Here is a 144179-nt window from a genome sequence, read left to right as displayed (position 1 = left end):
TGGCCTGGGTCGCAGAGTCAGACACAACTGAGTGACTTTTACTTTAAATGTCTCCATTTAACTATGCTTAAGTTTATTTGAAAACTTTAAATAAAAATATTAGCATTTTATGAAACTAATCTTTCTTAAATAAATCACAGATGAACAGTGTTATTTATCAAGTATACAATTCAGTATTAATGCATGTTTGAAAGATGATGTTACTAACTTTTGTTTCTTTAAAACATGTTATGTAATAGCTACAGCCAAGTTTACACTGCAAGTATAACTATTTGAAAAGATCATTTTTCTGTCTATCTAATTAAAGACTCCGGTTTCTATTTTTTTTCTTTTTTATTCTATGAATAGTAACAGAAAACAAACTCAAATTTTAAAGTAATACTCTATACATAACTTTCAAATATTCAAGATATCAACTAGATTAGATTAGAGAAACACTATTTCTTTTCATGTACCTATGAGGTTTTAAGCATCCCATGCCAGCCTTTTATCTCATTATTATGACAACAGAAACATGACTGTACTTGAAATGTAAATATGCCTAGTAAAATAACATTCCGACTACATTGTAGGACAATTTTATTCTGGAAGGACCACCTCACAGAGTTGAATTCTGCCTACATAATGTGTTTTAAATTGCTCTTTTTTCTCTCCTTTCCTACCTCAACCACAGCAGTTTGCACAGCATACAGAGCAGACAAGGAGTTTGGAGATTTGCTTTTCATACCTGGTTCTCTGAGACCTCACACCCTTATGAAAACATAACTGGCGTCATGATCTTTAACATTAATAGGTCTCAGTTTCCCCTTGTAAAATTATTGGTTTATATCTGGTAAACTCTAAGGATCTTTCTTTTCTTATCTGTCTTAAGCGATGACTAAGGGGTACCCTAAGGATCACTTTTTCTGAAAGTTATATTTATTTTTGCAGGTTGGATTTATAGTAATGTATAGAAATTTATGCAGAGCAACTTTACTTGCCAATAAAAAACAAAAGTATATAAACAAATTTTAAATGAAACCAGAAGAAAAATAGTTTTGATTTACTATTAGCATGGGCTACAGAAAATGGCATTTTGGAGTTATCAAAATCATAAGAGCTTAGGCTTTAAAATCAAATAGCTTCAAAATGGAAGCAGTCCTTTGTCATTAATTAACTAGGTGTCCTTGAGAAGTCCTTTAACTTTCTGAGTGTCAATTTAGTCATCTAAAATATGTGTATAACAGTAGCTACTTTTCAAGATCATATATATATATATATATATATATATATATATATACAGTCTAGCATAGTGCCTGGCAGATAATATAATCATGGTGAATAACAGTAATAAATATTATAACCCTCTCTATAATTAAGACAGCAATCAACATTTATGTTCTGATTAACATAGAAATTTTAATGCTTACAAGTAAGACTTATAAATCTCCCTAGCTTATTTTCAAAGTACCAGGAACTATGATTCAAATACTACATTTTAAAATTTACATTTGAATTTGCATGTAAATGTAAATTTTTATATTTCAACTTAAGTAGGCTACTATTGGGAGAAGGCAATGGCAACCCACTCCGGTACTCTTGCCTGGAAAATCCCATGGACGGAGGAGCCTGGTAGGCTGCAGTCCACGGGGTTGGTAGGAGTCGGACACAACTTAAGCAACTTAGCAACAGCAGCAGCCGCAGGCTACTATTGCTATCAAAAATTTAAATGTAGGGCACTGGGTGGCATACTAGAAAGAATACAGCCAAGACAGACTCTAGCTGTGAGGCCTTGAACAAGATGCTTCACCTTGTTCAGCTGTGTTTTTTGATGAAAAAGGATTTCGACTGGATACATAAACAAGCCAGTTTCCATTTTAATTCTAACGTATCTAGTCCTCATAGTTTCTATTAAAGGAATTGTGTAGTTTCCCAAAATCTATATAATTTAACAAAAATAAATACTTTAAGGCATATAAACATGGACAAGTTATGAGCAAATGGCCCTTGACATTTGCTTTACCTTTCATCCTATAATGCTAGTTTTCTAAACCAAAGACCTCCAGAAAATTGATAAGCCACTTCCTGTCAAGTGCAACAGCAAATCTAACTGAGAAACCCTCTGTGGGTTTGATTCTTTAATCTCTCTTTAAATAGACTCTATAAGGCAGTTCTGCCAAAGAACACAATGGCAGGGAAGGCATTTACAGTCAAGTTCGAAAGCCTCTCATCCTTTAGAAGTATGTATGTATGTATGTATGTATGTGTGTGTGTGTGTGTGTGTATAGTATAGAATTAATACTATCCCCAAAAGGAGATTTTCACAACTAAATGGGGATCTTAATCTGCTATTATCCGTTCATCAGGTCACCAGGGGTTGAGGGCACCATTGCATGTGCCATAAAGAGTTTGAAAATATTTTCTTTTAAAAAATGTATACAATATTCTCTTAACCTGACCTAATCTCTAACACTCAGTTAAAAGCTGACTGGCATTTCCTTTGAGGTAAAAACTTGCAGCAAAACAAACTGAGGTCACAATTTTACACTAGTCTGATTGACAGGGAAACAGTCCCAAATGAACTTTATAGAGGTGATAAAAAATATGCAGTGATTATTAAATAAAAGCTAAAGCAAATCTACTATGTCACCTTTAACATCTGTATTGTACAGCACTTTTTCACCATTTACACAATCCTCTCCCTCAAAACCAGAGGTCTGGATATGTATAATCTTTATGTTTCCTGATGGCTTTCTGGGTTGAGTAAAAGACAACAATGTCTAATATTGTGTGATAAAAAGAGATGTACACAAATTCTATATATTTTTCAGTAAGTGTTATTAGTGCACAGTTAATTTGTATACCAAATGCAGAGTTAATGGATTGTAATATTTTTCAGAAATTATAAAAATAATTGAACTGAAACAAACCAGAAACATAAATTTTACTAGTTTATCAATTATTCTTTTCAACTTATCCTTTACTAACCACAATTAAAAATTAGCTATCAAGTTGTTAACTTTTACCAAAAAAAAAAATCTGCTAGAACTTTAATTGGGATTTTGTTGAATACAGAGTATATATCAATTTGAGTTTAATTGGTATATCATCTATTTTGAGTCTTCCAATTCAAAATTATAGGATATTTCTTAATTCATTTAGTTATTCTCTAATTTCTTTGTTAGTGTTCTCTAGTTTTAATTGTTAAGTTTCATGCATCTTTCATTCAATTTATTCTTAAGTATATGGTGACATGGGCACTTTTATAAATTCAATATTTTAAATATTATTGTTCTTTGTACTAAATGCCTGGTACTTGGTTATAGGCCAGAATACTGGAGTGGGTAGCCTTTCCCTTCTCCAGGGGGCCTTTCCAACCCAAGGATCGAACCTAGGTCTTCTGCATTGCAGGTGGATTCTTTACCAGCTGAGCCACTTAACTTTCTACCCTATGACCTTGCTAAATTTACTGACTGTTTTTTCTAGTAAACTTCTGTAGATTCCTCAGGATTCTTCTATCAAACAATGATATTATCTGCATATGGGCACAGGTTTTTTCCCCTTTAACAACTTTATGACTCATTTTTTTTTTTTTTTTAGTTCCTTCACTGCTATGGCTAGGGCCTCCAACATAAAGTTTAAGACAAGTGGTGAAAGGGAATATTGTTTTATCTCTGATATTAGGGAAAACCACTCATCCTTTCATGATTAAGTATGATGTGCTGCTAATTATCACAGAAATGCAAATCAAACTAGAATGAGATATCACCTCACTCCAGTCAGAATAGACTTATACATGTAAGTAATGGAGAGGGTATGACGAAAAGAAAACACTCTTACACTGTTGGTGAGAATCTAAATTGGTACAGCCACAATGGAGAACAGTATGGAGGTTCCTTAAAAAACCAAATGTAGAGCTACCATATAATTCAGCAATCCCACTTCTGGGCACATATTTGGATAAAATCTAATTTTAAAGATACATGCACCTCTATGTTCACAGCAGCACTATTTACCATGTCAACACATAAAAGCAATCTAAATGCTTATTAACAAACAAATGGATAAAGATGTGGTACATAAACAATGGAATATTACTTGGCAATAAAAAGAAAAAAATAATGATATTTGCAATAACATGGGTGGACCTAGAGATAATTATACTAAATGATATAGTCAGAGACAGAAAGAAAAATACCATACGATATTACTTACATGTGAAATCTTTAAAAAATGATAGAAATAAACTTATTTACAAATTGGAAATAGACTCACAGACTTAGAAAACAAATTTATGGTTACCAAAGGGGAAAGGTGAGGGGGTATAAAGGTGAGGCAGGTTTGAGATTAACATACACATATACAGACTACTATATTTAAAATAGATAATCTACAAAGACCTACAGTATAGCACAAGAAAACTCAATTTTCTGTAATAACTTAAAAGGGGAAAGAATTTGAAAAAGAATAGACATATGTATAATTGAATCACTTTCAGTTCAGTTCAGTTCAGTTCAGTCGCTCAGTCATGTCTGACTCTTTGCGAACCCATGAACTGAAGCACACCAGGCTTCCCTGTCCATCATCAACTCCTGCAGTCCACCCAAACCCATGCCCATCGAGTCAGTGATGCCATCCAGTCATCTCATCCTCTGTTGTCCCCTTCTCCTCCTGCCCTCAATCTTTCCCAGCATCAGGGTCTTTTCCAATGAGTTAGCTCTTCGCATCAGGTGGCCAAAGTATGGAGTTTCAGCTTCAACATCAGTCCTTCCAATGAACACCAAGGACTGATCTCCTTTAGGATGGACTGGTTGGATCTCCTTGCAGTCCAAGGGACTCTCAAGAGTCTTCTCCAACACCACAGTTCAAAAGCATCAATTCTTTGGCTCTCAGCTTTCTTTATAGTCCAACTCTCACATCCACATATGACCACTGGAAAAACCATAGCCTTGACTAGACGAACCTTTGTTGGCAAAGTAATGTCTCTGCTTTTTAATATGCTGTCTAGGTTGGTCATAACTTTCCTTCCAAGGAGTAAGCATCTTTTAATTTCATGCCTGCAATCACCATCTGCAGTGATTTTGGAGCCCAGAAAAACTTTACTGTATACCTAAAACTAACATTTTTAATCAACTATACTCCAATATTGGAGACGGAAATGGCAACCACTCCAGTTGTCTTGTCTGAAAAATCCCATGGACAGAGGAGCCTGGTGAGCTACAGTTAATGGGGTCGCAAAGAGTAGGACACAACTGAGTGACTGAGCATATACTCAAATATAAAATAAAACCTAAAAAAATAAATAAAAATGTATGATGTTAGCTGTGGGTTTTTCAGTTTTTACAGATGCCTTTTATTAAATTCAAAAGAATCTCTATAGTTTGATGGGTATTTTTTATCATAAATAGATATTTGTATTTGTAAAATAATTTTTAGGATTCTCTTAATGAAATCTTCTTTGTTCTCTGAATATACTGTTGAATTACATTAATTGATTATCTTAATATTAAAAGAATGCTCAAACTACCACACATTTGCACTCATCTCACATGCTAGTAAAGTAATGCTCAAAATTCTCCAAGCCAGGCTTCAGCAATACGTGAACTGTGAACTTCCAGATGTTCAAGCTGGGTTTAGAAAAGGCAAAGGAACCAGAGATCGAATTGCCAACATCCGCTGGATCATGGATAAAGGAACAGAGTTTCAGAAAAACATCAACTTCTGCTTTATTGACTATGTCAAAGCCTTTGACTGTGTGGATCACAATAAACTGTGGAAAATTCTGAAAGAGATGGGAATACCAGACCACCTGACCTGCCTCTTGAGAAACCTATATGCAGGTCAGGAAGCAATAGTTAGAACTAGACATGGAACAACAGACTGGTTCCAAATAGGAAAAGGAGTCCGTCAAGGCTGTATATTGTCACCCTGCTTATTTAACTTATATGCAGAGTACATCATGAGAAATGCTGGGCTGGAAGAAGCACAAGCTGGAATCAAGACTGACGGGAGAAATATCAATAACCTCAGATATGCAGATGACACCACCCTTATGGCAGAAAGTGAAGAGGAACTAAAAAGCCTCTTGATGAAAGTGAAAGTGGAGAGTGAAAAAGTTGGTTTAAAGCTCGACATTCAGAAAACGAAGATCATGGCATGTGGTCCCATCACTTCATGGGAAATAAATGGGGAAACAGTGGAAACAATGTCAGACTTTATCTTTTTGGGCTCCAAAATCACTGCAGATGGTGATTGCAGCCATGAAATTAAAAGACGCTTACTCCTTGGAAGGAAAGTTATGACCAGCCTAGATAGCATATTAAAAAGCAGAGACATTACTTTGCCAACAAAGGTCCGTCTAGTCCAGGCTATGGTTTTTCCAGTGGTCATGTATGGATGTGAGTTGGACTGTGACGAAAGCTGAGCGCCAAAGAATTGATGCTTTTGAACTGTGGTGTTGGAGAAGACTCTTGAGAGTCCCTTGGACTGCAAGGAGATCCAACCAGTCCATCCTAAAGGAGATCAGTCCTTGGTGTTCATTGGAAGGACTGACGTTGAAGCTGAAACTCCAATCCTTTGGCCACCTGATGCAAAGAGCCGACTCATTTGAAAACCCTGATGCTGGGAAAGATTGAGGACAGGAGGAGAAGGGGATGACAGAGGATGAGATGGTTGGATGGCATTACCGACTCGTTGGACATGGATTTGGGTGGACTCCGGGAGTTGGTGATGGACAGGGAGGCCTGGTGTGCTGAGGTTCATGGGTTCACAAAGAGTCATACATGACTGAGCGACTGAACTGAACTGAAAACATGCATTCTGGAGGTAAATTCTATTAATTATGATTTCTTATCTTCTTATACATACCTGGATTAGATGTACTGATCTTCTGTTTAGGATTTTGTATTTACATTTTTAAGGGATATTATGCCATAGTTTTCTTTTAATGTTGTGTGGCTGTGACATGAAGGTAATGCTGGCCTCATAAAATGAGTATGAAAAGTATTCCCTCACCCTTTATTTTTTGAAATTTGTGATTGGTCTCATTTATTTCTTAAATGTTCTTTAAGATTCAACAATAAAACCATCAGAAACTGGAGTTTTCTCACTGGGAAGATTATTACCTATAAATTCAAATTCAGTAATACATAGATATAGCACTATTCAGATTATCTGTATATTCTTGACTGAGTTTGATGGTTTGAGTCTTTCAAGGAATTTGTCATTTCATCTCAGTTTCAGAATTTGTTTCCATAAAGTTGTTAGTGACATTCTCTTATTATTTTTTTAATGTCTGTAGGATCTGCAGTGATATCGACTTTTCCATTCATGATGCTGGTGAACTGCATCCTATCTTTTTCAAGTCTTGACTAGTATAGCCATAGGTTGTGGATTTCATTCATCTTTACCCCAAAACCAGATTTTGGCTTTATTATCTCCATTATTTAATCTGTTTTATAATCTCTTGATTGCTACTATTTTCATATTTACTTCACCTTTACTATTTTCATATTTCTGATGGTTTAGGGCTGACTTTTTCTTGTTTTTCTACTTTCATGAGATGGAATCTTAGTTCAAGGAATTTAGACCTCAATTCTTTACTAAAAACATGTATTTTAAGCTATTAAATTTCCTCTTGGCACTTTTTGGTGTATGTGTGTGTGTGTGTGGTTTACCTAGATGTCTTATTATTAATTGTAATTTAATTCTATTGTGGTTAGAGAATATACTCTGAATGATTTCAATATATTTAATTTTGAGGCTCTTTTTATGGCTCAGCATACAGTTTATCTTTGTGAATTTACCATATACACTTGAAAAAATTGTATATTCTGCAGTAGCCTGGTATAGTGTTCTATAAATATAAATCAAGTCACAGTGGTTTATAGTATGGTTCCAAATATCTATGATTTAACTAAATTTTGGCTAGTTATTCTGTGGGGATTTTTGAGAAAAGGGGTTAAAATCTTCTTAAAGTATCTGGAAGTATCTTTTTATTCTCCTTGGTGGTGGTTTATTCGTTAAGTCATGTCCTACTCTTGCAACCTCATGGACTTTAGCCTGCCAGGCTCCTCTTTCCATGGGATTTTCCAGGCAAGAATACTGGAGTGGGTTGCCATTTCCTTCTCCAGGGGATTTTCCCTACCCAGGAATCGAACCTGGGTCTCCTGTATTATAGGCATATTCTTTACTGACTGAGCTACAAGGGAAGCCCTAATACAGTGAAAGTTAAAGTAGCGCAGTTGTGTCCAACTCTTTGCAATTTCATGAACTATACTGTCCTTGGAATTCTCCAGGCCAGAATACTGGAATGGGTAGCCATTCCCTTTTCCAAGGGATCTTCCCAACCCAGGTATCAAACCAAGGTCTCCTGCATTGCAGGTGGATTCTTTACCAGATGAGCCACCAAGAGTGCTCTCAATTTCTATTTTATCTATTTTGAGGCTCTGTAATTAGGCACATGGGCTTCCCTGGTGGCTCAGTGATAAAGAACCCACCTGCGAGGTGACCCGGGTTTGATCCCTAGGTCGGGAAGATCCTCTGGAGAAGGGACTGGCTACAGAGTCCTGTACTCTTGTCCACAGAATTCCATGGACAGAGGAGCCTGGTGGGCTACAGCCTGTGGGGTCACAAAGAGTAAGACATGACTGAGTGTCATGTCTTTTCACATAAGCCTCAGCATAGTGGAGCCATGATCCTGGATGAAATTATGAAAGAAATATTAACAATTGCAGAAAAAGGACTGAAGACTGAATCTTGGAGTACTCCCAAGTTGAGGAGTCATAAAAACAAGGAGGAACCAGGAAAAGTGACTTGAGTATAGAGTAAATGACCCATTAGGTATTAGGAAAATCAAGTAATTGTTCCAAGAAAATTGGATTAACATAATATGTCAAAGGTTGCTAATGAATGAAATGAGGACTAAAAATTAGCTAGTGAAATTGTAATCATGTGCACTATTGATGACCTTAAAGGAGTAGTTTTTATAAAATGGTTGAAACAAGCTCTTCAGTGGATTTCAAGAAAAAATAGTCAAGAAAAGGTGGAAACAACTAGGAAAGCTTTTTGAGTATATTTTATGCAAGGGGAAGTAGAGAAATGGGACAGTAACTGAAGGAGATAAAGAGTCAGGAGAGGTACCACTTTTAATAGGAAATATTACAGGCTGTTTATTTGCTAACTGAAATCATCTAACCAAGATGAAAAAAAAAAATATTAAGGATGCCAGACATCAGTTGGCAAACATTTTCTCTAAAGAATCTAATACTAAATATTTTAAGACTTTCAGGGCCATATGGTCTCTTTCACAGATACTAAGTTCTGTCCTTGCAGCACAAAAGTAATCGCAGATAATATGTAAGTGAATGGCCATGGTTGCCTTCCAATAAAACATTACTAACAGATGAAAGGCAGAGTTCGGATTGCGGGTCATAGTGTATTGGCACCTGATGCAGGAAGAAAGAGTAATATAAAAAATTAAATCCTTGTGTAGGCAAGCCCTGATGGGATCCAGTGTTCAAGTATATAGATTACCATTGATTAAAAAAAAAAGAGAGAGAGAGAGAGAAAGTTCATTCAGTTTAATATCATGTAAAGTGAAATACGAGTTCTGATAAAGACAGAATGGAAGACCATGGTTGAAAAGCATATAGAACTTTTCTGATTGTTTCTAATTTCCCATGTTCAGTTCAGTTCAGTTATTCAAGTCATGTCCGACTCTTTGCGACCCCATGGACTACAGCACGCCAGGCTTCCCTGCTCATCATCAACTCCCGGGAGCTTGCTCAAACTCATGTCCATCAAGTCGGCGATGCCATCCAACCATCTCATCCTCTGTTGTCCCCTTCTCCTCTCACCTTCAATCTTTCCCAGCATCAGGGTCTTTTCAAATGAGTCAGTTCTTCACATCAGGTAGCCAAAGTATTGGAGTTTCAGCTTCAGCATGAGTTCTTCCAATGAATATTCAGGACTGATTTCCTTTAGGATGGACTGTTTGGATCTCCTTGAATCCAAGGGACTCTCAAAAGTCTTCTTCAACACCGAAGTTCAAAAGCATCAACTCTTCAGTGTTCCACTTTCTTTATAGTCCAACTCTCACATCCATACATGACTATTGGAAAAACCAAAGCTTTGACTAAACAAACTTTTGTCAGCAAAGTAATGTCTCTGCTTTTTAATATGTTGTCTAGGTTGGTCACAGCTTTTCTTCGAAGGAGCAAGCGTCTTTTAATTTCATGACTGCAGTCACTATCTGCAGTGATTTGGGGGCCCAAAAAAACAGAGTCTCTCACAGTTTTCCATTGTTTCCCCAGCTATCTGCCATGAAGTGATGGGATAGGATGCCATGATCTTTGTTTTTTGAATGGTGGATGATTTGACATTTCCTAACATGGGAAATTTGAATTTGAATTTAAAACTCACATTAAATTAAATTAAAACTCACATTCAAATCTCCCATGTTAGGAAATGTCAAATCATCCACCTGACCTTGATTACACAATTTGTCTCTGAATTGAACATCTTCAGCTTTATCTACCCCAGTCACAACCCCTGCTACCATTAACGGAATCACTACTTTCTCCTTGAAAATGTCTTTTTTCTACCTATAAGGCTGTTAATCATAAATATGGCTTTATCAAAATGATAAATGAATACATTCAGGTGACTCCACCTTTCTCTCCACATTTAAGCTCTAATTTCCTCTGTATTAGTTTCAATATTAGGCAGGAGATAACTAGTGGCAAACATGGCCACTGGCAGGTACATTTGACTTGTATCATCATTACAAAATGTGTTTTAAAAAATTAATGCCTCAGGGCTTCCCTGGCAGTCCACTGGTTTGGATTTGAGCTGCCAATGTAGGGGGCGTGGGTTCAGTCCCTGGTTGAGGAACTAAGATGTCACGTGACGCACAGCACAGTCAAAAGATTAAAAAACTAATGCCTCTTTCTTCCTACCTCAAAAAGAAGTCAAGGATGGAGATAAGTGGCTTCTTTTGAGGCATGATGATGGAGCATGCTTATTACTTGCTTGGGTCCTGTGACCCCTGTATGTAATGTTAGCTGATATTAGCAGATTTTTTTTTGGGGGGGGAGGCATATGCTTCACACATGCTAATTAATGTATATGCTAATTTTCACTGATTAAGGGACTTACTTTGATATTAACATTTATTTTTATTTCAATGAAACAGCACATTGACTTGGGCCATCCCTGGCCTGGAAACCTATTAAAGGCCAGAGTAGTCAAAGGAAACATTGATGGTGATCCAGTGATGGTATTTAATGCAGTTAACAATTGAGAACTACCCTTTTCAAAAGTTTGTTTTCTCCTAGACAGCAAATTCATTTTATATTAGGTTTGTGCAAAAGTAATTGCAGTTTTGCATTGCTGAATTTTGCTGTTTGATATTGGAATATATTTTTAAATAAATGTGGTTATGTTACACACCACTTTAATGTGCATTTCTCATTTTATGTTCTTTGCTGTTAATTTAATATTTATTTTAGACTAGGGAACTGATGTTAGGCAAAGAGCAAATTCAAGTGGGAAAGAAAGGAAAATGCAAAATGATTCCTTCTAATGGTTTCTCCCATAACCCTAATTCTGTTTTTTCTTCATTAAATATTTAAAAAGATAGATTATTCTAAGAAATGAAGATGTTGGAATGATTTTTAACCCTTTATTGTACAAAGCAGATTCTAAATATATGCTAATCCACCACTCCCTCCTCTTGAGATTGTTTTAGTGTGCCTAGTACATCTTTTTCCTAAATTTACATATACTAAGAAGACCAAAGAGCCTGCTTAGCAATTCCTTTCCTAGCTATTCGCTTTCAATTCCAAAGAACTTTCCCCTATGTATGCTCAGTTTAATAGGGAAATATTTCTTTCTTTTTTTCAAATTGGTGTATAGTTGCTTCACACTGTTGCGTCATTTTCTGTGTACAGCAAAGTCAGTCAAGCATACATATCCATATATCCCCTCTATTTTGGATTTCCTTCCCATTTAGGTCACCACAGAGTATTGAGTAGAGTTCCCCGTACTATACAGTCTGTTCTAATTAGTTATTAATATCTATTTTACACATAGTAGTGTATATATGTCGATCTTAATCTCCCAATTCATTCCACTCCCACTTTCCCCCTTCGCATCCGTTAAGTTTGTTCTATACATCTGTGTCTCTATTTCTGTTTTGCAAATAAGATCATCTATACCATTTTTATAGATTCCACATACATGTGCTAATATACCATATTTTTTTTCTCTTTCTTTTTTTTTTTTTTTATTCTTCCAATTTTATTTTATTTTTAAACTTTACATAATTGTATTAGTTTTGCCAAATATCAAAATGAATCCGCCACAGGTATACATGTGTTCCCCATCCCGAACCCTCCTCCCTCCTCCCTCCCCATACCATCCCTCTGGGCCGTCCCAGTGCACCAGCCCCAAGCATCCAGCATCATGCATCGAACCTGGACTGGCAACTCGTTTCCTACATGATATTTTACATGTTTCATTGCCATTCTCCCACATCTTCCCACCCTCTCCCTCTCCCACAGAGTCCATAAGACTGTTCTATACATCAGTGTCTCTTTTGCTGTCTCGTACACCGGGTTATTGTTACCATCTTTCTAAATTCCATATATATGCGTTAGTATACTGTATTTATGTTTTTCCTTCTGGCTTACTTCACTCTGTATAATAGGCTCCAGTTTCATCCACCTCATTAGAACTGATTCAAATGTATTCTTTTTAATGGCTGAGTAATACTCCATTGTGTATATGTACCACAGCTTTCTTATCCATTCATCTGCTGATGGACATCTAGGTTGCTTCCACGTCTTGGCTATTATAAACAGTGCTGCGATGAACATTGGGGTACACGTGTCTCTTTCTCTTTCTGACTTATGGGAAATGTTTATTTCTATTGCATAAATTATTGTATTTTAACATCACTAAGATTTAGAAAGTATTTTATTTTGGTGAAGGAGTAATTTTTGGCAGCCAACATTATTACAGAAGGTGTTGTGAATGAACTACAGAGATTTCAAAAGTAATAGCTATAAGGGTTCAGATATTTGAGAAAATTATGTTTTCCCAAACATAATTTTTTGAGATGGAATATATTGACAAGCGCTTTCCAACCTGCCGATCTTTCCTACTCTGAATTTTGAAGTAATTGCCAATGTGGATGCCGCAGATTCTACTGGGCTTGAGTCCATATAGTCTCATGGATAAAAAGCCTTTAGCCACCTTATAAAACATGTTTAAAGTAGAAAAACATTGATAAAATTTAAAAAAAAAACTTCAAAGGCATATATTTCTGGGTGCAAAGTTTTCTGAAAATACCTCCTCACCTGCATACTGCAGACTTAAAATGTTTTTACTGTGGAAACTATATATTTTTAGGTCCACAAGACATGATGCTCCACAATTCCTAAGGAAAATAACATATGGGGGGCAATGGGAATCATAAGTAACTAATGACAGATCTATTCTTGATACCAGGAGTGGAACTTATAAAAAGTTATAAAGTGTTAAGGTACTTTAACTCAATGGTTGAGAGTACAGATGCAGGATCCAGATCCACAAGCAAGGGAAAGTTAATCAATGTCTTCCCAGCTCTGGTTTCTCAAATGTAAATTAGAGATATCAGTAATATCCATTTCTTATGGCTATAACAAAGAGTAATATTTTAATATTTGCTTTAATATTTGTCAAAAATTTAGAACAGTGCCTTTGACAACAAATGTCAGTAAAATTTAAAAAGATAATAACGTGTAAGGGAAAGTTATTGATACAAAAGGAACTGGTGCAGAAAAAGAATTTGGGGGGGGTGGGGGATATCACTGCCTCAAACTGTGATGTAATAAAGACAAAAAGTAGGGAAATTCACAACTGTATTTTTCCCCAGGTAATTTCTACCTCATTCTAGCTACAAGTACAGCCAGAATTTCTAAGATGCTTAGTGTTAGATTAATTCTATCCCTTTCTTCAGAATGGGTAGAAATATTTTTGTTTTCCTATCTCAGAGCTTTTAGCATTTTTATTATTTAACTTTTTAAAGCAAACATTGCATGACTTCAATGTGTTATGTTGATCTTCATTGGTATCAAGTAAACTAGAATGCCAATAACTCAGTTATTTTTTATTTCTATTAAGAAATGGTGGGAAGGTAAATAAATACAGCCACTTTGGAGAACAGTATGGAGGCTCCCTAAAAAAAGAGAACTAACGTATGACCCAGAAAACCCACTCTTGGGCATATACCCAGAGAAAACCATAATTCAAAAAGATACATGTAACCCCAGTGTTAACTGCAGCACTATTTATAACAGCCAGGACATGGAAGCAACCTAAGTGTCCACTGACAGATGAATGGATAAAGAAGATGTGAGATATACACACACACACACACACACACACACACAATGGAATATTACTCAGCCATAAGAAGGAATGAATTATGCCATTTGCAGAGACATGGATGGTCCTAGAGGCTGTCATACAGAGTGAAGTAAGACAGAAAGAGAAAAACAAATATTGAATATTAATACATAAATGTGGAATCTAGAAAAATGGTATAGATGAACTTATTTGCAAAGCAGAAATAGAAACACAGATGTAGAGAACAAACATGGATGCCAAGGGGGGAAAGTGGGGTAGGATGAATTGGGATATTCAGATTGACACATATACACTACTATGTATAACACAGATAATTAACGAGAACATACTACATTGCTGTTGTTTTGTTGTTGTTCAGTTGCTAAGTCGTGTCCAACTCTTTGCAACCCCATGGACTACATCATGCCAGGCTTCCCTGTCCTTTACTTTCTCCCAGAGTTTGCTCTAACTCATGCCCATTGAGTGGGTAATGCTATCCAACCAACTCATCCGCTGCCAATCCCTTCTCTTAGCGAATTCGACTGGGTGCTCCATGCTGATATAAATGAGAAAGACATCCAAAAAAGAGGGGATGTATATACACATACACACACACACACACACACACACACATATATATATATATAGCTGATTCACATTGCTGTATTGCAGAAACTAGCACAACATTGTACAGAAACTAGACTTCAATAAAAGAAAAAAAAAAAACAAGAAGTTTGACTAGATTGTACTAAAACAATTTATCTGATCCTGTTAGGAAGCTGCACTATTAGAGAGGTCCATTAACTCTTTCAGGATGTTGTGGAATCAGTAGGGAAATTGCTAATTGCTATAGGCACAGGTGAGTGCCATGAGTACCAAATTATGCATGGCAGCAGCAATTTCCTAAAAGACCTGTGATTTCTTAGTGGTTAAAAGCTTTAATGTCCCTCCAGTGCCTAAGTCATTAACAGTGAATGATTTAGGCACAGGGAGTATCTAACTAAATGTAAAACCGTCAGGCATAACAATAGTGTACCCCATAAAAGCACTTGCGTTCATGTCAGATGTAAGCATTTTCCCCATTAATTCTGATATGTCATGAAAGATACAAAACAATTGAAAAGCACAAAGAGAAACCTTCTCATAAAATGGAACAAGAATAATGGGAAATAATTTTTTTAAATATCTTTTCATTATACATTTGCATCTTTTTCATATTTATAAAAGCTTCATTTTTAAAGAATTTAAAATAATGCCACACTCTCTGTGTATCATTGGTTTTCCAACCTTTACTATAAGCTCCTTTGGGAGACGTGTCTTTCAGTTTTTAAAATGGGGGAAACTGAGACTAGATGTTGGATGTATTAATGAGGTTATAGAACCTGTAATATCCAATTATTTTATTTCACTTTAGACTGCATTTATCACAGTAATTTAAATGAAAATCTTTTAAACTTTTTATTTTGTACTGGGGTATAGCCAATTAACAATGTTGTGATAGTTTCAGGTGAACAGTGAAGGGACTCAGCCATAAATATACATGTATCCATTCGCCCCCAAAATATTTTCATTCAGGACCTTTTTTCTTTTTTTTTCTTTAGTTGCAGCATGTGGGATCCAGTTCCCTGACCAGAGAGCAAACCCAGGTCCCCTGCATAGGCAGCACAGAGTCTTAGCCACTGGACCATCAGGGAAGTCCCTGAATTTTTAAATATATACTTTTCCATTTCCTTAAAACAACTATTTGTGAATGCATATGCTCCCCTTTTAGTTTCTTTTGAAATGTGTGATTTTTTTGGAATAGTTTCAATCACAACGTACCAACCATGTATGATTTCAACTATCTGTTAAATTCTATCATTCTCATGAGGGCATAATAGTTCATTCAATTGAAATATCATAACGTAATTTTCTATTATAAAATATTCTATTTGTACTTTCACAAACAATGCTCTAATTAGCATCTTTTCTCTAGCTTCATTGACAAATAATTTACATACAATAAAAATACATCTATATGAAGTGCATAGTTTGATAAGTTTTGCAATTATATATGTGTTTCTAGCCATTCTCATGAATATGATAGACAATTTTTAAATCAATTCAAAAAGTTCCCTAGTGGCACCTTGTATTTGTTTCCCTCATCCATTGCCCCAAGCAACAACTACTGCTCTGCTTTATATCACTAATTTTTTTTTTAGAATTTGATATAAATAGTATCATATACTATGCAGCCTTTTGTGTTTTACTAAGTTAGTTTACTCTAACTTAGCATCATGTTTTTAAGACTCATCCATGTTATAATCAAAACATTTTAGTATTATGTATCAGTATTTTCCTTTTTTATTACTATTATTCCATAGTATGGATATACCATACTTTGTTTATTCAATCACCAGTTATAGGATACTTAGTCTTTTTCTTTCAGGTTGGAGCTAATATAAATAATGCTACTTTGGAAATTTGTGTGTTAGTCTGTGATGGTTAATTTTTATGTGTCAACTTGACTGGACCATGGAGTGCACAGATATTTGGTGAAACATGATTCTGAATGTGTCTGTGAAGGCATTTTTCAATGAGATTAATATTTGAATCTGTACACTAAGGCAGATTGTCCTCCTAATGTGTGTGGCTCTCATCCAATCAGTGGAAGGCCTGAATACAACAAAACTCCTGACCTTCTCTCAAATAAGAGGGAACTCTGCCTGCCTGACTGAGCTGAAACATTGGTCTTTTCCCCCTTTGGACTCAGACTGAAACATCAGCTTTTCTTGACTCAGAGACTGAAACATCAGCTTTTCTTGAGTCTCAAGCCTGCCAGCTTTCCAGCTAGAACTTATACCTTCTGCTTTCCTGGGCCTCCAGCTTGCTGACTGCAGATCTTGAGATTTTTCAGACTCCATAACAATGAGACAATTGCTTATAATAAATATCTATCTATCTACATACACACACATACATATACATACTAATGGTTCCATTTCTCTGGAGAACCTTAATATAAAGTCTTTTTTCACTTATATTTCAAATTTATCTTGGATAAATACCTAGAGATAGGATTGCTGGGTCATAAGTGTGTGCTTAATGCTGATGCTTAACTGATAAAATTTTTTTTCCAAAATGGCTACACCAGTTTGCATCCCTACTAGCAATGTATGAAAAATGCAATTGCTTCATATATTTGTCAAAATTTATTATTTTTTTTAGGTTTTAGCAATTCTAGTGTGTATATCATTCTCACTTTAATTTTAATTTCTCTGATAACAAGTGATGTTGATAATTTTTTCATATAATTACTGCTTATACATATATTTTCATTTGTTAAATATTTCTTTAAATCTTTCACCTAATTAAACAAATTGGTTTTTCTTCTTAGTATTGAGTTAAATTTGCTTCAGATTTTCTGAATACAAGACGTCTGTCAAAAATAAGACTTGAAAATATTTTCTCCCATTCTGTGGCTGACAATTTCATTTCCTTAGCCATGTCTATCAGAGAACAAGATTCTATTTTTGTCTTTTATTTTCTTTTATGAATCATGCTTTTTGTACTAATTAAGAAACTTTGTCAAAGCCAATATGACAGAGATTTCATCCTATATATCCTTCAGGAGGTTTTATATACTTACCTAACATTTAGGTCTATAATTCCTTTTAAGCTAAATTTTGTATATGATGTAAAGAGCAGGCTATTATTTTTTTTTTTAACCATACAATTGTTCCAGTAACATTTATTGAAGTGTATCCTTCCCCCATTCAATTACCTTAACACCTATGCCAAAAACAAACTGTCATATATATGTGGACTTATTTCTGAAATCTTTATTTTATTAAAAAAAAACTTGATGTAGACAGGATTGTAGCTCAGTCAGCAAAGAATCTGCCTGCAATGCAGGAGACCTGGGTTCGATCCCTGGGTTGGGAAGATCTCCAGGAGATGGAAATGGCAACCCACTCTAGTATCATTGCCTGGGAAAATCTCATGGACAGAAGAGCCTGGTGAGCTGTGGTCCATGGGGTGGCAAAGAGTCAGGCATGACTGAGCGACTAACACTTGCTTACTTACTTACAAACAAGATAGTGGAAGTGATACAATTCCAGATGAGCTATTTAAGATAGTAAAAGATGATGCTGTTAAGATGTTGCACTCAATATGTCAGCAAATTTGGAAAAAGTTGTGGTCAGGAGACTGGAAAAGGTCAGTTTGCATTCCAATCCCAAAGAAGGGAAGTGCCAAAGAATGTTCAAACTACTGCACAACTGCATTCATTTCATGGGCTAGCAAGGTAATGCTCAAAATCCTTCAAGCTAGGCTTCAACAGTATGTGAAAGAGAACTTCCAGATACACAAACTGGATTGAGAAAAGGCAGAGGAACCAGAGATCAAATTGGCAATATAAGTTGGATCACAGAAAAAGCAAGGGAATTCCAGAAAAACATTTACTTCTGATTCATTAGTTCAGTTCAGTCAGTTCAGTCGCTCAGTCGTGTCTGACTCTTTGCGACCCCATGAATTGCAGCACGCCAGGCCTCCCTGTCCATCACCAACTCCTGGAGTTCACTCAAACTCACATCCATCGAGTCGGTGATGCCATCCAGCCATCTCATCCTCTGTCGTCCCCTTCTCCTCCTGCCCCCAATCCCTCCCAGCATCAGAGTGTTTTCCAGTGAGTCAACTCTTCGCATGAGGTGGCCAAAGTACTGGAGTCTCAGCTTTAGCATCATTCCTTCCAAAGAACACCCAGGGCTGATCTCCTTCAGAATGGACTGGCTGGATGTCCTTGCAGTCCAAGGGACTCTCAAGAGTCTTCTCCAACACCACAGTTCAAAAGCATCAATTCTTTGGCGCTCAGCCTTTTTCATAGTCCAACTCTCACATCCATACATGACCACAGGAAAAACCATAGCCTTGACTAGACGGACCTTTGTTGGCAAAGGAATGTCTCTGCTTTTGAATACGCTATCTAGTTTGGTCATAACTTTCCTTCCAATGAGTAAGCGTCTTTTAATTTCATGGCGGCAGTCACCATCTGCAGTGATTTTGGAGCCCAGAAAAATAAAGTCTGACACTGTTTCCACTGTTTCCCCATCTATTTCCCATGAAGTGATGGGACTGGATGCCATGATCTTCGTTTTCTGAATGTTGGGCTTTAAGCCAACTTTTTCACTCTCCACTTTCACTTTCATCAAGAGGCTTTTAGTTCCTCTTCACTTTCTGCCATAAGGGTGGTGTCATCTGCATATCTGAGGTTATTTATATTTCTCCGAGCAATCTTGATTCCAGCTTGTGTTTCCTCCAGTCCAGCGAGACAGCATATTAAAAAGCAGAGACATTACTTTGCTGACAAAGGTCCGTATAGTCAAAGCTATTGTTTTTCTAGTAGTCAGGTATGAATGTGAGAGTTGGACCATAAAGAAGCCTGAGTGCCAAAGTACTGATGCTTTCAAACTGTGGTGCTGGAGGACTCATGAGAGTTCCTTGGCAGCAAGGAGGTCCAACCAGTCCATCTGAAAGGAAATCAGCCCTGAATATTCATTGGAAGGACTGATGCTAAAGCTGAAACTCCAATACTTTGGCCACCTCATGCGAGAAGTTGACTCATTGGAAAAGATCCTGATGCTGGGAGGGATTTGGGGCAGGAGAAGGGGACGACAGAGGATGAGATGGCTGGAGGGCATCACCGACTCGATGGACATGAGTTTGGGTAAATTCTGGGAGTTCGTGATGGACAGGGAGGCCTGGCATGCTGTGATTCATGGGGTCACAAAAGAGTCGGACACAACTGAGGGATGAACTGAATTGAACTGATTCATCAGGGAGGAAGGGTACAGTTCTTAAGGTGTTAGCCTACTCTGTTCTTTGCCTGGCAAAGAAACGAAGCCACTCTTTCCTTCTCCTCCATAATTGTCTCCATATTTGAGTTCAGCATCAGTGCACAGAGTCAAGATTTTGGCAGCAAAACTAAACAAATCATAGGTGAACAGCAATAGCAATTAACTGAGTGAATATATGTACATAAAGCACGTGCATGCATGTTCAGTCACTAAGTGATGTCCACTTCTTTGCAACTCCATGGACTGTAGCCCATCAGGTTCCTGTGTCCATGAGATTTCTCAGGCAAGAACACTGGAGTGGGTAGTCATTTCTTTCTCCAGGGGATCTTCCTGACCCAGGTATCAAACCCGTGTCTCCTGCATTGACACACAGACCCAGAAATACTGAATATTCATTATCCCAGAGACCCAAGTAACCCTTTTCCTAAAAGATAATGACTATCCTGACTTCCAACAAAAGATTATGTGCCTGTTTTTTCAAATAGAATCATATAGTATGTATTCTTTTATATCTGGCTTCTTTTGTTGCATGTGTTTGGTATTTTCTATAGTAGCAGTCCCTTTTTCTTTCCTGTATATGCCATTGTATAAAGAGATAACTCATTTATCTCCTTAATTGTTAAGTGGCATTTGGGTTGTTTCCAAGTTTGGGATATTATGAATAACACTTTTATCAATTTTCTTTTCTACATGTTTTACTAAATATACATGTGCCTTTCTGTTGGGTATATATAACAGTGGTACTGTCGGATCAATGGATATGCATATTAGCAAATTTGTTAGATACTGACAAATATTTTTCCAAAGTAGATGTCCTACATACACCCTAATAAGGAGCATATGAAAGCTCGATTTCTCTATATCCTTGGCAATAATATTGCACATTTTCAATCTTTTCAGTTGTATTCTAGGGAACACCTACATCATAGATTTAATCTGAATTTCTGTAGTTACGAATGAGGTTGTGCATCTTTCTATAGGATTATTAGGTATTTTTATATTCACATTTATGAAGGTTATTAAAAAATCTCTTGTCCCTTCTTGAGTTTTGAATCCTTTCTCTTTAATTTATAGGTACTTTTCACATATTCTGGATACACTGCTTTGTCAGTTATATGGGTTATAAATATATTGCCTTTTTGAATCTTAAACTGGTATCTTTCAAGGAAGAGAATTTCCTACTTTTAAAACAGTCCAACATGTCAATTTTTTTCCTTTGCGGTTGGTAAAATGTTCCCCTTTAAGCTCATGAAGATATTCTTCCAAGACAATTTTAGTGACCACTTTTTCAAAACTTGAACACTGTTAGATGCTTCTGGACTTCCTGTGTTGTTTCACTGATCTATTTGTCTCTGTAGCAACACCACAGCATCTTAATCATCAATTTGATATCTAAGCATAAATCCTCCAATTTTGTTCTTCAGAGTTTTAGCTGTACATGAATTTTTTATAAATTTTAGAACCAATTGTCAATTTCCACATTCCCCTTACTCCCTACACATACTGATACACATCTTCCAGGGAATTTTATATAGATTTCATTGATTTTACAATTCACATTTAGGAACATTTACATCTTTTAAAAAGTAAGTCCTTCAATCTATGAACATGTATATGCCTTCATTTATTATCTTTTAAAATCTCTTTTTCTAGTGTTTCATTCAGTTATAGATTTCTGTGTAGAGATTTTGGATATCTTTAGGTATATTTGCCTAGGTATTTGGTACCTTTGACACTATCATAAATGGCATAATTGTTATATATCATATTAAAATTGTCACTTGCATATAGGAACACAATTGCAATGACCAGTTTTACCTGGGATCCCACCAACTTCATGAAGCAAGAATTTGTTAGCATTTCATTTCATATTTACTCAGTGTATCCCATACCTCCTGACTTGGGCTTCTCTATTAAATCCTGGCATGGCATGCAACAGTAACACACAACACAAATATGCAGATGAGTTAATACCCTTTTAGAGAAGTTCAACCAAGAAATGGTATAATCTCAGGGACAAAAGCTTTCCACTTTTACCCCCCAGAAAAGACCTCTGAGAAATATGTAACACAGTTTTAAGATGATCTCATGGATGAATTAACCAGTCACTCGTAGCAGTGGCCAGCTCAAAAATATATATGCATATTTTACTTTTTTTTGCTCTCCCTTCTTCTCTCTTGGACCACTCTGTTCCTCACCACTGCTTCCTGAGTCACATTCCCAATAAAGAACTCACACATAAGCCTTTCTTTCCCCCCAAAGTCTGCTTTCTTTCCGAGAAATCTCATCATCACAATTAAGGGAAAGTCACAAACCTTTCAAATGGGCCATATGGTTGTAAATATTTTGACATTCTGCTACCTGCCTGACCTCATCTCTACCTACTCTTACCTTTTGCAGATGGCTGGTCCAGTTATTTTGGATCCTGTGCTTCTTCAACCATTCTAAGCATCCCTTCTACTTGGGAAAGTTATACTTGCTGCTTTCCCTGGAAAAGACAGATAGATAGATGATAGATAAATAGATAGATAGGGATATATCTCTATGTACCTTATTCTCCCCCTTAAAATCTATGTTCATTTAGTATATCCTTCATGTCTTTTTTTGCCCAGACTTTGCAAAAAAACCTAACTCTTACCCAGCATTCTGATCCTTATCTCCTGCAAAATTTTTCTACTTAGCATATCATCTAATATTAACATATCAGGACATGTTTGTTTGTTTTATCTTTCTCTCTCTTTTATCGTTTGTGCCTATAACACTGTCTGACATTTACTCTGTTGAGTGATTTTTTTTAAAAAGTGTGAAGAACATGCTTCCATATATGCAGAGGGAAAAATGAGAAAATATCTGAGTTAATAAGTATTGAAAGGTCAATTTATTAAATTTAAATTAAAACATAAATTTAAAAATAGGTGGAATATAAAGATCCCTAGACATATGAGGAGAGATCTACAGCACTCTTCAGGTTGAGGAAGATGAAAATGAGGAGTCTGGCTCTCTAGGGTGAGGGAAGAAAGAAGAATGGGAAGAAGTAGCTTTAGGGAGATGTAATTCATATGAAACATAATTCATTCATTTTAAGTGTACAGTTTTCTGAGTTTTAATAAGTGTATTCAATCATATAACTACCACAGCAATCCTGATGTAGATTATTTCCATGATCTCTCAGAAATTCCCTAATGCTACTTTGCATTCATTTAATGCTCTCCCGTGATGCCAGCTCTAGGCAAGCAATGACTAATCTTTTTTTAACTTTAATTTTTTCAATTACTGTCTTAAGCAAGTTTTGGTGCTATATCCCTAGCTGGTATAGGATGAAAAATGCTATCTACTTCTGCTTTACTGACTACGCCAAAGCCTTTGTGTGAATCACAACAAACTGTGGAAAATTCTTCAAGAGATGGGACTACCAGACCACCTTACCTGTCTCCTGAGAAATCTGTATGCAGGTGAAGAAGCAACAGTTAGAACTAGACATGGAACAGCAGACTGGTTCCAAATTGGGAAAGGAGTACATCAAAGCTGCATGTTGTCAGCCTGCTTATTTAACTTATATGCAGAGTACATCATGTGAAATGCAGGGCTGGATGAAGCACAAGCTGGAATCAAGAATACTGGGAGAAATATCAATAACCTCAGATATGCAGATGATACCACCCTCATGGCAAAAAGCGAAGAATAACTAAAGAGCCTCTTGATGAAAGTGAAAGAGGAGAGTGAAAAAGTTGGCTTAAAACTCAACATTCAGAAAACGAAGATCATGGCATCTGGTCCCATCACTTCATTGCAAATAGTCCCATCACTTCATTGCAAATAGATGGGGAAACAATGGAAACAGTGAGAGATCTTATTTTCTTGGGCTCCAAAATCACTGCAAATGGTGACTGCTGCCATGAAATTAAAAGACACTTGTTCCTTGGAAGAAAAGCTATGACCAACCTAGACAGCATATTAACAAGCAAAAACATTACTTTGCCAACAAAGGTCCATCTAGTCAAAGCTATGGTTTTTCCAGTAGTCATGTATGGATGTAAGAGTTGGACCATAAAGAAAGCTGAGCGCGGAAGAATCGATGCTTTTGGACTGTGGTCTTGGAGAAGACTTGAGAGTCCTTTGGACTGCAAGAAGATCCAGCCAGTCAATCCTAAAGGAAATCACTCCTGAATATTCACTGGAAGGACGGATGCTGAAGCTGAAACTTTAATACTTTGGCCACCTGATGGAAAGAAATGACTGCTTGGAAAAAACCCTGATGCTGAGAAAGACTGAAGGCAGGAGGAGAAGGGGACGATAGAGGATGAGATGGTTGGATGGCATCACTGACTCAATGGACATGAGTGTGAGCAAGCTCCGGGAGTTGGTGATGGACAGGGAAGCCTGGGATGCTGCAGTCCATGGGGTCGCAGAGAGTTGGACACAACTGAGTGACTGAACTGAACTGAAGAAGTATATCCACGGGTACTCAAAACAGAGGAATCCATGGGTGAGCTAAGTACTTCAGGAATGAATCTGCCTCACTTGAAGATTCTCTCTAGTGGCTTTTGTAAGATTTTAATTATCGAAATGTCCTCAAGTGGCAGGGGTAAAACAAAACATTAACAAATTTATCACATAATCCTTACTGGGGTTTAGAAGTTATACTGATCTTCCTTCCTCATGACATTTGCCAACGTTTAGGTCTATATAAGCAATATGTTTTCAACAAACTGGAATGTGAGAGTTGGTTAGGGCAGGGAAAGAAATGTTGAATTTTCTGCTAATTTAGTTCTATGATATATGAAACTGCATACCTTATTTTTTTAAGAAAATCTAAAGTTTAACTGTATTTGCAATTCAAGCTGTATAACAGATCACAACATGATACTCATATATTTAAAGTAAATACATAATGAAAGTGAAGTCATCTCCGACTTTGTGACCCCATGGACTGTATAGTCCATGGAATTCTCCTGGCCAGAATACTGGAGTGGATAGCCTTTCCCTTCTTCAGGGGATTTTCCCAGCCCAGGGGTCGAACCCAGGGGTTCTATTGCTTATATAGACCAGGTCTCCCACATTGCAGGCAGATTCCTTACCGGCTGAACCACAAGGGAAGCCCAAATACTTAATGCTGGCAAATATTTGTGTCATAAACCTTTGCTTTTTTGAGCCTATATATATTTCATTTCATAGGCTTTAGCCTGTCATTAGATTTATAACTCCCGATTTTATGTCACTGGCCTTTAATGTCATGATTCAAGTCGTTGATACAAATGTTAAAATGCATAAAATCAAGCAGAGATCATTCACTGAACCTTGTGACCACAGAATTTACTTTAGGCCAGCACCAATAATAATGACAGCTAACGTTTACATGGTGCTCACTATGTACCATAAAATGTTCTAAGCATTTTAATAGTGTAAATTTATGTAATATTCGTTAAATATTGCAGATGCTGGTTCAATCCCTAGGTGGGGAAGATCTCCTGGAGAAGGAAATGGCAACCCACTCCAGTACTCTAGCCTAAAAAATCACATGGACAGAGAAAACTGGAGGGCTATAGTCCAAAGGGTCACAAAGAGTCAGACACAACTAAGTGACTAAGCATGATTAAATAATTAGTATTAATTTGCACTAATTTTTTATCACACAATTCTGGGATAGTTGCAATAAATAATCCCACTTTATATATAGGGCCATAAAAGCAGAGAAATGTCAACCATCATGCTCAAGATTATATAACTAGAAAAGGGCAGGGTCAGGAGTCCAACTCAGCCCTGGATTCCAGTTTCAAATCTGACAGCACATATCATTCCATTGTCTTAGCTCCTCCATCTTAGTTCAGGAATAATTTAAAGATGCTGTGAAGTGCTCTGTTGAGATTAATATACACAAACATCCCCACAGTAGTTTCCTATCGATGTTGTAATAAGTTACCACAAGTTTGGTGGCTTAAAACAACACACATTTATTATCCTATAGTTTTGCAGGTCAGAAGCCTAAAATGAGTAGGCAAGGCTGCATTCATTCTGGAGGCCCTAGGGGACAATGTATTAATATTTATTTCCCTTTTCCAGCTTCTAGAGGCTTCCTACACCCCTTGCCTCATGGCCCCACATCACTCTGACCTCTGTTTCCACCAATAAGTCTCTTTCTCTAATTCTGACCCTCCTGCCTCTCTCTCTTGCAAGGTCCATCTGGATAATCCAGGATAATCTCCTTATCTTAAAATCTTTAACTTAATCACATCTGCAATTCCCTTTTATTATGTAAGTTAAGAGTATTCAATGATTTGGGGGAAGGGGTCTTATTCCACCTACTACAATTCCCCTGTTCATATGAACAGAGACTTAGTCACTTACAAAAATCATGTTCCATGGTCATGCACTTAAAACCTTTGTTTTGAATAACAGTGCATTGTTGGGTTTCCCTAGTGCCTCAGTCACTCCAATACTCTTCCCTGGAAAATCCCATGGACGGAGGAGCCTGATAGACTGCAGTGCATGGGGTCGCTAACAGTCGGACACGACTGAGCAACTTCACTTTCACTTTTCACTTTCATGCATTGAAGAAGGAAATGGCAACCCACTCCAGTGTTCTTGCCTGGAGAACCCCAAGGACGGGCGAGCCTGGTGGGCTGCCATCTATGGGATTGCACAGAGTCGGATATGACTGAAGTGACTTAGCAGCAGCAGCAGCAGCAGCAGTGGCTCAGTGGTAAAGAATCCGCCTGCCAATGCAGGAGACTTGGTTTCAATCCAGGGTCCGGGAAGATCCCACACGCTTACTGGAGCAACTAAGCCCATGCTCCAAAACTACCGAGCCTGTGCCCTAGAGTCAAGAGGCCACAACAAGAGAAGCCATCACAAGGAGAAGCCCATCCACTGAAACAATGAGTAGCCCTCCCTCACAGTGACTACAGAAACCCTGCACCCAGCAACAAGGACCCAATACAGCCAATAAATAAATAAATAAATAAAATTATATTTAAAAATAATGCATCATCTCTCTATAGCTTCAAGAATATTTAACAAACGTTGGATAATCTCATCTTCATGTGATTTTTATTATTGTTCTTATATGTGAAGCACCAGCCTTATGAAAATGTGTCTGATCCTATTCTGAAAGAAACAAGCTTTGTGTATTCTCAATCTTGTGTCTTTTCAACCTTTGCCAGTTTTGTGTGGATCACAGCAAACTATGGAAAATTCTTCAAGAGATGGGACTACCAGACCACCTAACCTGCCTCTTGAGAAATCTGTATGCAGATCAATAAGCAACAGTTAGAAATGGACATGGAACAACAGACTGGTTCCAAATCAGGAAAGGAGTACATCAAAGCTGTATATTGTCACCCTACTTATTTAACTTATATGCAGAGTACGTCATGCAAAATGCCAGACTGGATGAAGCACAAGCTGGAATCAAGATTGCTGGGAGAAATATCAATAACCTCAGATATGCAGATGACACCACGGTTATGGCAGAAAGTGAAGAACTAAAGAGCCTCTTGATGAAAGTGAAAGAGGAGAGTGAAAAAGTTGGCTTAAAGCTCAACATTCAAAAAACAAAGATAAAAAAAAAAAAAAAAACGAAGATCATGGCATCTGGTCCCATCACTTCATGGCGAACAGATGGGGAAACAACGGAAACAGTTAGAGACTTTATGATTTTCGGCTCCAGCATCACTGCAGATCGTGACTGCAGCCATGAAATTAAAAGACACTTGCTCCTTTGAAGAAAACCTATGACCAACCAAGACAGCATATTAAAAACCATTATTTTGAGACAGTACTTTGCAACAAAAGTCCATCTAGTCAAAGCTATGGTTTTTCCAGTACTCATGTGATGTGGATGTGAGAATTGGACTATAAAGAAAGCTGAGCTCTGAAGAATTGATGTTTTTGAACTGTGGTGTTGGAGAAGACTCTTGAGAGTGTCTTGGACTGCAAGGAGATCCAACCAGTCAATCCTAAAGGAAATCAGTCCTGAATATTCATCCGAAAGGACTGATGCTGAAGCTGAAACTCCAATACTTTGGATGCAAAGAACTGACTCATTGGAAAAGACCCTGATGCTGGGAAAGCTTGAAGGCAGGAGGAGAAGGGGACAAAGAAGATGAGATGGTTGGATGGCATCACCGACTTAATGGACATGAGCTTGAGTAAGCTCTGGGAGTTGGTGATGGACAGGGCAGCCTGGCATGCTGCAGTCCATGAGGTCGCAACAAGTCGTACACAACTGAACGACTGAACTGAACTGAACTGAGTTGTTCAACTAGTCTCTTTCTTTCAACTCTTTCAAGTTGTTTCTCAATTCTCCACACCTTTGGGACCCTTCCTTATTCTGGCTCTCTGGTTACAACTTTCTCTACAGCTCACTCAGTAACGAATATATGCTACTTGACTATCTTCCCCTTGGGATGTAAATGGTGTAACTAAAATGAATGACAGTATGTACCAATTTTTAACAAACTCACTAAATACTTTCTGTTCCTAATGAGCACTACCTTTCTAAGTAGTCACCATGAAAGCAATACATTTCAAAGAATATGATATCAAACTACATTTGTAGTCTTATTTCTGAAATTGACTTTATTTAGTCTTATTTCTGAAATTGATTTATTTAGGAGCCATATAAGAAAATCAGGAAATTCCCTGGTGGCTCAGGGAATCCACACGGAGTGTGATTAGGACTCCACACTCACTGCCAAGGGCCTGAGTTCAATCTCTCATAGGGGAAATAAAATCTCACAAGCCGCATGGCTTGGCCAAAAAAAAAAGAGAAAAAAATATCAGCCATGTTGCTTCACAACTTCACCTTGTGTTGGATTAAAACTGGCCACTGAAATTGTGTATTCTAGCCCCCTCCTTTGCATTTTATAAAACTGAATCCAAGCAACCAAATCCTACCATTCACCTTTTTCCCCATCAAATGGGTTCATTAATTTTTAAAGGACTTTATAACCACCATTCTCCCAATCCCCAGAACAATATTCTCAAGAAAAGCTGGACAAGAAAACACGGTTAAAGTTGGAAGCTGAAGTGGGGATCTCCTAACTCACCCAAAATCTCAATCTTTGAACTGAATATAAATGGAAAGTGGATGGGTTGGTGGAAGGAACGGAGAGAAAGGGGGAAGAAAAAATATATATAAACAGAGTTGATGTGACCCACAGAGCACTGAATCTATGTCACCAAACAGTGCATAGACAATGATGCCAGATCCAACTAACAAAGAGATTCAGTGGTGAAAGAAAACACTAGCAAGAAGGATGGCCAGCATGTCTATTAAAGACAGGCCCTCATCACTGTCCATGCATACTTACTACCTATTGACAAGAAGCTCAAGAGTGCCCACCATGTCTGAGCAAGGAGGCAAAAGTTTGGGCAAGAGCACATGTCACACTTGAGCAGTGAATTTGCTCAGCAGTGAAATGTGGCCTGCCATATGTTTCAGAGTCTGAATTATCACAGTAGGAGTAAAGGCAGAAGTATTTCAAGAACAGAGAAGAGTAGAAATTCCCTTCTTCATGTAAATGAGAAGAGAAATAAATAGTGGCATTACTCCCAAGAGTATGTTTAATAAAGTATATACCTTTGATTGCTTTTAGATCTCTTGTGCTTAATTCTCTATCATGGGGAAGGGTAAGAATTCCATTAAATTACAACAGAATCTTTCTGTGTTTTAGTTTTATAGCTTTATTTCACACACTATCATGAACAGCCATTTTAAAGATGCTTAGAAATAATGTTCTAATAGCTTCACTTAAATTATATTTCTATTGAGATACATGGATATTCAGTGTTCTATGTTGACTACATGCTTTATTAATGTGTAATTAATCATTGATGACAATAAAAGATAATTTAGCTTTCAATTTATATTATACACATATGTGAAAAGTGTGTATATATATTTTTTTGAATGGTACAATGTATATATACACATTTCAGTTTATATATATACACACACACACACATTTTTGAATGGTACACTTTATGAAACTCACTGAATTATGCAACTAACAGAAATATCTGATATATACCAAGAGACAAATCTTCACCAATGTGATTTTGCTTTCATTTGAAGCAAAGAAAATAATTAAGAGTTAGGGGGCTGCATACAGGTTTTAGGCAGGTGGTAGTCCTTCATTTTTTGAAGTTATTGATACATTTCTGTCATAAGTAAAAGAAAGACAAATAGACTAATTATAATTAAATGACTGCCATTTTGTATCCATGCAGATTCTTCCCTTTCTAACTTTAAAATCATTCACATTCTCCTGGGAGAGGGCAACAATTAGGCTTGCAGAATAGATTGCAAACAAAACGTAAAGACAGGATGTTACTAAACAGGAAAGTACTGGATAAAATAGCAACCCTGGCCAGATGGAAAGACAAGTGGGCAAAAAAGGAGATGAGAATTGAATCCCTTTAGTGTTTAAAGTGTTCTTCCCTGTCTGTTGGGGCTACTCTCTTGAAAATACGAAGCCAGATTGTTTTGTCACGTTCTGAACTCATTTTAAGTTGTTTATAACACATTCTTTGCATGATGCTTCTTCATTTTCAATCACATGATGTCTATTTAGTGAATTGTGACTCACAAAAATCCATGCTTGCTGATAGGCATACTTTTAAATTTGTCATCAACCCTAGTTGGAGACTGCAGCAAATTAGGAGGATGGTGAAAAGCGATCTTATTAGTTTCTGTGAATAAGTCAAATGCTGTGTCTCCTGATTTCTGCCAGGAATTCAGACTCAATATGGGGTCAACAGGTTCCTTCACAGAGCTGTAGGGGTAGTTCAACTTCCCACATTATGGATGAAATTTGAATATGAATTCGAAAAGAAGCCACTGTGCAACAGCCAAATTAATCCCATTTGGTTGGCAATAAATCAGCATCCACTAATAGAACTGGAAATTTAGGACAGCAAAAATCCAAGAATTCTAATTAAATATTAAAATACTAAGACATTAAAAATAAACACTAAAACATCAAAAATATTAAAAACACACTAAAATATTAAAGCACTGAAAACATATTAGGATATACTGTGATCTTGGCTTAATTAAATAAGACACTATGTAGCTTTAAAACTGCTTAAGGAGCTAGGAGAGGCTCAAATCCCACAAACATCATATTCAAAATGAAACCAGAAATCATCCCTTCAAACCTCACCCCATTCTATCCTTCCTATCCTCCCTCAATCAGGGTAGATGGTAGATGACCCAAATAATGATGTTCCTTATCTTTCTTTCACAGTCCTTATTCAATAAGTAGCTAAACAGCATTACCAGTCAGTAAACAGTAGACTAAGTGTATATCTCAAATCTACTTCATCTTTAGTTCCACTGCCTTCAAGTTCAAGACTAGATCATCAGTGCTTCCATTGTTTCCCCAGCTATTTGCCATGAAGTGATGACCAGATGCCCTGATCTTAGTTTTTTGAATGTTGAGTTTTAAGCCTGCTTTTTCACTCTCCTCTTTACTTTCATCAAGAGGCTCTTCAGTTCCTCTTTGCTTTCTACTGTAAGGGTGGTGTCATATGCATATCTGAGGTTATTGATATTTCTCCCAGCAATCTTGATTCCAGCTTGTGCTTTATCCAGTCTGGCATTTTGCATGATGTACTCTGCATAGAAGTTAAATAAGCAGAGTAACAATATACAGCCTTCATGTACTCCTTTCCTGATTTGGAACCAGTATGTTGTTCCATGTCCGGTTCTAACTGCTGCTTCCTGACCTGCATACAGGTTTCTCAAGAGGCAGGTCAGGTGGTCTGGTATTCCCATGTCTTGAAGAATTTCCACAGTTTGTTGTGATCCACAGAGTCAAAGGCTTTGGCTAGTCAATAAAGCAGATGTTTTCCTGGAACATTCTTGCTTTTTTGATGATCCAACAGATGCTGGAAAATTGATCTCTGATTTTTCTGCCTTTTCTAAATCCAGGCTGAACATCTGGAATTTCTCAGTTCACATACTGTTGAAGCCTGGCTTGGAGAATTTTGAGCATTATTTTGCTAACGTGCGAGATGAGTGCAATTGTGCAGTAGTTTGAACATTCTTGGCATTGCCTTTCTTTGGGATTGGAATGAAAACTGACCTTTTCCAGTCCTGTGGCCACTGCTGAGTTTTCCAGATTTCCTGGCATATTGAGTGCAGCACCTTCACAGCATCATCTTTCAGGATTTGAAATAGCTCAGCTGGAATTCCATCACCTCCACTAGCTTTGTTCATATGCTTCCTAAAGCCCACTTGACTTCGCATTCCAGGATGTCTGGCTCTAGGTGGGTGATCACATCATGGTTATCTGGGTCATGAAGATCTTTTTTGTACAGTTCTTCTGTGTATTCTTGCCACCTCTTCTTAATATCTTCTGCTTCTGTTAGATCCATACCATTTCTGTCCTTTATTCAGCCCATCTTTGCATGAAATGTTCCCTTAGTATCTCTAATTTTTTAAGAGATCTCTAGTCTTTCCCCTTCTATTGTTTTCCTCTATTTCTTTGCATTGATCACTGAGGAAGGCTTTCTTATCTTTCCTTGCTACTCTTTGGAACTCTGTATTCAGATGGGTATAGCTTTCTTTTTCTCCTTTACCTTGTACTTCTCTTCTGTCCTCAGCTATTTGTAAGGGCTCCTTAGACAACCCTTTTGCCTTTTTTGCATTCCTTTTTCTTGGGGATGGTCTTGATCACTGCCTCCTATACAATGTCATGAACCTCAGTCCATAGTTCTTAAGGCACTCTATTGGATAGAATCCACTGAATCTGTTTGTCACTTCCACTGTATAAGCATAAAGGATTTGATTTAGGTCATTCCTGTATAGTCCAGTCATTTCCCCCACTTTCTTCAATTTAAGTCTTAATTTGAATAACAAATTTTCTTGGGCTTAATTTCTTTCTTATTTTCTCTGGCTCCAATTTCACTGAAGACAGTGACTGAAGCCATAAAATTAAAAGGCACTTGCTCCTTGGAAGTAAAGCTATGACCAACCAAGACAGCATATTAAAAAGCAAAGACATTACTTTGCTGACAAAGATCCACATACTCAAAGCTGTGGTCATTCCAGTAGTCATGTATGGATCTGAGAGTTGGACTACAAGGAAAGCTGAGTGCTGAAGAATCGATGCTTTTGGACTAGGGTATAGGAAAAGACTCTTGAAGTCCCTTGGACAGCAAGAAGATCCAACCAGTTAATCCTAAAGGAAATCAGTCCTGAATATTCATTGGAAGGAGTGATGCTGAAGCTGCAGCTCCCAATACTTTGGCCACCTGATGCAAAAAACTGACTCATTGAAAAAGACCCTGATGCTGGGAAAGATTGAAGGTGGGAGGAGAAGTGTTTGACAGAGGATTAGATGGTTGGATGGCATCACCGACTCAATTGACATGAGTTTGAGTAAACTCTGGGAGTTGATGATGGACAGGGAGGCCTGGCGTGCTGTGTTCCATGGGGCCACAAAGAGTCGGACACAACTGAGTGACTGAACTGATACTGATGTGAAGAATACTTCATAATTGTCAGGGAGCAACTGAACTGTACTGAGATCATCATTTTTCTGCAATATTCTGACAATCATTTAGTTAGTTATTTCATTTATTTTGAACAAATCTTTACTGGGTTCCTACTCTGTATACTCTACTAAAAGCTGTAGTTACAAAGATGAGTCAAAGTAACTTACTTTTGAGTAAAGAAAACGAAGCACCTTAAAAACTATAACCAGTATTCTACATGAGTTTGTAAAACAGTCCTTCTAGATAGGATGTGGGAAATTTCTCAAATTTAATTAACTTCCAAACATCAAACCTTGCCTTTATCCAACTTATTTTCCATCCTGGGAGTAACCATTTAAAAAGCCTGGAAGCCCACCTAAACTCTATGTCTACCCCAAAGCAGTCTCTCCTATCATTCTACTTTCACTGGTCCCTCTGTTAATTCAATCCAATCCGTGATTAAATGATTTTTTTCCATGTATCATCTACTAGATAAAATCCAAATTGTTCTCTATATGCCTTTATAAGAAAGCAGCAGAGGAGGCGGTCCTAAGATAGCAGAGGAATAGGATGGAGAGACCACTTTCTCCCCCAGAAATTCATCAAAAGAACATTTGAACACTGAGTAAATTCCACAAAACAAATTCTTAATGCCAGCAGAGGACATCAGGCACCAGAAAAGCAGCCCATTGTCTTCAAAAGCAGATGATTTATCATCAGTGCCGTATAGATGGAGAAGTCTTGAGGCTACTGTAAAAATAAGACTGAAAACCAGAAGCAGGAGGCTTATATCCAAATCCTGAGAACACCAGAGAACTCCTGACTCCAGGGAACATTAATCGACAGGAGCTCATCAAACGCCTGCATACCTACACTGAAACCAAGCACCACCCAAGGGCCAACAAGTTCCAGAGTAAGACATACCAGGCAAATTCTCCAGCAACACAGGAACGCAGCCCTGAGCTTCAATACACAGGCTGCCCAAAGTCACTCCAAACCCATTGACATCTCATAACTCATTACTAGACACGTCATTGCACTCCAGAGAGAAGAAATCCACCTCCACCCACCAGAACACGGACACAAGCTTCCCAAACCAGGAAACCTTGACAAGCCACCCGTACAACCCCACCTACAGTGAGGAAACTTCACAATGAAGAGAACTCCACAAACTGCCACAATGCAGAAAGGCCACCCCAAACACAGCAATATAAACAAGATGAAGAGACAGAAGAATACCCAGCAGGTAAAGGAACAGGATAAATGCCCACCAAACCAAACAAAAGAGGAAGAGATAAGGAATCTACCTGATAAAGAATTCCAAATAATGATAGTGAAAATGACCCAAAATCTTGAAATCAAAATGGAATCACAGATGAATAGCCTGGAGACAAGGATTGAGAAGGTGCAAGAAAGGTTTAACAAGGACCTAGAAGAAATAAAAAAGAGTCAATATATAATGAATAATGCAATAAATGAGATCAAAACACTCTGGAGGGAACAAATAGTAGAATAACAGAGGCAGAAGATAGGATTAGTGAGGTAGAAGATAGAATGGTAGAAATAAATGAATCAGAGAGGAAAAAGAAAAATGAATTAAAAGAAATGAGGACAATCTCAGAGACCTCTGGGACAATGTTAAATGCCCCAACATTCGAATCATAGGAGTCCCAGAAAAAGTAGACAAAAAGAAAGACCACGAGAAAATACTTGAGGAGATAATATTTGAAAACTTCCCTAAAATGGGGAAGGAAATAATCACCCAAGTCCAAGAAACCCAGAGAGTCCCAAACAGGATAAACCCAAGGCAAAACACCCCAAGACACATATTAATCAAATTAACAAAGATCAAACACAAAGAACAAATATTAAAAGCAGCAAGGGAAAAACAACAAATAACACACAAGGGAATTCCCATAAGGATAACAGCTGATCTGTCAATGGAAACTCTTCAGGCCAGGAAGTAATGGCAGGACATACTTGAAGTGATGAAATAAAATAACCTACAGCCCAGATTACTGTACCCAGCAAGGATCTCATTCAAATATGAAGGAGAAATCAAAAGCTTTAGAGACAAGCAAAAGCTGAGAGAATTCAGCACCACCATAGCAGCTCTCCAACAAATGCTAAAGGATCTTCTGTAGACAGGAAACACAAAAAAAGGGTGTATAAACTCAAACCCAAAACAATAAAGTAAATGGCAACGGGATCATACTTATCAATAATTACCTTAAACATAAAAGGGTTGAATCCCCCAACCAAAAGACAAAGACTGGCTGAATGGATACAAAAACAAGACCCCTATATATGTTGTCTACAAGAGACCCACCTCAAAACAAGGGACGCATACAGTTTAATGTGAAAGGCTGGAAAAAGATATTCCACACAAATAGAGACCAAAAGAAAGCAGGAGTAGTGATACTCGTAACGGATAAAATAGACTTTAAAACAAAGGCTGTGAAAAGAGACAAAGAAGGACACTACATAATGATCAAAGGATCAATCCAAGAAGAAGATATAGAAATTATAAATATATATGCACCCAACATAGGAGCACACAATATGTAGGACAAATGCTAACAAGTATGAAAGGGGAAATTAACAATAACACAATAATAGTGGGAGACTTTAATACCCCACTCACACCTATGGATAGATCAACTAAACAGAAAATTAACAAGAAAACACAAACTTTAAATGATACAACAGACTGGTTAGACCTAATTGATATCTATAGGACATTTCACCCCAAAATAATGAATTTCACCTTTTTCTCAAGTGCACACATAACCTTCTCCAGGATAGATCAAATCCTGGGCCATAAATCTAGCCTTGGTAAATTCAAAAAATTGAAATCATTCCAAGCATCTCTTTTTTTTTTTTATTTTATTTTTAAACTTTACAATATTGTATTGGTTTTGCCAAATATCAAAATGAATCCGCCACAGGTATACATGTGTTCCCCATCCTGAACCCTCCTCCCTCCTCCCTCCCCATACCATCCCTCTGGGTCGTCCCAGTGCACCAGCCCCAAGCATCCAGTATCGTGCATCAAACCTGGACTGGAGACTCGTGTCATACATGATAGTATATATGTTTCAATGCCATTCTCCCAAATCTTCCCACCCTCTCCCTCTCCCTCTCCCACAGAGTCCATAAGACTGTTCTATACATCAATGTCTCTTTTGCTGTCTTGTATGCAGGGTTATTGTTACCATCTTTCTAAATTCCATATATATGTGTTAGTATACTGTATTGGTGTTTTTCTTTCTGTCTTACTTCACTCTGTATAATTGGCTCCAGTTTCATCCATCTCATTAGAACTGATTCAAATGAATTTTTTTTAATGGCTGAGTAATACTCCATTGTGTATATGTACCATAGCTTTCCTATCCATTCATCTGCTGATGGACATCTAGGTTGCTTCCATGTTCTGGCTATTATAAACAGTGCTGCGATGAACATTGGGGTACACATGTCTCTTTCCCTTCTGGTTTCCTCAGTGTGTATGCCCAGCAGTGGGATTGCTTCTAAGCATCTTTTCTGACCACAATGCAGTAAGATTAGATCTCACTTACAGGAGAAAAACTATTAAAAATTCCAACATATGGAGGCTGATCAACACGCTGCTGAATGACCAACAGATCACAGAAGAAATCAAAAAAGAAATCAAAATATGCATAGAAACGAAGGAAAACACAACAATCCAAAACCAGTGGGACACTGTAAAAGCAGTGCTAAGGGGAAGGTTCAGAGCAATACAGGCTTACCTCAAGAGACAAGAAAAAAGTCAAATAAATAACCTAACTCTACACCTAAAGCAACTAGAAAAGGAAGAAATGAAGAACCCCATGGTTAGTAGAAAGAAAGAAATCTTAAAAATTAGGGCAGAAAAAATGCAAAAGAAACAAAGGAGACCATAGCAAAAATCAACAAAGCCAAAAGCTGGTTCTTTGACAGGATAAATAAAATTGACAAACCATTAGCCACACTCATCAAGAAACAAGGGAGAAAAATCAAATCAATAAAACTAGAAATGAAAATGGAGAGACCAAAACAGACAACACAGAAATACAAAGGATCATAAGAGACTACTATCAGCAATTATATGCCAATAAAATGGACAACATGGAAGAAATGGACAAATTCTTAGAAAACTACAACTTTCCAAAACTGAACCAGGAAGAAACAGAAAATCTTAACAGACCCATCACAAGCACGGAAATGGAAACTGTAATCAGAAATCTTCCAGCAAACAAAAGCCCAGGTCCAGATGGCTTCACAGCTGAATTCTACCAAAAATTTAGAGAAGAGCTAACACCTATCCTACTCAAACTCTTCCAGAAAATTGCAGAGGAAGGTAAACTTCCAAACTCATTCTACGAGGCCACAATGACCCTAATACCAAAACCTGACAAAGATGCCACACACACACAAATAAAAAACCACAGGCCAATATCACTGATGAACATAGATGCAAAAATCCTTAACAAAATTTTAGCAATCAGAATTCAACAACACATTAAAAAGATCATACACCATGACCAAGTGGGCTTTATCCCAGGGATGCAAGGATTCTTCAATATCTGCAAATCAATCAATGTAATACACCACATTAACAAATTGAAAAATAAAAGTTATATGATTATCTCAGTAGATGTAGAGAAAGCCTTTGACAAAATTCAACATCCATTTATGATAAAAACTCTCCAGAAAGCAGGAATAGAAGGAAATTTCCACAACATAATAAAAGCTATATATGACAAAGCCATAGCAAACATTATCCTCAATGGAGAAAAATTGAAAGCATTTCCCCTAAAGTCAGGAACAAGACAAGGGTGTGCACTCTCACCATTACTATTCAACAGAGTTTTGGAAGTTTTGGCCACAGCAATCAGAGCAGAAAAAGAAATAAGAGGAATCCAAATTGGAAAAGAAGAAGCAAAACTCTCACTGTTTGCAGATGACATGATCCTCCACATAGAAAACCCTAAAGACTCCACCAGAAAATTACTAGAACTAATCAATGATTATAGTAAAGTTGCAGGATATAAAATCAACACACAGAAATCCCTTGCATTCCTATACACTAACAATGAGAAAACATAAAAAGAAATTAAGGAAACAATTTCATTCACCATTGCAACGAAAAGAATAAACTACATAGGAATATAGGAATATATCTACCTAAACAAACTGAAGACCTATATATAGAAAAGTATAAAACACTGGTGAAAGAAATCAAAGAGGACACTAATAGATGGAGAAATATACCATGTTCATGGATTGGAAGAATCAATATAGTGAAAATGAGTATACTACCCAAAGCAATGTATAGATTCAATGCAATCCCTATCAAGCTACCAACTATATTTTTCACAGAGCTAGAACAAATAATTTCAAAATTAGTATGGAAATATAAAAAGCCTCGAATAGCCAAAGCAATTTTGAGAAAGAAGAATGGAAATGGAGGAATCAAACTGCCTGACTTCAGGCTCTACTACAAAGCCACAGTCATCAAGACAGTATGGTACTTGCACAAAGACAGAAATAAAGACCAATGGAACAAAATAGAAAGCCCAGAGATAAATCTAAGCACCTATGGACACCTATCTTTGACAAAGGAGGCAAGAATATACAACGGAGAAAAGACAACTTCTTTAACAAGTCGTGCTGGGAAAACTGGACAACCACTTGTAAAAGAATGAAACTAGAACACTTTCTAACACCGTACAAAAAATAAACTCAAAATTGATTAAAGATCTCAACATAAGACCAGAAACTATAAAACGTCTAGAAGAGAACATAGGCAAAACACTCTCCAACATAAATCATAGCAGGATCCCATATGACTCACCTTCCAGAATACTGAATATAAAAGCAAATATAAACAAATGGACAAAAGAAAAATTAAAAGCTTCTGCACCACAAAGGAAGCTATAAGCAAGGTGAAAAAACAGCCTTCACAATGGGAGAAAATAATAGCAAATGAGGCAGCTGACAAAGAATTAATCACAAAAATATACAAGCAATTCCTGCAGCTCAATTCCAGAAAAATAAACGACCCACTCAAAAAATGGGCCAAAAAACTAAACAGACATTTCTCCAAAGAAGACATACAGATGGCTAACAAACACATGAAAAGATGCTCAATATCACTCATTATTAGAGAAATGCAAATCAAAACCACAATGAGGTACCATTTCACACCAGTCAGAATGGCTGCTATCCAAAAGTGTACAAGCAATAAATGCTGGAGAGGGTGTGCAGAAAAGGGAACCCTCTTACACTGTTGGTGGGAATGCAAACTAGTACGTCCATTACGGAGAACAGTGTGGAGATTCCTTAAAAAACTGGAGAACTGACTTATGACGCAGCAATCTGACCACTTGGCATACACATCGAGGAAACCAGAATTGAAAGAGACACATGTACCCCAATGTTCATCTCAGCAGTGTTTATGATAGCCAGGACATGGAAGCAACCTAGATGTCCATCAGCAGATGAATGGATAAGAAAGCTGTGTTACATAAACACAATGGAGTAATACTCAGCCATTAAAAAGAATACATTTGAAACAGTTTTAATGAGGTGGAAGAAACTGGAGACTATTATACAGAGTGAACTAAGCCAGAAAAAAAAAAAAAAAAAAACACCACCAATAGAGTATACTAACGCATATATATATGGAATTTAGAAAGATGGCAACGATAACCCTGTGTGCCAGACAGCAAGAGAGACATGGATGGATAGAACAGTCTTTTGGACTCTGTGGGACAGGGAGAGGGTGGGATGATTTGGGAGAATGGCATTGACACATGCATAATATCATATATGAAACGAATCGCCATTCAGGTTCAATGCATGATACAGGACACTTGGGGCTGGTGCACGGGGATGACCCAGACGGATGGTACGGGGAGGGAAGTGGGAGGTGTTTTAAGATGGGGAACACGTGTACACCTGTGGCAGATTCATGTTGATGTACGGCAAAACCAATACAAGAATGTAAAGTAATTAACCTTCAATTCAAATAAATAAACATATTAAAAACAAACAAGAACAAAAGAGCAAAACAAATGAAAAAAAAGACAAATGGGACCAAATTAAAACTGAAAGCTTCTGCACAACAAAGGAAGCTATAAGCAAGGTGAAAAGACAGCCTTCAGAATGGGAGAAAATAATAGCAAATGAAGCAGCTAACAAAGAATTAATCTCAAAAATATAGAAGCAATTCCTGCAGCTCAATACCAGAAAGATAAACGACCCACTCAAAAATGGCCAAAGAACTAAACGGACATTTCTCCAAAGAAGACATACAGAGGGCTAACAAACACATGAAAAGATGCTCAGCATCACTCATTATCAGAGAAATGCAAATCAAAACCACAATGAGGTACCATTTCATGCCAGAATGGCTGCATTCCAAAAGTCTACAACCAATAAATGCCAGAGAGGGTGTGGAGAAAAGGGAACCCTCTTACACTGTTGGTGGGAATGCAAACTAGTACAGCCACTATGGAGAACAGTGTGGAGATTCCTTAAAAAATTAGAAATAGAACTGCCTTATGACCCAGCAAACCCACTACTGGGCAAACACATCGAGGAAACCAGAACTGAAAGAGGCACATGTATCCCAATGTTCATCGCAGCACTGTTTATAATAACCAGGACATGGAAGCAACCTAGATGTCCATCAGCAGACGAATTGATAAGAAAGCGGTGGTACGTAAACACAAAGGAGTATTACTCAGTCATTACAAAGAATACATTTGAATCAGTTCTAATGAGGGGGAAGAAACTGGAGCCTATTATACAGAGTGAAGTAAGCCAGAAAAAAAACACCAGTATTGTATACTAACATATATATATGGAATTTAGAAAGACGGTAATGATAACCCTGTGTGCGAGACAGCAAAAGAGACATGGATGTATAGAACAGTCTTTTGGACTCTGTGGGACAGGGCGAGGGTGGGATGATTTGGGAGAATGGCACTGAAACTTGTATAATATCATATATGAAACAAATCTCCAGTCCAGGTTCGCTACATGATACAGGATGCTTCAGGCTGGTACACTGGGGTTACCAAGAAAGATGGTAGGGGGAGGCAGGTGGAGGGGGGTTCAGAATGGGGAACACGTGTATTCTCGTGGCAAATTTTTATGGATGTATGGCAAAACCTATGCAATACTGTAAAGTAATTATCCTCCAATTAATATAGAAAATTGGTATTTAAAAAAACAAAAACAAAACAAAAAACAAATGGGACCTTATTAAAATTAAAAGCTTCTGTACAACAAAGGAAACTAAAAGCAAGGTGAAAAGACAGCCTTCAGAATGAGAGAAAGTAATAACAAATGAAGCAACTGACAAAAAATTAATCACAAATATATACAAGCAATTCCTGAAGCTCAATTCCAGAAAAATAAACGACCCAATCAAAAAATGGGCCAAAGAACTAAACAGACATTTCTCCAAAGAAGACATACAGATAGCTAACAAGCACATTAAAAGATGCTCAGCATCACTCATTATCAGAGAAATGCAAATCAAAACTACAATGAGGTACCATTTCATGCCAGTCAGAATGGCTGTATTCCAAAGGTCTACAACCAATAAATGCTGGAGAGGGTGTGCAGAAAAGGGAACCCTCTTACACTGTTGGTGGGAATGCAAAGTAGTACATCCACTATGGAAAACAGTGTGGAGATTCCTTAAAAAACTGGAAATAGAACTGCCTTATGACCCAGCAATCCCACTACTGGGCATACACATCAAGGAAACCAAAACTGAAAGAGACACGTGTACCCCAATGTTCATCGCAGCACTGTTTATAATAACCAGGACATGGAAGCAACCTAGATGTCCATCAGCAGACGAATTGATAAGAAAGGGGTGGTATGTAAACACAATGGAGTATTACTCAGCCATTACAAAGAATACATTTGAATCAGTTCTAATGAGGGGGAAGAAACTGGAGCCTATTATACAGAGTGAAGTAAGCCAGAAAAAAAAAAAAAACACCACTAATGTATACTAATGTATATATATGGAATTTAGAAAGACGGTAATGATAACCCTGTGTGCGAGACAGCAAAAGAGACATGGATGTATAGAACAGTCTTTTGGACTCTGTGGGACAGGGCGAGGGTGGGATGATTTGGGAGAATGGCATTGACACATGTATAACACCATATATGAAACGAATCATCAGTCCAGGTTCACTGCATGATACAGGATGCTTCGGGTTGGTACACTGGGGTGACCAAGAGGGATGGTATGCGGAGGGAGTTGGAGGGGGGTTCAGGATGGGGAACATGTGTATACTCATAGCGAATTTTTGTGGATGTATGGCAAAACCAATGCAATATTAAAAAGTAATTATCCTCCAATTAATATAGAAAATTGGTATTTAAAAAAAAACAACAACAAAAAAAACAAAAAACAAATGGGACATAAATAAAATTAAAAGCTTCTGTACAACAAAGGAAACTTAAGCAAGGTGAAAAAACAGCCTTCAGAATGGGAGAAAGTAATAAAAAATGAAGCAAATGAAAAAGAATTAATCACAAAAATATACAAGCAACTCCTGCAGCTCAATTCCAGAAAAATAAATGACCCACTCAAAAAATGGGCCAAAGAACTAAACAGACATTTCTGCTAAGAAGACTTACAGATGGCTAACAAACACATGAAAAGATGCTCAACATCACTCATTACCAAAGACATGCAAATGAAAACCACAGTGAGGTACCATTTCATGCCTGTCAGAATGGCTGCTATCCAGAAGTCTACAAGCAATAAATGCTGGAGAGGGTGTGGAGAAAAGGGAACCCTCTTACACTGTTGATGGCAATGCAAACTAGTACAGCCACTATGGAGAACAGTGTGGAGATTCCTTAAAAAACTGGAAATAGAACTGCCTTATGACCCAGCAATCCCACTACTGGGCATACACATCGAGGAAACCAGATCTGAAAGAGACATGTGTACCCAAATGTTCATCGCAGCACTGTTTACAATAACCAGGACATGAAGGCAACCTAGATGTCCATCAGCAGATGAATGGATAAGAAAGTGGTGGTACATATACACAATGGAGTATTACTCAGCCATTAAAACAATACATTTGAATCCGTTCTAATGAGGTGGATGAAACTGGAGCCTATTTTACAGAGTGAACTAAGCCAGAAAGAAAAACACCGGTACAATATACTAACGCATATATATGGAATTTAGAAAGATGGTAACGATAACCCTGTATGCGAGACAGCAAAAAGGACAGATGCATAGAACAGTCTTTTGGATTCTATGGGAGAGGGAGAGTGTGGGATGATTTGGGAGAATGGCATTGAAACATGGATAATATCATATACGAAACCAATCGCCATCCAGGTTCCATGCATGATACAGGACGCTTGGGGCTGGTGCACAGGGATGACCCAGACGGATGGTATGGGGAGGGAAGGGGGGGGTTTCAAGATGAGGAACACGAGTATACCCGTGGCAGATTAATGTTGATGTATGGCAAAACCAATACAAGAATGTAAAGTAATTAACCTCCAATTCAAATAAATAAACTTATACTAAAAACAAACAACAACAAAAACAAACAAACAAAAAAACAAATGTGACCAAATTAAAATTAAAAGCTTCTGCACAACAAAGGAAGCTATAAGCAAGGTGAAAAGACAGCCTTCAGAATGGGAGAAAATAATAGCAAATGAAACAGCTGACAAAGAATTAATCACAAAAATATACAAGCAATTCCTGAAGCTCAATTCCAGAAAAATAAACGACCCAATCAAAAAATGGGCCAAAGAACTAAACAGACATTTCTCCAAAGAAGACATACAGATGGATAACAAACACATGAAAAGATGCCCAACATCACTCATCATCAGAGAAATGCAAATCAAAACCACTATGAGGTACCATTTCACGCCAGTCAGAATGGCTGCTATTTAAAAGTCTACAAGCAATAAACGCTGGAGAGGGTGTGGAGAAAAGGGAACCCTTTTACACTGTTGGTGGGAATGCAAACTAGTACAGCCACTATGGAGAACAGTGTGGAGATTCCTTAAAAAACTGGAAATAGAACTGCCTTATGACCCAGCAATCCCACTACTGGGCATACACATCGAGGAAACCAGAATTGAAAGAGACACGTGTACCCAAATGTTCATCGCAGCACTGTTTATAATAACCAGGACATGGAAACAACCTAGATGTCCATCAGCAGATGAATGGATAAGAAAGTGGTGGTACATATACACAATGGAGTATTACTCAAGCCATTAAAACAATACATTTGAATCCGTTCTAATGAGGTGGATGAAACTGGAGCCTATTTTACAGAGTGAACTAAGCCAGAAAGAAAAACACCAGTACAATATACTAATGCATATATACGGAATTTAGAAAGATGGTAATGATAAACCTGTATGTGAGACAGCAAAAAGGACAGATGTATAGAACAGTCTTTTGGATTCTATGGGAGAGGGAGAGTGTGGGATGATTTGGGAGAATGGCATTGAAACATGGATAATATCATATATGAAACCCATCGCCATCCAGCTTCGATGCATGATACAGGATGCTTGGAGCTGTTGCACTGGGATGATCCAGAGGGATGGTATAGCGAGGGAGGTGGGAGGGGCTTCACGATGGAGATCACGTGTATACTCGTGGCAGATTCATGTTGATGTACGGCAAAACCAATACAAGAATGTAAAGTAATTAACCTCCAATTAAAATAAATAAACTTATACTAAAAACAAACAACAACAACAAAAAACAAACAAAATAAAAAACAAATGGGACCAAATTAAAATTAAAAGCTTCTGCACAACAAAGGAAGCTATAAGCAAGGTGAAAAGACAGCCTTCATAATGGGAGAAAATAATAGCAAATGAAACAACTGACAAAGAATTAATCGCAAAACTATACAAGCAACACCTGCAGCTCAATTCCAGAAAAATAAACGACCCAATCAAAAAATGGGCCAAAGAACTAAACAGACATTTCTCCAAAGAAGACATACAGATGGCTAACAAACACATGAAAAGATGCTCAGCATCACTCATTATCAGAGAAATGCAAATCAAAACCACTATGAGGTACCATTGAACGCCAGTCAGAATGGCTGCTATCCAAAAGTCTACAACCAATAAATGCTGGAGAGGGTGTGCAGAAATGGGAACCCTCTTACACTGTTGGTGGGAATGCAAACTAGTACAGCCACTATGAGAACAGTGTGGAGATTCCTTAAAAACTGAAAGTAGAACTGTCTTATGACCCAGCAATCCCACTACTAGGCATACACATCGAGGAAACCAGAATTGAAAAGAGACCTGTGTACCCAATGTTCATCGCAGCACTGTTTATAATATCCAGGACATGGAAGCAACCTAGATGTCCATCAGCAGATAAATGGTTAAGAAAGCTGTGGTACATATTCACAATGGAGTATTACTCAGCCATTACAAAGAATACATTTGAATCAGTTCTATGTGGTGGATGAAACTGGAGCCTATGATACAGAGTGAAGTAAGCCAGAAAGAAAAACACCAATCCAGTATACTAACGCATATATATGGAATTTAGTATAATCCTGTATGTGAGACAGCAAAAGAGACACAGATTTATAGAACAGTCTTTTGGACTCTGTGGGGAGGATGAGGGTGGGATGATTTGGGAGAATGGCACTGAAACATGGATAATATCATATGTGAAACGAATCGCCAGTCCAGGTTCAATGCAGGATACAGCAATCTCCGGCCTAGTGCACTAGGATGACACAGAGGGATGGTATGGGGAGGGAGGTGGAGGGGGGTTCAGGATGGGGAACACGTGTACACCCATGGCAGATTCATGTTGATGTATGGCAAAACCAATAAAATATTGTAAAGTAATTAGCCTCCAATTAAATAAAATTATATAAAAAAACAATAGTAAAAAAAAAAAAAAAAGCTCCAGGAAACAAAATTCCAAAACCTTAAAAAAAAAAAAAAAAAGGAAAGCAGCAGTTCTCAAAGTGTGTTGGGGACTCATCGGGAATGAAAACGGGTCCGGAGGCCCTTTTAATAGGTCTGAAGGGTCAAAATTATGTTCGTGATAATACTAAACTGTTATTTGCCTTTTTGGTCTTCATTCTGTCACACATGTACAGTTGATTTCTCTAGACACTGAATAACTTGATATTGCAACAGATTGCTTGAAGAAGCAAATATGAGAATCCAGATGTCTTCTATTAATCCAGACTCTCCAAAAATGTAATACTGTAGAGCAATGCTAATTTTCTAAGTTTATTTTGTTGGGAAAAATGAATTACCTTTATTAAAAATATTTATGTTAACATGTAATGAATTTACTATTCTTGTTCAAAATAAATAAATTAACAAATAGTTAATTTTGTCAGCTTTCATTTCTAGGATGGCAAATATCAGTAGATGTATAAATCACATAAGTACAAGTACTTTAGGAGTCACCATAAATTTTAAGAATGAAAAGGGGTCCTGAGGTCAGAAAGTTTGAGAACTGCTGCAATAATTCATTCCAAAGTACAGGCTGGCCTCATCACATACCATGGTTTACACTGACTCTGTGTTCCAGTCATACTAAGACTTTCTATTCTCCACAATACATCATGCTGGCTCCTCCCTCCCGTCAGAGACCATGTGTTAAGCTGCAACTGTTTACCTGCCTGATACCACACAAAAAAAGGACTGAGACAGAACAAGGATGAGGCAGTGGAGGGTGGGCATGCAAACACTAAGGGCCCAGAAGAAAACTCATGGGTGGTGGCTGTTCTTCCTTCAGTGTTATGTTCAAATATCTTTCCTGGAATCCCATCTAAACTCTTATGTCTACCTCATAACATTCTCTCCTGTAATTAATTAATTCGATTAACATACGTTTTGCTCTTTTAATTATTTGTTTATAATGGAATTTGTTTCTACTATACATATATATATATATATATATTTTTTTTTTTCTCTCTCTTTGGTTCCAAATGGCATCCTAAAGTTTCTGGGCCTCCTAGAAATTTGAATCTAGGACGTATGTTTTAAATGTTAAGTTTTTCCAACATCTTGTGAAATCTTCACAGAAAAATCTCCACTAATCTTGGTACGGAATTCACTTCATGAAACTGGTTTACAAATCTGTCTCCCTAAAGGGGGTCTTATAATCACAAGGGTAGAAAACCAGACAAGTCCATTATGTGACAGAGGTCATTTTATTTTTCTAGAGTTCATTTTAGAAATGACTGTCTCCTGAGACCCCACATTTTCACTTGCCACTTTCAGAATCAGGCTGGTGCACTGCTGGTCTGTAAGAGCAGTGACAGCAATTTCCTGGGGTATTCAAATGGCTCTGGAAGGTTTCTCCTAAAAAAATATGTCTTAGAGTAGGAAATTTCTTATAGATTAAGGAAATAGCTTCTGGGAAAATTAAACTTATCTTTTAATTAAATTGCTTTTGTTTTAATAGCTTGAGTATAGATTATAGGACTCTGGGTCATCCTGTTCTTCCAAACTTTATATGTACTTACAGGCCTTAAGGTTGTGAAGCAGAAGGGAACTCTGGATCCTCTATGGTTGAACATAATTCCTGATCACATCACAAGCTGACTCCACTGGGACCTCCAATCTGCTGACCTTATCAAATTTGCCCTCTTCATCTTCTCCTTTTTGTCCTCAATTCTCTTTTTTATACTTAAATTTCAAGGTTCATTATTATAATAATTTCACTATGTAGAATCTAAGCTCCTTTGCCCCCCAATTTTCTGTTAATCTCAACTAACAAAAAATTCAGTATTTTTTTAGTTGAATCCAGGAATTTGCCTACTCTACTTTTGTCCTCAAGCATCTAAAATAGGGAAAAACAAACAATTATGCTGTTTAATTTACTTTTAGGGTATTAAACCACAAGTGGACCCTCTCTGCTTCCAGACAACACTTCTCCATACCTCTGTGGGACTCATTCTCCCATTTTCTGAGTTGACTCTTTCACAGCTTTTTCTGTCTCAGTGACCCAGCACAGTTTTAGTCTTTCTCATTCATAGCTGATATTCTTCCTTCTTTATTCTCTGGGAGAATGGAAGTAATTACAAGAGAGTATGCACATTCTTCCACCACCAGATCTAACAACCTACTTGCCTCTGTACTAAATATTTTGTCTCCTCTCCTGTTACAATTCTTCTGTGTATTGAAACCTATTCCTTCTTCCTTATTCAAGACTTTCCTCCTGAAACTTCTACCTTCCTTACATTAACAGTTTTCACCCTACCTACTAAACCATTATCACTAGCATATAACATCTTTGGTAAGGTATGGTAACAGAAAAGTAACAAGTCACTTGTTATCTATTTTCCTGTTCTCAAATTCAGTGGTCTGTTCTCAGGCCTTATCTTAACCTCTTAGCAATATTTGGCACAGTTGATTAATTCTTCCTTTGTAAAATAGTTTCTACACTTTCTTCATGTTCTCAATCTTTTTCTCCTAAATAACTGACCACTTCTTTTGCTCCATGTGGTTGGATTCTCCTTTTCTTCTTAAAATAAATAGCTGAGTGTTCCAGCACCCAATCCTCAGATCTTTGTTCTTCTAACTGTATACTCATTCCCTAGGTGGTACCCTTTATTCCCAGCAGCTAATGATTTCCAAATGTATATTATAATCTCTCCTATAAATTCGAGACATCTATATCCAATTGTCAACTCAATGTTTCCCAATATTAAGTGTGTATTTTTATACTTGATATGTTAATAAAACAGAATTCTTGACTACTCCATCCCCATTCCTAGCCCTCATTTTAGTAAATTTCATGCCACTCACTCACTGTTCCTAGATAACACTTAAAAGTTATCACTGATTCCAATTTACTCTCCAAGGACTAGGTAGTTTACATTTGCCCATTCAGATTTATTCTCTTCCTCTCTTTTCTTAGCTTAATTAATTTCTTTTTAATTTATGTGTTTTCATTTTAGTAAGAATACAACATAAACCTACCCTCTTGACCAGTGCTCAAGTGTAAAATACAGTATTGTTAACTATGGATCCAACAGTTAGAACTTGAACTCTTAGAACTTTCCACATGGATCTAAGGTTTGGTCTTTCACTTCTGAAAAAGAGACTGTTTGAATTTTGATAGGATCTGCATTGAATCCAGATCATTTTGAGTACTATGGATATTTTAACAATATTAAGTCTTCTAATACATGAACATGGGATATCTTGCCATTTGTGTCTTAATCAAATTCTTTCATTAATGTTCTATAGCTTTCATTATACCTCCTTGGTTAAGTTTATTCTTGCAAATTTTATTCTGTTTGATGCTACTGTATATGGGATTATTTACTTATTTTCTTTTCTGAATATTTCATTGTTATTTACCCTGATACCAAATCCAAACATACAAGAAAACTGTAAACCAATATTCCCAGTGAACAAAGATGTGAAAGCCTTCAACAAAAAGGTAGCAAACTGAATTAAACAGCACATTAAAAGGACTGTATACCATAAACATCTGGGACTTATCTTTGGGATGCAAAGATGGTTCAACATAAGCAAATCAACCAATGTCATATGCCATATCAACAGAATGAAGGATAAAAAGTACATGATCACAATAGATGCAAAAATTTTTTGGACAAAATCCAATATCTTTTCATGATAAAAATTCTTAATATGAGTTACAGAAGGAATCTGCTTCAATGTTATTAAGATGATATATATGAACATACCACAGCCAATATCAATCACACTCTACAGTGAAAAACTGAAAGCTTTTTCTCTAAGATCAGGAAAAAGGCAAGGATGACCACTCTTGACACTTCTACTCAACATAGTACTGGAACTCTTAGACAAGGAAATTAGGCAAGAAAAAAAAAAAAAAAGGCATCCAAGTTGGAAAGGAAGAAATAAAATTATCTGTTTGTAGATACCATGATCTTATATATGAAAATTTCTAAAGACTCCACACACACACACACACACACACACACACACTCACAAGTTGTTAGAAATAATCAATTCAGTAAAGTTAGGGGATACAAAATCCTACGTCTCCTACCTTTGCCAAAAAAAACCCCATATATATATATAATAATAATCACTATTGAGCTGCTTCAAACTGCCAAAGTGACATGTGCTTCTTGACAGTAGCTTGACTATGCCACATTCAATTCATTAGTAAATGCTATAATTTCTACTTTCATAACTGATTCCAAAGTTTACCAGTTTTCACAACATGCCTTATCTTCATCTAGATTAAGCTGTCTTAATTTATTACCTGGATTAAAGCAATAGTTTAGTACTTCTGCTCTCTCCTGCTATGCCATTCTATTCTCCATATATAAGCCATAATCATCTCTTTCAAAAGCCAATCAGATAATGCAACTGACCTATTCACAAGATTTTAAAATTTATAAACTTTCCAGTACACATAGAATGAAATAAAATTTAAATTATTTATTATGTACAACAAGCCTTTGTTTCTTTCAGTCCATTGCCTGACACTCTCCCTAGTGCTTATTTGCACTGTAAGTCATACTGGCCTTCTTGAAGTTTCAAGAACACTCCTATTCTCTTACAATTTTAGAGCATTTGCACTCAGTGTCACTGTATAAGGAATGTTCTTACCCTAGATATCTGCATGCTCCATTTATCTTTTCATTCAGCCTCTACTTATATGTCACCTCATAAAGGAGACCTTTCTTGAATGCACTATTTAAAATAACAACCTCCAGTTTGTATCTACTTACATACCTTAGTTCTCTCCATATCTTTATTTCTTTCCATACAATTCACCACTGCCTCATATGTTTTATCTATATATTGGCTTGTCTATTGTCTCTTTTTTCTACTGTATTATAAACTCGATGGGGTTTCCCTAGTGGCTCAGACAGTAAAGAATCTGCCTGCAATGAAGGAGACCCAGGTTCAATCACGGCTACAATCCATGGGGTCGCAAAGAGTTGGACAGGACTGAGTGACTAACATTCACACACATATAAACTCCACGAGTGAAAGAATTATCACTTTTATTCTCAACTGAATTGTCAGAACCTAGAACCGTTCATGGTGCATAGAAACGCTAAATAAATTTCTGGTGAATAAAGGGATGAATGTGAATGGAAATATACCAAATGGATCAATTAAATTAAAAGCAAACAAATAAAAATTAAATTGATAAGCCAATTCATAGCCAAAGTTTGATCTCTTTAAAAAAAGCTACTATGCAAAGTGTATAATACACAGAAAATAGTACATAAATGTATACGCCAGGCAGTAAATAATAAAAAGAATAATAAAGTTACTCAGTCGGTCCGACCCTTTGTGACCCCATGCACTGTAGCCCACCTGGCTCCTCTGCCCATGGAATTCTCCAGGCAAGAATACTGGAATTGGTAGCCATTCCCTTCTCCAGCAGATCTTTCTGACCCAAGGATTGAACCCAGGTCTCTTGCACTGCAGGCAGCTTCTTTCCCATCTGAGCAACCAGGGAAGCCCACTTATATCCACAGTAAGCTATAAATATTACCAAGAATTATTGTAGCTTCCTCTCTACCAGATTTTAACTGCCTCCCTTCCTCCATAGGTAATATTTATTCTGAATTTTGAATCAATTATTTTCTTGTCTTTTAAAGTAGTTTTATTATGTATGAAAACTATAAACATCAGTATAAAAGTGAAATTATTAACTATTCTGTCATTTGTATTTTCACTCATCATTGTGTTAAGATTAATCCAGGTTGATATATTTGGTTTTAACTCATTAATCCTCACTTTTTAACATAACTCCATTACAGAAATATATGGTAGTCTACTTATCCATGTTACTTTTGACAGGCTCTCACGTAGTTTTCAAGTTCCTGTGCTATTCTTTACAAATTGCTATGAATATTCTTTGATGTGTCTTTCCATTACTATTAGCTTTGGAACCATTCTTTCTCTTTAGAAAACTTTATACATCTATGTTTAATCAATTTTGCATTAACCCTGCAATCACTCGGGGAAATCTTGTTTTCTTCATTCTGGCATTCTTAGTCAGCAGTTTACCATAGCCCTTTGAAAATTTACTGACATCACCTTAGATAATTCGTTTGGAGAAGCTCTGAAGTTAACACCACAATACCAATTAACTGCCTCTGAAAGCACTTTTTTCCCCTAAACCCTCCCTGCCTGCCGCCCCCCAACCCCGCGCCAGGCAAAAAGCCTCTGACATATTTGGGGAGACGTTTAAAATATTTTCATAGTTCTATAACATCACAGATTGTTTTTTGATAATATTGTGTTGGCATTTCCTAAATACCTTAAATTGAATTAACTCCAAATAAATATATAGAATCTATGCTGGAAAGAGAAAAATGGTGTGTTTCTGTTTGAAATTGGCAAAGCAATTACTGATTTCAATGTCTACTTTAACTTGACCAGTTAATTTCAGCTTTGATTACATTGAGGGACTAAATTACTTCCAAGAAAATCTGCCAGATATAACAAATAAAATTATTGCACATGACATGGTTAAATTTGCGTTTCAGATAAATAATGATTTTTTCTAGTAAAAGTATGTGTAATGCAATACTTGGAATCTATTCATACTAAAAAAAAAATTCATTTTTTAATCTAAAATGCAATTCACTAGTCAGTGTGTAAGAACCTGTCTGCCAGTGCAGGAGACAAGAGACATGGGTTCGATCCCTGGGTAGGAAGATCCCGGGGTCGGAATATCCCTTGGAGAAGGACATGACAAACCCCTCCAGTATTCTTGCTTGGAGAATCTCATGGAAAGAGTCTGACACGACTGAAGCGACTGAGCACACACTTGCCATTTCCACCAATTAGGACTCTCAAGGTTTCCCTCAAGCTCTTTGATTTACTGAAATATTTCCTCCATGTCCGAAACTCACTAACTCGGGGCCTTAGCAATCTTTCCTTGCACTTGCGTATTTCTTCATTTCATACTGTACATGAGGAAATTGGCTCAGACGGTAAAGCGTCTGCCTGCAGTGTGCGAGACCCGGGTTCGATCCCTGGGTTGGGAAGATCCCCTGGAGAAGGAAATGTCAACCCAATCCAGGACTCTCGCCTGGAAAATTCCATGGACTGAGGAGCCTGGTGGGCTACAGTCCACGGGGTCGCAAAGAGCTGGACACGACTGAGCGACTTCACTTTCATTTTTCATACTGTACATTATCTTTGAAAAAAGAACTGAGAGTCTTACCATAGCCGTTTTGCCTGAGGAGTACCTTTGCAGATGACTTTCTAATAAAATTGTTCTACAAAGCACGATCTGTATCACACTCAGTAGAACGGTATGCGCAATAGCGGACAATACAAGATGTCTTCCGGGGACGTGGCTTAGGTTCTGGAAAAATCTAGGCAGTCTCGAAATGATGCAAGACGCTAAATGAGATGAAGTCTTTTGAACCTTACCAGCTCCCGTACTCGTAATGCCTTAGGCGGCACTTGCCCCACCCCTTTGCGTTTTGCGGTTTGCATTTTGGTGCTGCTCCTGCTGCTAAGTTGCTGAGTTGTGTCCGACTCTGTGCGACCCTATAGACGGCAGCCCCCCAGGCTCCCCTGTCTCTGGGATTTTCTGGGCAAGAGTACTGGAGTGGGGTGGCACTGCCTTCTCTGGTGCTGCTGCCTGCCAAGTCGCTTCAGTCGTGTCCGACTCTGTGCGACCCCATGGACTGCAGCCTACCAGGCTTCTCTGTCCATGGGATTCTCCAGGCAAGAACACTGGAGTGGGTTGCCATTTCCTTCTCCAATGCATGAAAGTGGAAAGTGAAAGTGAAGTCACTCAGTCGTGTCTGACTCTTAGCGACCCCATGGACTGCAGCCTACCAGGCTCCTCCGTCCATGGGATTTTCCGGGCAACAGTGCTGGAGTGGGGTGCCATTGCCTTCTCCTTGGTGCTGCTGGTTGTAGCTTTTTCACTGCCGGCCTACTGTCTTCTGCAGGGTTCAAAGACTTTTTTTTTTTTCTAGACTAGAGCACGCATCCTTAAGAGATGTCTGACTACGTGAGCATCAAAGACAGCCAATCTGAGATACAGAGAAACTCCGAGGAGCATTCCAGATCGGAGGCAGGTGGCGCCAATGCGGAAGTGACCAGAAATGGTGGCAGTGCCGGCGATGGTGGCAGCCCTGGCCAGCCCGGCAGAGCAAATCAAGGTGCCGACACAGCAAGTACCAATAAAAACATTGATTTGGAAAGCATGGGAGATGCTGGACATTTCTTAACGGGTGATAGAAACCAGTTCCGGTACCAGTTAGGAGAGCCGGGAAAGGAAGGAGAAGTGAAGGAAGCATTGGCACAAGAAAAGTGGCCTCAGGTACAGTGCCGTGAGGCTAACCAAGCCCAAGCCCAGTATTTATATGCCAAGGATTGGGCCCTGGAGGAACGGGTGGCTTTCGAGATATCCACCCTCCCCAACCCACGTTGGAAAGTCCTGAATGCTCTTCGAGAGCAGCAGCTGGGTTCAAGTGCCCACTTTGTGTATGAGGCCTGTGGGGCAAGAGTCTTTGTGCAGCATTTCCACCTGCAGTATTGGCTTGCAGGCCACAATGTTTGTGTTAACACTGTGCACTTTAACCAGTGTGGCACCTGGCTGGCCACTAGCAGTGATGACCTGAAAGTGATATTGTGGGACTGGGTGCATCGGCAGCCAGTACTGGAGTTTGAAAGTGGTCACAGAAATAATGTTTAGCAGGCCAAGTTCCTTCCCCACTGTGGTGATACCACCCTGGCCATGTGTGGCTGCGATGGGCAGATCTGCATAGCCGAGCTGTCTGCTCTCCCACACTGCGGGAAAACTAAATGTGTGGCCCAGCACAGGGGAGCCTCCCACAAGTTGGGTCTGGATCCTGACTCCCCTTTTAAGTTCCTCACTTCAGGTGAAGATGCAATTGTCTTTGCCATTGATCTCAGACAAGGCCAGCCGGCTTCAAAAGTGGTGGTAACCAGAGAGAAGGAGAAGAAAGTGGGGCTGTATTCGATCTATGTGAATCCTGCCAATAATTACCATTTTGCAGTGGGGGGATGAGATCAGTTTGTAAGAATTTATGACCAGAGGAAGATTAATTAGAGTGATAATAATGGAGTGCTCAAGAAATTTTGTCCTCATCACCTACCCAACTGTGATGCTAAAGCTCACATTACCTGCCTTGTGTACAGTCACAATGGCACAGAGCTCCTGGGCAGTTACAATGATGAGGATATTTACCTCTTCAATTCCTCTCATGTTGATGGAGCCCAATATGTGAAAAGACACAAGGGGCACAGAAATAATGCCACAGTCAAAGGTGTCAATTTCTACGGTCCCAGAAGTGAGTTCGTCATGAGTGGCAGTGATTGCGGGCACATCTTCTGGGAGAAGTCATCCTGCCAGATTTTTCAGTACATGGAAGGGGATAAAGGAGGGACTATTAACTGTATTGAAGCCCATCCTTACCTACCTGTGATGGCGACCAGCGGCCTAGACCGCAATGCTAAGATCTGGGTACCCACAGCTAAAGTTATCACTTGCCTTGCTGGCTTAAACAGTGTGATTAAGAGGAACAAGCAGGGACGAGATAAAGACAGACAGCACCATACTCATCTGTTCGAAAGCCACATGCTTTGGTTCCTCATGCATCACCTGACACAGAGAGGACATTGCCCGCAGTAGGGAGCTACTGGAATCGAGGTGGTGGAAACCAACTCAGATGAGTCTTCCAGTACCTCAGATGTGTCGGAGGAGGAAGAGAACCAAGACTGTGTGCAGTGCCTGCTATCCTGAAAGCCTTGCACTCCAGCTCCAGCTGGGCTTCACCTCAGAAGGCTGGACTTTAAGACTTAGTTTACTAGATTAGCTTGTTGTCTTTGATCTGCTTTCCACAGTAGAAATTGCATCTTCCATCTCCCTCCTGTGCCTTCCCCCTTTCCTTCTTCACATTCTTCCTCCTTCACTTGGTTTCTTTACTCTTCCCTCTTTACCCCTTATATCTATAGGAATAAATAAGGAGTTTAGCTATGCCTCTTTTCCTTTGTTCTCTTATGATTGACTTCTAAATTTCATAATTCTGGTGAAAAAATTAATAGCCTTATTGAATCTACCTTCTCATTTCTGATACTCTGAAAATGGCCATTTTTTCACTTTTATTTTTTATTTATTTTTATTTTCTTTATTTTATTTTTAAACTTTACAATATTGTATTAGTTTTGCCAAATATTGAAATGAATCCACCACAGGTATACCTGTGTTCCCCATCCTGAACCCTCCTCCCTCCTCCCTCCCCATACCATCCCTCTGGGTCGTCCCAGTGCACCAGCCCCAAGCATCCAGTATGGTGCATCGAACCTGGACTGGCAACTCGTTTCATACATGATATTATACATGTTTCAGTGCCATTCTCCCAAATCTTCCCACCCTCTCCCTCTCCCACAGAGTCCATAAGACTGTTCTATACATCAGTGTCTCTTTTGCTGTCTCGTACACAGGGTTATTGTTACCATCTTTCTAAATTCCATAAATATGCATTAGTATACTGTATTGGTGTTTTTCTTTCTGGCGTACTTCACTCTGTATAATAGGCTCCAGTTTCATCCACCTCATTAGAACTGATTCAAATGTATTATTTTTAATGGCTGAGTAATACTCCATTGTGTATATGTACCACAGCATTCTTATCCATTCATCTGCTGATGGACATCTAGGTTGCTTCCATGTCCTGGCTATTATAAACAGTGTTGCGATGAATATTGGGGTACACGTGTCTCTTTCCCTTCTGGTTTCCTCATTTTTTCACTTTTAGAAGTTTAAAGATTAGTTTCCTCAGATGACCTGAAAAATTCAGAAATATGTTTATTCTTTAAAATAAAACAAACCATGGTCTTGTTCCTTAAATATGGACACTTAATCATACACACATGCTTACACACACACATACACAGACTCTCATTCTCTATCACAGAAAAGGAAAAGGGGAGAGGTGGGTAGATAAATTCCTAACAAGATAATTCATCATTCTAGAAAAAATAACTTGCTTTGTCCACATTTTCTGAACTCATATGTTAATAGTGATTAATTTGAGCACATAGAGGGTGGCAAGAATTAAACTTAATCACATAGCATTGTTTACTCTGCACTTTCAATTCTTTTAAATTTTCATGGCTTGAGAATTCCCACAGGATTACCTTCTAGAAAGTCCTCTTGGGACTACCATCTCCTATGATACCAACCAGGAATATAAGAATTTCTAATATGTGAAAATATATATCTAACTTTAATAATAATTTAATGTTATACTAATGAGTTGTTTATACTTATCGATAACTTTGATAATATTGGAAGAAATATCCCATTAGACACACATGCATTGCTTCACACCTTCTTCAACTGTTTATAAAAGGTTAAGTTGCAATTAAAAATATCTTGTTTTAAACCTTATTTAATGTCAGTTTGGGGTACTGGATTTCCAGTTACTGTTCAATAGTAATATTTAGTTTTGTTTTATACCTGTTTTTTGTGTAAGGGAATACAGAGGCTTGCCTTTCCCCCAACACCCCTGTGAAGTATAACACACCCTTCTTTGCAGATATTTGCTGGGGAGGAAGGGTATAAGACGACATTCTGTGGCCTGACCATGATTTTACTTTGATAATACTCTTTAAAGTGGATATGGTTCATGGCCCCTTGGGAGCAAGTTGAGAAATCTACATAATGAGATTAGACTTTTGAATGGAAAATAACTTGACTGAGTTCCTACTCACTGAGATTCAAAGTTAGGGACAACTGCCTGGGGATCTGTGAGCAAGTGGCAGTCCCTACCAAGGTCTGCTGTCAGGAAAGGACCTTAAAAGTCCCCAGAGAACCCAGTGACTTTGAACCAAGCACTGTGGTTTAAAACAACAGTTTTGAACTAGAATCCCAAGTTTGGGGCAGCCCTGCACAGCTGGGTGGGATGTATACTAACAACAAAATCAACACAACATTGGAAAGAACACGTGGAACTTCTGGTGACACTCAAGTGGTGGTAAGAACAACAGCAAGAGCAGATTAATTACCCAATTCTTTTTTCACCTGCTGTTTAGAAGCAGGTTTACCTCTGTGCAGGATTTGTACTATGAGCTAAAACTTTGTTCAGAGTCCTCTGCATGGTTCTGAGATTGCTTGTGCTATAAGAGGCATTTGGAGAAAGATTTGGAAGCCAAAGGTAAAGTATTTGTTTTATTCTCCGAAAGTAGGCTCAAGGGCATATGATCTGCTGGCTTACCTTAGTGTCAGGCAGCAAGCCTGGGCAACAGCTGCACCAGTGTCCCTTCCTATCTTTCAGCTTCACCAGCTCCATAAAAGACAGTGCCCACTTCTGCAGAGCATTCACGTCATCAGAGTTGGAGGTCTAGGGGCAGTGAAAGATCAACACGAGTTCCAGTCTGTCCCTGTGGGGTCCAGCTATTCCTCATGGCTTCCAGTCCATCCTTGCTTTCCCTACTTCACATCCATCTCTCTTTCCTAGATGCTGCTGGCTTTGGGCTCCAGCACCTCAAGCAAAGACAAAAAAAAAAAAAAAAAAAGTCTTATGAAGACTCTTTAAACAGCTCCTACAATTACACACTATCAGGTCCCTATATAAGTCACCTGTTAATATGCATATCACCCCAGCGTTTCTGTTTTTTGGTTAGAACTCTGACTGATGCAACCGCCTCCAACTACTTTGAACTGTGTTAAGTCCCCAGATGACATGGGTAATTTGCCATCTGGAGGAGTAAAAGGCCTCTAAAGAGAAAGGTTGGACTTGATTAAGATAGGGAGTCAAATAATTAATTTGAAAAATATATGATTATAGGTGAAAATCCAGCTGGTAGTGTAGTTCCACTGGGGCTTCCCAGGTGGCGCTAGTGGCAAAGGACCTGCTTGCCAATGCAGGCGACGTAAGAGAGGCGTTCAATCCCTGGGTCAGGAAGATCCCCTAGAGAAGGACGTGGCAACCCACTCCAGTATTCTTGCCTGGAGAAGCCCATGGACAGAGGAGCCTGGCAGGGTGCAGTCCATGGAGTCACAAAGAGTCAGACACGACTGAAGCAACTTAACACACACACACACACACACACACACACACACACGCAGTGTAGTTCCCAGAAAATGGAATTGTTACAATTTTAATTTATGCAAATATTGGTCCTATTAGCATATAGAAGACAGCAATACAATATTGCTCTAGCCTTCCATGAGATGGTGGGCAAAGTGAACAATTCTATCATATTTGCTTATTAGCAGGCAAAACTGCACCTTTAAATTTAATTTTTCAGCATCGATTATTTTCAGTCCAATATGGAATTTCTACAGGACAGTTCTGTGTAGGCCCTCATGGCCTTTATGCAATATTATAATTGTCTCCTAATTATGCACAGAATTTAACTGCATTAAATTGTGACAGATGCCAAACTATACTTTTAAAAAGACATCTGGCGGCCGTTCCTTAAAAGGATAGGTGTGGAAAAGAAGAGAGGGGGAAAAAAATATAATGGGAGCCTAATAGCTAAATGGCAGGCCAAAAAATTTTTGGTGAGTTCTGTTCGTCCAAAACTGACCTTCAGCAGTGCTCATTCTACCATGTTGTGAACAAAAAGAATAATAAATTTACAATAGATTGGATCGTAGCCATCCTGCATCAGCTGCTATGAAGTTCACTATCTTAATTTACCTTGACTTCAGTCTCTTCAACAGTAAAATTAGAGGTTTAGACTTTTAGTTTTCAAAGCTTATGGAGCACTTTATATCTATTTCTTAACTCAACAATGAGGTTTCAGAGATGGATGTATCACAGACCAAGTTCACAACACACTAGTCTCAAGCTGTGTTCTCGGGAAAACTAGGGGTATTGGATGTTTTCATTGGAGGGGCCTGAGAAGCTTCCTACCCTGCTGCTTTACTCAAAGTATAATGTTAATTTTTCTTTCCTAGCTTCAATAGCCTATCTCTAACCCCATTATTCAAGCAACCATCTATGGAAATAAAATACACATAAACACTATCAAGTATATCAAAGTGTAATTTCTCAGTTTTTCTACATAAAAACCATATTAAAATGGAAGACAGGAAACAAGTTCAGAGAAGTTAACTTTCCAAAGTCATTGAGCTAAAAAGGTGCAGAGCAGGGGCTCACATAGAGTTTACAACTAAATTTTTGCAACAAATAGTGATATATAGCATCACTGTTTTGGTGCATGGTAATTTGGTTGAAGTGTGCCTTATATACGAACAAAGCTAGTGGAGGTGATGGAATTCCAGCTGAGCTGTTTCAAATCCTAAAAGATGATGCTGTGAAACTGCTGCACTCAATATGCCAGCAAATTTGGAAAACTCAGCAGTGGCTACAGGACTGGAAAAGGTCACTTTTCATTTCAATCCCAAAGAAAGGCAATGCCAAAGAATGTTCAAACTACTGCACAATTGTACTCAACTCACACACAAGCAAAGTAATGCTCAAAATTCTCCAAGCCAGACTTCAACAGTACATGAGCTGTGAATTTCAAGATATTCAAGCTGAATTTAGAAAAGCCAGAGGAACCAGAGATCAAATGGCCAGCATCCGTTGGATTATCGAAAAAGGAAGAAAGTTCCAGAAAAACATCTATTTCTGCTTTATTGACTATGCCAAAGCCTTTGACTGTGTGGGTCACAATAAACTGTGGAAAATTCTGAAAGAGATGGGAATACCAGTTCACCTTACCTGCCTCTTGAGAAATCTGTATGCAGGTCAAGAAGCAACAGTTAGAACTGGACATGGAGCAACAGACTGGTTCCAAATAGGTTTACATAGGAGTACATCAAGGCTGTATATTGTCACCATGCTTATTTAACTTCTATGCAGAGTACATCATGCAAAATGCTGGGCTGGATGAAGCACAAACTGGAATCAAGACTGCCGGGAGATATAAGAATAACCTCAGATATGTACATGATACCACCCTTATGACAAAAAGCAAAGAATAACTAAAGAGCCTCTTGATGAAAGTGAAAGAGAGTGAAAAAGTTGGCTTAAAACTCAACATTCAGAAAACTAAGATCATGACATCTGGTCCCATCACTTCATGGCAAATAGATGGGGAAACAATGGAAACAGTGACAGAGTTTATTTTCTTGGGCTACAAAACCACTGCAGATGGTGGCTGCAGCCATGAAATTAAAAGATGGTTGCTCCTTGGAAGAAAAGCTATGATCACTCTATAAACAGCATATTAAAAAGCAGAGATGTAACTTTGCCAACAAAGGTCAGTCTAGTCAAAGCTATGGTCGTTCCAGTAGTCATGTATGGATGTGAGAGTTGGACCATAAAGAAAGTTGAGTGCCAAAGAACTGATGCTTTTGAACTGTGGTGTTGGAGAAGACTCTTGAGAGTCCCTCGGACTGCAAGGAGATCCAACCAGCCCATCCTAAAGGAAATCAGCCCTGAATATTCATTGGAAGGACTGATGTTGAAGCTGAAACTCCAATACTTTGGCCACCTGATGTGAAGAACTGAGTGGAAAAGACCCTGATGCTGGGAAAGATTCAAGGCAGCAGGAGAAGTGAACAGAGGATGAAATGGTTGGATGGCATCACTGACTCAAGGGACATGAGTTTGAGTAAACTCCGGGAGTTGGTGATGGACAGGGAAGCCTGGTGCGCTGCAGTCCAGGGGGTCATAAAGAGTCAGACACGACTGAGTGACTGAACTGAACTGAACTGAACTTGGTATAGCTGATGATGGAAATTGAGAACCCACATCTCAAGATTCTTTCATGATATTTAAGAGTCACCTTTCATCTAGTAAGGTGGCTGTAGTCCCACCTCGGACTTCTGTCAGCTATATGGCAGTTATGTTAGTAACTCAAGCCCCTGAAATTGAATTGTAAGCCTCTGAGAAGAACAGACAAAATAACACTGAATCAAAAAAAAAAAAAGTACAAAATATAAAAACAGGATATGCTGCAGTAGGGACAGTACTTCCACCCTCAGCTACCCATTGATCTGGGTGATATTAGCTGAAGAGGCTGTTGCTTATGGATCTCTGTCTAGAATCAAAGTACAGCTTTGATTTTGAGTGACTGGTTCTTTTGATTACTCTTTACAAAGATATAATGACCCAGATATTTTAGAGACTATCTTTCTCAGCTGACACGTATGACCAAAACTGTGAGGGACTGAGATCAATGATATACAACCCCATTAAGATCTTGGATCATATGGTGTAGCCTCTCTTTTCTTTTCTACAGTGAGTTGCTCTCTAAATAAGAGATAAGGTTTTGTTCTCAGATGTTATCCCCTGAGATTGCATGCATGCTCAGTAGCTCAGTTGTGTCCAACTCTTTACGATCCCATGGACTGTAGCCCACCAGGCTATTCTGTCCTTGAAATTTTCCTGGCAAGAATACTGGAGACGGTTGCCAGTTCCTCCTCCAGGGGATCTTCCTGACCCAGGGATCAAATCCGCATCTCCCACATCTCCTGTACTGGCAGACAGATTCTTTACCACTGAGCCACCTGGGAGGCTCATCCTTTGAGATTAGTAAGTAGTAATTGATAGTCACACTCATGAATATTGTTTAAAAGCTTATAATTATGAATTCTTAGTGTATCTGCAAAATTTTAAAAATGTTTTTAGAAATATGGAAATAAAATTTAACTTAACATCATCAGATAGAGCCAAATATTTGAGAGGAAAGACTTTTTCCTGTGTGCTTTCTCATAGTGGTTTCCTCTCTCAAACAAACAAACAAACAAAAAAACCTGTAGAATTTTAGGGTGATAGAGATCTACTCTAAATGCTACTGGAGTGGTGGATATATGATTCAATGCATTTGTCAAAACTCACAACATTGTACATCTAAAAGAGTAAACTTTAATATATGCAAACTAAAAGAAATTCAACCAGGATGTCAGGAGATCTCAAAAAGGAATACACACACACACACAAAAAAAGGAATACACACTATGACAAATGAAACTACTAAAAACGTGTGACATAACCTCACTGAAGCAAGTGAGAGGGAAAGAAGTTGGCTAAATAACTTTGTCAAACAGTGTTTTGAAGAGCAACTGTTTGGCTGAAGACCAAAGAAGTATATCTAAAAACTGTAGCTGGTAAATTTCTTTCTCACAAGGATTCAAGTTAATTAATAATTCTCAATCTGCTTTTTTATATATATGTCTCAGGATGAATAAATAAATAAATGGATGAAGGATGGTGAAAACCAGGTTTCTTATTGTTAGAGGAGGAAATTATAGCTATTTAAGGAGGAAAGATTAGACAAACTCTGTAGTACTGAATTAGAGTTGGGGTTATCACTATGAACCCCTATTTGGTTAGCATAAATTATACAGAGGTGGATAAATGCAGACAGAATTATAGACAAGTGTGTATACATGTGTCAGGATTGTTGTTTTAGTCTCTCAGTCATGTCCAACTCTTTGCAACCCTATGGACTGTGGCCTGCCAAGCTTCTCTGTCCATGGGCTTCTCCAGGCAAGAACACTGAAGTGGGTTGCCATTTCCTACTCCAGGGGATCTTCCCAACCCAGGGATCGAACACATGCCTCCTGTACTAGCAGGCAGATTTTTCACCACTGAGCCACTTGGGAGACCCACATGGGTCAGCATACTGACGTATGTTTCATAGCCCTCTCCACTGAGAGGCCCTGGCAGTGACAACAGTGACCACCCAGAAGTAATGAGCACCACCAGCACCCAGATTTCTAATACCGTTCTCCAATAAAAGGAACCAGGGAAACTTGGAGAAATGTCTGATAAAATCTGTATTCTAGTTGGCCCCTTCAAGGCAGGGTATATACAAGATAAACCTGTAGCATCTTGTACTTTATTGCAGATAATAATATCGAGGTGATATAAGATGTTAACATCAGGGGAAACAGTGAGGGGTAGGTGGAAACTCTCTGTACTATCTTTGGAACTTTTCTATAAATCCCAAATTATTAAAAAAAAAAAACTAAGTTTTTTTTTTTTTTAATTAAAAATCCAGGATAAAATCTAACTTTAGTAGCCATAATAATTCTGGTAACGTTAATTGTATCAGTAGAAATAATCCAGTTCCCTTGGTTTTTTGAGTCTCTACTTATTTTGTGATTCATGCTGAGTAACTTTCATTATTTGTGACCTTTAGAAAATGTTCTTTCTTTCATCATTTCTTTGACTGTTTTGTTCAATGCTGTGCTTCCGGTAAGCTGCTTCTAATAAAAGTGCAATAAAAAGTGTAAATTGAAATAAAGATGAAATTTTAAAGGACAACATTTAGTAAATTTTTAAAAGAAATAAACTTCTTACTGGGAGACATTTTACCAAACTAAATTGTAAAGTGCTTAGTATTTAGGAACTGTACAAAGTATTCATGCATAGCTGCTTTCTTTAAGCCACTGATCTTTTAACAGGAAACTTACCCCTGCAGTAAGTAAAATTTTATTTACATCTTTAGAACAGAGGTAAAGTGTAAGTCATATTTGCACTGCTTGAGGAATATATAGGAGGAAAACAAATAAAATGGTGATTGTAGGCAAGTCTTTCGAGTTTCGCTATGAAGAGTTAAAAGAAATGGAGTGATAGCTGGAAGAAAGTGTACAATTAAGGAATCGTTATTATACTTTATTTTTAAAGTTAAGAATATTAGAAAAATTCATACTGACAGTAAACATCTACGTGTGAGAAAGAAACGATGTAGTGAATTGTGGTGGAAATCTCTAAGATTGAAGCCCTTAAGGAGACGTGAGCTCGAAACCAGTGGAGGATCCTCCCTTTCTGAGGATCAGACAAAGATGGTATGAATTCAGTCAAGCAAACTAACAGGTTTGGTGGTGTAAAAATGGGTGGGGTGAGGAGTTTGATGTGATGGTTTCAGCTTTCTGTCCTGTAAAATATGAAGTGAGGCCATCAATTAGACCCCTGGAGGAGGGAATTTTGCAGTTTTGAGAAGAGAGAGGACAATTGAGCTTAATTTTCTCAGAAAGTAGGAAAAAAAAACATTCTAGGGAAATAGAAGTTTTGCAAGGAATTTAGAATTTTTAGAATAAAACAGTAACTCAAGAGATTTGCCTCGGCTAACGCTAGAGTGATACGCTACTTGAAATTCAAATGAAGTATGTAAATGGATAAAAACCAATGTGCAGCAAAACCTCACTCCACTGGAGACAAAAGAGGTGCCTCTGTCTGATTTAGCTAACAGTCATGATCATGGCATCCATGATTTCTGCACAGTTCCAAGTCAAACTCATTTAAGATCCAATCTGAAATCTGCACTTCGTATCAAAATACTTATAAAACTTTCTGTTGATTATACTTACACATATACATAGAGTGCTTACAATTTCAGTGCTACACAAATCTAGGCTCTTCCTAGAATGATCAAGGAAGGAGTCTCCTACAGAGTACCACAGTGGAAAGTCATGCTCTTATACTCTTTTATTACCTGAGAAACCTCTGTACTGAGTATTAGATGCCCTAACATGGGAAAAGAACCATTCCAACACAGTCTAGGATGGTGTATAAAGAAATAAATATTAGCAAAACAGTTGCCTCAATTTCTGAGTAAAGATGTGTTTTAAAGTATAGAGTGAGGTCTAATGGGATCATTAAAGGCTGAAATTGTCTCTATGAAATCAGATTTAAAAATTTTTAGATTCCACATATAAGTGGTAGCAACAGTATTTGTCCTTTTCTATCATGCTTATTTCACTTAGCACAATGCCCTGCAGGTTCATCCATGATATCACAAATGGCAGGATTTCCATCTTTTTCATGGCTGAATAATATTCCATTGTCTATACTGGTGGTTGCCAGGGACTAGGAGGGGGGAATTGAGGAGATGTAGGTCACATGGTACAAACTTTCAATTATAAGTTCAGAGGATCTAAAGTACAGCATGGTGACTACAGTTAATAATATGGTATGAACTACATTTAATGATATTGAGTACTTAAAAGTTGCTAAGATTATATTATAAGCATTCTCACCATACATACAAAAAAAGAGTTAACTATTTGAGATGATATATATATGAACTATCTTGATCCTGGTAATCATTCCAAAATATATGTGCATATCAAATTATCACTCTGTATATTCTGTGTCTCCCAGATATTCTAACAGGGGCTTTTGGAACTTTTGGAGCATCACTTTCACTAAGGTGCAGGTGAGAATTTTCTGATGGCTGCTCATCTCCTTCCCCAATGGAGTGCATACCCCATAAGCTCACCAAAGGGCTGTTTTTGTAACCCTGTGTATTCACAGAAGAAAGAGCACAGGTTGAGAGCAGGGTGAATCACACAGTCAACTGTTAGGAGGTGCTCAAGGAGTTCCCCAACTTCAGCAACCTCTCTTTCTCACCCCCAACCCAAGCACACAATTTGAGAGTAAAAAGTGAGTTTTTTTTTTTTTTTGCCTGATGTATAGCCTGGCCTTGGGATAAATGTTCTGCTTTGCAGGAGCACTAAAGTAGGTTAGGGTCAAAGACTCTCATCAAGTCACCAGCTGAATGGGAACAGAATTTTGCATGCCATGAAGGAAAGTGTTAAAGTTTTGAGTTTCTTTGGCAAACTCACTCTATCTGCTCTCTGTAGTGGGTAGGGGAGGAATATATGTAATGTATATATGTACATTTAAAATACATATAATTATATTTTCAATTATTCCTCAAAAAAATTCAAATGAATGAAGAAAAAAAGAAAGAAAGACTTCTTGTCCACCCTCCTGAAAAAAGACTAATATTGTCCACTGAAATCAGAAGCCATTTTAGGGCAATTGCTATACTAGAACAAAGACAATAAAGTATCATTCTTTTAGTGCAAGAATTACATATGAGCTTTTTGTAAATAGTCATTTTGTTAAATGCTCATATTCCAATCACTTATTAATGAGATGCTCAGACTGTCTGTGTGCTATCATATCACACTGGCTGCAGAATGGATCTTGTATTAACAGGCATGACATTAACCTCATTGTACATTTTCATCAGAGCTCTTGGGTGACCAGGTGTATTAGCCCCTCATAAGAGAGACAGACTGGCCTTACAAGCTTTGAAGCCAGGCACTGACTTCTCCTCTCTAGTTACAAAAATCCCAGATGGCATTTTCTTCCAATATAAAGATGGTCATTTATACTGAAAATCTGCTGTTTAGTACAGCTACCTTCAGTACTTATCTTAGCTAGAATTTCTGGATAACATGCTGCAGTTTCTACATTCATACTTGCTGCTTTATCTGAACTTTTATGTTATGGAGATGACTTTTGTCTTTACTTTTTAAAATTACATATATATATATATATACACACACTTAACGTTTGAACTTTTTATTTTATATTGCAGTATAGCCAATTAACAATATTGTGATATTTCCAGGTGGACAGCAAAGGGGCTCAGCCATACATATACATGTATCTATTCTCCCCCCCACCCCATCCAGGCTGCCACATTGAGCAGAGTTCCCTGTGCTATACAGTAGGTCCTTGTTGGTCATTCATTTTAAATATAGCCGTGTGTACCTGTCCATTCCAAACTCCCTAACTGTCCCTCCCCCTCCCCATGCTTCCCCACTACTCTGGCAACCATAAATTCGTTTTCTAAGTCTGTGAGTGGAGACAACTTTTTTTAAGCCTCATGAACCAATCTCTGCTAGTTCTAAATTTTTCTTCTGAAACTTCCTCACCTCTCTCAGCCTTTATAGAATTGAAGAGAGTTAGGGCTCTGCCTTGGATTTAGGCTTTGCCTTAAGGGAATGTTGTGGCTGGTTTTCTCTTCTATCCAGACCACTCAGACTTTCTCCATTAGCAGGATGTTTAGGGCAGTGCTTTTGATTTACTTCAGGAAACTTTGCTCAGCTAACTATTTGGTGCAAGAAGTCTAGCTTTCAGCCTATCTCAGCTTTTGACCTGCCTTTCTCACTAAACTCAATGATTTCTAGCTTTTCATTTAAAGTCAGAGATGTGCGACTCTTCATTTGAACATTTAGAGGTCACTGTAGGGTTATTAATTGGCCTAATTTCATTAATGTTGTGTCTTAGGGAATAAGGAGGCCTGAGGATAGAGACTTGGGACTGGTAGATAGAGAAGTCAGAACACACACATTTATTAAGTTTGCCATCTTATATAGGTGCAATTTGTGGCACCCCAATACAATAGTAACATCAAATATCAGTGATAACAGACCACCTTAACAATGAAATGAAAAGGTTTGAAAATTCTGAAAAATACCAAAACGTGACTCAGAGACATGAAATGAGCAAATGCTGTTGGAAAAATGGCACCTATAGAGGCTCAACACAAGGTTGCTACAAAACTTCAATTTGTAAAAATCACAATATCCCCAAAGACAACAAAATGAAGTATGCTTGTATATGTGATCTAGTTTGCCTTATATCTTTCAGTATTCCTTTACAGACTCTGTTCCATTGTGAGTACTCCACATGTTTTCCCGCAGAATTGTAGATTTTGGGGTGTAGTTTTTGTACATTGTTTTCTTATACATAGCATTTTACCAGTAACCTCTAGACTGATATTTTAACAGTTCTCTAGTTTGCTATACCATAACTGCAAATATTTTCCTCTATTAAATAGAATAATTAGCATGACAAGCTGAAGACTTCTTTCTCGTGGAGTAATCATTCATATTTTTATCTCTTTGGGGAGTTTTAGAAATTTCAAAATTGGCACCACTATCACTTTAAATTGTGAAATTCTACATTTGTCTTGTCACTGCCCTCCTCCAAGTACCCTTCAAGAAATTGAAATTCCACCAACCTTTCATCAAAACAGACCAAGATATACAAACGATTCTCTCGATTTCTATATTTTTTAACTTATGAAAAACACATTCATAACGTTTTTCCTATTATGATTTTTCCACAAAGAAATTATTTATAAATCCAAGGTATGTGATGGTCATGACTCAAAAAAGATAGGCATAATCCTTTCCTACTACTATTGTTACGTGGAAAACTACTACTGAGAGAGCTGGGATAAGAATAAAGGTGAACGTGTGTGCTCTATATTGGTCATCTGGCTTCAAAGTGCCCGTAACAGATTAGACTTAGTACCTATGAAACAACTAAATGAGGACCTTCATTTGTTTGTATTTTCTCAGTTTGTAATCATCTTTTATATAATTGACATCACCATCCAAAAAAAAAAGCAAACAGGCTTAAAAATATTTTTTAAAGATAGCCAAATGTAGATATTAAACCTGAAAAGGATTAAGTGAAAATTATCTTGTAAGTATAACATCAGAAGAGAAAAGCAAGTGAGAGTAGGTTTAAAAAAAAAGAGAGAGAGAGGGATGTATCGCTGTTTCATCAGTGTAAACAAGAAAAATCTCAGAAAGAGTGTTAAATGTGTTTGGGGCTCCCAAAAAAATCACCTAAAGTGGCTGAGGCTGGGCATCTCATGTTTGGAAAGTTCTAGGGGATTTTGATCCTCTAGATTAGATAGCTACAACGAAAGCCTGACGTGCTGAACTTAACGGCGATTCACCCTGAGGCATCGTCTTTAAAGATCTCAAGATGTCTGAAAAGGGAGAAGATAATTTAGGACTGAAATTCTTAGGGAGTCACACTATTTAAATGTTAGGAAGCCTGCTGAGTCTTATAGCTGTTGGGTGAGGCTGCATCCTCTGTTTTTGAGACTGATAGGATTTTCCTGAAGAACTTCAGAAGATCATATGGAAGAAGGATGGTTGGTGTCTACAAATAATGGTCTTTTGGAATAACTGTCCAGACATACTTTCATTACACAGGAGAAAAAGGAAATCCCAGGTCATGCTGCACCTCCAAGTTTTCTTACTTGATTTCTTGGAGAAATACTGAAGATAATAAACTTAATCACTTCCAGAGGTATCATTCACAAAACGTCATTACTTTTAAAATCTGTGAAAAAAATGTTTATAAGATTTATAAAAACTTATTTAAAGGAAATTTGCATCATCCCAGATAATTACTATTTCTTTGAGTTATTTTATGATAAATAAAAATATCAAAATATAACTTAAAATATTTCCTCTGGCCTAATTATTCATGCTCATGCTCAGTTGTGTCCAATTCTTTGCAACCCCATGGGATTTTCCAGGCAAGAATACTGGAGTGGGTAGCTACTTCCTCCTCCAGGGGATCTTCTGGGACTAGGGATCGAACCCAACGTCTCCTGTGACTCCTCCACTGGCAGGCAGATTCTTTACCACTGCACCACCTGGGAAACCCAGCCTAATTATGGGTAGTTGCTTTTCCCACATAATAAATGAAAATGGGATTTCAGTAGTAGATTTTGCATTTAAAATTTTTCCCTGGGAAAATCAGTATGGCAAGCCATTCAAATAATGACTATACTGCATACAGGAAGAAAATAGGAAGATCCCCTGGAGAAGGGAATGGTTGGTTACCCACTCCAGTACTCTTGCCTGAAGAATTCCATGGACAGAGGAGCATGGTGGGCTACAGTCCATGGGTTGCAAAGAGTCAGACACGACTGAGCGATTAACACTTTCTCTCTTTCATATGTATATACAAGCACAAACAAGGGTGGGCCCAGGTTGGGTGGATCCTAAAGTTTATCCAACATGATGGCATTATTTTACAAAAAGAAAACAAAATTATGTAATTATAAATATGTTCAAAAATATATATATATGCTATCCTATGCTATGCTAAGTCACTTCGGTCGTGTCCGACTCTGTGTAACCCCACAGACGGCAGCCACCAGGCTCCCCCGTCCCTGGGATTCTCCAGGCAAGAACATTCAAATGGGTTGCCATTTCCTTCTCCAATGCATGAAAGTGAAAAGTGAAAGCGAAGTCGTTCAGTCGTGTCCAACTCTTAGCGACCCCATGGACTGCAGCCTACCAGGCTCCTCCATCCATGGGATTTTCCAGGCAAGAGTACTGGAGTGGGGTGCCATTGCCTTCTCCAATATATTAGTAAAAAGAGAACCGGCAACAAGTAGCTGGATCCTTAAAAATTCTGATTTATTTCCTTTGAGGTCTCTTTAGACAATTTTATAGAAATACTTATAGATAAATGCTATCTGTACAAACTGGTTTACAGAAAATACCACACCTGCATGCACTTCTAGAAACCAGGGACTTGTGCAAGAGAGACCCTGAAGCATAAGCTCCATATTACTTTCATAGAAGACCTGTCATTGGGTATATATAGTGTGGGTAGGCAGTGTGTAGAGCTTAGTTGTGCAAAAAATACAATTATTTTAATTTTTTTCTATTACCCACTTAATTTTCATTTAAGATACTCATTTTACTGGAATAGTAGAAACTTGTTATCAGTCACTTGGCGATTTATCTCTTTTCTTAGAGATTTGACTGAAGTTCCCAAGGACTTAAAAGATACACAGGAATTAGAACAGACTTGTGGTTATGGCCACTGAAGACCCAACATATGTGCTTGACAAGTCAACAGCAGATTTGTACTGGTTATTCTGTATTGTGAGAATCACTCTATTGTTTTCTTCCCACTCCTACTAAACTTTTCAGATATTTAGTATAGGGAAAATCAAGAAAATGAAGAAATGTTCCTCATTCTTATGATTTTTTTCCCCATTTTCATCAATGCTTAACATGTCCTCTACCTAAGGGCTTTAGTGTGAGGTGTCTTCATCCAGAATAAACTTGAATTCTCTTTTCTGCTGTCTCACTCCTCCCTTGAAGCAATGAACTTAGGCATTTGAGTGTGGTAGGTAGGGGGAGAGAGTGGTATGGGAAGTAGAGTATAATTATCAGGGAAATAATCAGTTAAATTTTAATAAATAACCTAACTGTATGTATTCCAACATACAAAAGATGCAATAAATGCCATTGATTTTTAAAATTTTTATCACTTGATTACATACATTCATGTATGCAATACGTTACTGATTTTTTCTGTATCACAACCAAAGTTTGAGTATTAAGTAACTTCAAATGGAGACTATAAAGATCCTACTGCATCAGTTTTGGCCCGCAGCAGTGAATGTATCATATTACTCCATTGGTATATACTGAGAACCTATCCCATGACACACAATGTTCCAGGTGATGGGAGTGTAGTGGTTTGCAAATAAAAAGTCTCTCTCCTAAAAAAGCTTAGATTTCATTGGAAAGGAAGACAATAAATAAGTATACATTTTTTATAATGTCAGCTACAGGCGGGGGGGTAGTTAGGGAAAGCCTATTTTCAGGAGCTCTGAAAAATCTTAAGGGAGTATGTCATGTGACTGTCCAGGGGAAGTACCCTGCTAGAGGCAACAAGCGGTGAAGGCATGATGAAGAAGATAAAGGTACCGGGAAGATGGCGCACAGGCAAGAGTGACAGAGATGGACTGGAGAGGTCCAGGAGCCAGCTCATGCAACCAGGGGCAGCGTTATAGGCTGGATAAGAGCTTGGATTGTATTTTCAATAATTTGATGGCCTTTGAGAGTTTTCCTTTCTATATTTATTGCTTAGCTTTGTTTCTTTTAACCAGAGTATCAAGTTTTTTTTGTAAACAGTGCAGTATCACTACTTTTAGGACTGACAGCTTAATTTCAAGGCATACATATTGAAGTATAACCAGGTCTCATTTGCATTCTAAATTTAATCAAAATAGGATAAAATAAAAGTAGAGTTTATAATTTTATTCTTAAGGCTAGCAGTTTATAGCACATGAATTTGGTCACAAACATGTTTTTAGCTTGGAATATGCTGTGCTCTATATCAAGCAAATAAGCAATTTTTCCTGCTTTTAATCACATTGCCTGACAGGTGACAGACACATTCTATAAAAAATGTAATTAAAAACCCTTCCAAAACTTTTTTTTTTTAAAGAAGAAACTTTCAAGTCAGTGTAGTCACTGCTGGTGTCATAGATAAGTGTTTATGAAGATATTTCAAATGGAAACTGCAAATTCAACAATGCAGAGGTTTTCCAAGTTAAATAACTCAACTAGAGAGACAATCAGAATATCAGATAAACTTTTTTTGCACGATTAAGTTGTGTTGTTCAAAAAATGATAAATATGTCACAACTTACTCCTCTAACTGGCCACTGGAAATCAGTTTTATATCATCTATATTAAGCATATCAGTTAACCTCTTGGACTGTGTCCTAAGGAAATGATCTGAGATATGGAGAAAGATCTAGGTTCAAAGAAGTTTATTCTAGTATAACAAAATTTGAAAAAAATGTAAATACCGACACTGAGGCAATAATCAATACCTTGTACCATTTCTTATAAAGAAGTAGTACTGTGATAGTGAACATTTAATAATATTCAACACCCTAAATATGAAATGAAAGAATGAAATTTTCTCTAAATGTGTATGTGTGCGTATTTCCATTCTGGTATAACAAGCTGTCAAGTGTGATTCCTCAAGTTTGTCTTTTAATTTGACAAATCCAACATTTGCTTTTTCCAATTATATTGTTATTATTCTTAATTTTAGAAATACAAACACTATTCGTTGATTTACTTTACTTGGGGTCTTTGGGGGTACTTCTTGTATTATTTTTTTTCTACATGTATTTCATTTTACTTTAAAACTTAAAAAGCTGAGTAAGGACTTCCTGTTTCTGTTAAAACAAAATGTACTATTGGTTCTGTCTTTCCCTCTACACTTGTTACCAGTTTTATTTGAAAGTACCTAATCTTTTTCTCAGTTGTCCAGTCAGATTATATTGAAGATATGAGTACCACACCAGTCTATGGAACTATTGTTTTACTTCTGTCACTTAATTTCAATCTTATTTTATCTTCTTCTCTGTATTTAAATTAAAAGGAATGACCAAACATTAGTTTCTGAAATTATCACTACACTTAATCACTGATAAATTTATAATTTCATGATATGTCAGATTATACTTATAATTTTATTTACTGCATAAATAAAAGTTACCCATTTTTTAGATGGTTTGCATGTTCTTGGTAGTAAAATGTATGACAAGAAAAAATATGATAAATTATCTTTTCTTTTCTCTAAAATGAATAGTAAACTGAAAATTCAATCTCTGTGTGAATTGTAAACTTGTTATTGCCAAATTTGCCTACATCAATGTCTTATGTTCTGTTATTAAATCTTGGAATCGTAAAATAGAAGACTAAAAGGTTATAAAGCTAGTTGAGCATTCCTATGAAAAGTGTAATAAATAAAACAGAGCAATGAGCCAAATTGACATCATTACATCTGTTTCATGATATGGGCAGTACTTCATAGAAAGAAGCACCATAAAGCAGATGCAAGATCTCAGCTCTGTCGATAACTGTAACATAAACAGTAAGCTATAATTAGGCCTGGAGAAGGCAATGGCACCCCACTCCAGTACTCTTGCCTGGAAAATCCTATGGACAGAAGAGCCTGGTAGGCTGCAGTCCATGGGGTCGCTAAGAGTCAGATACAACTGAGCAACTTCACTTTCACTTTTCACTTTCATGCATTGGAGAAGGAAATGGCAACCCACTCCAGTGTTCTTGCCTGGAGAATCCAGGGACGGGGGAGCCTGGTGGGCTGCCGTCTATGGGGTCGCACAGAGTTGGACACAATTGAAGTGACTTAGCAGCATAATTAGGCCTCTTCATGAGAGAGAAGTAGAAGAGATTCTTCATGGCATTATATTTTCTATGAAATGTATACTTTTGATTTTCCAGCAACTGCCTAAACAAAAATGAAAGGTAGTATGGGTTATAATGGTTAATAGAGTAGCCTTTGGAGCCTATCTTTTAAGTTTAAATTGTGTATCTCCCACTCACTATCTGTTTATCTGTAAAATAGGAATGATAATAATATTAGCTTCATAGAATTTTCTCAACCTTACATGAATTACTAATGTGTGTGAAATCACCTAGAACTACAGCTGACAATTATGAAGTGTTCTTCATATCAATATCAGTATCAGTTCAGTCACTCAGTCGTGTCCGACTCTTTTCGAATCCATAGACTGCAGCAAGCCACGCCTCCCTGTCCATTACCAACTCCTGGAATTTACTCAAACTCATGTCCATTGAGTCGATGATGCCATCTAAATGTCTAATACTCTGTCATCCCGTTCTCCTCCTGCCTTCGATCTTTGCCAGCATCAGTTCAGTTCAGTTCAGTCGCTCAGTAGTGTCCGACTCTCTGCAACCCCATGAATCGCAGCACGCCAGGCCTCCCTGTCGAATCACCAACTCCCAGAGTTCACTCAGACTCACGTCCATCAAGTCAGTGATGCCATCCAGCCATCTCATCCTCTGTCGTCCCCTTCTCCTCCTGCCCCCAATCCCTCCCAGCATCAGAATATTTTCTAATGAGTCAACTCTTTGCATGAGGTGGCCAAAGTACTGGAGTTTCAGCTTTAGCATCATTCCTTCCAAAGAAATCCCAGGACTGATCTCCTATAGAATGGACTGGTTGGATCTCCTTGCAGTCCAAGGGACTCTCAAGGGTCTTCTCCAACACCACAGTTCAAAAGCATCAATTCTTCTGTGCTCAGCTTTCTTTATAGTCCAACTCTCACATTCATACATGACTACTGGAAAAACAATAGCCTTGACCAGACGGACCTTTGTTGGCAAAGTAATGTCACTGCTTTTTAATATGCTGTCTAGGTTAGTCATAACTTTCCTTCCAAGGAGTAAGCGTCTTTTAATTTTATGGCTGCAGTCACCATATGCAGTGATTTTGGAGCCCCCAAAAATAGTCTGCCACTGTTTCCCCATCTATATGCCATGAAGTGATGAGACCAGATGCCATGATCCTGATTTTCTGAATGTTGAGTTTTAAGCCAACGTTTTCACGCTCCTCTTTCACTTTCATCAAAAGGCTCTTTAGTTCTTCTTCACTTTCTGCCATAAGAGTGGTATCATCTGCATATCTGAGGTTATTCATATTTCTCCCAGCAATCTTGAATCCAGCTTGTGCTTCCTCCAGCCCAGCGTTTCTCATGATGTACTCTGCATATAAGTTAAATAAGCAGGGTGACAATACACAGACTTGAAGTACTCCTTTCAAAATTTGGAACCACTCTGTTGTTCCATGTCCAGTTCTAATGTTGCTTCCTGACCTGCATACAGATTTCACAGGAGGCAGGTCAGGTGGTCTGGTATTTCCATCTCTTTCAGAATTTTCCACAGTTTATTGTGATCCACACTGTCAAAGGCTTTGACATAGTCAATAAAGCAGAAGTATATGTTTTTCTGGAACTCTCCTGCATTTTTGATGATCCAGTGGATGTTGAAAAATTGATCTCTGATTCCTCTGCCTTTTCTAAAACCAGCTTGAACATCTAGAATTTCACAGTTTACGACTTGTTGAAGCCTGGCTTGGAGAATTTTGAGCATTACTTTGCTAGCATGTGAGATGACTGCAATTGTGTGGTAGTTTGAGCATTCTTTGGCATTGCCTTTCTTGGGGATTGGAATGAAAACTGACCTTTCCCAGTCCTGTGGCCACTGCTGAGTTTTCCAAATTTGCTAGCATATTGAATGCAGCACTTTCATAGCATCATCTTTTAGAATTTTAAATAGCTCAGCTGGAATTCCATCACCTCCACTAGCTTTGTTCGTAGTGATACTTCCTAAGACCCACTTGACTTCACATTCCGGGATGTCTGGCTCTAGGTGAGTGATCACACCATTGTGATTATCTGGGTCATGAAGATGTTTTTTGTACAGTTCTTCTGTGTATTCTTGCCACCTCTTCTTAATATCTTCTGCTTCTGTTAGGTCCATACCATTTCTGTCCTTTATCGAGCCCATCTTTGCATGAAATGTTCCCTTGATATCTCTAATTTTCTTGAAGAGATCTCTAGTCTTTCCCATTCTATTGTTTTCCTCTATTTGCACTGATCACTGAGGAAGGCTTTCTTATCTCTCCTTGCTATTCTTTGGAACTCTGCATTCAAATGGGTATAGCTTTCCTTTTCTCCTTTGCTTTTCTCTTCTCTTCTGTTCACAGCTATTAGTAAGGCCTGCTCAGACAACCATTTTGCATTTTGCATTTCTTTTTCTTGAGGATGGTCTTGATCCCTGTCTCCTATACAATGTCATTAACCTCTGTCCATAGTTCATCAGTCACTCTGTCTATCAGATCTAGTTCCTTAAATATATTTCTCACTTCCACTGTATAAGTGTAAGAGATTTGATTTTGGTCATACCTGAATGGTCAAGTGGTTTTCCCTACTTTATTCAATTTAAGTCTGAATTTGGCAATAAGGAGTTCATGATCTGAGCCAGTCAGCTCCCGGTCTTGGTTTTGCTGACTGCAGAGAGCTTCTCCATCTTTGGCTGCAAGAATATGATCAGTCTGATTTCAGTGTTGACCATCTGGTGATGTCCATGTGTAGAATCATCTCTTGCTTTGTTGGAAGAGAGTGTTTGCTATAACCAGTGTGTTCTCTTGGAAAACTCTATTAGCCTTTGCCCTGCTTCATTCGTTGTTCACATATTTGCTATTATTATTATAATCCCGCTTTTTGTTACCCATTCATTTCCTCATGCTTTGGAAGCATTATCTAGGGCTCCTGGTATGCTGGTGAACTTTCAGAAAACAAATCAAACAAATTGAAACCAAAACCAAACAAACACCTGTAACCAGCCTTTAGAAAATTTTACTGACATTCAAAAATTATTCTAATTCAAAAAGCCTCTAAGCAAAAGACTATCTTTTGTTTTGTTTTAAAACCTTAATTTTGTGTAAATCTCATCAGAACAAAGGTGAAAGAATATAGATTTGGCTAAACTATAAAAATGCTAAAATGTTTGGTCTCCTTTTCCATTCATCATCTAAAAGTATATTATGTCATGATGCACCTTGATTCAATGCCCTTGAATCTTATCCAGTTCTTTTGCATAATCTAAGTTTAATTTACCAGAGATTATTTTACTAAAAGCATAACTACAACTGATAAATGATTCTACTTTGTGTTTTTAATGGTTCTTGAACCACAGTGTGAATTCACCACAAATGTGAAATAATTTATTTTATCTCATAAAATGCCAAACAAACAGACGATTTATTTAGAGAGCTTTAATCAAAAAAAAAAAAAAAAAGCCTCCTAAAAAAGATATAATGTTCTTTTCATCTAACACAATGGAAAAGGAACATCTGTCACATCAACTGGTCTTTTAAACTCTATATTTTATGCATCCCTATGGAGTCTTCATTCTGGTGTCTGAAGTTTCCTGAAATTTAATATGTATATTGAAATATAATTTACTCAAACTTAGTAAAATCAGATACCGTTTTAACTACTTTAGTTGTGTTTTGTAATATATGCTTCTGGTTAACTCTAATTATAAAAGTAATGTGAAAACATGGTAATATTTTTGAACACTGAAGGCACTATGTGGAAAAAATAACCCCAAGCTGAAAATCACCTGTCACAGGAAGCAACACATTGTTAGTAAATTTGCTTCTAAATTATTGATCTATCTATCAGTCTATCTCCCTATTTATCCATATAGCTATCTCATGACCTTGGGTTCCTAACATACTTATATACTTATTTTTCTCACTTTTCTATAATTTAACATAATTCTATGAACAAGGATGCTGTGAAAGTGCTGCACTCAATATGCCAGAAAATTTGGAAAACTCAGCAGTGGCCACAGGACTGCGAAAGGTCAGTTTTCATTCCAATCCCCAACAAAGGCAATGCCAAAGAATGCTCAAACTACCACACAGTTGCACTCATCTCACACGTTAGTAAAGTAATGCTCAAAATTCTCCAAGCCAGGCTTCAGCAATACGTGAACCGTGAACTTCCAGATGTTCAAGCTGGTTTTTGAAAAGGCAGAGGAACCAGAGATCAGATTGCCAACATCCGCTGTATCACTGAAAAAACAAGACAGTTCCAGAAAAACATCTATTTCTGCTTTATTGACTATACCAAAGCCTTTGTGTGGATCACAATAAACTGTGGAAAATTCTGAAAGAGATGGGCATACCAGACCACCTGACCTGCCTCTTGAGAAACCTATATGCAGGTCAGGAAGCAACAGTTAGAACTGGACATGGAACAACAGACTGGTTCCAAATAGGAAAAGCAGTATGTCAGGGCTGTATATTGTCACCCTGCTTATTTAATTTATATGCAGAGTACGTCATGAGAAACACTGGACTGGAAGAAACACAAGCTGGAATCAACATTGCTGGGAGAAATATCAATAACCTCAGATATGCAGATGACACCACCCTTATGGCAGAAAGTGAAGAGGAACTCAAAAGCCTCTTGATGAAAGTGAAAGTGGAGAGTGAAAAAGTTGGCTTAAAGCTCAACATTCAGAAAACGAAGATCATGGCATCCGGTCCCATCACTTCATGGGAAATAGATGGGGAAACAGTGGAAACAGTGTCAGACTTTATTTTTCTGGGCTCCAAAAATCACTGCAGATGGTGACTGCAGCCATGAAATTAAAAGATGCTTACTCCTTGGAAGAAAAGTTATGACTAACCTAGATAGCATATTCAAAAGCAGAAACATTACTTTGCCAACAAAGGTCTGTCTAGTCAAGGCTATGGTTTTTCCAGTGGTCATGTATGGATGTGAGAGTTGGACTGTGAAGAAGGCTGAGCCCCAAAGAATTGATGCTTTTGAACTGTGGTGTTGGAGAAGACTCCTGAGAGTCCCTTGGACTGCAAGGAGATCCAACCAGTCCATTCTGAAGGAGATCAGCCTGGGATTTCTTTGGAAGGAATGATGCTAAAGCTGAAACTCCAGTACTTTGGCCACCTCATGTGAAGAGTTGACTCACTGGAAAAGACTCTGATGCTGGGAGGGATTGGGGGCAGGAGGAGAAGGGGACGACAGAGGATGAGATGGCTGGATGGCATCACTGACTCAATGGACATGACTCTGAGTGAACTCCAGGAGTTGGTGATGGACAGGGAGGCCTGGCGTGCTGCAATTCATGGGGTCGCAAAGAGTCAGACACTACTGAGTGACTGAACTGAACTGAAAGGAACTGAACTATGAACATTTCTGTGACATTGTTTGTTTTTAGAAAACTTCCTTGTAAAGATTCCATGATCGTGATCCATCTAGATTTTACTGGGACTCCAATCTTGTGTGACTTTACATATTTCCTTGACCATCTCCTTCTTTCACTCTCCTGGCTCGTGGCCAAGCCACTCCAGATCATTCACGTGCTTTTTGAACATGGATGAAATAATTCATTGTGAAGAGCAGAATCCAGCTTCAAGGGTGCTCACCAAATTGGAGGGGGATTATCCACACTGAGGTGGACTTTAGTCAGTAAGAAATAAGAAACAGAAGAGAGCAGGATAGATAAGTATCCCACCTTTCTTTCTTCTGTGGACCACTCCCAGGACCTCTACCCTTTCAGAAGGGTCTTACATGCTAAGTAAGCATGCCTCCAGAAGACATCTTCTGTCTCTTTGTGGCTTATCTGAAGCAGTAGCAAACACAGCAATGCATTACTTGACGTTGCTTTGGATTTCAACTCACTTCCTTTTATCCTTCACCCGCACTACACTGGGCTGACACTTACTAAGTGAAATTTTAGCAACTTAATCCTTGCTTCAGTTTTCACTCTCTTAAGAAAATAGATTTTCCTTAGTTTATTTAAACATTTTCATTTCTTAGAGAAGCAATTTCCACTATCTTGCTATTATAAATAGTATAATGGTCATTTTGTGCATGTCTTTGACTTCATTTCTAAGTATTTCACAGGATTGATGAGACATGCTTTTGTTAAAGCTCTTAAAAATTCATTTAAAATGTATTTTCAGCAAGGTTATGCTTGTGTATGTGTGTATATGTGCACGTTCAGTTGTGGCTGACTCTTTGTGACCCCATGGACTGTAGCCCACCAGGCTCCTCTGTCCATGGAATTTTCCAGGCAAGAATACTGGAGCGGGTTGCAGTTTCCTACTCAAGGTGATCTTCCTGACCCAGGTATCAAACCCACATCTCTTGCATCTCTGCATTGGTTCAGTTCAGTTCAGTTCAGTCGCTCAGTCATGTCTGACTATTTGCGACCCCATGGATTGCAGCACGCCAGGCCTCCCTGTCCATCACCAACTCCCGGAGTTCACTCAAACTCACGTCCATCAAATCGGTGATGCCATCCAGCCATCTCATCCCCTGTCGTCCCCTTCTCCTTCTACATTGGTAGGCAGATTCTTTACCACTACACCACCTGGTACGTCCTATGCTTATATATACCCCTACAAAAAAGTGAAAAGAAAACTTTTTAATCCAGTGATCCTAAATGGAATTTTTAAAAAATATGTGAGATTACTGAGATTGAATTTTTTTCATATATTTACTGCTCATCCACATTCTTTTATAAACTGTCAGTTCATGTCCCAATTATTTACATGAAATCAAGTTTCTGTTGTTTTGTAAGTATTCTTTAATAAAGATAGCATCCTTTAGTCATTTTTTAAAAATATATTTTATGTGTCTATATTTGCTCTCTATTTTACTAATTTTTTAAAATACATTGACAATATTTACCATTCTGTATGGCATCACCGACTCAATGGACATGAGTTTGAGTAAACTCTTGGAGTTGGTGATAGACAGAGAGGCCTGATGTGCTGTAGACCATGGTGTCACAAGGAGTCGGACACCACTGAGTGACTGAACTGAATTGAACTGAATATGTCATTAGCAAAAAGAAAAAAACATAAAGCAAAAATTGTGCATTAAAATCATATATAATGTAACAACAGTTGTTTAAGAAAGCATTCCAATATCAAATGGCAAAGTTTATCAATGCAAAACTGCAATTACTTTTGTACCGACCTAATAGTATCCTCGTCCTAGAAAAGACCATTTTATCCAGAAAAACTTCTTGAACTTCATTCTGAGAACAAAATTACTAACAGCCAGTTGCGTTCATGAGCTTGTAGACAGAAAAGCACATATCCCAGGTGTTCCCAATAAAGTTCTTTAAAATAATTATCTTGATAATTGACCCAGAGCACAATCTGGCTTTGATATTTGTGGTCTCTCAGTTTAATCCTCCTGCTGTTTCCTTGAGATCTGCTTACTTCTGGTGTTAGTTTCAGCGCTCCTGAATCTGTTTTTTAATAGGAACCATCAGCTTTCTATCTACCAATAACTCGCATCTAAAACTAGGATATTTTCTTAACTGATGATTTTGTTATGGTTTATATATAAAATATATATATTTATAAGTAATATATGATTTCCCTGGTGGCTCAGATGGTAAAGCGTCCACCTACAATGGGGGAGACCTGGGTTTGATCCCTGGGTTGGGAAGATCCCCTAGAGAAGGAAATGGCAACCCACTTCAGTACTCTTGCCTGGAAAATTCCATGGACAGTAGAGCCTGGTAGGCTATAGTCCATGGGGTCAGAAAGAGTTGAACATGACTGAGTGACTTCACTTTCACTTTTCACTTTCAAATAATATATAATATGTAAAAAAAAAAAATCTTATGTGTGTGTATATAGACAGAAAGAGAGAGAGAGAATAAATTTATTATGAGGAATTAGCTCATATGATTCTGGAGTTTAAGAACTTCCATGATCTTCGATGTACAAAGTGAAGACTTGGGGAAACCGGAAGTATAATTCAGTCTGAGTCTTCAGGCTCAGAACCAGGGGAACAGATGGTATAAATCCCAATACAAGAGCCGGAGAAGATGAGATGAGATGTCCAAGTTTAACCATTAAGGTAATGCAATGGGGAAAAATGTAACAGCTTAATTCCTCCTTCCTCTACCTTTTATGTTCTAGTGAGGCCCTCATCGGATTGGATGATGCCCATTCACATTGGACAGAGCAATGACTTTAGTGACTCTTCCAATTCAAATGCTAATCTCATTCAGAAACAGTGTCACAGACATTCCAGGAATTATATGTAATCTGGGCACCCTGTGGCCAGTCAAGTTGACCAGTTAAAAGTTAACCAACACAAGCCTGACATGAGTCTCATAGAGTATAAAGTTGTATAGAAGTTTTCATGAAGTTCATATCCAATTTTTATACAAAAATATTACCAACATTTGGTTATTCTTATGAATGGAGTGTATTTTTCATTATATTTCTAGTTGCTTTTGAGAATACATAGAATTTTTCATAACATTTACCTATTTTTACTCTCAACAATAAAATGCATTTTAAGCTGATAATTGTTTCAAACAATTTTCTGAGATTTTATACAGATAGTATCCTTTACAAATAAAGGTAATTTTCTTTGTTACTTTCCAATAGCTATATCTCATTCTGTTTCCCCACATTATTCAATATACCAAGCCTGGCTGAGCAATTCCAAGAAACATGGTAGTAACACCACTTTTGTCAAATTTCACAAATGTACATTCACTGTTTTGTAATACAGATAATACGAAGATATTCATTGCTGTGTTAAGGAAGGATCGTTATGTTTTCCATTCATTTTTAAGTAAATATTTCCTTTTCAAATGCCTTTTTGGTGCATTTTTTAGTTTTTATATTTTCAAGACTTGCCCTACTACCTTGAACCCCTATGCATATTGAGTTTGTCAACTATAGTCTGATTATTTTCCAACCTTCTACAAATTTTAGAATGTGATGTTATGCTCGAAAAAAATAACATTAGGGCCACTATTTATAATATATTAATCTGTTTATTGGCCAGTATGCTCAAAAGGAAGCTTCCTTTGTGGCTCAGAAGGTAAAGAATCTGCCTGCAATGTGGGAGACCTGGGTTCAATCCCTGGGTTGAGAAGATCCCCTGGAAAAAAGGAATGGCTACCCACTTCAGTAATATTGCCTGGAGAATTCCACAGACAGAGAAGCCTGGCAAGCTTCTCTGAGTCCCACAACTACATAGCCCATGCTCCCTTACCAATTAGTGACAAACTGAATTCTGTTATCTGTCAATGGGAGCCAGAAGCAGAATATTTGTGGATAAGTGGAGAGTGGAAGCCAGATTCTAGGGCATTTCTCCCACCTCTCAGATTGCCATCTTGCTGTGTCTGCATCTCCTTGTTGTAACTTCTAGCAACTCTCCTCCTTGCTAAGTTCCAGTTCCTATTAGAAGGCTCTTAACTCCTGTTCCTTTGTGCCACTGTTTCCTATCCTCACCCTTCTAGCACTAGGTTTAGTAATGGTAAAATGTGAACAGTGATAGTAATCCTCGGCTAATAGCCAAATTGCCTCACAGTCCCTTGTTCTCCCTTTCAGTTCTTCTAGCATATTCTGAACATTATATTACCAATATTAAATTTCCTCTATTGAACTCCATAGCTTAAATTCTCTCTATGCCTGGTCCCTAACGGATACATACACATTTTTTAAATTAAAATTATTACTTAATAATTAGCTACAGAGGAGACGGAGCAGAAATCATTCAAAGTCATCATTATAAGAAACAATTAAAATGTAAGTTGAAAATAAAGACATTAACATTTCCTTTTGATACTTTTTATATCTAATAATTCCATCTTCCAGCTAAAAAAAGCACTTTGATATCTAGTAAATGAAATAACTTTATAAAAAAGGAGATTCACAAGTTCATATATAGATTCACGTACCTTAATTCTCAGCCTAGATGTATAAAGTGGATTGCATCATATATACCACAAAATCATTGAGCTTCATTTATTTTAGATAATCTATAATTAGTGGTCACAGAAGAAGAATTTAATGAGGTTATGATAACTAGAAAAGCTTTCCCACTTTAAAAGTATATTTTCATCAAAGTCCTCAGGATATATAAGGAAACACAGAAGCATGATATGATGAACATAAAGTAATTTTCAACTGCATTGTTTTTGTACTTTCTAATATATGAATTTATATGTTTAAAATACTTGTCTTAAATTAGTCATGTGAATTCTTAAAGCTCATTTTCATATTCTATTGGGAAGGCAGACTGAAATTAACAAAGGCAAGCATATTTTACAATGACATTCATTTGCTAATACTTTCAGAAGAATGGAAGGAAATTAATATGTTAGAATACATAATGAATTGGAGTATCAGCATTGATCTAAGTGAACTCATTTTATTACTTTTCTTGTTTCTGTTTCAGTGAAAGATTACAAATAATTTGGTTTCATATCCCTTTATTTGTTGAAGTAGGTTTATTTTGAATCTCTACTTTCCTTAAAATGTTAGGCTTTTATCTTTATCTAAATAATCAAAGACTTCTGCTAATATATCCAACTTGTCTAGGACTAAAGCTCATTAAAATTAATTAAAATTATTCTAACAACTTACTTCATAAAACCTCTAAGTTGCAGTAATTCCATGAGTTAGTTTATTTTTTTAAAAAAACTCACTTTTATAGACAAGTTCAATTTTGAGAGAATGTGAATTCATGATATTGTATATTATAATAAGAAACTCAGTATCAAGGATTACAATGGTCAGTAAATTTTTAAATGAAATCAGCATGTAAGTTTTCATAATGGATAAAAGGAAATAAAATTTGAATTGTTTCATAAATGTATATGATAATTACTTTTAAAATTTTAAGATCATCACAGAAAAGAAACAATAGCTGCATCTCCTTGATGCATTATTTTTTTGATAGTTTTTCAAAAAAATATATATATTTGTTTACTTTCATCTCTTTTTAAAATTTATACATGTCATTTATGCCCTTGACTTTTATTGAAATCATTTAGGGATTCTATTCAAAAATAAAGTGTGTAGTAGTGGAGGGAAACCTAAGAATGATGTCATTTTTCCTTGGGACCAGAAGCCCAGGACCAGATGGCTTCACAGCTGAATTCTACCAAAAATTTAGAGAAGAGCTAACACCTATCCTACTCAAACTCTTCCAGAAAATTGCAGAGGAAGGTAAACTTCCAAACACATTCTGTGAGGCTACCATCACCCTAATCCCAAAACCAGACAAAGATGCCACAAAAAAAGAAAACTACAGGCCAATATCACTGATGAACATAGATGCAAAAATCCTTAACAAAATTCTAGCAAACAGAATCCAACAACACATTAAAAAGATCATACATCATGACTTCAGGCTATACTACAAAGCTACAGTCATCAAGACAGTATGGTACTGGCACAAAGACAGAAATATAGATCAGTTGAACAAAATAAAAAGCCCAGAGATAAATCCACGAACCTATGGACACCTTATCTTTGACAAAAGAGGCAAGAATATACAATGGAGAAAATACAATCCTTTTAACAAGTGGTGCTGGGAAAACTGGTCAACCACTTGTAAAAGAATGAAATTAAAACACTTTCTAACACCATACACAAAAATAAACTCAAAATGGATTAAAGGTCTAAACGTGAGACCAGAAACTATAAAACTCCTAGAAGAAAACATAGGCAAAACACTCTCCCAACATAAGTCACAGCAGGATCCTCTACGACCCTCCTCCCAGAGTAATGGAAATAAAAGCAAAAATAAACAAATGGGACTTAATTAAATTTAAAAGCATTTGCACAATGAAGGAAACCATAAGCAAGGTGAAACGACAGCCTTCAGAATGGGAGAAAATAATAGCAAATGAAGCAACTGATAAAGAATTAATCTCAAAAACATACAAGCAACTCCTGCAGCTCAATTCCAGAAAAACAAATGACCCAATCAAAAAATGGGCCAAAGAACTAAACAGACATTTCTCCAAAGAAGACATACAGATGGCTAACAAACACATGAAAAGATGCTCAACATCACTCATTATCAGAGAAATGCAAATTAAAACCACAATAAGGTACCATCTCACATCGGTCAGAATGGCTGCTATCCAAAAGTGTACAAACAATAAATTTGGAGAGGGTGTGGAGAAAAGGGAACCCTCTTACACTGTTGGTAGGAATGCAAACTACTATAGCCACTATGGAGAACAGTGTGGAGATTCCTTAAAAACCTGGAAATAAAACTGCCTTATGACCCAGCAATCCCACTACTGGGCATACACACTGAGGAAACCAGAATTGAAAGAGACATGGGTACCCCAATGTTCATAGCAGCACTGTTTATAATAATCAGGATATGGAAGCAACCTAGATGTCCATCAGCAGATGAATGGATAAGAAAACAGTGGTATATATACACAATGGAGTATTACTCAGCCATTAAAAAGAACACATTTGAATCAGTTCTAATGAGATGGATGAAACTGGAGCCTATTATACAGATTGAAGTTAGCCAGAAAGAAAAACACCAATACAGTATAATAACACATATATATGGAATTTAGAAAGATGGCAACGATAACCCTGTATGTGAGACAGCAAAAGAGACACAGATGTATAGAACAGTCTTTTGGACCCTGTGGGAGAGCGCGAGGGTGGGATGATTTGGGAAAATGGCATTGAAACATGTATAATATCACATGTGAAACGGCTCACCAGTCCAGGTTTGATGCATGAGACAGGGTGCTTGGGGCTGGTGACTGGGATGACCCAGAGGGATGGGATGGGGAGGGAAGCGGGAGGGGTGTTCAAGATGGGAAATACATGTACACCCGTGGTGAATTCATGTCAATGTATGGCAAAACCACTACAATATTGTAAAGTAATTAGCCTCCAATTAAGATAAATTTATTTTTAAAAATCCCCTACAAAAACAAGACCCCTACATATGTTTTCTACAAGAGACCCACCTCAAAACAGGGGACACATACAGACTGAAAGTGAAGGGCTGGAAAAAGATTTTCCATGCAAATAGAGACCAAAAGAAAGCAGGAGTAGCAATACTCATATCAGATAAAATAGACTTTAAAACAAAGGCTGCGAAAAGAGACAAAGAAGGTCACTACATAATGATCAAAAGATCAATCCAAGAAGAAGATATAACAATTATATATGCACCCAACATAGGAGCACTGCAATATGTAAAACAAATGCTAACAAGTATGAAAGGGAAATTAACAATAACACAATAATAGTGGGAGACTTTAATACCCTACTCACACCTATGGATAGATCAACTAAACAGAAAATTAACAAAGAAACACAAACTTTAAATGATACAATAAACCAGTTAGACCTAATTGATATCTATAGGACATTTCATTCCAAAAAAATGAATTTCACCTTTTTCTCAAGCACACACGGAACCTTCTCCAGGATAGATCACATCCTGGGCCATAAATCTAGCCTTGGTAAATTCAAAAAAATTGAAATCATTCCAAGCATCTTTTCTGACCACAATGCAGTAAGATTAGATCTCAATTACAGGAGAAAAACTATTAAAAATTCCAACATATGGAGGCTGAACAACACACTGCTGAATAACCAACAAATCACAGAAGAAATTAAAAGAAATCAAAATTTGCATAGAAACGAATGAAAATGAAAACACAACAACCCAAAACCTGTGGGACACTGTAAAAGCAGTCCTAAGGGGAAAGTTCATAGCAATACAGGCATACCTCAAGAAACAAGAAAAAAATCAAATAAATAACCTAACTCTACACCTAAAGCAACTAGAAAAGGAAGAAATGAAGAACTCCAGGGTTAGTAGAAAGAAAGAAATCTTTAAAATGAGGGCAGAAATAAATGCAAAAGAAACAAAAGAGACCATAGCAAAAATCAACAAAGCCAAAAGCTGGTTCTTTGAAAGGATAAATAAAATTGACAAACCATTAGCCAGACTCATCAAGAAACAAAGGGAGAAAAATCAAATCAATAAAATTAGAAATGAAAATGGAGAGATCACAACAGACAACACAGAAATACAAAGGATCATAAGAGACTACTATCAGCAATTATATGCCAATAAAATGGACAACGTGGAAAAAATGTACCAATTCTTAGAAAAGTACAACTTTCCAAAACTGGACCAGGAAGAAATAGAAAATCTTAACACACCCATCACAAGTATGGAAATTGAAACTGTAATTAGAAATCTTCCAGCAAACAAAAGCCCAGGTCCAGACGGCTTCACAGCTGAATTCTACCAAAAATTTAGAGAAGAGCTAACACCTATCCTACTCACTCTTCCAGAAAATTGCAGAGGAAGGTAAACTTCCAAACACATTCTGTGAGGCCACCATCACCCTAATACCAAAACCTGACAAAGATGCCACAAAAAAAGAAAACTACAGGCCAATATCACTGATGAACATAGATGCAAAAATCCTTAACAAAATTCTAGCAAACAGAATCCAACAACACATTAAAAAGATCATACACCATGACCAAGTGGGCTTTATCCCAGGGATGCAAGGATTCTTCAATATCCACAAATAAATCAATGTAATACACCACATTAACAAATTGAAAAATAAAAACCATATGATTATCTCAATAGATGCAGAGAAAGCCTTTGACAAAATTCAACATCCATTTAGGATAAGAACTCTCCAGAAAGCAGGAATAGAAGGAACATACCTCAACATAATAAAAGCTATATATGACAAACCCACAGCAAACATTATCCTCAATGGTGAAAAACTGAAAGCATTTCCTTTAAAGTCAGGAACAAGACAAGGGTGCACACTCTCACCATTACTATTCAACAGAGTTTTGGAAGTTTTGGCTACAGCAATCAGAGCAGAAGAAGAAATAAAAGGAATCCAAATTGGAAAAGAAGAAGTAAAACTCTCACTGTTTGCAGATGACATGGTCCTCAACATAGAAAACCCTAAAGAATCCACCAGAAAATTACTAGAATTAATCAATGAATATAGCAAAGTTGCAGGATATAAAATAAATACACAGAAATCCCTTGCATTCCTATACACTAATAATGAGAAAATAGAGAAATTAAGGAAACAATTCCATTCACCATTGCAACTAAAAAGAATAAAATACTTAGGAATATATCTACCTACAGAAACTAAAGACCTATATATAGAAAACTATAAAACACTGGTGAAAGAAATCAAAGAGGACACTAATAGATGGAGAAATATACCATGTTCATGGATTGGAAGAATCAATATAGTGAAAATGAGTATACTACCCAAAACAATTTATAGATTCAATGCAATCCCTATCAAGCTACCAACGATATTCTTCACAGAGCTAGAAAAATAATTTCACTGTATGGAAATACAAAAGACCTCGAATAGCCAAAGCAATCTTGAGAAAGAAAAATGGAACTGGAGGAATCAAGCTGCCTGACTTCAGGCTCTACTACAAAGCCACAGTCATCAAGACAGTAGGGTACTGGCACAAAGACAGAAATATAGATCAATGGAACAAAATAGAAAGCCCAGAGATAAATCCACGCACATATGGACACCTTATCTTTGACAAAGGAGGCAAGAATATACAATGGATTAAAGACAATCTCTTTAACAAGTGGTGCTGGGAAAACTGGTCAACCACTTGTAAAAGAATAAAACTAAAACACTTTCTAACATCATACACAAAAATAAACTCAAAATGGATTAAAGGTCTAAACATAAGACCAGAAACTATAAAACTCCTAGAGGAGAACATAGGCAAAACACTCTCCGACATACATCACAGCAGGATCTTCTATGACCCACCTCCCAGAATATTGGAAATAAAAGCAAAAATAAACAAATGGGACCTAATTAAACTTAAAAGCTTTTGCACAACAAAGGAAACTATAAGCACGGTGAAAAGACAACCTTCAGAATGGGAGAAAATAATAGCAAATGAAGCAGCTGACAAACAACTAATCTCAAAAATATACAAGCAACTCCTACAGCTCAATTTCAGAAAAGTAAATGACCCAATCAAAAAATGGGCCAAAGAACTAAATAGATATTTCTCCAAAGAAGACTTACAGATGGCTAACAAACACATGAAAAGATGCTCAACATCACTCATTATCAGAGAAACGCAAGTCAAAACCACTATGAGGTACCATTTCACGCCAGTCAGAATGGCTATGATCCAAAAGTCTACAAGCAATAAATGCTGGAGAGGGTGTGGAGAAAAGGGAACCCTCTTACACTGTTGGTGGGAATGCAAACTAGTACAGCCACTATGGAGAACAGTGTGGAGATTCCTTAAAAAACTGGAAATAGATCTGCCTTATGACCCAGCAATCCCACTATTGGGCATACACACTGAGGAAACCAAAATTGAAAGAGACACGTGTACCCCAATGTTCATCGCAGCACTGTTTATAATAGCCAGGACATGGAAGCAACCTAGATGTCAATCAGCAGATGAATGGATAAGAAAGCTGTGGTACATATACACAATGGAGTATTACTCAGCCATTAAAAAGAATACATTTGAATCTGTTCTAATGAGGTGGATGAAACAGGAGCCTATTATACAGAGTGAAGTAAGCCAGAAAGAAAAACACCAATACAGTATACTAATGCATATATATGGAATTTAGAAAGATGGTAACAATAACCCTGTATACGAGACAGTAGAAGAGACACTGATGTATAGAACAGTCTTTTGGACTCTGTGGGAGAGGGCGAGGGTGGGATGATTTGGGAGAATGGCATTGAAACATGTATAATATCATATATGAAATGAGTCGCCAGTCCAGGTTCGATGCACGATACTGGATGCTTGGGGCTGATGCACTGGGATGTCGATGGTATGGGGAGGGAGGAGGGAGGAGGGTTCAGGATGGGGAACACATGTATACCTGTGGTGGATTCATTTTGATGTATGGCAAAACCAATACAATATTGTAAAGTTAAAAAATAAAATAAAAATTAAAAATCCCCTAAAATTGACTGTAATGGTAGATTGCGTAATCCAGAACATTACTTAGTCCAATAAGTATAACTAAACGATATGGACCAGAAAAAAAATATAGTCAGAAGGCTAACAAAATAATGAGGAAATAGAGAGTCAATATCGTGGAGAAGACAGAAATCTAAATAAGTGAAAGCAGTACTTGCAATACTACATGCTATCTTTCATTGGCAGCCGAAAGGCCAATAATGCCTATGACAGCCTCAGAGGCTAAGTGATCAAAAGATGAATTCTAGGAGAGGCAGGATCAAAATGGCAAAGTAGGAAGATCCCAATCTCATCTCCCCCCACCAACATATCAAAACTACAGGTACATATAGAGCAACCCTCTGAAAACAGCCTGAGGACTAGACGAATGGCTCTTTACAACCAAGGTTATAAAGAAAGTACCACAAAGAGCCTGGAAGGAGAGGAGAACGATCTAATCGGGATACACACCTCTGGTAGTTGAACCAGAAGAGGAGGAGGATGTCACAGGCGAAATCCTTCTTAAAGAGTGAGGGATTTGAGCTCCATATGGGGCAGCCCAGCCCTGGGGTTCAAAACTGGGAAGATAAGTCCCTTGGCTGGTTTTAAAACCAGTAGAGCTTACTGGAGGGCTGTAGAAAATTGAGATTCTGCATGTGCACAGACCTGCTTGCTCTCAGTCCCAGTGTGGAAACAGCAGATTGAAAACTGCCTAATGCTCCAGTTGGCCTACCTGAACCACCCCCGAATGCCCCCTAGCCTGCACCAAGCTCCTGCTCCAGACCATCCTGCTCCAGCAGTCCTCCTGACCAAGTCAGAGACTGCCATCTGTGCAGGGGAGAAATGGAGCTAGTTTAGACTGGTGGCTCCAGCTCCTAGGGTCCAGGTCCAACTCCAACCAAGGCAGAGACCACCATTGAACCAGGGAGCTAGCTCAGATTTGAAGCTCTAGTCCCTTGGGTCCTGGCCCCAGCTTCATCAGGGTGGTACCTGCCATTGAGCCTGGGAGAAAGAACCACTCACATCTGGCCCAGGCTCTGGCCCCTCCAACTCCAGTCTTACAACCCATCAAGGTGGCAGCTGCCAGTGCATACCAGGAAAACATGTAACCAGTGCTGACTTCATATTCAGCTTTCCCACCAAATCCACTGCAGACACCAAGACTACATAGGGATGCTTCCACACAAGGATACTCTATCAAGACAATTAGATAAAGAATGTTTCACCTAATTTCATACAGAGACAGTCAGTTCTAAGAGTAAAGTGTATAGCAATACAAGTCTATTTCAAGAAACAAGAAAAATGTCACATAAACAACATAACTTCCATCTAGAGGAATTACATAAAGAACAAAGCCTAAAAGTCAGCAGAAGGAGGGAAATAATAAAGATCAGAGAGGAAGTAAGTAAAATAGAGATAAAAAACAACAGGTAAGATCAATGAAACCAAGAGTTGACTTTTTGAGGCAATAAACAAAATTGATAAATCTTTAGCCAAACTCATGAAGCAAAAAAGAGCAAATAAACGAAAAAGAAGTTACAACTTGTATTACAGAAATACAAAACATCATAAGAGAATACTATGAACGATTATGAACCAACAAATAGGACAACCTAGAAAAAATGGACAAATTCTTAGAAACATACAATCTTCCAAGAATGAATCAGAAGGAAACAGAAATTCTGAACAGACCACTTACTGGTATTGAAATTGAATCATTAATCAAAAAACTCCCAACAAACAAAAGTCCAGGACCAGACAGCTTTACAGGGAAATTCTACCAAACATTTAAAGAAGAGTAAACACCTATCCTTCTCAAACTTTCCAAAAAATCAAAGAAGGGAACACTTTCAAACTCATTCTATGAGACCAACATTCCCTTGATACCAAAAACACACAAAGACACCACACACACACACACAAAAGAAAGAAAATAGCAAGCCAATATCTCTGGTGAACACAGATGCAAAAATACTTTAAAAAATGAATTTAATAATACATAAAAAAGAGCATACATCATGATAAAGTGGGATTTAGTTCAGGGTTCAATATTTTCAAATCAATCAACATGATATGCCACATTAACAAAATAAAGTATAAGAATCACGTGATCATCTCAATAGATTGCAAAAAAGCATCTGACAAAATTCAACATCCATTTATGATTAAAAACACTCAAAAAGTGGGTATAGCAGGAACATAATAAAGGCCATTTATGACAAACCCAAAGCTAACATCACAGTCAGTTGTAACTGAAAGTTTTTTCTCTAGGATCCGGAATGAGAAAAGAATGCTCACATTTCCTACCACTATTCAATGTAGTACTGGAAGACCTAGCCACAGTAAATCAGCAAAGATAAAGAAATAAAAGGCATCCAAATTGGAAGGAAAGAAGTAAAACTGAAACTGTTTGATAGTGACATGATACTATACATAGAAATCTCTAATATATAATATTTATATTTAGTATGCTTCTCTGAATTGACAGATCAAACAAGTAAAACATGTATAAAATACAGGACATTTTAACAGTTTTAAATTTAATGTACAGAATATATATAGAACATTTCATCCAGTAAATTCATAACACACATTTTTTTTTCAGGCACACAGGGAACATCTAAAATCACTGACCATATACTAGACCATAGAACAACTTTAAGGGAATTCCAAAGAATTTAAATAATGTAATATTATCACAATGTCTTCCCTAGTGGCTCAGAGGATAAAGAGTTTGCCTGCAATGCAAGAGACCCTGGTTTGATCTCTGCATTGGGAAGATCCCCTGGAGAAGGGAATGGCAACCCACTCCAGTACTCTTATCTGGGAAATTTCATGGACAGAGGAGCCTGGCAGGCCCCAATCCATGGGGTTGCAAAGAGTTGGACACGACTGAGCAACTAATAAACACACTCAATCACAATATAATTAAATAAAAATATCAATAATGAATAAATAAATCAAAACTTCCAGGGAGTTAGGGAAAGAAGCATGATGGAGTATTATATATTAGAGCAGTATGCATGCATGCATGCATGCTACGTCACTTCAGTTTTGTCTGACTCTTTATGACCCTATGGACTGTAGCCTACCAGGCTCCTCTGTCCATGGGATTCTCCAGGCAAGAATACTGGAGTGAGTAACCCTTCCTTTCCCCAGGGGATCTTCCTGACCCAGGGATCGAACCCACGTCTCTTATGTCTCCTGCATTGGCAGGAGGGCTCTTGACCACTAGTGACACCTGGAAAGCCCATTAAAGTAGTATATAAGAGTTAACTAGGAGTATGGGATTAACAGATACAAACTACTATACATAAAATAGGGAAGTAACAAGGAGTTACTATATAGCACAGGTAACTGTATTCAATATCTTATAATGATCTACAAAGGAAAATAATCTGAAAAAAATACATATAACTGAATCACTTTTCTGTACTCTTGAAGCTAACACAATATTGTCAATCAACTATAATTCAATTTTTAAAAAATCATGGGGCAGAAAGAATACCATTTAAAAACAAGATAAAAACAAAACAAAAAGCATAAGGATACATACATATATACATACATTAAGACATAAAGATTCAAAAGAATTATTGCCAAGGTTAGGTATCAAGTTTCTTTCACATATGAACTATAAAATGTGGGATCCTTTCAAGTTACCTTGTACAAGGACTACTAAAGACTTTCGGTCTAGTTGCACTGAACTCTGCTTCTAGGGAACACTCAAACTTCATTAAGGAGAACAGGCAGCTTGCAAATAAAGACCATTTACCCCTACTTTTTTCAAAGAAAAGGAGAAGGATAATTTCTTAAGTGAAATCAAGAACAGAATCTAAGACAAGAAATTAAAAGCAGGAATGCGAATCCTCAAAAGTAGGTGTGAAAGAATAGGGTCAGTGAAACAGAAAATAGGGAAATCCCAGAAAAAGCATTCCCAGTTTTGAAGAATCCTCTGAGGTCAAGCAAGTAAAGAGATGTTGGCAATGTGCAAAGGAAATATCCATCACACCCCAGCTATGTTAGAGGTGTTGCCAGCCATCAAGTGTGTGTTACAGTGAGATATTTGGGAATCAAAATGGGCTCTATGCATGCTATTACTAAGGAATGCCTGCTTAATAGCTTTAGGTCCCCCTTTCACTCTTCTTCTTAAGTCTACTTTGTTGTAACTGTATGTAAAAGTATTTGTCCCTATGGAGTAACTTCAGTACTCCATATGATGGTGCACAAAACTCTTCAAATCTAGCCCAATTGCCACCATTTTATTCCATGTTCCCTTGATAACTAGGATTATAAGAATTAGAAGATGAGCAGAAGATCTGAATAGACATTTTTGCAAAAAAGACATACAGATGGCTAACAAGCATATGAAAAGATGCTCAACATCACTAATCATTTCCTTCTCCAGGGATCACTAATCATTAGAAAAGTACAAATCAAAACTTCAATAAGGTACCACCTCACACTAATCAGAATGGCTGTCACCAAAATGTGTACAAATCATAAATGCTGGAGAGGGTCTGGAGAAAAGTGAACCTTCCTACACTGTTGATGGGAATGTCAGTTGGTGTAACCACTATGGAGAACGGTATGGAGGCTCTTTAAAAAACTAAAATTAATGCTACCATATGATCGAGCAATCCCTCTCCTGAGCATATATCCAGAGAAAACCATAATGGGAAAAAATACATGTACGCCAATATTCACAGCAGCACCATTTACAACAGTCAAGACATGAAAATAACTCAAGTGTCCTTCAACAGATGACTGATTTAAGAAGATGTGGTATACATATACAATGAAATATTACTTGGCCATAAAAAAGAATGAAATCTTTCCATTTGCAGCAACATGGATGGACTCAGAGGATACCATACTAAGTGAAGTAAGTCAGACAGAAACACAAACCATATGTGATGTCACTTATATGTGGAATCTAAAAAATAATCCATATGAATCTATATACAAAATGGAAATAGACTCACAGACAGAAAACAAACTCACAGTTATCAAAGAGGAAAGACATGGGGGAGGGATAAATTAGGAATATGGAATTAACAGATACAAACTACTATTTACAAAGTAGATGGGTGAAAAGGAGTTACTGTATAATACAGGAAACTATATTCAATATCTTATGATCTGCAATGGAAAATTATCTGAAAAAATATATATATATGACCAAATCACTTTGCTGTACACCTGAAACTAACACAATATCATCAATCAACTATACTTCAATAAAAAAGACATAAGGATTCAAAAAAATTAAATGGTTATTAATTGCAATTAATAACCATAAAAAGTTTTCCATAAAAATTTTAGTACTCTCTAGACAAAATATTTACAATTGATAAAATCATCAAGATTTGGACACAGATGAATATAAAGAAATTACCTGTATTCTTATATTATTATCATTTAAATAAACAAAAACGTGATTAAAGAAACCATTTACTAAGTCGTCTAAAGAAATAAAATATCCAGAAGTAAATTTAGCAAATGTGAGCAAAGATGTCTTTACAAAATATAGCTGAGAAAAATTAAAGATCTAAATAATTATTCATTGATTGGCAAACTGAATGTTTTAGAGATGTCAAGTCTCCTCCTATTATCAATGCACTCTCAATCAAAATTTATGTAGTTTTTTAAAAATGGAAATTGGCAAGTTGACTCTAAATGTGTATAGAAATATGAAGAGCCAAGCATAGCCAAGGCAATCTTGAAGAAGAGCAAAAATTTGTTACTTACACTACCAGATATCAAAAATGATTTTAAAAACTACAGTAATTAAGACAATATGGTACTTACAAAAGAAGAGTAAAAGAGGCCAACAGAGAAGACCAGAGAGTTCTGAAATAGAACCACATATACACAAGCACTTGATTTATGACAACTGAACACGTTGAAAAAAGAAGTGCCTATTTGTAAAAGGTACTGGATCAACAGAATATTTATGGAGGAGGGGGAGACTTCATTATTGTGTTAGTTCGCAATAAAGCTAACAAATAAAAAACTCAGTTGTAGATGAATTGCATATCTGTGAAAGTTAAAACAATACATCAATTATACTTCAATGAAAAATACATATATAGTGTTTAGAAGAATATGTGTTAGAACATTTTCATAACCATGAAACAGACAACAATTTCTTAAATAGGATACAAAAATTATAATCAAAATTTTTAGAGCTTCTCTGGTGGCTCAGTGGTAAATAATCCGCCTGCCCATGCAGGGAACACAGGTTCCATCCTTGATTGGGGAAGATCCCACATGCCACCGAGCAACTAAGCCTGTGTGCCACAACTACTGAGGCTGTGCTCTTGAACCTGGGAGCCACAACTACTGAGCCCATGTGCTGCCATTACTGAAGCCTGTGCATCCTAGAGCCCGTGCTCTGCAACAAGAGAAGCCACTGCAGTGAGAAGTCTGCGGACGGCAAAGAAGAGTAGCCCCTGCTGGCTGCAACTAGAGAAAATGCCCATGCAGCAATGAAGATACAACACTGCCAAAAATAAATGAATAAATAAAATTTTTAAAAAAAATTTTAAGTGATAAAATAAGATATATTAAGATTGCCAAACTTTTGGGATCAACATACACAGGAGAATGTAAAAGCAAGCCCCAAAATGGGAAAAGATAAATTCCCTACGAACTTCTAACAGTCTTTACATTCAAAATGCAAAGAGAACTATAAGACAAAATAAAAAGGGAGACAACTCAATTGAAAGATAGACAAAGACCTGAATAAGCACTTAATAAAAGAGAATATCCAAATGGTCAATAGTTATATGAAAAGCAGTTATATTATTGTTTTAATTTATATAAAGTTCAAAAACTAGCAAATTTATCTCTTAGAACTTTAAAAAGTTATGATAGTAGTCATCTTTTGGAAGGAGTAGCAATTTTAAGGAAGTATGTTGGGGGCTTCTGAATTTTAAGAACAGATGGCATGTCTGCAGCAATTTTTTTTCACAGTACTGTCTGTCGTGGTTCTTTTTCTTGATCTGGACAACAGTTATATGGATGTGTTCAGTTTTTGAAAATACACTGAGCTGTAACTATGATTAGTTCACTTTTGTTCTTATGTACAGTAAATTTCAATAAAAGTTTTAAACACACACATTAACAAACTAAAGCAACAGCCAACAACAGAAGCTTCACTGCAAGAAATTTTTAAAAAACCAAGGAAAATGGTACATCAGCTATTTATGATTTTGCCTGGTAAATAAATATATTACAAATTTAAGGGTTAAAAAGGGTAGAAAAATATTAAAAGAGTATTTGGGAGAGAAAACAATCTTTATGACTTCAAATTCAGAAATCTTATATAAATGATAAATATGATAGTTTTAGCTACAAAGAATTAAAATTCTGTATGCAAATTAAATGAACAAAGCAGAAATAAAGATGCAGAAAGTGTTTGCCACAAACACTACAGAAAATTTAAAATACTGTGAATAAACTTTAAAAATGTACCTTTACAGGCTATATCTGGATATGAAATGATGGGTAATTTTTATCTCTTCTTTGGATAATCCCTTACTTTTAAAAGTAAGCATGCTTAATTTTAATATCTTATTATGAATTTTTAAAATATATAATATTTATCCATAAAGAAATCTGAACTCCCTTTGCATGTATTCTTATTTCCTAATACAAGTTGATTTTTATTTCACAAATTATTATAATATTTTAGTTCACCAATTATCATCACCCATTACTTCATATGACCCATATCCATTCTTGGTAAGCATATCTCTCAATATCCATACTGTTGCCTTCTCAAATATTGCGTATATCCTTGAAATCTTAAATATGTATGTATCCAATATTTTACTAAAAACACTTCTCATAGTGAACAAATGAGCAGCAGATTCTCTGGCTAAAAAGGTATTTTAAAGTAATAAAAGTCAGTTACTTTAATCACATGCCATAATAAAAATCAATGAAAAGGTATGCACTCCTAGAAAATAGTCTGATAGATTTTTGTGTAGCATGTGAAACAAATTCACTAAAAAGTTTAATCTTTCTTAAACATGAATATCATAGAGGGATAATAATGTTATATATTAGAGTCTCTTTCAATTTTATGAGCTTTGCTCCATTACAACAGTCATTGACTGAAGTCTTGTAACTTCTGTGATTCTAGTCCCATCGTTCAAATATCAAGTTATGAGATCTCATTATTTGTGTCTATAACAACTGAAAAACTTTGTTCCCTTGAATATCTTTCCAATTACTTTCATAATATACCCTTGATAGTTATGATTGTTATATTCCATGAATATTCCATGAACCAATACCAGCTATCCATACCAGAGTCTATAGCCTCCTTTCAGTGTCCCGTGAGATATCATCACCTACACACCAGTGGGTTTACCATTATAAACAAGGCAATCATGAACAATCTGAAATGCTTCAGTGTGGAGTTCTAAGTCTCTGAAATAAAATATTAACATCTTTGTCTTGGAATTCATATGCGGGGGAACCACATAGATCACAAGTTTAAACTAGGCATTCGTGTATCAAATGAACCATGAAAACCACAGAGGATAAGCATTTTAGAAATAGATGGTACATCTACAACATTTTTCTTAAAGAACTGTATCTGCTGTGGTTTCTTTCTCAGTTATTAATGTCACCATGACACTCAGTTGACATTTTAAAGTTATTAATGACAGAGCCACATGTCAACAAACATCTTTTTGTCAGGGTATCGACTAAAACATACAAATGTGAATGACTGGACTCTAACCTGGCTTTTTTCTTCTCCATTTTGATTTCCACTTTCTTTTACAGGGTCTTAAATTAATTAGTCTAATTTGCTAATGAGATTCAGGCCATTCACTTTTGTCTTTCAGTAGTCTCTAGCCCCCAGTATATAAGCAACTCAGTAAGGAGAGTTAATGTGAGAGTAAAATACTAGAATTTCATAAGCTATTAAACATCATTCTTTTATGCAGTCTACATAATGGATGAGGATTATTCCCCAAAGTATTTCAGAAATTCTAAATAAACCTAAAGATTTGAGGGTCTGCCAGTGGCATTTATAATTCATTTCTTTGAGTGTCCCATTCAGCCAATATTTACTATAGCTTACAATGTGCAAGACACAGCAATCGATGTTGCAAAGAACATAAAGGTGAGTATGGTACAACTCTTAACACTCTTTGAGAATGCAAGTGAGTATGTTGATATGGTTCTTAAATGAAGTACCTCTTCTAATTTTTTCTTCTTCTAAATCAGTGGTGCAATGCATTCATATTCTGGAACCTCTGGTTAGAAACGAAAAACCAGCTCCTCTATCACATTCTTATCATCCAATTAGTAAATAAATGTTGTGTTTGTTCAAATTACATCAAATATTTTATCATTTCCAAAATTTTAATTCTTAATAAGTGAGTTGTTAAACTTGTTTCTAAACTACAAGCTGTTAAGAAATATAAGTACTTTGAGGATAAAAGGGCAGATTAACTATTAACGTAATGTGTCTGCAATAGTTGACACCCCACTTAGCATGACCATTATGTACTACAGCCTACAAAATTATTCTTCATGATCCCACAGCAGAGCTAGAGTGCCATATGGCCATGCTTGTTTTTCGTCAAATAATTTTTACATAAACAGCTGGTGAACTGTTTTTATTGTAACAGTGCACATATTTTTTGAGACAGTTGGGAAGGATTGATGCAACTCTAGTCACTGCCTGTTTTTATGTCAGTGTTAAGGAGAAATTTAAATTCATATTTTTAAAATGTGGACTTTTGTATCTTTGTTGCCATGGTCAGTTTATAAGCAAGATTTTTTAATGTAGTGCAGGAATTATTGGCATATTTATAAACTTGTAGCAAAAAATATAGATTAATCATAAGGGATCTTCAGTTTAACATGGCATATTCGGTGTTTTTATTTTTACACCCCATGAATTTTTAGAGGGAGAGCTGGTATGTTTTGGACTATTTTATAAGCAGTTTTAATATAACTATATTTGGTTTTGAAACACAGCTTCAACACATTCTGATAAGTGATATAATAACCAGGAGATTTTTAGCAGTTTCGTACATATCTGTGATTTGAGCTGATTTAAAGACTATTTGATCCCAAACTACCCCCATCCTCCTTGACAAGAAATTTCATCAGTTAATATACTAGTGGTTTCAAAAATGCAAGTAGAGGCATTTTCTTTTGAATTCCAAGGTAATGATGATCACTCCTTAGATTGTTGTTAGGAGATGATCATAGTGCTTAGAATGCTAAATGTTAAATTTTGAAATTTAATATTACAAAAATCTCCCTATAGCCAAAGGCTACTCCCATTAGAACACTGGTAAGGATTAATGTGTTATTATATCTCACTGATTCCTTATTTACAGGATGTTAGAGAACATATGATGTCTCATTAGATCCTTATTTACAGGATGTTAGAGAACATATGATGTCTCATTAGAGAAGGAAATGAATGCTTATTATTGTGCCATTGAAAAGCTTAGAAGTTTGCGGTCAGAGCAATCAAGAACATCTACCTGTCACATACTAATGGTCAGTGTGTGCAAAATGCAAGAAAAAGGTTTTTCCTAACCATACAGCTTTCATTAAATTCACCTATCTGACCTTTATATCTTTGATTAATTCCATTTAGGGGAACATAGATGTTTTCATCCCGCCCCGCCCCCGCCGCCAGCCCCTCCGTGCCTCCGTCCCCAGCTGGGGGCGCCCCGCCACCCTGCCCCGCGACCGGTGGCGTCGCCTCCGGTGTGTTTCCCTCTTCCCGCCCGGCCCTCCCCACCACATCCCTCGAGGTCGGCCTGAGGGTTCGTGGGGAGGGGTGAGGGGGTTGCTCCGCGCGCCCCACCCCCCACCCCACGTGCCTTTTTTTTCATGGGAGAAGGCAATGGCACCCCACTCCAGTACTCTTGCCTGGAAAATCCCATGGACAGCAGAGCCTGGTGGGCTGCAGTCCATGGGGTCACTACGAGTTGGACAGGACTGAGCGACTTCACTTTCACTTTTCACTTTGACGCACTGGAGAAGGAAATGGCAACCCACTCCAGTGTTCTTGCCTGGAGAATCCCAGGGACGGGGGAGCCTGGTGGGCTGCCGTACAGACACGACTGAAGCGACTTAGCAGCAGCAGCAGATGTTTTCGTGACAGCTTATTTTGATACACAAAATGGAAAAACAAAGGATCTTTTTTCATTTTGCTTAACTTTTAACTTCCAATTGAATAAACTCACCTGGAATAAGCATTTCAATAGTGAGTGCATTTTGTGAGTCAATAGTCACTTAAACATATAATTCCTGAAACCAATTTGTTTATGTGCATTTTTAATTTATGCCCTACTGTTTATATTCTCTCAATAAAATGTGCACTAGATGGATGTTAAGAAAATGGATTGATTGAGACAATACATTTTTGCAAAGGTTATTTTTCCACAAATAATCCATTCATATTACTTCACCAAAAGTTTAGGTCTAAGGAGAGAATCAACTATCCAAATGACTATTAAATAAAACATGTAAAGACTAGGGACAATTCTCTATGGGTCGCTTGCATTTCTGCACATCTTGTGAGACACTGGTTGCCTTTTGTTTCAGATGATTTTTCAACAAAGTCTGTGTGGCAAACAGCCTTGGAAGATAATAAATAATGTCTCCAGAGCAGGGAGAAGACATGATTTCTGCCCGTTATACAAGATTCAGGTTTCCTAAACACAGGGATCCTCTCCTGCAATGCAACTCACATTCTGGTACATTCTGGTGTCACCTAGACCTCTTCGTGTCAGTCTGGTTACTAGGACTTGGGTAACCAGTGTAAAGAAATGCCAATATTCTAGCCACTACCATTGCTATGAGTAATAATGTTCTTTGTCTCTTATCCAAGAGTCTTGTGTTTTCTGCCAGCATCCATGAAACTGTGACAGGCTAACTTGTTATATTGCAAGAAGAATAAAAATCTTATCCTCTTCACAGTTCTTGACAGCAACCATATATCTCTATTTTTTTTGTTTGCAAACAACAAACAAACAAAATCAGCCTTTAAAATACCATTTAAATTTTTCATTTTGCTTCTATTTTTGTTTTAATATGTATCATAAGTTTGAACATCTTCAAATAGTTTAACTAGCTTCAAATATGTCATTAAGAAGTGAGATATATAACATGGTGAAGTGTAAAAGTGTACATCAAGTAATATACTTTTCATACCAATCATTTATCAAAGCAATTCTACAACCATTTTAACTTGTCTACTTACAGCACAAGTAGTTTTTTGTTTGTTTTTAACAGAACAACAAACTCATTGAGATTAAATAATGATAAAAATGAACCCTCTATTCTTACATATACACTATTTTTACTTATGTCCATATTTTTTACTTTAAATGTTGTCAGAACTGTAAGAATATGTATGTGTATATATTACATATTTATAGATCCTTTGGATCTAAATTTATATATATTTCAGAATTATTTATATATTTATGGTATATATAAATTTATATATTTTTATTTACACACATTTGAGGAATATATGTGAATATTTAAGTTACATCACTATACGCTCCTTTGCTAATTATGTGCCTAAATCTGAATTTCTTCTGTATTGAAGCAGAATAAACAATTTAAAATTGTAGGCAACAAATTCATTCTACTCATAACTTGCATCAATTATCTTATATAATTATCTAAATAGCTGTATACAATGTTTGTATGGTATTATGTGCAAGAATATGGGGTAACAAAGGTATTTAACTACTGAAAAATTTCATGACTTCTGTCATAGGCTCTTGTCTTATCCCCTTCCTCATGTTCTTTCTTAAAGTACTGCACAATTTCAAATGTGTTTATGGAGGAGGGGGGAGTGTAGTTTTATATCCAGATGTGATGCAGTAGATATCATCATTGAGTTCTGTATTCACGTGGGCAGCAATACTACTAATTCCATGTCATAGTTATCTATACTACTATGGTGCTGGCTACAGTAATCAGTAGTTTAGATATCTTCTGCCTGGATTTCATCAGCTTCAGGATTAATCTCCTGGCCCCAGTGTTGAACCAGGATACTGGTGCTGGTGGCGTTAGAGATTTGGACAACATCACAAAGCTGTTTCTATCACGGACCAACAAAGACTACTCTAAAGAAGAGGCCCAGTTTTAGTCAATCATTTTTAGCAGTTGCACTTGATGTCATTATGGGAAATTTGGAAGCTAGAATTAGAGGACATTTTTGATCCCTTAAGAAACTTTCCCTAGTGGCTCAGAGGTTAAAGCGTCTGCCTGCAATGCGGGAGACCTGGGTTCAATCCCTGGGTCGGGAAGATCCCCTGGAGAAGGAAATGGCAACCCACTCCAGTATTCTTGCCTGGAGAATCCCATGGACCGAGGAACCTGGTGGGCTACAGTCCACGGGGTTGCAAAGAGTCGGACATGACTGAGCGACTTCACTTCACTTCAAGAAACTTTACTAGCTCAGTAGACTCTGAATACTATTGAATCTTCTTCAGAGATAGTATCAGCATGATGCCATGATTAGGAACGAACCCTAGAAACCCATATAAGTCAACATGAAAAAAGAGACTTTGGACACTCATTACAATACTATCAGTTGAGAATATTTGAAGTCTGTGCTTCCTCTTCTATTATTCCTGTTTTTATATTATAAACTCGAAAAAGGCAGTGCTAACATTTGTCCCTAATTTCTAGGCAGTATGCTAAAAAATAAAGATAAGCTAAAAGTAAAGATAAGCAAAAAAATAAAACAAAAACATGGATAGTTGCCATATCTAAGCTATATGATGATAGAAGTATTTTTTTTGTTGTTCTTTAAAACTAATTCTATATTGCCAAAAATCACAGCTCATTCTCAAGTCTAATCCCTGGAGACAGATATGAAAACAGAGTCCATAACTGGTTAAAGCTTAATGAATAGGGCAGAGATTAAGAATGTGGTGGAAAAAAGAAAAAGAAAAAAAAGAATATGGTGAATACTAAGAATATACGTGAGATACTATCATAAGACACTGGATTGTTGCTGATGGGTAGAGGATCACTGATGAGATATGGAGTTGAGGGATAATAGAAGTAGTAGAGATGGAGTAAGGATGGCTGTTCATGAATATACTTGCTAAAATAAGTTATATCTTAATAGCTGGTTTGTGGTTAACAAAAATCAATGTGAATATCAAAATATGATCTATATGATAATGAAAACAGCAAATGCCTAGGTAAAGCACAGTGACCAACGTGGTGAGCAATCTCAAAGAGTAGTCAGTTTTGAGCAAAATATCATCTACTTGTGAGATGTACAGTTAAAAAGCTTATCTTTCTGTAACACAGTATAGGCAATATACAAATATGTCACACACCTGACTCTCTTCTTTGGAACTTATGCCTTGAGGTCACATAAACATGTTTGCCATAAATTAGTTTATTATTCTCTTTCATTTTAAGTAATTTATTTCCTGTACTTTTATGGTAATTTCACAGCAACTGCTTCTGTTTATTAGCAACCTTATATATAGTTACAACTATTTAAATGTGATTTTTTTAAGTTCTGGCTTCAAAAATTACTCTTCTAGAACTTATCTAGACTTAATTACAAAGAGATGTTACTTTGTTCTTTTTATTATTATTACATTTGGGATTGGGCTAATTAAGACCAATAAATATTAGGAATCAATTCCAGATAAAGGAGTAAGGTGAGCTGTGATGTATCTAAGAGATAGAAAAATCACCACATGAAAAAAAAATGTAATTATATGTGGTGATGGGTGTAAACTAGACTTAATGAGGTGATTTTTTTCACAGTATATAAAAATTGAATTATGTTGTACACCTGAAACTAATATATAAAAATAAAATCCATTAAAGACAATAGAAAGCATAGAGACCATAAGAATAAGAAATTAGGGAAGAGAACAGGCTAATTTGAAAAAGAAGTAAAACAGTATCTGGAAATAAAAATACAGTTATTTGAAACTAAAATCATAATGGTAAAAAATTAGAAATATTTAAAACATGCAAAAAAATTTAAGAAACTAGAGAAAGAGCATAATATTCAACCTCTCAAAATACAATGCAGAAAATAATGAAGAAAAATGTAGCAATGATTAATTAAAAGATAATGAAGCCAACTAACAAAAGCCTATTCTTTGAAAAGATTGATACAACTGACAGTTTTATAGTTATCAATTAAAAAGGAAAGAAACAGAAGTTATATTAATTAAATAACACTGTACAAAACATAGATGCAAAAAGAACTTAAATATTCTAAGAGAATAGTATAAATATCATTACCAAATGGAGGACAAGGATAGGTTTCTACATAGATATATATGTCATCTAGCAAACTTGGAAGAAATAATAGAGAAAATTAATATTATGCAACTATCAATTAATTAATGGATAAATATGCTAATCTTCCCCCTTCACGGATCACAGCTTTGTCATGGCAAAGGAGCTTGCATAACTTAATGAAGCTATGAGCCAGGTTGTGCAGGGCTACCCAAGACAGATGGGTCATAATGGGCAGTTCTAACAAAACATGGTCCACTGGAGGAGGGAATGGCAAACCACTCCAGTATTACTGCCATGAAACCCCATGAACAGTATGAAAAAGCAAAAAGATATGAGACCAGAAGATGAGCCCTCCCAGGTCGGAAGGTGTCCAAAATGCTACTGGGGAAGAGCAGAGGGCAATTACTAATAGCTCAATATTGCATAGGAACCTGGACTGTTAGGTCCATGAATCAAGGCAAATTGGACATGGTCAAGCAGGAGATGGCAAGAATGAGCATTGACATCTTAGGAATCAGTGAACAAGAATGTACGGAAATGGCAAATTTAATTCAGATGACCATGATATCTACTACCGTGGGCAAGAATCCCTTAGAAGAAATGGAGTAACCCTCACAGTCAACGAAAGAGTCCAAAATGCAGTACTTGGGTGCAACCTCCAAAACAACAGAATGATCTTGGTTCGTTTCCAAGGCAAATGACTCAACATAACAGTAATCCAAGTCTATGCCCCAACCACTGTTGCTGAAGAAGCTGAAGTTGACCGTTTCTATGAAGACCTACAAGACCTTATAGAATTAACACAAAAAACAATATGTCCTTTTCATCATAGGGGATTGGAAAACAAAAGTAGGAAGTCAAGAGATAACTGGAGTAACAGGCAAGTCTGGCCTTGGAGTACAAAATGAAGCAGGGCAAAAGTTAATAGAGTTTTTCCAAGAGAACACACTGGTGATAGTAAACACCCTTTTCCAACAACACAAGAGACAACTCTACACATGCACATCACCAGATGGTAAATACTGAAATCAGAATTATTACATTCTCCACATCCTAAGATGGAGAACCTCTACAGTCAGCAAAAACAAGACCTAGAGCTGACTGTGGCTCAGATCACGAGCTCCTTATTGCAAAATTCTGGCTTAAGTTGAAGACAATAGGGAAAATCATTAGGCAATTCAAGTATGATGTAAATCAAAGCCCTGACGATTATACAATGGAGGTGATGAATAGATTCAAGGTATCAGATGTGGTAGTCAGAGTGCCTGAAGAACTATGACAGAGGTTTGTAACACTGTACAGGAGGTAGTGACCAAAATCATCCCAATGAAAAAGAAATGCAAGAAGCAAATTAGTTCTCTGAGGAGGCTTTACAAATCACTGAGGCAAGAAGAGAAATGAAAAGCAAGGGAGAAAGGGAAAGATATACCCATTTAAATGCAGAGTTCCAAAGAATAGCAAGGAGAGAGAAAGCCTTTTGAAATGAACAATGCAAAAAAAGAAAGGAAAACAATAGAATGGGAATGACTAGAGACCTGTTCAAGAAAATTGAAGGTATTAAGGGAATATTTCATGCAAGGATGGGCATGATAAAGGACAGAAATGGTAAGGACCCAATGAAGGCAGAAAAGATTATGAAGAGCTGGCAAGAATACACAAAACTATACAAAAACGATCTTCGTGACCCAGATAACTATGATGGTGTGATCACTCACCTAGAGCCAGACATCCTGCAATGTGAAGTCAAGTGGGCCTTAGCAAGCATCACTAGGAACAAAGCTAATGGAGGTGATGGAATTCTAGCTGAGCCATTTCAAATCCTAAAAGATGATGCTGTGAAAGTGCTGCACTCAATATGTCAGCAAATGTGGAAAACTCAGCAGTAGCCACAAGGACTGGAAAAGGTCAGTTTTCATTTCAATCCCAAAGAAGGGCAGTGGCAAAGAATGTTCAAACTACCGTACAATTGTGCTCTTTTCACATGCTAGCAAGGTAATGCTCAAAGTCCATCAAGCTGGGCTTTAACAGTATGTGAACGGAGAACTTCCAGACATTCAAGCTGGGTTTAGAAAAAGGCAGAGGAACCAGAGATCAAATTGCCAACATCTATTGGATCATAGAAAAAGCAAGGGAATTCCAGAAAAACATCTGCTTCTGCTTCATTGACTAAGCCTTTGACTTTGTGGATCACAACAAACTGTAGAAAATGATTAAAGAGAATAACAGATCATCTTCCCTGACCCCTGAAAAACCTGTATGCAGGTCAAGAAGCAACAGTTAGAACCAGACATGGGGCAACAGACAGGTTCAAAACTGAGAAAGGAGTATGACAACACTGTATATTGTCACCCTGTTTATTTAACGTAAATGCAGAGAACATCATGCAAAATGCCGGGCTGGATGTATCACAACCTGGAATAAAGATTATCGGGAGAAATATCAACAACCTCAGACATGCAGATGATACCACTCTAATGGCATAAAGTGAAGAGGAATTAAAGAACCTCTTGATGAGAGTGAAAGAGGAGAGTGAAAAGGCTGGCTTAAAAATCAACAGTCAGAAAACTAAGATCATGGCATCCAGTCCCATCACTTCATGGCAAATAGAAGGGGAAAAAGTAGAAGCAGTGACAGATTTTATTTTCTTGGGCTCCAAAATCACTGCAGATGGTGAGTGCAGCCATGGAATTAAAAGACGCTTGCTCCTTGGAAGGTAAGCTATGACACACCTAGTGCTCAGTCGCTTCAGTCATGTCTGACTCTGCGACCCTATGAACTGTAGCCCTCCAGGCTCCTCTGTCCATGGGATTCTCCAGTAAAGAAAGCTGGAGTGAGTTGCCATGCCCTCCTCCAGGAGATCTTTCCGACTCAGGATCAAACCCATGTCTCTTGTCTCCTGCATTGGCAGGTAAGATTCTTTACCACTGAGCCACCAGGGAAGCCCCAGTGGAAGCCCAGACAAACCTAGACAGCATATTAAAAAGCAGAGATATTACTTTACTGACAAAGGTCCGCATAGTCAAAGCTATGGTTTTTCCAGTAGTCATATATGTGTCTGTGAGAGTTGGACCATAAAGAAGGCTGAGCACCAAAGGACTGATGCATTTGAATTGTGGTGCTGGACAAGACTCTTGAGAGTCCACTGGACTGCAAGGAGATCAAACCAGTGAATCCTAAAGGAAATCAACCCTGAATATTCATTGGAAGGACTGATGCTGAAGCTGAAACTCCAATACTTTGGCTACCTGATGCAAAGAGCCACATCATTGGAAAAGACCCTGATGCTGGAAAAGACTGAAGGCAAAAGGAGAAGAGGGAGGCAGAGAATGAGATGATTAGATAGCATCACTGACTCACTGGACATGAATTTGAGCAAACTCTGGGAGACAGTGAAGGACAGGGAAGCTTGGCGTGCTGCAGTCTACTGCAAAGACTCAGGCAGGACTTATCAAATGAACAAAATGCTACTCTTCAAAGACTGCAAACATCAGTACAAACAGAGACATACATTCGGTTCCTAGTAATGAAAGTTCACTGTACCACCCATGCAGTGGTCTTTCCATAGGGAAAAAAAAAAAAAATAGAGATAAAAAAGTTAAACCTTAATCTGATCCAACTTCAATCTATTTAGAGAAATACAGGGGGAGAAGGACATCAATGTTGCAATCAGCAAAATCCAAGCCATAGGAAACTGGACTGAACATATGATGAGGTTTTTATTCCCCCCAACAACAACCAAATAAATGACAAAGAAAAGAAGTAATGTATCTATGGGGGGAGGGGAGGATAAGATCTATAAGTTAAAAGCATAAAAATATAAAGCATAAAAGAAAGCATAATGACAAAAAAACATTGACAATGCATAGACTTCATCTGACCCTAATTCAAGGGCAAAACACTTAAAAGTATCAGGTAAATGTGAAAAATAAATGGACATTTGTTGATATTATAGTTAGTTTTTAAGGTAGGATATGTGTAATTGGTTTGTGCTTCATAAAGAATATCTATCTTTTGGAAACAGGTATTGACATATTTAAAGATGCAAGGATATTATATCTAGGATTTGTTTCTCATTATTTCAGTGGCAGAGATTGGGGTACCTAGGGTATAAATGGGAATGAGATTGAGTATGTATTGATGATTGTTGATTCTGATATCAGGTGTATTAATTTTACTACACTAGTTTCTTTACCATTGTGTATGTTTGAGAATTTCTCCAATAAAAATAACATACATGTTGCCATTAAATTTGAAACCTCAGTGAAAACAGACAAGTATTTAGAAAAAATATTAATTATCCAAGTGGTCCAAACAGAAATAGAAAACTCTAGTTGAGAAATACAAACTGAAACTCTCCTCAACACTTTCAAATGTTTCAGGACAAGACAGGTCTATCAAATTATATAATAAGCAAAAAATTAACCACCATCTTATGTAAACACATCAAAAGCATTAAAAAAAAAAAAGGGGAAATCTTTTAAATAATTTTCCCTGGCTAGCTCTCCCTGATAAGAAAACCAGCTGAGGACACCCTGAAAACAGAATACTTGAGCCAAACTCACCCCCCACACAGGAAACGATCCTAAATAAATCCATAGAAGTTTAAATACAGCAGTGAATTAAACGGAAAAACAAAGAAGCTGAATCCAAGAAACGTAATGATGATATAACATTAGGAAAAAACTGCCTAAAACATTACCACATTAACAGATAAAATTTCAAAATTAATTTGACCATGTGATGAAATGCAGAAAAAGCTTTTGAGAAGAATTAAACATGAATGCATAATAATACTATGTAGCAAACTAACATTAGAAGGGAATTTGCATTTCCTAAAATCTACAGTAAACGAAATGTTAAATGCGAAATGTCAGCATTACTGTTAAGGTAAGGAACAAGACACAGCAAGCAGCACGCTACCAACTCTGTTTAAAATTGGACTGGAATGCATAACCAGAGAATAAGCATACAAAAATAAATAAATGCTAGAACTATTAAAAAGAAACAGAAATTGTTCATTGTAAATCTGATCATCATTTTACAGAAATAGAAAGGAAAAGGCCACGGATAATTCAAATGAATAAGTGACTTCAAAAGCTGGTGTACAGACAATTGTAGCAAAACCAAGGGCCTTGCGTACAAAGCAGCAATTATTAGAATAGATATATAATATATTCGTCATAAATGAGAGTCAAAATTGCAATCAATTTCACTATCCTGTGCAATGTTAGGTAAGATAAAAAGATCTGGGTTCCTAAAATTATGCAGATCTGACTCTTCCCTATAGAAAGTAGAATTTTTCTAACAGACTCAGGAGAGTATATTTACAAGTGACGAGATCCATCATTGCTATGCAATTTTTTCTTAACAGCCCAGAACCCGTTCTAGTCCCCCTACCTCACGCGCGCGGCAGCATCTTCATCTCACATCACCCACTGTCGGCAAGAGTCTGAGAAACTGTCCGGAGCTTACACGGAGGTGGCATTTCCCAAGGAGCCTTTAATCAATCCATCAGGAGCCAAAATGAGGCCCTAACTCCACAGAGAGGGCTTTGGGTACCATCCATAATGGAAGACACTTCAGACTCAAGCCCCACCTCTGCTTTCTAGCCTGGGGGGCAGGGCGGTGGGCGTGGAGAGCACGGGATGCGTGGGCCGAGGTCCCCGGATGTGCGGCACACTGACTTCCGCCTCCAGAGGTTAGGCAGTGAGACTGTGTGGTGGAAGAAGCGTGGCATCCGGTCGGTCGAGAGAGACGTCCGAGTTTTACCAGGGGTAGAGTTTTACCAGAGTTAAGGTAAGGTTTGAGGGACCCTCTAACTCAAAAGACAGAAGGCCCCGTATGCACTAAAGTTCTGCCCCATCTTGGGTCCTGTCAGACGCTGGTCAGGGATCGTCCGACATATTGCCGACATATTCTAGAACTTAGGAAAATAGTAACATTGGACCAGGGTGTTGGCGTCAAGCCAGCAGCGGAATGCAGGGCCTCTCAGGATCAACGAACAACCCTTTGTGAGTTCGGCGGAACGTCCCCTTTCCCATAATAGAGGCATCCCCTGGGTTCCCTGTCACGGCAGTTGGTCCCGTCAGACCCCACGTATGGGTGACGGCACACCTAATGTCCCGTCTGGCCACTCCAGGAGGTTAAGATACTTGACCAGGGGGATGCCTGTCTCAAGCCAGTAGAGAATGGAATACCAGGCCTGGCCAGGAGTCAATAAATGCCCCTGTTTGCATTTTAGGGGAAATGGCCTCCCCTGAGCCGAGCCTATAGAGCCCCGTCCATGTGGTCAGCCCTGGGTGTTCCTGGCAGGGCCATAAGGTCCACATGCCCCCTCACCTCACCTTCCCATGGGGAGGGGAGTGCAGGGGGTAGGGGAAGTTAGTGGGGGTATGCGGGGGTAAGGATGGGAGTGTTGGGGGAGGGGACCAGGGGGATTGGGTGAAGGGGGTGTTTGAAGAGGGGGCGGGGGTGTGAAGAGGCGAGGGCGGGGTGTTTGGGGAGGGGGCGGGGGTGAAGAGGTGGGGAGCAGAGGGAGGAGGAAGGGAGGTGTATAATAGCCTTGGTCTAATGCTAGATTATTCAGGCTAGCAGAGGGAGGAGTCCTTGGGGTGGCTTTAAGTTCAGAACCTTAAGCAAGGACTGTAGGAAGTCCTCCCTTAAGACAAAGAGGGGCCCCACAGAGCGCCACCCTGTTATAAGCCCTGGTGTCAAGCTAAGCAGGGCTGTCAAGCTAAGACATCTCTCACTTTATCCTCAGTGGTCACAGAGAGAAGAGGGTCCTATTACAAGGAACTGATCCAGCCAGGCCCTTCTAGAAGTCATAGGGAGGACTGAAGGGTGGTACACCGAGTCAGGCCCTTCCTCTGTGACCAGCCCTGGGAAGCCCTTCAGAGACCTGTCATACTGAGTCTGCCCCCCACCCCCACTGTATATTCCAAGATACCAGGGGGATGAGGGCCTTGGTTTGATTATTATAGGCCTCAGATCTGAAGAAGGGAAGACACCAGTTAGTCAAGGGGAGGAATTACTATCAGGAACCCGAGGGTTGAGGGGACAACTCATCACAGAACAGAGGGTGTTTCACAGAGCCCTACATGTGATGTCATCCCTGGCAAGAGTTCCTGGTGAAGATATGTATAAGTGAGACCTCCCTAAACTTCTCTTAGGACTTTTCAGAGAGGTGAAGGCCTTGCTCCAAAGGGGTAGGTTTAAGGTCAGCCAAGGGAGAAGTCTTAGGTCCTGCAAGAAACCAAGGTAAGGCCTCTGAGTGAGGGGTGAGAATCCTGATTCTCCTAGGGTGGAGACAGTCCCGGAGAGCTCTGTCACTGCTGCCATCCCAGAGTGATGTCCCCTTTCAGTTCCTCCTCCACGATGTCAGAGATGTAAGGGCTTTGGAGTGACGAGTCAGCGTGAGAGCAGTTAAGCACAGGACCTCGGGTTCTGCCAGAAGTCAAGGTAACGGCCCTGATTGTGAACTGACAGAAACGCCTGCTACTCCAGAATAGGTGAGGCTTCAGAGGGCCCGGACTGGCCAGACTCTATATCAGCTCCAGTAGGACCCAGGTAGGGCTGGAGAGCTGCAGCCTAAAGGTGAACTCTAGTTACTTCTACACAGTCTTCAGGGGAAAGGCTGATCAGGGAAGAGGAGCCTTATGGGTTTCTAGAGCAGTGCCTGCAAGGAAACCTGCAGAGGGGGCTGTTATCCCCACTGAAGGCTCACACCATTTCGTCCTCTTTCCTCCAGGTGATAGAGTCATTTACCTTCTTTCTCACGTACTGTCAATCATCATGCCTCGGGGTCAGAAGAGTAAGCTTCGCGCCCGTGCAAAACGCCGCCAGGCTCGACAAGAGCCCAGTGATCTGGTGGAAGCTCAGCCCACTGAACCAGAGGAAGAAGAATTCCCTTCTTCCCCATCTCCTTCTTTTGAAGATGTTCCCCAGAGCTCAGCTGCCACTGGAACATCCAGCAGTCTTCAAGTGCCTGGCAAAGTCTGCTCCACCACCACTGTTGCTGCCTCTGTTTCAGATGCAAAATTTAGTGAAGGTGCCACCGATCAAGGAAAGGAAAGGCCAAAAGTCTCTCAGAGTAAAGATACCACTGAGCAGTCTTCCAAAGATCTTGTAGACGAGAAGGTTCCTTTGTTGGTGAATTACCTTCTGTACAAGTATCAAATGAAAGAGCCTGTGACCAAGAGAGATATGCTGAGAAAGGTAATCCACAAGCACAAGAATCTCTTCAGTGAGATCCTCAAGAAAGCCTCTGAGCATCTGGAGCTGCTGTTTGGCCTCGACGTGAAGGAAACGGATCCCAACAGGGGTATTTATGTCCTTGTCAATAAACTGGAACTGGGCTGTGATGAAAAGACAGGTAATGACAGAGAGATTCCCAAGACTGGTCTGCTGATGATTGTCCTGGGTGTGATCCTCACAAAGGGCAACTGCGCCACTGAGGAGCAAGTGTGGAAAGTGCTGAATCTGATGGAGTTATATGAGGAGAAGAAGGATCGCATCTATGGGGATGTGAAGCGGCTCATCACCAAAGATTTAGTGCAGAAAAAGTATCTGGAGTACCGCCAGGTGGCCAATAGTGATCCTCCAGTCTATGAGTTTCTGTGGGGCCCGAGAGCCTACTCTGAAACCACCAAGATGAAAGTGCTGGAGTTTGTAGCTAGGATCCATGGTAAAGTCCCTGCTGCCTTCCCATCCTTGTATGAGGAGGCTTTGAAAGATGAGGAAGAGAGAGCCCAAGCTCGAGCTTCAGCCAGGGCTCGTACCACTGCTTTGGCCCGTGCCCGCACCTGGGCCAAAGCCCACAGCTCTTCCTCCACCAAGTGAAGGCTGAGGAAAATTTGAAGAGAACAGCTAATGTTCTCACTAGTGGAAGGTTGGGGAAGGGCTGGAGAAAAGAGAGTATATAACATGTTTGTGTTCCTGTTCTATGTAGATAAATTTGCATGAATATTGCTCCTTTTAGTAGAAAGTTTAACTAGCTTCAGAATCTGAATTTATGAATAATATAAATCAGACATGTATTGATGTTTATGAGGTTTAAAAGTAAGAGTTTTACTATTTTATAGAATAAATTGGGAAACTTTAAGTCCTATTTACTTATTAAGAACAAGATAACATGTCAATGTATTAGGCATTTCCAAGGAAATGTGAAAAGAAATCAGCAGTAAAATGGCTCAGATCTTTTGAACTCTGTGGGAGAGGGAGAGGGTGGGATGATCTGGGAGACTGGCATTGAAACATGTATAATATCATATATGAAACGAGTCGCCAGTCCAGGTTCGATGCACGATACTGGATGTTTGGGGCTGGTGCACTGGGATGACCCAGAGGGATGGTACAGGGAGGGAGGAGGGTTCAGGATGGAGAACACGTGTATACCTGTAGCGGATTCATGTTGATATATGGCAAAACCAATACAATATTGTAAAGTTAAAAAATAATTTAAAAAATGCATTAAAAAACCCCCAAAAAAAAGAAATACAAAAAAAAAGTAAAAGGTGATAAAGTTTTACATGCCTTATCACATTTAGTCTGTTCTGTAAAACTAAGAGAGATATAATATACTTGAATGTGTTTACTTTACTTACATCATAATAAATAAGATCTCTTTCACACTGTCTCATCTATTTCTCAAACATTCCGTGAGCAGGCTCTTTGACAGGCTCTAGGCTACTACTGGGGACATCAGGATAAACAAGACCAAGCGTGCCCATAGAATTTTTGAGTCTAGCAACAGCTGTAAAGTAAAGATGGTGAGAGACTCTGAGACCTAAGGACAGATCAAAAGGAAGAGAGGACTTTGGAGGATCCAGACGTGAACAGTCAAGTGTAAACGCTCTGAGGCAAGTGAGTTTGAGAAATGGCAAATCCTTCAATGGGAGTCAGGCTGTGGTAAGCTAGGAGGTAGAGCAAATGAGGGTGTGGGAGTGGTGGGCAAGGGTCAAACCTTCAGAAAGTGGGTCCAGAGTTGAGAGACTAAAGCCTGAAATGGAAAACTCCTTGCAGTTACATTTGAGTCATGGATAAACTGGAGAGAATTCTCCACCTGGAATAAGAATGGAAGGTGACCTGCATCTTTCTAGTGTCCTTTTGTCAGAGCAGGTGAGCACAGCACATGAACTATGTGTTTTATGCCCGTCATGCCCAGGGAATTTCTGAGAAACGGGTGATACTCTATATATATAGACGTGTGTGGTCAGAAGCCACTGTGCTAGCCATCTTTGCTCTGGCCTGGGAGATCGAGTCCACTACATTTGAAGTTCATTTCATTAGGTTGTCTTGTATGCAATTTGGCAAACTCCAGGTTAGGGCTAGATTTTTAATGGGATTGAAATAAATGAAAATAGAGGTGGTTTGAATGGGAAACGGGTTGGAAGGGATGGAAGGAATTGGTACTTGACACAAATTCTGGAATCCTTAAGTTCCATCTAACTGGGGAAGACTCCCGTGTGTGTGTGTGTGTGTGTGCACACGCATGTGCATGTGGGCTCGAGTGTGCATGCTCAGTCATGTCCAACTCTTTGAGACCTCATGAACTGTAGCCCACTGGGCTCCTCTGTCCATGGAATTCTCCAGGCAAGAATGCTATGGCGGGTTGCCATTTCCTGTTTCAGGGCATCTTCCCCACCCAGGGATCAAACCCACATCTCTTGTGCCTCCTGCATTGGCAGGCAGATTTTTTACCACTGCACTGCTTGGGAAGCCTGAAAAACTCCTTTACACAATAAATAACCTCAACAACTTATATATTAGTTTTACTTGTTAAGCATCATATTAGTTGATTTATTGTGCCATAATCATGCTGCTGCTGCTGCTAAGTTGCTTCAGTCATGTCCAACTCTGTGTGACCCCAGAGACAGCAGCCCACCAGGCTCCCCCGTCCCTGGGATTCTCCAGGCAAGAACACTGGAGTGGGTTGCCATTTCCTTCTCCAATGCATGAAAGTGAAAAGTGAAAGTGAAGTCGCTCAGTCATGTCCGACTCCTAGCAACCCCATGGACTGCAGCCAACCAGGCTCCTCCATCCATGGGATTTTCCAGGCAAAAGTACTGGAGTGGGTTGCCATTGCCTTCTCTGGTGCCATATCATAGGGTTCTGCATATTCTTGGTCATTTCGTGGATTAAATAGACCATAGAGCAGATTTTGGTAGGATCTGGGATCAAAATAATAATAGCAATAACTGCAAAAGACCCAATACTTGACAGACACCATGCCTGGTGCTTTCATGTATTACATATATCCCAGGAATCCTACACAGCAAGGCCTATCAAACTCACTTCATAGAAAAGCCTCACAGAACTTCACAATTTTCCTGACTTCACATGGCTCATGAGTGTCAGAACTGGGACTAGACCTCTGGTCTGAATTCATTTAGGGCCTTCACTATTACACTCCTTGAATGAAGCAGTTTTGTCTCTTAGTTCAGTTCTAGTCTCAACACTCCACAGTGTCTCTCAGGCGATGAAATGAAGGACCCTATTGCCAATGTACTACCCCATGTATAATAAATGAAAATGCAAATTAAAAACAATACAGTCTAGGCTCTGAACTTAACTCACCTAGGCTCCTCTTGCCATTCCCCCCCCCCAGAATTCCCTGGGAGCTGACTCTGCCCTAATCAAGCACTTTCAGAAATAACATCACTCTTGCCCTGCATCTTTCTCCTGTCACAGTCTGGATCCTGACCTGCTGTCTAGTATCCTTTCATAAGGCGGCTCTCTCCTCCCAGTGGAACAAAAAGCCCAGAATCACTTGCCTTTTCCCTGACTTAGGGCCTCCCAACCCCCTGCAGATGTCCCCTGTCTGTTCCATCCCTGACTATGAACCTCTCTGATAACAATAGCCCCATTCATGTGGCTACTTCGACAGTGAAGTTTAGACATGGGTTTCCCTGGTGGCTTAGACGGTAAAGAATCTGCCTACAATGTGTGAGACCCAGGTTCACTCCCTGGGTCAGGAAGATCCCCTGGAGAAGGAACTGGCTACCCACTCCAGTATTCTTGCCTGGAGAATCACATGGACAGAAGAGCCCAGTGAGCTAGAATCCATGGAGTCACAAAGAGTCGGACATGACTGAGCGACTAACACACACACACACACACCCATCTGGTTTAGGCACTTCCACTAAAAGTTTTTTTTTCCAGGTTGACTTGTGAGTAGAGTCTGGTTTGACACGGGATCTACAGGTTACTGAAAGATAACCCTAAAGTTAGGGAAAAGATTTTAGAGAGTGGATGAAGTTAGTAAGAAAGGAAAATTTAACCTTGGATTTATTTGAGACTGACCACTGAATCCTTACACTGAAGCATGAGCTTAACTAAGTGGCCAAGAACCAAAGCTTCTTTCCTAAGTGGCAGGATGAGGAAGGACTAAGGAAATCACTGTGTAGCAACCATCTGTAGGAACTGCATTACCCCAAACTCAGATTTTTAGGAACATTTAGTATGTTTTTATCGCAGACAAATGGCCATAAGTTAAGGAACTTACAACGACACACATTTATCTCATATTTCTGTAAATGAGAAATATGGGTTGGCTGTGCTGTGGTCATTGTTCAGGGTTATGCAAGCCCAATTCAAGCTGTCAGAGTCTGGGTTCTCACTGGGAGGTACTGAGAAGAATCGCATTCCACACTGACTCAGGTTGCTCTCAGAATCCAGTTCTAAGAAGAATTCACTTATTTGTAGTTATAAGAATGAGGCTATCTCCTTGCAGACTATCAGTTGGAGATGCCATAGTTCCTCTAGGCCTTTCTTCAGTCCTTGCAAATGGGCCCCTGATTCTGAAACAGCACATTGAATCTGTCTCTTGTGGTTCATGTAGTTGAATTGGGCCCACCCAGATAATTCAATATAACCTCCCATTTTTAAGGTTCATTCCATAATTTTTATTACACACACTAGCTACCTTTGGCTATGTAACATGACATATTCACAAATTTCAGGGTAAGGTTATGGGCATTATGTGGAACAACTATTGAGTCTAACACAAAGGTAGAAAATGTCTTCTTGGTGGAGATACCAGCTTTAATAAGAAAAAAAAAAAATGACCATCATTCTTCTACCTCTTGTCTGTATCTGCCCCAGAGGGAAACTCTGATTTTCCAGTGTGTCAAAGACACCTGTACACGATTCAGGCATGTTCAACAGGTGGTGAATAGCAGGGACTCGAGTATTATTTTTTTTCATGCAGCAGAAGGAAGAAGGAAAATAGTGTATTGAGATTACAGAGATTACTGAAAAGGTCAGTGCAGAAAGGTGCTAAGAATGAAGAAGGGTGCACCTCCCTGCTGAGATTTACGAGATCCTTTTGAAAGCGGCTGTGAACCTATATTTGAGAACATCAGTCACATACTGGCACTAGAAAAAGTTACTGATTTGCAAGGGAATTTGATCTCAGAAAATCCTCCAGGAATGACAAGGGCTACAGTCATAACAAATTTTAATAGTGGCTCTTTTTTGAGCAGATACTGTATAACAGTTAATGGGAACATCTGCAAGTGCTCATTCACTTTGTGTCCCGCTCTCCATCCTTGGTTCATATGAAGACTACATGCTCAATCACTTATAGTTAAGAATGGTCATGTGACTATCCTTGACACTGAAATATGAGTGGAAATATACTTGTCACCTCCAGACCCAGGTATTTGAGAACCGGTAGGCCAACTCCAGGACTTGGTGGCTCAGATGGTAAAGAATCTTTCTGCAATGCAGGAGACCTGGGTCCGATCCCTGGGTTGGGAAGATCCCCTGGAGGAGGGCATGGCAACCCACTCCAGTATTCTTGCTTGGAGAATTCCATGGACAGAGGAGAGGAGCCTGGCAGGCTACAGTCCATAGGGTCACAAAGAGTCAGACATGACTGAGCAATTAATACACACACACACACACACACACAGGACAACTCCATGCTTATTTCATTCAGCAGCAAACGTGGAGAGCCTGTGTTGAGATGTGGTAGCTCATGATGGAAGTGGCCTGGATCCCTGAGTTACCTGACAACATAGACCCTCTCCTCCACTGCCAGTACCCAGCAGATTTTATGTGCACAAGAAATAAAATTTATGTTAAGCCATTCAGAAATCACTTCTCTTATCATATCTTACAAAAACTTTATCTGAGTAATACACACCTACTATTTCTGTTATGTTTATTTAAATATCTTAACTACAAAGGAAATAAGGACATATATTCTTGTTTCCAAAACATTCTAACAATAGGAAGAAATCACAATTATTTTTCCTTACCACATTCCTTAAAGATTCATCCCTGCCCAGTGGTAATTGCATTAAAAATTCTGTGTAGTATTTTAACATTTATTCCGGGCCAGTCTTACATACCTGTGCTAGAAATATACACTGTGGGTTTTAAAAATACATATGTAACACTATCATAGATAGTATTATCATAAATATCTCACTATGGTTCTGACTTGTCCTTGTCACTGAATAAAATGAAGGTGGGATCTTTCTGTGAGAGTATATATAGATCACGTTACTCTTTACCTACTCCCTGGAATTACAAAGTATGTATGTGTCATGATTAATCTAATTATCCTCTTCCTGATACACACACAAGTTGTCTCGAATTTGCTGTTTTGATTAATAGAACTGATACCAACATCATTGAACATAAATTTTTGGGTAAATGTGCATGATTTGTCATATGAAAGACATACAAAAGTACAATTAGATCAAAGTGCTTCCTTCGAGTGTGATGATAGTAAATTTTTATGAATATTGCTGATATTCTGTTCCAATAATGCTATACCAAATTATCTTCTCACTTATTTATGTATGTGAATAAATTAAGCACTCAATGGAATTTTGTTTCATCAAGCTTTTAAATTTGGGGCAAACTTTTGATTGAAAATATATCATCTCATGTTACTGTAATTTGTATTTTCTAAATAGATTTTTTTCTTAATAGGTTGAGCAGAAAATTAATTTTTTCCTTCACACACCCATATAAAGCAAAATTTCTTCAGTGATATCTTAAGTACCAGGATTCCCCTAGGTGCATGCTTTACAAACTCTGATATGCCAAGTAAATGTTCCCTTTACTTTGAGAAGCAAGGATTTATCAGAATGACTGTGTACCAAGAAATGAGCCTGGACAGAAAAAAAAACATCACTAAATGAGTGAAGGGCATCAGGAGGATGTTGGGACGGGTGATGGTGGGATCAGAGGAGTAATTTCCAGAGTCTGAGAGAGATCAAATATTGAAACAAGTCCAGAGAGCCCAGGGCAGCTGAAAGTCAGGGAGCTGTATACAGTCAGGGAGCTGTCACCAAAAGGTAGAAAACATATAAGAAGGAGAGAAGGTAGAGAATCTGGTGGAAGGTACTGGACAGTTTACATGGAAAGGCTAGGGAATCTCTCCATCATCGTCACCTTGAAGTTGTAGAGTGTTCTGAGTGGGTAGATACACTGGATGAAACGACCAGTTGTTCAGTTGCTCAGTCATGTCAGCCTCTTTGTGACCCCATTGAGTGCTGCACACCAGACTTCCCTGCCCTTCATCATCTCCCAGAGCTTGCTCAAATCCATGTCTATTGAGTCGGTGATGCCATCCAACCATCTCATCCTCTGTCATCCCCTTCTCTTCGTGCCTTCAATCTTTCCCAGCATCAGGGTCTTTTCCAATCAGTCAGTTCTTCCCATCAGGTGGCCAAAGTATTGGAGCTTCAGCTTCAGCATCAGTCCTTCCAAAGAATATTCAGGACTGATTTCCTTTAGAATTGAATGGTTGGATCTCCTTACAGTCCAAGGGACTCTCAAGAGTCTTCTCCAACACCACAGTTCAAAAGCATCAATTCTTTGGCACTGTTTTCTTTATGGTCCAACTCTCACATCCATACATGACTATTGGAAAAACCATAGCTTTGACTAGACTGACCTTTGTCAGCAAAGTAATGTCTCTGTTTTTTAATATACTGTCTAGATTGGTTATAACTTTTCTTCCAAGGAGTAAGCATCTTTTAATTTCATGGCTGCACTCACCATCTGCCGTGATTTTGGAACCCAAGAAAATAAAGTCTGTCACGGTTTCCATTGTTTCCCCTTCTATTTGCCATGAAGTGATGGGACTAGACACCATGATCTTCGGTTTTTCGAATGTTGAGTTTTAAGCCAGCTTTTTCACTCCCTCTTTAACTTTCATCAAGAGGCTCTTTAGTTTCTCTTCGCTTTCTGCCATAAGGGTGGTGTCATCTGCATGCCTGAGGTTATTGATATTTCTCCTGGCAATCTTGATTCCAGCTTGTGCTTCATTCAGCCTGGCATTTCACATGATATACTCTGCATATAAGTTAAATAAGCAGGGTGACAATATACAGCCTTGAGGTACTCCTTTCCCAATTTGGAACCAGTCCATTGTTCCATGTCCAGTTTTAACTGTTGCTTCTTGACCTGCATACAGGTTTCTCAGGAGGCAGGCATGCCTGATACCTCACCCTCCCTTAGAATGCCCCTACCCACTATTAAGCAGAGTATAGCTAGCTCTCCTGTATCACCCACTGAGTGATGTTATTGACAGAATGTGGGAAAGTACATCTCTTCACTACCCTGGTGGTTCTGTGCAGTCTTGCCAGTGTCCCAGGCTGAGAGCTGTCTTGATGCCTGACACAGACAGCTATTTCTCCCCTGTGTATGTGGCCCTCCTGCTGCTGAGGCTGAGGCTGTGCAGTGGATGGGATTGGCTGGTGATCCAGATCAGTTAAAATAGGGCAAGTATTACCAATGCGTAGAGAAAAGGGTATGCAGCTACAAGGAAGGGGGAAAATGGAGAAGGAATTCCTTAAGGATAATTACCTCAGTGACTGGGAATTAAGACTGAGTGTAGACATGCCTTGAAAAACAACTCTGGTGTTATTTCCAGCTCAATCTGCCTCCATGGTTCCTGATTTCTTTGCACACCAGAGGGCAGAAGCACTCTGGCTGTGTTTGGTGGTCTGTGTAGCTACCAGCTACTGACTGGAGTAGGGTGCTGGTCCACAGTGCAAACATTTAGAAGACAGATGGATAACCATTGTAGTTGATGTAGTTCATTGTTAAATGCACTGGGGATGACAGATATATGTGGAGTCCAAAGCTATATCTCTCTCATGGTAATAATCCCAATCTAATAGAATTAATAATAAAAAGATTCTAAGCCAGCCATTCCTGAAATCATCACATGATCTGCAGTAAATATAGTAAAATCAAACTTGGCAGTGATAACAGTGACCAGCCTGTCAGTTTCAGGCCAGCAGATAGAGGAATCCTAGGTTCTAACAAAGGTGAGGGCTCTGAATGAGGTCAAAGGGACCAGCCATTTCAGAACAGGAGGTGCCACCGTACAGAGGCCCATCCCTGTTGTCAGATTTGGGGATCTCCAGAAAGGGTGACTGGAAATGGCTTCCCTTGCATTCTGTCTCTGGTGTTTAAGGGATGTGAACACTTTGATCTGAAGTGGGCAGCATCAGGTCAGCAGAGGGAAGAGTTCCTGCCTCTGCTTGGAGTTTAGGTAAGGTTTCTGATTGAGTCTGAGGGGACCCCACATCCCAGAAGAGAGTGGACCCCAGAGCCTCACCCCTGCTTTCTTTCCTGACAACTTCTGTGCAGCAATTACCTAAAGTAGTCCCTTCTGAGTTTCCTCTCTGGGGACTCAGAAGGTTGAGGGCATTGCACCTGGGCAGCTCAGGGAAAGGGAGAGCAGGTCCCAGGCACCAACATAAGTAAAGATGATAATTTTGTTTGATTTCTGGGGGGACCCCAGAACATGTGGGCAGCACAGTCGTCTGTTCCTGCTGTCAGCTCTGGAAGGCTCCAGTATGGCTATGAGGTTCAGAAGTCCCTTCATCTCACCCTTCGAAATCTAAAGAGCCATGTGTGGGTGGTCTTGGTTTAAGGCTAAGTATTTTTTTGGGCTCCAAAATCACTGCATATGGTGACTGCAGCCATGAAATTAAAAGACGCTTACTCCTTGGAAGGAAAGTTATGACCAACCTAGATAGCATATTCAAAAGCAGAGACATTACTTTGCCAACAAAGGTCCATCTAGTCAAGGCTATGGTTTTTCCTGTGGTCATGTATGGATGTGAGAGTTGGACTGTGAAGAAGGCTGAGCGCCGAAGAATTGATACTTTTGAACTGTGGTGTTGGATAACACTCTTGAGAGTCCCTTGGACTGCAAGGAGATCCAACCACTCCATCCTGAAGGAGATCAGCCCTGGGATTTCTTTGGAAGGAATGATGCTAAAGCTGAAACTCCAGTACTTTGGCCACCTCATGCGAAGAGTTGACTCATTGGAAAAGACTCTGATGCTGGGAGGGATTGGGGGCAGGAGGAGAAGGGGACGACAGAGGATGAGATGGCTGGATGGCATCACTGACTCGATGGACGTGAGTCTGAGTGAACTCCGGGAGTTGGTGATGGACAGGGAGGCCTGGCGTGCTGCAATTCATGGGGTCGCAAAGAGTCGGACACGACTGAGCGACTGAACTGAACTGAACTGAACCAAAGGAAGGATACACAGTATCAGACAGGAGTTTAAAAAAAAAAAAAAGACGAAGAGGCCCCTATGGATCGACCCCATAGAACTCCCCTCCCCCCACCCCTTTCGCCCATCAGTCCTGGGAGGCCCCAGGCAAATATGGCCGGAAGTGGTACACTCTGATATCTTCCGTGGGGGTTTCAGCAAAATGAAGGCATTGATCTGAGGGGAGCAGTCTCTTGAATGCTGAAGGAGGCACCCTGGGCTCTGCCTGGAATTACAGCAAAGATCCTTAGTTAGATGTGAGGGTACCACCCATCACAGACTGGAGAGGCTCCCAGAGTCCCACTCCTGCCATCAGCCCTGAAAGGATTCAAGCAGGAATCATCTAATGTAGCAACCTCCAAGAACCTTAAAATTCCCTCTGAGGGGACTGAGGTGGGTGAGGGCGGTGGGACCAGGGTATCAACTCAAACCAGCAAAGGGACGGGAAAGTAAAGGCGAGGACCCTGGGCAAGGTCTGAGGGAACCACCAGCCCGGAACTTAGAGGACCTCGCAGAGCCCGGTCCCTTCTGTCTCCAGCTGGCGGGGAGCCCAGGTGGGGCAAGAATTTGACCTAGGACCACTTCCGCCCGTGTTGTCTGAGGGGCCCATTCGTTGAGTCCAGGGAGAAGTTCCAGGCTCTGCCGGGGATTACGGTAAAGCCGTTGGGAGTGAGGGGACCGGTCCATCTAAATTAAACATGTTTTCAAAGAGTTTTGCCCTGTTCTCGGCCCACCCTGGGAGAACATGGGACAGGAATCATCTGGCGGAGGGACCTCTAAATAGCTTTGAAATTTCCCGAGGTGGCAGTGGGGGACGAGGGCACTGAGCAGGGTGTTGGTTTTGGTTCAGAAACAACAGCCGGACCGGTCCCAGGCCCTAACTAAGGAGGTGGGGTGGGGGTTGGGGGGAAGTGGGTGGGCGGGGAGGTGGGGGTAAGGGAAGGTGGGAATGGGCGAGGTAGGCGGGGAGGTGGGAGGGTGGGGAGACGGGGCGGGGGGGGCGGTGAGGGGGCGGTGAGGGGGCGGGGTAAAGGCGCCAACACTGAGCGAGGTCTGAGGAACTACACTCCAGACCACAGTAGGCGTCCTACTAGAGCCTGCGCCTCTCTAGCACTTTAGGCCTGAGAGGTTGCGGCTTCCGGTCATGAGGTGCCTGGCTGCGTGCATCCGGCATCCGGGGGAAGTGAATGCATAAGAAAGGAAGGAAGGCAGCCGCAAGGCAGGAAAGGGAGGAGCTTCCTGGCCTTTCGGCATTTTACGGTGCAGTTGCCGGGTGAGGTCTCCAGAACACCTGCCCCACGACGAAGCGGGCCTCACCAAGCCCCTCCACTGCTGTCAGCCCAGGGCAACCTCGGGTAAGGGGGTGAGGCCGAGGCATACCCTCGCGTGCTCCTCGGGCGGTCTCTGCAAGGCAGAGCCTGGTCCAAGATGGCGGCCACGTGGTCCTTTCAAGGGAGGCAATCCAAGCTTTTCCAACAGTGTCTGTGAGGGCCCCGAGTAAGGACTGCAGGAACCACCTGCCTCTGAACAGTGGGGGTCACAGAGAATCCTATTCAGGCCATTATCCCCGACGGTACCTGGGGCAGGAAAGGGAGGAACTTTCTGGCCCTTCGGCATTTTACGGTGCAGGTGCCGGGTGAGGTCTCCGGAACACCTGCCCCATGACCAAGCGGGCCTCACCAAGCCCCTCCACTGCTGTCAGCCCGGGGCCGCCTCGGGTAAGGGGGTGAGGCCGAGGTATACCCTCGCGTGCTCCTCGGGCGGTCTCTGCAAGGCAGAGCCTGGTCCAAGATGGCGGCCACGTGGTCCTTTCAAGGGAGGCAATTCAAGCTTTTCCAACAGTGTCTGTGAGGGCCCCGAGTAAGGACTGCAGGAACCACCTGCCTCTGAACAGTGGGGGTCACAGAGAATCCTATTCAGGCCATTATCCCCGACGGTACCTGGGGCAGGAAAGGGAGGAACTTTCTGGCCCTTCGGCATTTTACGGTGCAGGTGCCGGGTGAGGTCTCCGGAACACCTGCCCCATGACCAAGCGGGCCTCACCAAGCCCCTCCACTGCTGTCAGCCCGGGGCCGCCTCGGGTAAGGGGGTGAGGCCGAGGTATACCCTCGCGTGCTCCTCGGGCGGTCTCTGCAAGGCAGAGCCTGGTCCAAGATGGCGGCCACGTGGTCCTTTCAAGGGAGGCAATCCAAGCTTTTCCAACAGTGTCTGTGAGGGCCCCGAGTGAGGACTGCAGGAACCACCTGCCTCTGAACAGTGGGGGTCACAGAGAATCCTATCCAGGCCATTATCCCCGACGGTACCTCGGGCAGATGGGTTAGACTGGGGCGTCCCTAACCACCTCCTCAGGCCTTTCAGGGATTTGAGGGTTTGCCTTTGAGTATTGGTCTCATGTCAGCAGAGGGAGGAGTCTCAGGCCCTGCCAGAATCCAAAGTGAGGGCACTGAGCGAGGACTGAGATCCCTAATCACCCAAAGATGGAGAGGGTCCCACAAAGCTCTGCTGGCTCTTTCTTCCCTGTGCATCCCCAGGCAAGGGTAGTCCAATGAAGTTCTGCTCATTTCCACTTCTGGGGTCTCAGAGTGATAAGGAATTTGAAATAAGGGGACAACATCAGACCAGTAGAACACAGGAACGTCAGGTCTTGCCAAAAGTGAAGTGATGACTTTCTGTTCCCTAACTCAGAACAGAGCCACTGTTCTAAGCCCCAGTGAGCCCCAGGTGGATCTGGGAAGTAGGAGCTAAAGCACACCTTGGTTATATCCAGCGAGTCCTCAGGGCAGGGGCAAATGAGAGAATAAGGGGCTCGCAGGACATTGCCCTCAAGGAAACTTGTAGACCCGGCCTTCAGTAGAGGCCTAGACGGTATCTATCTACCTGTTGACGTGGCCCAGCAATCTCATCTTTCCTTTAGGTCACTGAGTCACCTGCCCACTTGCCTGCTGCCTTCGTTGGAAGTCATCATGCCTCGGGGTAAGAATAGTAAGCATCGTGCCCGTGAGAGACGCCACCAGGCCCAAGTTGAGCCCCAGAATCTGGTAGGTGCTCAGGCCATTGTGGGAGTGGGAGAAGAGTTCCCTTCCTCTTTATCCTCTTGCAAAGCTATTTCCTAAAGTTCACTTATTGCTTGGTCATATTGCAATCCACAGGGTCTTCAGAGAGCCACAAGTACTTCCACTGAGTCCATCCAAAGAGGCAATATAGATGAGAAGGTTGTTATAATGGTGTATTATCTGCTGTATAAGTATAATATGAAAGAGTTTATTAGCAAGGCAGAAATGCTGAGAGAAGTGATCCAGATGTATAGGAATCACTACCTTGAGATCCTGCAGAGAGCTGCTGAGCACATGGAGATGATCTTTGGCCTTGACCTGAAGGAAGTGGATCCCTACCGGCACATCTACATCCTTGTCAACAAAATGGAAGTAAGCTGCGATGCAAGGCTGCTGAATCGGATCGAGATTCCCAAGACAGGCCTGCTGATGGCTGTTCTGGGTGTGATCTTCATGCATGGCAATTGTGTTAGTGAGGAGCGAGTCTGGCAAACCCTGAATGTGATGGGGTTATTTAGCGGGAGGAAGCACTTCATTTTTGGGGAGCCTAAGAAGCTCATTACCAAAGATTTAGTGCAGCAGAAGTACCTAGTGTACCGCCAGGTGGCCAATAGTGATCCTCCATGCTATGAGTTCCTGTGGGGCTCAAGAGCCCACGCCGAAACCACCAAGATGAAAGTGCTAGAGTTTACAGCTAAGATTCATAATATGGTCCCCACTGCCTTCCCATCCTTGTATGAGGAGGCTTTGAGAGATGAGGAAGAGAGAGCCCAAGCAAGAGCTTTAGCCAAGGCTCGTGTTGCTGCCCTGGCCAAGGCCCGCTCCAGTGCCATAGCCAAAAGTTCCTCCCGCTCCAAGAGAGTTTGAGGCAGATTCCTTACTTTGTTGTTAAAAAGAAGTTCACGTTCTAAGTAGTAGAAGGTTGGGGCGGGGCTGCAGACAATACTGTGCATAACATATTTGTGTTTTTGTGTTCTATGCAGTATCTTGGAAAGTTTTAAAAATATTGTTCCTTTTAATAGAAGATTTAAGTAGCTTTGTAATCCAGATTTCTGAGTGATATTGTTCAAACACTGATGCTATGGGTGAGATCTAAGAGTAAGAGTTTTATTATTTTGTATAACTGGAAAAGTTCTACCTTAGTAATTTGGAATATGATAACATGGCAATGGATGAAGCATTACTTCGGAAATATGAAAAACTCAGCATTGTAATAGTTGTGGTCAAGAAATTAATAAAGATAAAAATTCTTGGTTTCATTTATTACTTTTAGTTTGTTGTTTCATAAGATGATATATATATATATAGAGAGAGAGAGAGAGAGAAAGCTGGATATATTTAGCTTATTCAAGAACGTAGCAGAAATAATATTGTAATAAATAGACTTCTTTTTCAGTGGCCCATTTTTTTGTCTCCAACAATAATTAGACATCTAATCTTTGCAAAGCTCCCTGTTAGTATGGGGAATACTAAGGTGAACAAGAACCATTCCTTCTTATAGAATTTTAAAGTCTTGGAGCAGCTATGTTGTAAGGAATATTGTAAGATATCCCCTACAACTAAAAGGACAAGTCAAAAGATGGTGTGAGGACCTGGGGGTTTTAATCATGAGTAGTCTAAATACCCTGTGGCAAAGGGGTTTGAGACCTTGGGAAACTGCAAGTCCTTCAGTGGGAGGTAATTTTAATTAAGCTGGGTGGTGGGTCACGTGAGTCTGAGTGGTAGGCAGAGACTAAAATCTCAGATGCTCTGTCTCAGATTAAAAGACTAAAGCCTGGAATAGAAAGCTGCTTTTAGCACTTACTTCAAGATCATGTACAAAGCAGAGCAATCTTCACCTGGGGCAGGAATGGAAGAGGTCCGGTGTTCTTTTTCCAGTGTGGGAGAACACAGTCCACAAAATAGGTGATTTGTGTATATTATAACAACTGTGTTACTTATATGAGGTGGGGCTTCCCTGGTGACTCAGATGGTAAAGAATCTGCCTGCAATGCAGGAGACTCGGGTTTGATCCCTGGGTGACGAAGATTCCCTGGAGAAGGGCATGGCTACCCACTCCAGTATGCCTGGAGAATCCCATGGACAAAGGAGCCTGGTGGGCTATAGTCCCTGGGGTCACAAAGAGTCGGATATGACTTAGTGACTGAGCATGCATGCATAGTGGGTTTAGTGGTTTTATATGAGGTGGGATGCTCTGAAGCCACTGTGCTGGCAGTCTTTGCCCTGGGCTGGGAGAGACATAGTCCATCCAATAAATGGACATTTTAATTAAGTTCTCTGGAATGTAATTTGGTAAACTCTTTAAGAACTAGATTTGTGATGGAGGTAAAATAATTGCAAAGACAAGTATCTGGGATGGAAGGGAAGATACAAGGGAGGGATGGAAATAAACTCTGACACAAATTCCAGGAGTTTTGAGTTGTATCAAACTGGGTAGAATCACCCACACCAGAAATAAATAGCCTAAGAAAAATTATATAGCAAGTAACTTAGTTTAACATGCTAGACAACATATTGGCTGATTTCTTGTGCCATATCCTAGAGAGCTACAAATTCTATGTTATTTCCTGGATTTAAGAAAAAAACGGGGGGTCTGTAGGTTTTAGGGGGAAAATAACTACAGTAATAACTAAAATTTAGCAAAATCCAATCAATGCATGCCAGATACTGTGCCAGTGTCTTATATAAGTCACATTCCAATATTCCTATTTACATGAATGTATGTGAACCAAGAGCAAGAAGACTACTTATCAAATCCATTTCACAGATGAAGAATCTAAGGCTCACAGAATTTTGCTATTTTCTTCAGTTCACCTGGCATGTAAGTGACAGAGCTGGGACTAGCACCCTGATCTGAATTCCTCTACAGCCTACACTGTTCCACCACTCACAACCTGAGGCCAACTTCCTATCTTTTAATTCATGTCTCTTCTCATTGCTGTATGGTATCTCCTGGGAAATACAAAAAGACATGGTACCAGATCCAGCCCTTTCCAAATGACATGACGCTTCCCGAGTTTTCCCCAGTGTACGCTTATGTCCGTATCTGGATCCTGACCTACTGTCTAGCTCTCCCCTGCTTCCTTTTGTAAGGCTGTACTCTGCTCCCAGTGGAACAGAAAGCCCAGAATCACCCACCTTTCCCCTGATTTAGAGCATTCCAACTCCGTGCAGACATCCCCTATCTGTCCCATCCTCAGCATGGAATCTCTCCGAAAGCGGCAGCCCCAAGCACTATTGTTAAGCGTGGAGGTGAAGTTTAGAAGTCTGCTCATCTGCTCTGGGTGCTTCCACCATACTCAAAGTTTTTTCTCCAAATTGGCTTATGAGTAGATTAGGCACAGGATCTTCTGGTTCTTCCAGAGACAGTAAAGGACAAAAGCCTGGTGCACTGCAGTCCATGAGGTTGCAAAGAGTCAGACACAACTTAGACTAAACAACAAAAATAAGGTTTTAGAAGGCAGATGAGGTTAGAAAAAACACAGAATTTAATCTACTGACTCATTTGAGACTGGCCACTGAATCTGCACACTGATGAGTAAGCTTAACTAACTGGCCAAGAACCAAAGCCTCCCTTATAAGTGGTGGATGAAGGACCAAGGAAGTCACTGTGTCACAACCATCTGCAGAGACTGGATTCTAACAGACCCTGTAGCCCTTCCAGGAGGTTATGCTAGTATTCCACAAATTGCCACAGATTTAGCAGTCAACAACAAGACACATTTATGATCTCACATGTCTGTGAGTGAGAAATCCAAGTTGCTTCTGCTGGTTTCTCTGTTCTGGGTTTCACAAGGCCCAAGTTAAGCTTTCAGCTGCCAGACCGCTCCTTAAGTGTTCTGGGAAGAATTTCCTTCCAAAACCATTCAGGTTTTGGCAGAATCTAGTTCTTTGTGATAATAATACCAAGGCCCTATTTCCTTGCTGACTATTAGCTGGACCTGCCATAGTTTCTCCAGGCCTCTCCCCAGTCCTCACATGTGGGCCCATATATTTTGAGTCAGCAATTAAACTGAATCCTTCTCATGCTTGGCATTTCTCTAACTTCCCTGTCTGCTGCATCTCTCTTCTGCAGCAAGCCAGAGAAAGTTCTCTGCTTGTTAGGTGTCATGTTATTAGATTTGGTCCATCCAGGTAATCCAGTATCTTTATTTGAAAGTTGGTTGCATAACCTTACCAAATCTGCAAAGTGCCTTTGGCCATGTAACATAACATATTCACAGGTTTCAGAGATAAGGGTATGGGCATCTTCATGGAGTAATTATTCAGTCTACCAAAAATGCAGAAAGTGTCTCCCCAGGAGACATGCCACCTTTCAGAAGAAAAAAGAAAAAAAAAAAATACCATAATTTTCCTGACTCTTGTCTGTATCTGCCTCAGAGGAAAACCCTGGTTTTCCACTGTGCCTAAAGACACCTGTACAAGCGTTCAGGCATGTTCATCAGGTGATGGGCAGCAGAGGCTCACTAGTTGTGATTTTTGACCATGCAGCAAAAGGAAGAAGAGAAGTCTCAGTGGATTGAGACTACTCTAAAAGTAAGTGCAGAATGGTACTATTTAGTGACCAAAGGTGACCCTTCCCTGCTAAGATTTACAGTGTCATTTAGAAAATTGGGAGAAGGTGATGACAGAGGATGAGATGGTTGGATGGCATCATCGACTTGATGGACATGAGTTTGAATAAACTCTGGGAATTGGTGATGGACAGGGAATCCTGGAGTGTTGCAGTCCATGGGGTCATAAAGAGTCATACACAACTGAGAGACTGAATTGAACTGAACTGTATCTGAAAACATCTGTCACATAGTGGGCACTAGAAAAAGTTGGAGTGCTTCAAGGCAATTTTTGCTTTCTCAGAAACTTCTCCAAGAATGAAGAGGGCTTTTATATACAAATTGTAAGTGTACTTTACTGATAATCTCCTACTCGGTTTGTGGAGAGACTATAACGTGCTCATCACATTTGTCTTGCTCTGCTCCCTGGACACATGGGGACACTGAATTGTCCAGTCCACTTGTGTTAGAAAGGGTTTTGTGATTACCCTTGCCACTGACATATGAACAGAAAGATGTTTGTTCTTTTCAGATCAAGGCATTTGACAGTGTGCTACCTCGATGCTTTCTGTTCAATTCAGCAGCAAACATGCAAAGTCTGTGTTGAGATATGGATCTGCATGGTGGAAGCAGCCTAGATCCTTGGGTTACCTGACAGCAGAGACACTGGCTAACTCAAGGCAAGCTTTATGTATAGGACAGAGAAACTTTTGTAGTGTTGTAATTCAGGTTTCAGGCTTCTTCCTACATTCCTGCTAGCTGATACCACATGAATAACATACACTACTATTTCTGTTGCCTGTCTTATTTAAATATACTAATTACAATAGAAATAGTGCATATGTTCTTGATGTTAAAAATTTTTGAAAAATATGGATAAATCCGAATCCCATTCTTTATTTCAATCTCTAAAATTCAGTCTTATGCAGAAGTAACCCTAATTTTTAAATGTTGTATTTACATTAAAATATATTCTGGGCTTTTTTCTTACATAGTATAAAGTAGGAAAATTCAATGTGAGTTTTTAACATGCATGGCTAATAATGTATGTATTATTTTGCTACTCATCCTTGTCACTTAATGAAATGAGTGCAGGATCTTTCCATGAAAGCAGGGATAGATCTATCTCACTCTTCTACTTCCAAAAATTCTAAAGTGTGTATGTGCCATAATTGACCATTCTCCTTCTGATGGGCGCATATGTTGTTTTCCATTTATTGCTATAATTAATAGAACTGATACCAGCATCATTAAATATAAGTTATTGGGCAAATGTGGCTATTTTCTTATAGGAAAGACATAGAAATAAACATTGGATTGAGGTAGAAATACTGTGTTGATTGTAAGTTTTTATGAATATCACTGCTATTCTGTTTAAATAATATGTACCAATGTATACTCTCACATATTAATGTATGTGAGTATCATAAACTCACAGGCATTTTATTCAATCAATTTTAAACATAGGTCAATCTTTTATGTGAATATATATCCTCAATGTTATTTTGTATTTCCATTTTCTAATTATTTTTTGAAAACTATCACTCATTAATAAATTCCTCATCCCTACAAAGCAGGATTTTTGCAAAGTATATTGAGTACTGGGCTATCTCTGGGTGTGTGTTTTTAAATTCTTTGTCATTAAGATTCTTTCCAATTACTTTAAGAAGCAAGGATCTGGTTAGAATGACTAGATCCCTGAGAAGAGTCTAGACAGGATATCTTCAACTAGTAATGCCAAGAAGGCATGGTGGGTAAAGAAATTTCCAGAGTCCATGAGAAGGGTGACATACTAAACCAAGTCCTGATAGCCCAGGGCAGGCTGGCAGTCAGAGTTCTGAATTCGGAGTTCAGCACATAGTGGTAAAGGGAACAAAAGGAGAGAACATGTGGAACCTTGGAGGGTCGTGGACAACTTCTGCGAAAAGGCTTGGAAAATCTATGAATCATTATCAGCTTAAAGTTTTAGAGCAATCTGAGTGGGAAGATCTACTGGTTGAAATGACTAGAGATATGCCTGATACCCCTCCCTACCTTAGAATCCTCCTTGCTCACCATCAGGCAGAGTACAGCTAGCTCCCCTGTGCCATTCAGTGATACTATTAACGAATATTGAGAGATACTGAGAGACGTACCCCTTATCACTCCTTTGGTGGTTCTGTGCATCCTGGCCAGTGTACCAGAACTGATAGCTGTCTTCATGCCTGATGACAAAAGCCATTTTCTCTGTGTACAGAGCCCTTGCAGCACTGAAGCTGGAGCTAGAACATTAAAAAATAATCTAGATGCTATCCCCACCTTGGGCTTCCCTGGTGGTTCAGACAGTAGAAAAGCTGCCTGCAATGTAGGAGACTTAAGTTTGATTGCTGGGTTGGGAACATCCCCTGGAGAAGGGAATGGCTACCCACTCCAATATTCTTACCTGGAGAATTCCATGGACAGAGAAGCCTGGCAGGCTGCAGTCCATGGGGGGTCACAAAGAGTCGGACACAATTCAATGACTAACACTTACCTACTTACTTATCCTTACCTTAGACTGCCTCCCTGGGCTCCTGAGTTCTTTGCAGCTGTAACGCAGATATCTGTTCAGTGGTCTGTTGCCACCAGATACTCTCTGGGGTAGACATATGGCCCTTGGTGTATAAACATTTTACAGATTGGGTAGAGAGAATCATTGCAAATAATGCAGATTGAAACTTTGGGATTGACATGTCTGTACATGCTCAGTCATGTCTGACTCTTTGAGACCCTATGGACAGTAACCCACCAGGCTCCTCTGTCCATGGGATTTCCCAGGCAAGAATACTGGAGTAAGTAGCCATTTCCTTCTCCAGGCGGTCTTCCTGACCCAGGGATCGAAACTGCATCTCCTGCATTGGCAGACAGATTCCCAGGTGGCTCAGTGGTAAAGAACTGGCCTGCCAGTACAGGAGTAGCAAGAGACACAAGTTTGATCCCTGGGTCAGGAAGATCCCGTAGAGTAGGAAATGGCAACTCACTCTAATATTCTTGACTGGAAAATTTCATGGACACAGGGAGCCTGGTGGGCTACAGTCCATGGGGTTGCGAAGAGTCGAAGACAACTGAGCACATGGACAGGCGCATGCACACACACACACCTGGGAAGCTCACTGAACCTATTGATACTTTATTAGTAGCAAAAGTCCATACCTCATTCAGTTTTCCTTCATTTTTTCCCCTAATGTCCTTTTTCTGGCCCAATATCCCATCAACAATAGTACATTGCATTTAGACATAACTTCTCCTAGGCTCCTCTAGACGTGACAGTTTATCATATTTTCCTTATTTTTGATGACCTTGACAGTGTATTTTTAAGAAGGTCCTACTTTTGGTATGTCTTTGATATTTTTCTCATGATTAGACTGGCATTATGGGTCCTGATGAGGAAGGCCTCAGGAATAAACTGTCATTTTCATCATATCAAGGATACATTATCAACATGACTTAACAACTGATGATCTCACCTTGTTCACCTACCTAAGGTAGTGTTTGTCAAATTTCTCTACTGTATAATTACTCTTTCACTCTCCTTTCCATACAGTACTCTTAAATCACTATGTTCAGCCGACGCTTAAGGGGTGGGGGGTTATGCCCCTCTCCTTGAAAGTGGAATAGCTATATAAATTGTTTGGTATTATTCTCTACATAAGATGTTTCTATTCTCTCTGATTTATTTATTCAGTCACTTATTTATGGCAATATAAACTCGTGGATATTTATTTTATATTTTGGGTTATAATCCAATATTAGGTTTGTTTTCCTGCTCATGTTGTTCCATTGCTATTAGTCTTTTTGCTTCTAAGCCCTCTCAGAAGATACAGCTTAGAAAATGTCTGTAATGTAGCCCATCTATGCACATATATATAATTATTTATATATCTGTCCATCTGTATCTATATTATAATTAATAAACTAATATTAATATAATATTATTAACTAAAGTCAATAGTTTACATTAGGATTCACTCTCTGTATTGTACAGGTCTTAAAGATTTTGACAGATACCAATGATATGTATCCACCATTACAGTATCATACAGAAGAGTTTCACTGTCCTAACATCCCTCATTCTTTGCTTTTTCCTATCAGAGTCTTGATATACAAATGGGTTTCTTGGAGACAGCATACAGTTGAGTCTTTTTTATCTGATTTGAAAATTTCTACCTTTTAACTGGTGTATTTAGAGTATCCACATTTAAAGTGATTATTGATATACTTTTACTAAAACCTACTATTTGTGTAACTGTTTTCTATTTGTTGCATTTGCTCTTTTCTATATCCTTTGTGTGTGTCTGTGTGTGTGTGTTCTCTGGTATTAACTGAGCATTTTATGTGATTTTATTTTAAATAGAATAGTATTCAAATTTATTTAAATTCCTTATCTGGAAATTTCAAATTCTGTAAAGTTAAAACCTAACAAATGTTAACTGGATCAACAGTTACCACTAAACTATCGTGTTTAACTTCTAACTATTGATGATTGTTGATTCTGAGTGTCAGGTATATTGGGTTCATTTTACTCTTCTCTGTGTGGTTGTATATCATTAATAATTTCCCCAGTGAAAATTTTCTTTCTAAATATCATATCTTTATACCACATTTTCTTTCTCCAGTAATCTGTTGATGAGAAATCACTAAACTCATTTTAATAGGTGTGCTGACCTTGATACAGAGACCAGATGATGACATCCCAAGGGAAAAAAAAAATTCACTTGAGCTAATCTCACTTACATAGAGGCATCGACTACAGTAAATAAATTTATGGCATATCTAATATAGAAGTGAATAGAGAGGCTGAGTTCAAGAAATGCAAAGCTATTATAACATTACAAAAAATTGTCAACTGGAATTTTTCGACATTAACAGATTAGAGGATAAACTGCATTGGATCATGTCCAGGGGTGTAGAAAAAGCCTTTGACAAATACTTAACACCACAGTAAAAAACCTTTAGTAAAATAACATTTGAAGAGAATTTTCATTTCCTAAAATCTACAGCAAACTTAGATAAATGTGAAATGTTAGAAGCATCAAAGTCAGAAGAAAGACACAGATGTTATGGTACTATTTCTACTGTTTAAAAGTGGCCTGGAATACATAACTAGAGGAATAAGAATATCAAAATAAATAAGAGGAAGGAATATTGAAAAAAATGAAGTCACTCAGTCATGTCGAATCTTTGCGACCCCATGGTATGTAGCTTGCCAGGCTCCTCCATCCATGGGATTTTCCAGGCAAGAATACTGCAGTGGGTTGCCATTTCCTTCTCCAGTGGATATTCCTGACCCGGGGATCGAACCCAGGTGTCCAACACTGCAGGCAGGCTCTTTACTGTCTGAGCCACCAGTGAATCCCCCAAAATGGAGTTCGTTCTGTGGACCATATGGGGAACTAACCGGCCACTCAGCGTTGAAAAGACAGATAATAAATGGCAACAATATGAGCCTTTAATTAGAAAATCCAAAGGAACCAGTGCACAAAATACTCAAGTGAGTAAGAGACTCCAAAAGCTGTTGTATATAAGATTACTATACCAAAATTAGGAGACTGGCCACACAAAATCAATAGCTAATTAGAATAATTAAATAGAAAATTTAACAGCAGCAGTAATATCCAAAACTTACCTAAAAATAAATTTAACAAAAATGTACACAATTTTTTAGAGGCAACTATAAAAATGTACTGATAGAGAAAAAAAATCCCAAATAAATAAAGAACACTAGGTTTATTCATAGGGGAAAGAATACTGTAAATATGCCAATTCTCCTTAAACTATTTACAAATTTACTACTTGCTCTGGAGGGAATTGTGACCCCCCCCCCCCCTCCCCTAATTCATATGCTGAAGCCCTAACCCACCCTTGTGATTGTATTTGAAAACAGGGTCTTTAAGGAGATTATTAAGGTTAAATGAGGTCATAACAATGGGGCAATAATCCAATTAGGCTGCTGTTCTTAAAGGAAGAGGAAGTGATACTAGATATCACTCTCCCTCTATGTATTTACAGAGAAGAGTCCCTATGTTCAGTTCCAGTTCAGTTCAGTCACTCAGTTGTGTCCAACTCTTGCGACCCCATGGACTGCAGCACGCCAGGCCTCCCTGTCCATCACCAACTCCTGGAGTTCACTCAAACTCATGTCCATTGAGTCAGTGATGCCATCCAACCTGTGAGAACAGCAAAAAGTCAAGAGGAGAGCTCTTACCAGAAACTGAGTCTGCCAGCACTTCTAACTGGAATTACTAGCCTCCAGAGCTGTGAGAAAATAAATTTATGTTATTAAAACACTCAGTCGGTGGTATTTTGTTACAGCAGCCTAAGCATGTTTTTACACTGCTTCATATGTAGCTTCCAAGATGGCAAGCAGACTTGGGCTGCTGTTTCCTAAACTCAATCCTGGAGAAACTATGAAAACCAGAATGAAAAGAACAATACCAGCAACAAAACAACATAAATGAGAAGCCCCTGGGAGAGACTAAGTCTGTGTTGAACTAGAACCTGAGTGTGGGCAGGTGGGGGCATGCCCTGAAGTTGAGACAGGTCTGTAGCCTGCAAGAGAGGCAGACAACAGGATAGGTTGGAGGAAAGATTTTAAGGTTCAGCATGTGGTTTCTTTCACTGTGACTTGGGACCATGGATTTCTACTGCTTCACTGAAGGAACCTGAGGCATCTCCTCAGAGCCCATCTGACAGGGTGGCAACCAAAGTTTGGTGTTGTTTTTAACAGTATGAGTCCAGAGGCTGTGCAGTAACCACCTGAAACCTCTTTAGAGGATGAGGACTGATATTTTTTTAAAAGTTACTATTATGATCAAATATAAAGAATGAATCACACTTAACAAGGGTAGGTATTCTTTCATGAAAAAAATGCATACATACACCCACTTACTAGCAATGTAAATATATTTCTTAGTATGAATGAAAGTCAAAAACTAAAGTGGCCACACTGGACTGTGCAATGTTAGTAATATAAAAGATCTGAGTCTCACAAAATTCTGTAACTTATCCTTAGAAAATAGAACTTCTAGAGTAGACGTTTCCCCAAAGTCTACGTATGGCTGGCGAACAAATGGCTATGGGCCAATGTGCTTTTTCTCTTACGGCCTACTGTGTGTCCTGGGAACCTGCCTTGCACTGCAACTTTCCCGTCTGATATCTAGCCTGAAAGTGAGAGTGAAGTCGCTCAGTCATGTCTGACTCTCTTTGCCACCCCATGGACTGTAGCCTACCAGGCTCCTCCGTCCTTGGGATTCTCCAGGCAAGAATACTGGAGTGGGTTGCCATTTCCTTCTCCAGGAGATCTTCCCAACCCAGGGATTGAACCTGGGTCTCCCGCATTGCAGGCAGATGCCTTACCGTCTGAGCCACCAGGGTATCTAGTCTAGGACTTAGCTATTTTCTGTAAGGTTTGCAGTAGGGAAACAGTTCAGAGTTTTCAGAGAGTTAGTATTACCCAGGAAGCCTTTGAAGAAGCAGCTAAGAGGACACCCTACTCCTGTCTCCACCTTGAGGAATGATGCAAAAATCTCCGCCCCACTCCCACCCCCACATAGAGAGGGACCCGCACACAGCCTCGTTCCTGCTTTCACTCCTGGGAAGCCCAGGGCAGAGCTGTCAGCAGGAGGTACAGGCTGACTTCCACCTCCAGAGTCTCAGGTCTCTGGAGGGGAGAGGCGAGGCTTAGAATTGCGGGAATACGTCTCCCTAGAACAGAGGTGTCATCACAGAACTCCGAGGTGTCATCACAGAACTCCGCTCTGATCTGCCATGCGCAAAGAGGCTCGTGGCATAGCCGTTAGGCCCAACACCCTCTACCTTGAGGTCTCAGGAAGTGAAGCCTTTGATCTGAGGCTAATGGTCTCAGATCAAAAGCGGAAAACATCCCGGACTTTATTTGGAATTAAGGAGAGGAGCCTGAGCAAGGACTAAGGGTACGCTAAACCAGGCACACACACTCACTGTCCCTGTGGTCTCTCCTGGGAGGCCCCGGGTCGGGCTGTCAAACTACGGGAGGGAGGGAGGGCTCTCGGTCTGGTGGAGGGGAGGGGCGGGGCGGAAGTGCTGTGTTGGAGCGGGGGGAGACATGAGTGACAACTGAAAACCCTAATAGTCCAAGACAAAGGGGGTCCCATCAAACCCTGTGCCTGTTGTCAGTTCTGGCAGGCCCCAGCAGGGGTCGCCAGCTAAGGCTTTCCTTCATTTCCTCCTCAGGGACGGGAGGGTCTCAGGGATGGAAGGCCATTTTTGAAAGCAGTTTAGCTTCAGAGCAGCAGAGGGGAGGATGGCCAGGCCCTGCCAACAGTTGACAGGATGATTCTAAATGTGAACTGTGAAGGAGTCTCAGGGGGCAAGCTGATCAGGGAGCCCTGTGGGTTCTAGAGCAGTAACCTCACACAAACCTGCAAAGGTGGTCTTGGTTAAAGCCAGGGAGGAATCTCCCTGTTGAAGGCACTCACAGCATCTCCTCCCTCCTCCAGGTGCCCTCATTGTCTGTCTTCCTGCCCACACTCCTGCCTGCTGTCCCTGATCTGTGTCATCATGCCTCGGGGGCAAAAGAGTAAGCTCCGTGCCCGTGAGAAACGCCAACAGGCCCGGAGTGAGGCTCAGCATCTCCAAGATGCTCAGGCCTCTGCAGTAGAGGAAGAAGACTTCCCCTTTTCCCCTACCCCTCTGCTTAGTGGCAATGTCCAGAGCTCTCCTGCTTCCGGGTCAGGTAGAAAATCCCAGGGGTCTGGAAGATCCCCTTCCACTACCACTACTTCTGCAGGTGCTTCATGCACCAGATCTGATGATGGTGCTAACAGCCAAGATGAAAAACCAAGCACCTCCCAGGCATTACCCAGCACTGAGTTTTCCTGTAGAACGCCTCTAGACGAGAAGGCAATTCTGTTGGTGCAATTTCTGCTGCGCAAGAATAATCTGAGAGAGTCTATTACCAAAGAAGATATGATTAAGCATGTCATTAAAAAGCACAAGAAGCACTTCACTGAGATCCTCAGGAAAGCTTCTGAGCTGATGGTGCTGGCCTTTGGCATTGAGGTGAAGGAAGTCAACCCCACCACTCATTGCTATGCCCTTGTCAGCAAATTTCAGCGCACCAGTGATGGCAGGCTTCGGGGTGAGGAGATCATGCCCAAGACTGGCCTCCTTATGACCATCCTCTGTGTGATCTTCATGAAGGGCAACTGCGCCACTGAGGAGGATGTCTGGGAGGTGCTCAATGTGATGGGGATATATGCTGGAAGGAAGCACTTCATCCATGGGGATCCCAAGAAGCTCATCACCCAAGATCTGGTGCAGGAAAGGTACCTGGAATACCGCCAGGTGCCCAACAGTGATCCTCCACGCTATGAGTTCCTGTGGGGCCCAAGAGCCCATGCGGAAACCAGCAAAATGAAAGTTCTTGAATTCTTGGCCAACATTCATGATACGGTCCCCAGTGCCTTCCCATCCTGGTATGAAGAAGCTTTGAGAGATGAAGAAGAGAGAGCCCGAGCCAGATTTGCAGCCATGCTTCGCACCAGTGCCCTGGCCAATGTGCATTCTGGGGGCAGTGGCCGACACAGCTTCTCTCACCTGCAGTGAAATCTGAAGCATTGTCCTGAAGTAGTGTGGGCACCTGGAGGGATCACACTGCATAGCATATTTGAATAACTTACAGGTTTATGTTTTGTTGTTGAATGTTTTTAAATGTTGCTTAAAAAATGTTTCAAATGTTGTTTTAAAAAAAAAAACTTTAGTTCAGAATCTAAATGTATGAATGATATTGGTTACATACTTAATGCTGTTTATGAAATTTAAGAGTAATAGTTTTGCTATTTTGTTAAATTAAAAAAAAAACCTTCCATCTTTTTTAGTGATCTGGAATAAGAAAAGATAGCATTGGAATAGGCATTTCCTTAGAAATGCAAAAGAAATTAGAGGTAAAATAGTTGGGATCAAAAAAAAAAAATAGAGAAATAAAAGATGGTGAATTCTTGGTTTCCCTTATTCCTTATATTTTCCTGTTTTGTAAAATAAAAGTTATATACCTGAACTTGCTTTGTTTATTCAATAATGTAAGAGAAATAAAATCATACTAAATTGTTCACTGTTGTTTCCCCTTAAACATTAATTGAGCAGTTGCTCTTTGCTCCATGTTAGTATGTATGGAGGTGGGGGGATTAAGAAAAAGAAGGCTGAGCCTTTCCCATTTGATTAGAGTCTAGCAGTAGCTATCATATAAGAAAGACCATGAGGTGGGATGCCTCTAAGACAAAAAAGACAAGTGAAAAGAAGGATGATTGGGGTTGGAGGGGAGGGCCAGATGAGAGCACTCAAGGGTAAATGTCCTGAGACAATACAAGCTGGAGCCTTGGAAAAACCTCAAGTTCTTCAATGGGAGGTGATTTTAAGGGGTGGTGGGCCAGAGCGGGTGTGTGAGGGTGGTGAGCAAAGGCCAGACCCTTGGGTTGTGTGTCTCAGAGTTGAGCAATTAAGCCTCGAA

At 38.9% G+C, this 144179-nt stretch overlaps 2 protein-coding genes, 1 long non-coding RNA gene and 1 pseudogene across 3 annotated transcripts; 3 read left to right on the top strand and 1 right to left on the bottom strand.

Annotated features, from left to right (window-relative positions):
* The first annotated feature begins 54708 nt into the window (after positions 1 to 54708).
* LOC133242673 (DDB1- and CUL4-associated factor 8-like) lies at positions 54709 to 56526 on the top strand (annotated as a pseudogene).
* A 483-nt stretch (positions 56527 to 57009) lies between these two features.
* On the bottom strand, positions 57010 to 113136 carry LOC133243546 (uncharacterized). The gene is made up of 3 exons (XR_009735106.1): positions 112931 to 113136; positions 58955 to 59080; positions 57010 to 57522 (listed from the first exon to the last, which is right to left on the bottom strand). It is a non-coding gene; the product is annotated as an uncharacterized LOC133243546 (long non-coding RNA).
* Positions 113137 to 113202: 66 nt separating this feature from the next.
* LOC133243545 (melanoma-associated antigen B10-like) lies at positions 113203 to 117126 on the top strand. The gene is made up of 2 exons (XM_061410525.1): positions 113203 to 113329; positions 115281 to 117126. Exon 2 carries the CDS (start codon positions 115325 to 115327, stop codon positions 116369 to 116371), a length of 1047 nt encoding a protein of 348 aa, XP_061266509.1. The 5' UTR covers positions 113203 to 113329; positions 115281 to 115324; the 3' UTR covers positions 116372 to 117126.
* Positions 117127 to 127072: 9946 nt separating this feature from the next.
* LOC133242672 (melanoma-associated antigen B10-like) lies at positions 127073 to 143671 on the top strand. The gene is made up of 4 exons (XM_061408822.1): positions 127073 to 127424; positions 128984 to 129107; positions 129219 to 129988; positions 142117 to 143671. The coding sequence occupies exons 2-4, from the start codon at positions 129033 to 129035 to the stop codon at positions 143276 to 143278; spliced, it is 2007 nt and encodes a 668-aa protein (XP_061264806.1). The 5' UTR covers positions 127073 to 127424; positions 128984 to 129032; the 3' UTR covers positions 143279 to 143671.
* The last annotated feature ends 508 nt before the right edge of the window (positions 143672 to 144179 follow it).

This window comes from Bos javanicus, chromosome X (assembly GCF_032452875.1).
Source record: "Bos javanicus breed banteng chromosome X, ARS-OSU_banteng_1.0, whole genome shotgun sequence".
In the NCBI taxonomy this organism is placed as follows: domain Eukaryota; kingdom Metazoa; phylum Chordata; class Mammalia; order Artiodactyla; family Bovidae; genus Bos; species Bos javanicus.
The sequence above is the reverse complement of the archived record's forward strand: the minus strand, read 5'-3'. Positions and strand labels throughout refer to the sequence as shown.

Coding starts and splice junctions, on each gene's coding strand:
- LOC133243545 (XM_061410525.1), top strand. CDS start 115,325: ATGCCTCGGGGTCAGAAGAGTAAGCTTCGCGCCCGTGCAAAACGCCGC.
- LOC133242672 (XM_061408822.1), top strand. CDS start 129,033: ATGCCTCGGGGTAAGAATAGTAAGCATCGTGCCCGTGAGAGACGCCAC. Junction 129,108..129,218: donor AAGTTGAGCCCCAGAATCTG/GTAGGTGCTCAG, acceptor TGCAATCCACAG/GGTCTTCAGAGAGCCACAAG. Junction 129,989..142,116: donor TCCCGCTCCAAGAGAGTTTG/AGGCAGATTCCT, acceptor TCTTGGTTAAAG/CCAGGGAGGAATCTCCCTGT.